Raw genomic sequence first — 144,179 nt, 5'->3', positions numbered from 1 at the left:
AGTGATACAAATGTATTTTGATATTTATAACAAGTCCTTTGATAATACCTGAGGTTGTGGTATTGAGGTGACTCAAGGTGGGGCCCCTAGATAGCTTCAGGTTAGGGGTTTGTCCCCAGAGGAACAACCATGTGATTGGAGAATTTAGAACTATGTACTTTAACCCCATCTCCAATCCCTGGGGGGTGAGTGGGCTAGAGTTTTCCAATTATCAATGATATAACCAGTCATGTGTGCATTCTGAAACTTTCACAAACATTCTAAAACTATGAGACTATAAGAGTCTTAGGTTAGTGCACACATTGAGGTCTTTGGTGGGTGGCCTGCCTGGACAGACATTGAAGTTCTGTATCCCTACCATACCCTATATTTTCTATTTGGCTGTTCCTGAGTCATATCCTTGTAAAAACTGTAATTGTATGTATATTTCTTTCCTTAGTTCTGTGAGTTGTTCTAGATAATAACCAAAACTGAGGAGAGTAATAAAACCCCTGAACTTTTAATCTTCCTGACAGAATGTAGATAGGCTCACAATCTCATTTGTGGCTGGTGTCTGAAGTGGATATGGTCTTGTGGGATTAAGCATTGAGTTGTGGAGTCTGAACCAAGTGGGTAATTAGTGTCTATTTTATTGAATTATTAGACAACATATTGGCTTGGAGAATTGGTTGGAAACGTGTGGTTTGGAAAGATAAAAGATAAAAAAGCAAAAGTTATGGAAGCTTTAATTCCTGGTCTAGAAAGTCAGTCAGATATGGAAAGCAGCTTTCTTGAGAACATTTGCTAAAGGTAAAATTATCAATGGAATTTAGAAATGACAGATCCAACTTCTGGGAATGGTTTACTAGACACATAAGGATGTGAAAGACCACTAAGGAAAAAAGGAAAATATGTAATTCCTTTGTTGTTGCAATCAGAACTTGATGCTGGAACAAACTTAGATTCTAGTTAGTCTGTTCTTTTACTGTTAGCCTCAAACCTGACCCCAAATGCAAAAATTATGCTGGGAAAAAGGAGTACCACAGAAATTCTTTGTGAAGAGGAAGGACAAACACCAGAAACTATAAAACAAACAAACAAACAGTAGTTGTTGTGTGGAATTGTCTCATTTTGTGGATGAGTATCATCTTGAAGAATCTTTACTATAATTGATTGTGGAAATTTTTATTTGAGAGACTGTTAGTACTTTGCTATGACACATTGATTGAAACTGTCTTTATGATTGAAGAACACAAAATAATCTTGAAACCTGAAATACTCATGGTATCTTGGGTGATGTCAAATAAATAGTCTAATGGGGAAGAACAAGAATTCCATTATAAAATTCAATTAGCTGAAAAAAAAATAAAAATAGTTGATATATGGCTATGTTACCAAGAGTGTGCATTGGGAGATACTCATAAGGTAGGAATTTCCTCACCCTTATCAATGTGTTTGGCCCAACTTTAAGTGACAGTAATATCTAAGGCTATGAAGAGCATTTCCAGTGAAAATGAGCAAGGATGATTTTAGAATTGATATCTTTGCTGAGTTCAGAACTTCAATTCCACAGTCAAGGAGTATATTTCTCCGAATAATTTTCATTAGCAATTCATCTTTATTCTCTTCATTTATTCTGCAATGATATTTCGTTTAAAAAAAAAAAAGAAAGAAAAAACAAACCAGAAAATATGGACAAGTCTGGATTTGGGGAGTGGGCATTTGATGGAATTAATACTAATATATTGAAAATTAACTTTGTGATTACATGTTCCCTCCTGTCTGAAACTTACTAGGACATCATGGAACAGAGGGACAATGTGAAACAATAAGGTAGGGTGGATTCATTTCAAAACATCTGTCCTGGGTTTCTTTACCCAGACATAGAGAGAGTTCCTCTCTAAGGCTTTGAGATGTCAATATATTGAAGTCTTCCTTCAAATAGCCCATACCACTGCATGACAATAATATAGTAATTCTTCAAAATTCAAATATAACATTTTCACCTTCAGTTTGCTAAACTTTAAATGGAGTGTAATGGCCTTTTTGAGTCAAGGCTTAAATATGTACCATGGCTATATGCATTTTTGGAAGATATATGGGGATGTGATTTAATAAAACGCCATAGCAAACTAAGACAAAGACACAAAGTTTAGGGGATTCAACACAGACCAAGACACAGAACTTCCAAATTTATTAATGGGATGAAAGGATAGTAGAAGAAGACTTCTATGAGTACAATGAAATTATTTATTTTGAATATATGGAAGAAGTATTACCTAGAAATGGGACAAAGATGAGACATTTACAAAAACAAATGGTGAAAAACATGCAGTTAAGAAAATGGAGGCTAATATCAATCTCAGGAAAAATGAAAGGTAGTACATGATGGGGTTCACAGTGCTAGAGCATTACTAAATTAGCATTAAAGACATTTACATTGTCAAGTTGACATAAAAACTTAATGTGCGACTGACCTAAGAATTCAGTAAGACTTTATTAACAGAGTATGAAGAAAGGAAGTGAGAAAAGCAGAGTGTGGAATAATTAAGTTATTATTTTTCATGCTGGAAATTGATTAATAATGAGACAAGAGATTACATATTTAAGAATGCAGAAACATCAGTGTCAATAGCCAGAAAATTTGACAGAGATTAGTTCCAGAATTTAGGCAGAAGTGAAATGTAAAATTCCTGATTTGGAAATATTTTTGGTATTGTTTTACTTTTTTAAAATGTTTGATTTTAGGGGCGCCTGGGTGGCTTCGTAGGTAGAGCTTATTATTTGGGATCAGTTCATGATCTCATAGTTCATGAGTTCAAGTTCCGCCTCTGTTCTGTGCTGACAGCTCAGAGCCTGGAGCCCGCTTTGGATTCTGTCTCTCTGTCCCTCTGCTCTGGTTCTGCTCACCCTTTGTCTCTTTCTCAAAACAAAACAAAACAAAACAAAACAACAAAAAACACACACAAAAATACACAAAAAACAAAAAACCTTTTAAAGGTTTTTTAATGTTGATTTTAAGAATAAAGGGAACTTAAGAGTGCCTAGGTGGTTCACTCTGTTGAGCTCCCTACTCTTGATTTCAGCTCAGGTCATGATCTCAAGGTTTCTGAGATCCAGTCCCAAGTAACACCCTTACTGACAGTGAGGAGCCTGCTTGGGATTCTCTCTCTCTCTCTCTCTCTCTCTCTCTCTCATTCTCTCTTTCTCTACCCTCCCACTCTCCTACTCTCTTTCAATATAAATATAAACAAGATTAAAAAATTTAAAAAGGGAACTTAAAAAAATAAAATGTTTTCATTCTGTTCGGATGTCAGATATGATTATGGAATGTGAGACCACTAGTAGATGAGGTAAACCGTAACTGTAGACATAGTAAGTGAGAATTATAATTTTTTGAAGAACTATATTATAAAATGGTCATAAATACCCAGCGGACTTAGAACTTATAATTGGTAATTCAGGTTTTTTTAAAATGTTTATTTTTGACAGAGAGAGAGAGAGAGCACGAGCAGGGGAAGGGAAGAAAGAGAAAAAAAAAAAAAAAACACAGAATCAGAATCAGGTTCCAGACTCCTAGGTTTCAGCACAGAGACCAACACAGGGCTTGAACCCACACGCTGAGATCATGACCTGAGCTGCATTTGGATGCCCAGTTGACTGAGACACTCTGGCACCCTGGTAATTCAGTTTTTGCAACACCATCAAATTAATTCACAAGACTCAGATATCTATTACTGTAGAGAATCTATTGATATTTTTTCATTCTTTATTTTTTAATTTTAATTTTATATTTTGATAACTTTAAAACTTCATTTTATCTGTCTTTCTGAATATTTTTCAGAAAAAAAATATTTAAAAAGTATAGGGCATTGTATCTGGACAGATTTAGCTTTCTAGATGCTTGTTTCCTTTTAACACTAGAACATTTGCCTATGTCCAATGACAAAAAGAGGTATCCACTTTGAATTGATCATTTTTACTAATGAGGATGGATTTTTTTCATGTATTTTCTGACACTAGTTGGCTGTTTATTTTTGTGGAAAATTATGTTTATGGTTTTTGATAACTTTTTAATTGAACTATGTATTAAAAGAACTTAGATTTCATAGGTCAGTTTATTTTCTATTTTGTTACAAATACTTTTTTCCAATTTACAAATTAAAAAAAAATTAATGTTTATGTTTTGAGAGAGAGACACACAGAGTGTGAGCAGGGGAGGGGCAGAGAGAGAGACACACACACAGAATTGGAAGGAGGCTCCAGGCTCTAAGCTGTCAGCACAGAGCTGGATGCGGGGCTTGAACTCTCAACCTATGAGATCATGACCTGAGCTGAAGTCAGACTAACTGACTGAGCCACCCAGGTGCCCCAATTTACAAATGTTTAATCAAAATATTTTTCATGCTTTTGTAGATAATATATTCTAGAATACAGGACTGAGTTACAGTTTTAGAAATAAAATTATTTCCTTTATTTGTTGACAAAGTATGTATATTTATCTTACTGTTCAAAAAATGCTTTTCTTTAAAATAAATGTTTATCAACTCTTTTCCACACTGATTTTTTTATATAAATGGCATATTTTGTGTTTATTTCAATTAAACCATCAGCTGACAATTGTATGAATCCTCAATTGAATTAATACTAATACACATCCAGAATTTTAATATTGGAAGGGACATTGGATTTGAACAGGTTAAACACAGTTATTTTAAACATAAAGTTTTTAAAGCCAAAATAATTTAAGCACATGGAAAAGGTCCTGTAGGTGGCTGGGTACAGTATAGCCTTGGAATTCCAGGTTTCTTAATCATCTCCTGGCAGCAGTGATCAGAGAGCATCTTAAATTGGGCCACAGAATATTTTTTTTTTATTTTCCTGGTTCAGTTTTAGAAGTGTCATGTTAAGCTAAACAGTATTAATGTCAAAAAAATACTAGTTCAATTGGTCCTAGTTTAAGATAGTGTTGTAGGAAGATCTAAAATCACGCTTTAAGGATACATCAGTCTACAGCTATTATGGAAGAATATTTTCTGGGAATACATAACTGAGCAACTCCTACACCTTAAGTGAATAAGGTAAATACCCACATTGAAGTAAATAGGGAGGCTGAGACATGATCTCAGCATAAAACCCACACTTAGCATAGCAACCCGTAATTGGAAGGGAACTCAAAATGCTGAACTTCTGCCTTATGAGCAAAGGATTTGAACCCCACATCTGGCAATCCACCTATTAAAACATACACCTGGATGAAAAGCCTTCAAAACTTCTAGATTTGGAAGCCAATGGGTCTTGCATCCATAAGACTCATAGCCTACAGCAAACTGAGAAACAGTTTCCAAATGGTTTACAAGGACCCTTTAAAATGGAAATCAAAAGAATATTGTGGCAAGGTGTTATATTCATATGAAAAAAACAAACCTTTAGAAAATACTGTAATGAGAGCCAAAAAAGGGATCATGATAAAAGGGTCAGTGTAACAAAACAATATGACACATATAAATATTTATGCACCCAATATAGGACTACCAAATATATAAAGACAATATTAGGAAACCTTAACAAACCTAAAGAGACAAATATACAGCAATACAATAATAGTAAGGGAATTAATACCCCAAATTCATCAATGAATAAGTCATCCAGACAAAAAATCAGTAAAGAACCAATATCCTTCTATGACACTTTAGAAAAAATGGACTTAACACATACACAGAACATTCCCTGCAAAAACAACAGAATACAGAATCTACTCAAGTCCACTTAGGAAATTCTCCAAAATATATCATATGTCATAAGTCTTAGTGAATTTGAGAAGCTCTGAATCATATCAAGCATCTTTCAAACAACAAAGGTATGAAAATAGAAATCAATTACAAGAAGAAAACCCAAACATTTACAAATATGTGGAGATTAAACATGTTACTGAAAAACTAATTGTTCAAAAAAAAATCTAAATGGAAATAAGAAAAAATACTGTGAGGCAATGGAAATACAGTATACCAAAACATAGGGGCTGTAACAAGAGAAATACTAAGAGGGAATTTCATAGCAATAAGTGCCTTATAGAAACAACAACAACAACAACAACAACAACAAACTGGGATAACCTCAAAGATCCTAAGTTCACACTCAAGGAACTAAAAACAAAAACAAAAAACAAAAAACAAAAAACAAAAACAAAAGAAAATCAAAATGTGTAGTAAGAAGAAAATAACAAAGATCAAAGTAGAAATAAAATGCAGACTAAAAAGACAATAGAAAAGATGAATAAAATTAAGGTGGTTCTTTTTTTTAACATTTATTTATTTTTGAGACAGAGAGAGACAGAGCATGAACAGGGGAGGGGTAGAGAGAGAGGGAGACACAGAATCAGAAGCAGGCTCCAGGCTCTGAGCCATCAGCCCAGAACCCTACGCCGGGCTTGAACTCACGGAGCGTGAGACTGTGACCTGGGCTGAAGTCAGATGTCTAACAGACTGAGTCACCCAGGCGCCCCAAGATGTGGTTCTTTGAAAAGACAATCAAAGTTGAGAAATCTTTAGCTAGCCTCCCTAAGAAAAAAAGAGGATTCAAATGAATAAAATTAGAAATAAGAGGTAGATGTTATATCTGATATCAAAGAGATATAAAGGACAATAAGAGCTAATATGAACAATTATGTGTTAACAAGTTGGACCATATAGAAGAAACTGATTAAATTTTAGAAACATACAGCCTACAGAGACCAAATCATAAATAAATAAAAAAAAAATCTTACCCACAGATTACCAGTAAGGAGGTTAAATCTGTAATAAAAGCACAGCAAACAAAAGTGTAGGACAGATGGCTTCCTTGGTGAATTCTTCCAAAAATTAAAGAAGAATTAATAACAATACTTCTCAAACTCCTCCAAAAACAGAAATGATGAGAGTACTTCTACACTCATTTTATGAGAGCAGCATTACCCTTATCCTGAAACTATACAAGGATGCCAAAACAAGACATAAAATAAAATTGGAAGCCAAAATCTGTGATAAATCTAGAGGCAAAAATCCTCAAAAATTATTAAAATAAATTGAACACTATATAAAATGATTATGCATGATGATCATGTTGGGATTATTTCAGGGATCAAATAATGGGCCAACATCAAGACTTCAAACAATGTAATCCACCACATTAACTAAACTAATGATAAAAAATAAGTTGATAAGCTTATTAGATGGAAAAAAAATGAAAAAATTAAATATTCACTCATGATAGAAAGTCACAAAGTGGGTATGGAGGTAATGTAACTCAACATAATAAAGTCCATATTCCATATATGATAACCCTACAGCTAACAATATTATACTTAAGGGTAATAGCCAAAAACATTTTCTCTAAGACAGGAACAAGACAATATTGCCCACTCATGCCACTTTTATTCACATTTCATTAGCCATTCTAGTTAGGAATTGAGAAAGGAAAATAAATAAATAAAGGCATCTAAATCAGAAAAGATAATGTAAAACTGTCACTATTTGCAGATGACATTATATATAAAAAACCTCTAAGATGCGACTAACACCTGTTAGAACTAATGTATAAACTCAGGAAAATTTCAAGATACACCTTCTGCAAAAACCTGGTGTGTTTTTATATACTGATAACAATCCCTCAGAAAGAAAACAATTCCATTTACAATTGCATAAAAAAAGAGTAAAATACGTAGGGATAAATTTAAATAAGGAGGTAAAAGGCCTGTACTCAACTATTACAAAATGAAAATGAAATTTAAGAGAAAAATGAAGGATACTATGCTCATGGATTAGAATAATCAATATTGTTAAAATATCCATAATTTCAAAAGCCATCTACAGAGTCAATTGCTCTATCAAAATTTCAGTGGTATTATTCACAGACTTAGAAGAAATAGTCCTGAAATTTTGTGGAACCAAAGAAGACCCTGAATAGCCAATATCACTTTGAGAAAAAAGAGCAAAGCTTAGGTATTATGCTCCCTGATTTCATATTATATTACTGAGCTCTATTGATATTAAAAGTACAATATTGGCATGTAAACAGATACAGAGTCAACGGAATTGAAGAGAGAGCCCCAAAATAAGTTTATCCATAGATGGTCAATAAATTTATATCATACAAGCCAAGAATATACAATGTGGGGAGGACAACATCTTCAATAAATGGTGCTGGAAAAACTGAACAACCACTTACAAAAGAATAAATGTTGATCACTATCTTACATGATACCCAAAAAATAACTATAAAAAAAAAGGCTTAAAATTTTTAATGTAAAAGCTGAAACCATAAAACCAGGAGCAAACATAAGTCTTAAGATCCTTGACATTTATCTTGGCATATTTTTTATTTGACACCAAAACAGAGACAAAGAATCAATAGCAAATAAGTGGAACTGTACTGAACTAAAAAGCTTCTGCAGGGCAAAGGAAACCATGAACAAAAATTGAAAATGAAATGTACCAAATGGAATATTATATTTGCAAATCATATATCTGTTAAGGGGCTAATATCCAAAATATATATGAAAAGCACATACAACACAGTGGCAAAAATAAATAAATAAAATAAAAGTCCAATTAAAACGTGAGAAGATAAATAAACATTTTTCCAAAGAAGAGATAGATGGTCAGAACATACATTAAAGTATGCTCAACATTCATAATCAGCAGAGAAATACAGAGAAAAATCACAGGGAGACATTATTTCACACCTGTTAAAATTGTTATTAACAAAAGAGGCAGAAGAAGAAGAGGATGAAGAAGAAGAGGATGATGAAGAAGAAGAGGATGATGAAGAAGAAGAGGAGGAAGAAGAGGAAGAGGAAGAAGAAGAAGAAGAAGAAAAGAAGGATAAGGAGAAGAAAAAGAAGAAGAAGAGAGGAGGAGGAGAAGAGGAGGTGGAGGAGGAGGAGAAGAAAAAAGAGAGGGAGAACATGAAAGGAGAAGAGGAAGGAGAAAACGAAGAAGAAATAACAAGTGTTGATGAAGATGTGAAGAAAAGGACACCCTTGCATACTATTTGTAGGAATGTAAGTTGGTGAAGCCATTATGGAAAACAATATAGTTTCCAAAAAAAAAAAAAAAAAAGAAAGAAAGAAAGAAAGAAAGAAAGAAAGAAAGAAAGAAAGAAAAGGAACTACCCTATGATCCAGCAATTCTACTTATGCATATTTCTCCAAAGGAAATTAAAACACTACCTAAAAATGATATATGCACTCTCCATGCTCCAATGTTCATTTCAACATTTTAAAAAACATCCAAAACATATAAGTAACCCATGTGTCTGCTGATGGAAAAAATGGATAAAGTGTATACACATAGTGGAATACTTTCAGTCATAAAATAAATCTTGGTATTGTGAAAACATGAATGTACCTCAAGGGCATTATGTTAACTGAAATAAGTCAGAGATACATAGCATATAATCTCACTTATATATGAAATCTAAAACAAAGAAAAAATAATCTTAACTCATAATTAGAACAAATGGTGGTTGCTACAGGTGGGGTTGGTAGGAATGGCTGAAATGGGTGAAGGTGATCAAAAGGCACAAACATCAAGTTACAACATTATAGTGTTTTTAGGTAATTATAGTTAATAATACTGTTTATATATTTGATAATACTGTATTATATGTTTGAATGTTGCTATGAGTGTACATCTTAAATGGTCTCATCACAAGAAGAAAATATAATTACATGTGGTGATGGATATTAACTAAATTTATTATTATGGGTATTTTAAAAATATACAAAATCAAAATATTAAGTTTTACATGTGAAACTAATATAATGATATATGTCATTTATATCTCAGAGTAATTTATAGCATATTAATATTGTTTACAATTTAAAAATTTTTGCATAAATGAATTAATTTATCATTACATAATTTTGAGAAATAGGTGTCAAGTAATTTAAAAGAATATGGATGAGTTCCAGATATTTATGGGCATTACATAAACACAAATAAAAATGAATATAGACTCTCGTGGTTGGCTCAGTTGGTTAAGCATCCAACTCTTGATTTTGGCTCAGGTAATGATCTCAAGGTTCATGAGATCCAGCCCTGCATCAGGCTCTATGTTGTCACCACTGATTTTCTGTCTCCCTCTCTCTTGGCCACTCCCTTAATTAAAAATAGATTAATAATCTTTTAAAAAAGAAAAATATAAAAGGAAAAATATTCAGAAAGGCAGAGATAGAGTGACAGATAAAATGAGAACCATCCTCAGGTTTTCTGGTCTAGGAAATGACAAAAGAGATGAAGCCTTGGGAACAGTCTGTGGAATAAAATGACTACTGAGCTAGGCTCCAGTGTAAAGTTCAGAAATGCTGTATCTCATTCCCTCTCACTTGCAACTGTCTAAGGAAGCAGGAAAGAGAGCTGAAGGGCCCTGATGCCCAAGCACAAAGTGTGTAACCCAGTGTATTTTCTCAGTGCTGGAGGTTTAGACCTCTCTGTTCTGACACTTAAGGGCCACAGTCTTGTGGTCTGGTTCACAGACATTCAAACCTCTCCAGAAATGCTGCTAAAATTATAGTTCAATAGAATATGGCTCACCTGTTTTCATTTCCCAGTGTATCACATGTGAAAGTAGGGAACAAGTTGACTAGCTTATCCTTTTCTGTAATAAAGTGTTGAATAAAGAAGAAAGAAACATAAAGCATAGTTATTGATCATATGGTGAAGGAAACATCTCATAGCACAAATAAAACTGATATTAAACTTTTTTTCCATATTGTATTTCTGATTCATGTTTTTTTTTCTTTCTTAATTTTGTTAAGAATCGTTACTTACTAAGAATTGGTGGACAGAGTGAGGGAATGATAAGGTCTCTGCCTTATTCTTTCCTTACAGGATGGTCCTCCCTCTCTCCCACTAACTCAAGCATTGATTGTTAAAAGTTGCTTGGAAAAATACATTGCAAATATTAACAAAAGCCAGCTGGGTCATTATTTATTTATTTATTTATTTACAAGAGAAAGAGAGAGAGAGAGAGAGAGAGAGAGAGAGAGAGAGAGGATGAGCCAGGAAATGGGAGAGCGAGACACAGAATCCAAAGCAGGCTCCAGTCTCTAAGCTGTCAGCACAGAGCCCCAAATGGGGCTTGAACTCACAAGCTGTGAGATCATGACCTGAGTCGAAGTTGGACACTTAACCAAATGACCCACCCAGGTGCCCCAGTTGGGTCATTTTTATCTATAAGGTTAAGGTTAAAAATGTAATAGGCTGAAACTTATTTGCTTTTCTGCAAAAAGCCTACAGTATCCTATATATGTATATGTATCCTCTATTACCCATAAAAAGTTCCTAAAAGCTTTGGAATTTACTGAATAGTAGTGTCTTTTTGATATTTGTAATGATCCCTTTTTGTCACATCTCAGTTCATTTATTGAGGTAACTTAAGATGAGGCCATGGATAACTTCAGGATGAGGGCTAATCTCCAGGAATGAACCATGGAATTAGACAGCTACAGGAGAGCTGTGTTCCCCATCCCATAGTCTCTGAGGAGAGAAGGAGGGCTGAAGATTTTCAGTCATCAATGACCAATAATTAAAACAGTCCAATAATTAGGGAAATAATGCCTATGTACTGAAGCTTCCATAAGCAATTCTGAAACAAGGAGGCTGATAGAAATTCTACGTTGGTGACCATAGTGCTATGTACCTCTACCCTAGGTATATGATGCTTAATATGATATAAAAGAGCTGCCCCTTCCTAACAAAGGCCAGGCCCTTTACCCCATCCACCAATACAGAATCTAGTGTCTCACAAAAGGTATTATTATTGGTTGCCAAATATAGTGACTTTCAAAGTGTAGAAAAGCCCCAGTCTTTGTGTCATTTCAGTCCATTCACTAGCACCTGTTGTAGCCTAGGATGCAATAAGGCAGTGAAGGGTCTGAACATCTCTTCTCAGGTAGTACAAAGTGTCAGACTGGTCAAGAATGAGGGATGCCTCCCACGACTCTGATCCCCAGGACCTTTGCCAATACTCCTGATGTGATTCCATTCAGAAGCTGAGGGGAATTTTGGTAATGGACCCTTAGTTTGTTATTGTGCTCTCTTTGTTTTCTAGGAATTGACCACAGGATCAACTTCTTCAATCCCAAAGAATTCTCCTTCAGGCTGTCTCCTAAGACATTGGAGTTCATTTGGATCAGAGGATTTAAAGAATAAGCACCTCATCTTCTTCAGTAATAACATCTGGCCTCAATATTCCCAGAAGATGATGAAAAATGATCCATTAATTGGTTCTTAAACTTCTATATTATTTATAAATTAGACCTTTTTAGTAGGCATCAGACCAAAATCCAAAATCCTGTATAGTCAGACATTTATGGTCCTGTATCACAAGGATGCTGTCTCCATACTCCTTTAGAAGCGTAAGGACACCCTCTCCTTACCCTCTACTCCACAACACACCATCCACTCATTTGCATCAGGCCCTTCTACTTCTGTTAATTGACCATATCACTTATATTCTGTCATGTTTTCTATCTACCCCTGCCTTGTCTCTTATAAACATTTTGCTGCCGATTTCCTATACATGCCTCCTGTGTTTTTTCCAAATCTCCAGTCTCCTCCTTCATTTCTTCTTCTTTTGTGAGTTCAGTCTGGAATAGGTTTTGAGAAACCTGGGAGAATGTTGCCTGAGTCTCATTGTATGTGAACTTTTCTCCCTCATTTATTTACCAGGTTAATGGTTATGCCAGTTGGAGCCAATTATCTGGTTCAGCTACCTCTGCACAGGGACTGTAAGGAACATTCCCAAGCAGTGGCCAAAACTTCTTTTGTTTCAGGGAAGTTCCCTGTCTTCTCCAGCTCGATATGGACTGCCCATGTCTGCTTTTGGTTGGAAAGAAATGTGTGTCTGCTCCCCTGTCCAAGCTAATGAGCTTTAGGACTGGGAGTCTTCTTTGTCTTCACTGTGGACTTTCATCCTCCCCCAGGCTTGCTGGCGGTACCTCACCTCTGCTGCTTCCACCTACCCCCCTCCTGTTTCTGCACCACCATGGGTGCACCAAGCATAATTGGCTCCTGCACCAGTCTCCATGCCTCCAGTGCCAGTGGCTCTGCTCATTGTATCCTTGTTATTTAGGAGCAAAGAGCACCCTAAGCTGTTGCAACACCTTCTTATGAGTTTCAAACTGGACATGTCCTTAATAAACACGAAAGGTCCCAAGGGTCCTCTTGGAATTAATCTGCCCACCCCTTCTCCCCACAGGTGGTTCACGTCCGTCCACATGGACAGTGGGAACAAGGTGACTGGCTCTTATGTTGACCTAGGTGCAAAATATTCAATATTGAAACTCATATAAGCTTGTTAGTTCAATTAAAGTAGACTTGTCTTTAGATTTATCAGTATTAAATATAACTTTTCTTCTACCAATGTTTACTAAAGGTGAAATAAGCTCATGCGATCTCTGTTCTAATTTGTCAGCAAAAAGATGACTTAAAATGATGCTAGCTTTGTCCCTCTCAAAATTCTCATGGGTAATTATTAAAAAAAAAACAAGTAGGTGAAATAAATTAAAAGGTTTATATATAAAATTTCTCATAGCTTTCAAATTTTTTGGTTACCTCAGACTTTGCAGTTTTGATAGTTAAATGGTAAACTGGATTGAATACATTGGATATCTAAGTCTTGTCCAAATAAAATAAGGTAGTAAAGCATTGATTACTGAACATAAGTTTGTGCTTGGCTTCTTAATGCAGGGAAACTGAAGATACTTGGGTCTGTTGGAAAACATATCTTATGTTTTATTGAAAGCAATGTATTATGGAAAAACATATGTTTTTAGAATTATACAATGTATTCATGAATTTCCTGTCCCAAGAATTCTGGTTTAAGAAGCAGTTCACAATTGGTTCTTACTTAATTTCCCTGGAGCCTATAGTTTCTAAGTTAAAATTCTGCTAAATATAATTAAGACTGATGGAAATAAGGGAAGGAACTCTGTATGCAACAAAAGATGTATTTTTAATAAGAAAGGTTAAGGAATGGAAATGCATATTGTTGAGGGGAAAAAAAATCATCCTAAAAGAGCCTGGTTGTTTCTAGAGAAAAGGCTTAGGACACAATCTGAATGAAAAATAAAGCTGTCGAAAGATTGTGAGGGGGGAATCTTTGGAAAATAATTTTGTATGTGGCCAGGAGTGATTTTGAAATGAATGAAATTTACACTGGTATAAGTTTGAAATTCTTTTCCTCTTTATTAAAAAGACAAAGTTTGTTATATGTTTTTTATTTGTCTTTGCTTTTTGTTCTGTTTTGTTTTGTTCTGTTTTAATTGTTGGTCTGCTCTTGATAAGAATGTAAAGAAAGGTGTTTTTCTTTTTTGTCTTCCCAGAACACCAGTGTTTTCTTTATCTTCCCAGAAAAGCAAAGCTTTGTCTTTATCAGGTCTTTGCTTGCTTAAGAAAGCTCCTAGCTGGATCAGTAGGTAGAATATGAGATTCTTGAACTCAGGGTTCTAAATTCAAGCATGACATTGCGTGTGGAGACTTTTAAAAGAAAAAAAAAAAGAAGAAGAAAAAAAGTAAAGAAAATGAAAAGTAAAACTTCCCAATGTTGAAGGAGCAAAGTATTGCTAACCAATATATGATTTCCTATATATTCCCTTATTGTCACCTTGGTTAAATTTAAATATTAGATTTGTAATGATCTATAATACTTTATAGGCATGTGCTTTGAAAGTTTTTGAGGGTTTTTTTTGTTCAACGTTTATTTATTTTTTTTGGGGACAGAGAGAGACAGAGCATGAACGGGGAAGGGGCAGAGAGAGAGGCAGACGCAGAATCGGAAGCAGGCTCCAGGCTCTGAGCCATCAGCCCAGAACCTGACGCGGGGCTCGAACTCCTGGACCGCGAGATCCTGACCTGGCTGAAGAGAGACGCTCAACTGACTGTGCCACCCAGGCGCCCCGTTTTTGAGGGTTTTAACAAGCTTTTTAAAAAAATAATTACACTTGTTATTTGGTATGTGAAATTACTTGGACAACATTGTCAAACCAGTAATGATAATCTTTAGGTTGTATTTCATGGATAAATCTGTAAGTATTCTAGGAAATAAAATAAATTCTGAAGTTTGTAATATGAATGACTAACAGATCATTACTTGTATTATTGAAATGTTGTATGTCACAGAAATAACCAGATTTTCTTGTCAATTAATTGCATTACATTAAACACTCAGAAAAGATCTTTAACCATGTATTTTCTGAAGGTTTTTCTTTTCTTTTCTTTTTTGTCTTTTATAGGTACTATTCTCATGCTTTTGCAAAATGTGTTTCATCTTCAAGGAGATTCCTAGAAAGGATTTTTGACAAATACAGGTTTTTGGTATCTTTCATATCATAAAAATGACCTGGGTAAGAATTTCCAGAACTAATGGCAACACTGCATTTAAAATGAACAAAACAAAACAAAACAAAACATAGAACTGAATGAATTGAGGAAGATAAAATGTTCATTTGTGAATAAATGGAAGCATTTAACACATCTCCCTTCCTGAACCCTCCAAAATTAGGTAATTCTCAGTGAGTGTTCTTTTTTCCATGGCATTTATAATCATTTGAATAAGTTCTATGGGAATCTGGTCTCCTGGTAACAGGACACCATTGGAAACACTGGCTATATTACCAAGGCTTTGCCTGGAATGTCATATTTGAAATCGATGTATATAGACTCAGATATGATCAGATAGCTTTAATGAAGTAAGGTTGACTTTTTGAAGCCCATAATGTTGGTCTTTTATCTTGCTTACAGAGATCCCAGCAGACTTACCAGGTGCGTAGAGAATGTCACTTCTTGGCAGATGCAGGTTTCCTGCATATATTGGAGGAAATGTATTTCCGGGATATATTGGAGACCTTGAGAAAAGTATACACCCAAATCTGCAGGTGTTGCACACAAGTCTGATGACAAATATTTGCTTGGCTGTGGCCTCAAGAAGCTATTAAAATTTCAATCTAGAAACTCTTTATGAAAGGTTCCAGCAAGCAGATTTTAAAGGATCTATATGATCTATCCATATTTGCTGAATTTATGTAAATAATTAGCCAAATTCTGTTAAAACTGGTATTATTTCACAAGCAAATTAGGCCTGGTTTGAACTACCTCTGAAAATAAAAGTGAATTTAGAGAGAAACATATACTGTATATTAGTCAGTAACTTATCCTTTTGGGTGTTAGATTCTAGTTTTGATTAATTGTCTTCAGGTGTTTGTTATCTGCCTAAGCTAGACAACTTGAGATAAACTCAGAGAGATTGCCATAACAACTCTCATATAAATAATCTTCTTGCTTCTTGCTCTCTGGCTAATAAATGGGCTGCATGGACATCTGCTTATTTAAACATCTGGACAATGGATTGGACTCCCAACAACTGTGTAACTCAGTGGTCACTTTAATCAATTCCATGTAGTTGGGATAAGAAAATCACTCCTTAGAGTCACAGCATACCCCAATCTATGGGTTTAATTATGAACTTGTGAATACAATGGATATCCCCTCTTTCCTTATAATTTGTGTGGAGAATGAACTTGGGGCACCCTTATCTCCCAGGACAAGTTTTTTTTCCCACTTACCAGTGATTCCTTGCAAGTATGATATGGATAAGGCTAGATATTAGGCAAAGAAGGTTCTTAATACTTTTATCCCTTAGTCATATCTATTCTGGGACCCACCTCTTTTAATGTAAAATTGCAAGTAGAGGTTCAACCAAGCATAGAGTGGCAACCCTTAACCAAACCAAACATGAAGTCACCCCAATACCAGCCAACATAGAAATAGTTCTATTACTAAAAATGTTACATGGGATGCCATAGGAGTCCTTTCTCTCATCTTTGAATTATCAAAAATTTAACTGAATATGCCAAACCAAGAGATAGGTTAATTACCACAAATTTCTACACAGTCCTTATTATCAATACATTCAGGAAGGCATATACCAGATATGGGATGGATACATGTGCCTTTCTCCCACAATAAGGCAACTCAACTAAGTTGCCTTTTTATGCTGAGAACAAGAGAAAACAACAACAACAACAACAACAACAACAACATATACTTGATTCATGACCCAATAGTACTCACCAAAGGGATGGTTCCCCCCAGAAGCCTGAGACCATTCCAGTATTTTACAGGCATCCAATTGTTTTGCTATTGACTGGTCAAGGCAACCAGAGACATCATGTGGTTAATATAAGGGGACACAATTGCAGTGTGGGCCAAATTAATGGTCATGGCTTCCACAGGCTGGAATAGGAGATGGACTGTAAATTATGTCTGGATGCATGACTGTAGCATTATCACAAGCCCAGATAATCTTTCATATCTAAAACAACCATCGACAAGATCCATGACTTGTAATATGACCATCTAACATCTATTTTTCTTTTATCATATAGCACACAGAGGCCCTTGATAAATACACAGTAAAGGCCTTAAACAACTCACTCAATTTTAAATACTACAGTAGCTCAAATGCATAAACTGATTCTACACAATAGAAAGACATTACATGTCTTAACAGCAGCACAAGGAGGAACATATGCCATAACTAAAGCGGAAAGTTGCATCTACATTACAGATTATAACAAAACAGTAACAGGATTACTGAACTGATATAAATAACCAAACTTGTGCTCTTAAAGACCCTGCGTTGTCGCTTAATGATTGGTTAAATTCCTGGGCAAGAGGTGAACTAGGTCCACACTGAAAGGTCTTCTTGTTACACTTTTTAATTTTTATTACAGTAATAATCCTGATATGTTGTCTTTTTAACTTTGCTCTCTCCTGTTGTTGAGATACATGCAAGTTGCTCATGTCTTCTTTACCCAGTTGTCAGATGGTCCTTTTACTTGAAACAAATTTACCATGATAACTACTCTGGACACTATGACAATTGCCTTCTGTAATAGTTACTTGTAGGACCAATAGTGACCAAGTTCATTCCATATGTAGGGACATCCCTACAATCTCTGCCTGGTTGTGGGTTGAAGAAGTTACAGAAGATGAGCCCTTTGCCCTTCAACCACCTTAATGATTTAAGGACCCAAAATTGGTCAGAGGGAAATGATGACAGCTAGAAGCAGAAAAATGTTCACCTTTAGCTCAGAAGGCTTAGCTATGGCATGCATAGTTTCAATGAGGATCAAATATGGGCTGGTTGCTATATTCTTAAAGGAAGTCATTACTGCCTTCCCAGCTGAATGATAAGCCCCAGAACATTCTTGGAAAAGTAGCTTTATGAGTAGAAATTTGAAGAAAACACCTATGACCAAATACTCCCTTCACATCTCCTCCCCCTTGAGCATTAAGCATGCAAGAACAAGCTTCATAGAGGAAAAGTGGCTCTTTCTGCACACAGGTACTGTCCCCATGCTACTTAAATAAACATAGTAAGTTACACCGTAAAATGTCTCAACATTTTTTTCTTGATTATCATGCTCAATGATCCAGCAATATTCTTTTTTTTTAAGTTATTTATTTTGAGAGAGAGAGAGAGAGAGAGAGAGAGAGAGAGAAAGTGAGGTAGGGGCAGAGAGAGAGAGGGGAGAGAACGAATTCCAAGCAGGCTCTGCACAGTCAGCACAAGACCCGATGTGGGGCTTGAACTCACAAACCATGAGATCATGACCCGAGCCGAAATCAAGAGTCGGACACTTAACTGACTGAGCCACCCAGGCACCCCGATCCAGCAATATTCTTAACATGAGAATGGCTTACCAAGGACACTAACAAAAATTTCATGCCACTTCTCCTTTGTTTCAGTTGAAAAGAAATTCATAGTTGGCAAGATTAACAAGTTCTAGAGATCTGATACAAAATAGGATGTGTACTTGACAATACTGATGGTGCACTTAAAATCTATTAGGAAAGTATAACTCAAGTTAAGTGTTTTTACCACACACACACACACACACACACACATTTTAAAAAACAGCATAACAAGAGGAAATTTATGGAGGTCTAGATATATTGATTAACTCGATTGTGGTGATTGTTACAGGGGTTTGCATTGTTATTGTAAATTTTTACATATCACTTTTTCCTGCTACCTCAATCGTCCACAAACTGACCAGAGAGCACTTTGTCCAGGTGACCACATCCACCACTGTGGTACGCTGGTCTTGGCCACAATTTCCCTTCTTGGCCTCCTAAGAGTAGGACCTTGTGATATTCAAATACAGAAATGTATTTTTGCCTTTTATTTATGTGTCCCACATAAATAACATTTAGCCCAATAAGGATACTTGCCCATGAGGCTTTTTCTGTCTAGGCCCTGAAACTACTTAGCTGACCCCCCTCTCTTGGCAATTCCATTGTCTTTCTCCATTTAACCCCCTTCATGGAATATGACTGTGTCTCTAGGATATGTGAAAAAACAAGCTTTGTTTTCCAGAAAGTCTCCTGTATCCCCTCTGGTGTCTGTAGCTGATTGATCATTTTATGAAAGAAAACAAAACAGCAAATGTCCAAAATCACAAATTTATATATTACATATGTGCATTTTTGTATATCAATTTTACCTCAATAAAGCTAATTTTGAAAATAATATCTCACAAATATAATATGTTATTTTTTCAGTTATGTCTCAAGTTAATTAATTAATTAATTTAACAAGCTTATTTTCTAATATACTAATGCTTCCTTTTTTCGGGGTGTTGTATGGAAACCAATATGACAATAAACTTCATATACTGAAAAAAATAATGCTTCCTTTTTTAAGTGTATTTATTTATTTTGAGAAAGAGAGAGTGTGAAAGGGGGAGGAGAAAAGAGAGAAGGAGAGAGAATCTCAGGTAGGTTCCATGCTGTCAATGCAAAGCGTGGCACAGGGCTCAGTCTCATGAACCATGAGATCAAGACCTGAGCTGAAATCAAGAGATGAACATTTAATATACTGAGCCACCCAGGTGTCCCTGTATTAATTGCTTTCTTGTAGTTTTAATAGATGTTGTTACTGAAGTAAAGAACTCAAATACATTTTTAGAATTAAATTTATTTTATTTGATTGCAAAGTATGTATATTTCTCTTAGTTTTTACCAGCAAATCTTTTATTAAAATCAATATGAATTAGTTATATCAAAATGTATTGTTATTACACTGTTCACATTTGAAATGAAATGCAATATTGTGTATTTCTTTCAACCAACCTGCTGTCTGACAATTGCATGTCTTCTTAATTGAAACAATTTCTTCACAACCCTATTTAAATATCAGTTTTAGAAGTGATATTTAATCTTAGTTTAAGTGCACTCACATAAACATAAGGACATTTATTAAAGCCATAAGTATTTAATGACCCTGCCAAGGGCTGTGCGTGAAATGGGTGCAACATGGCCATTAAATCTTAAAGTTTCTGACTCTTGGTTCTGGCAGCAGAGGATGGAGAGCATCCTGCAGGGCAGCAAATTGACTTTTCTTTTCAGCTTACAAAATGTGTTACATAAACTGGGCAGATTAAAAATAGAACATTTTTGAGATATTCCTCTTATATTATTTACAGTACCAAATCACCTTTGGATAATTATATGATTTTATCTTAAAAAGTGTAGAAAAGGAAAGGGACACAGGAAGGCTTAGAAAAAAAATAATAAGTACGAGAGACTGAAATGGGACAATTCTTGGGTCTACAGGTCCACGTAATGGGAAAAGAGCTGAAGTCCTGGGAACATTTACGGAAATTGAAAAAAAAAAAAAAAAAAGACTTCTGAGTTAAGACCCGGGGTATTTTATTTTATTTTATTTTTTATTTTTTATTTTATTAAAAAAATTTTAACATTTATTTATTTTTGAGACAGAGGGAGACATAGCATGAACGGGGGACGGTCAGAGAGAGGGAGACACAGCATCTGAAACAGGCTCCAGGCTCTGAGCTGTCAGCACAGAGCCCGACGCGGCTGGGGCTCACGGACCGCGATCATGACCTGAACTGAAGTCGGCCGCTCAACCTACTGAGCCACCGAGGCGCCCCAAGACCCGGGGTATTTTAGCTCTAATATATCACAAACATCATAAAGCAAGAGTAAAAATGAGAAAAATAAACTAGTTACAAAACTGGGCCAAACAACATAAACAGGCCTGGTTTATGGTTACTCTATGTTAGCCACAGAGTATACATGGGTATATAAATACTTATATGAATATATGTACAACATCATTTAGCCATAAAGAATATATGAAATTAAACCATGATGAGATATCATTACACATCTTTTGTAACAAATTAACGTAATGGGTCTTTGTTTTGTTTAGTTTTTGAGTGACAATTCCAATACTTGTAATGATAAACCAGATCAATCATACATTGCTAATGAGAGCATAAAATGGGACACAGACTCTGAAAAAAATAATTTTGTAATTTATGCTAAAAATAAACATCCAAATGCCACAACACGATAATTATAAGTGTTGACAATATTCACAGAGATATAAAAACTATGTCCACAAAAAATGTCTATGGATGCTCATAAAGCTAATTGGTGATAGTCAAAATTTTAATGTACTCCAAATGTCCTTCAGTGGGTGAGTAGTTAATCAAACTGTGGCACATCCATACTATGGTTTACTACTCCCAATAAAAATAAAAGTATTGGTACACAAATGAACTTGAATAGATCTCGGTGGAATTACACTGTAAAAAGTCAGTGATGAAGATTGCATACTGCATAGGTCTATTCATATAATGTTCCTTTTCCGTTTAGAAAGTTTTTTTTTTAACATTTATTCATTTTGGAAAGACAGAGTGTGAGTGGGGGAGGTACAGAAAGAGAGGCAGATAAAGAATCCAAAGCAGGCTCCAGGCTTTGAGCTTTCAGCACAGAGCCTGACCCAGGGCTCAAACACATGGACCGGGAGATCATGACCTGACTTGAAGTAGGACGCTTAACTGATTGAGCAACCCAGGTGCCCCCATATAATGTTCTTTAAAGAACAAAATTATATAAATAGGCAATAGATTACTGTTTCACAGGTGTTAAGAACTGGGAATGGAGTTGAGGTGTGGGTTAGAATGCAAATGTGACTCTAAAGGGGTAACACAAGAGGTTTTTATTGTGATCATACTTTTCTATTTCTTGGTTGAGGTGGTTACCCAAATTTACACAGGGAGTAAAATTTCATAAAACTACTCTCTCACACACACAAACACACATACAAAATGTTTATAACAACTGTAACAGCTTAATTTTTGTGGATGGTACTCAATTCAATTTCCTGGTTATGATATTATGCTGGAGTTATACAAAATATTACCGAGAGGGGGATAGGGGAAGTGACTTCTCTGTATTCATTTTTCTACTTTTCATAAGACTATAGTTATTTTAAAATTAAACAAAAATAAAATTCAAATTTTAAGATGTACAAAGTCAGTAAAATTACTGATACTAAGGAATAGGTTGATTTTACATGTAGGAAAGAAATGCTATTACATGATTAAATACACTGTCATGTATGGTGTGAAAAAATAAATTAGCTTTCTATAAAATTTGTTCCATTTAAAATCATAAGAACAATATAGAAGTTATCAATAAAATAAAAAAAAAACTCACTGAAAATAAAACATATGAATGCTTAAGACAGAGAACCAGAAGGCAAGATAACAGATTTCAAAGAAAAATCACACATGTTAATATAAGAAGGTATAAACAAAATAAATAAATAAATAAATAAATAAATAAATAAATAAATAAATAAAATGTTAAAAAGGAATATCTTCTAGGGAGCCTGTGTGGTTCACTAGATTCAGTGTTTGTGAGTTCCAGCCCTGAGACTGTCTCTGAGCTAATGTCACAGAGCTTTCTTGGGATTATCTCTCTCCCTCATTCTCTGCCCCTCCCCTGCTCTTTCTCTCTCAATCTTTCTCTCTCAAAATAAATAAATGGTAAAACTTTTGAAAAAAAAAAGCATTTTTTTAATTTCAAAAACCCTTTGCTGTTGATGACTTTTTGGAAATTAGGAGACACTCTTGACTTATTAATTAAACATTATATATAGTATGTTCATTCAATTCTAACTCCTTAAGGCATACTGATATTCAAAATAAATAAATTCTCAGGGATTGTGGTTTCCAATCTGGCATATAAAGAAGGGACTAATGAGTCCTCACTCCTATTCTCACAACAAGAAAACAAACAAACTCAAAATGAACAACTCTCCTTAACTCCAACAGAAAGTTGAATTCATAGGGAAAACAGCTGCCCCCAAATTAGAAAGACCACCCAGCAGATACAGAGAATCTGTTTACCATAATAGGAAACATCCATGGAACTCAGGAGAAAAACTTAAACTGTGCTGGATGAATGGAGGAGGCTTGAGATAGATAATCTTATGAGTTAAAAATGTAAAGAAACTCCTTCTCAGGGGGACCTATACAATTTTGTGAATTTTACCTCTAGAAGCTCTTCTAGATTTTTATAGTGAAGATTGGGGAAAACTTTCTTCCTTCATACAAACTGCAAATAGAGGGGGAAAGTTGTAATCTTGAAATTCCCCCCAATAATTCTGTTCCTAAAAGGCTTGTCCTCAAAAGAACTATTTTAGCAAAATCTAAGATACTGGGTTTATCGGAGCTTTAGTAACCTGGGGAGGTAAATGCCTAGCTCTAGCCCCTGCTAACCATCCTGTAACACCTAAGGGAAGGGGAAGGAGGACAACTGAGAAACTCTTGTACAAATCATTGTGTAAAATCTCAGGCTCACTGAAATGTTGGAACTTAATTATACAACTAGCATATGCCCTTTCTCCTAACCTTACCACCACATCAATAAGGATCCTGTAAAATAGCAGGGAAATACAACAAAAGAAACACATACTTCAGACCTTATTGAAGTAGAAATCTCTATGGCAAACCAAATGCAAAAGGGGAGATAAAAACAAAAACATGACAGAAATTCAGCCTCTGGTACCTAGAGCTAGAACAAACAGTAAACACAGACTAACTCCTAGCTAGATAAACATAAAATTTTCCATTAAAGCCTATTACTTCAGTGCTTTTACCCCACACATCATGCCCAGCTTTCAAGAAAAAAGATTACATGACTTACTAAAAGATGAGAAAGGGATTTTGAGAGATAGAAGGAAAATCCACATCACACTCTCATTAAGAAGAGGTGTAGAAATAATCTGACTAGGAACTAAAAACAAAATTAATAGGATAGAATTTCTAATGGAAAATTTGTACAACATACAAAAAGAGATAGATAATGTAAGCAGAGAGATGGAAACTCTAAGAAAGAATAAAAGAGAGACGTTAGAAGTCAAAACCACTGTAAGCAAATGTAAAATGTCTTGATCAGACATCAATAAATTTGACATGGCTGAGGAAACACCAGTGAGTTTGACAAAAGGTCAATAGAAACTTTCAAAATGGAAACTTAATGATAAAACATATGAATAGCTAAGAACTGTGAGACAATTACAAAAAGGTGTTATATACATGTGATAAGAATACCAAAAGAAGAAAGTGGTAAAAGAATATAAGAAACATTTGAAGAAATAATGTCTGGGAATTTCCCAAATTAATGACAGACACCAGACCACAGATAAATGAAACCCAGGAAACATGGAAATGATAAATACCTTAAAAATTACAACTAGGCATGTGATAGTCAAACTGCTAAAAATCAAAAACAAATACAAAAAAAAAACTTGAAAGAAACCATCAGGGAGGAAAAACACCTTTTATTGTAGTGGAAATAGATGCCCAAGTGACTGAGCCCCTAAGGGTCCCCTTTCTCACTCTTCAAGCAGTGGCCTTATGTAGGAGATGACCTGTGGGGTCAGGAAGCACAATGTCTCTTGGCCCCCAGAGCCAGGTTCTGGTGTTGTCCATTTGTGGGATGTTTGCACACTCTTCTTAAGGCAGGACAGCAGGTGTGACATGTTGGTGGTGGGGTTAGCACACAGTCTGGCTACAGGACGAGGCTTCAGATGCTGTGGCATGTTGGTGGCAGGGATGGCCCCAGCCTGACTATAGGACATTTGCATGACTCCTGCTCTGCAGGGAGGGTGGGGATGGATTCCTTCTTGGTGTGTTAAGTGTCTCTGGCTGCTGTGCTGCATCAGTGGGTGGAGCTCTCAACAGAACATAACCACTGGTGTTAGCAGGTAAGAGACAGAATTCCAGTGTCAGGATGGGTAAGGTAGACTGAGACCAGAAAATAGTTTCTTCTATTATCTTAGTTTCTGGGGAGAGTCCCACCCATTTCCTGTCTCTATGGCAAACACTTTAAGGTTAAATATCTCCTTTACCTCAGGTCTATGCATTTTTCAAATTGGTGATTTTTGCCCTGGTTTTAATTTGACCTCTGTATGCATGGACCTTAAGGGCAGGTTTTCCAAACCCTATTGTTTTATAGTTTTCTTAAATGAAATCCCCATTGATTTTGTTTTATTTTTTAAAGTTTATTTATTTTGAGACAGAGAGAGTGCACAGAGGAGGGACAGAGTGAGGGACAGTTTCCCAAGCAGGCTTCACACTGTCAGCACAGAGCCCAATGCTGGGCTCAATCTCATAAACTGTGAGATCATGACCTGAGCCCAAATTGAGAGTCAGTTGCTTAATCGATTGAGCCAGCCAGGTGCCTCAATCCCCATTATTTAAAATGCTTGGTGTTTAGGGGGCATTATTTTCTCCATTATTTTCTCCTTATTATGCATTTATAAGGATTGTGGTTCCTGATGTAGAGCTTGAATCACTCACTCCTCAGCAAAAGTTTGTATAGAAAGTATAAAAGGAATACTTTGGTATCTCTCTTGATTGTGACACATCACAATGAGGTGTAGCTTTTTCCCTGGTGAGCTCATGTCTCTGCCACTTTCCCATCACAATGAATCATTTTATTATTTGTGGAGACTCTGTTTATCCAATTTTCAGCTTCCTTTAAGATGTATTATTACATGAGTAGTTGTAGATTTTTTTTTGAGTGTCTGTGAGAGGAGGTGAGTTGAAGATGTTGCATCATCAGCATCTTAAACCCAATCTCCCATCATTTGCATGTAAATATCCACTTTTCCTAGCAACATTTATTGAAGAAACTACATTTTCTCCATTATGTGTTCTTGGCATCCTTATAAAAATTAATTGATTGCATATGTATAGATTTATTTCTGTACTCTTGTTTCTCCTTAATTGGTCAATGTGATTTGTGGTTAATTCATTCATAAAACACACACTACTGTGCATTAACTATATAGATGAATATGTGAAATCAATGAAATGTCTGTTTAGTGAGATAACATAAACAATATCATTGTTTATGATATTTTCATGTTAGAGTTTTCTAAGATTTGCATCATATATATTGATGTAGATGTATAGAAGCCAAAGTGAAGGCAAAGTAGCCCCCGAAGAAAGCATGGAAGACTTGGTATAATAGTCACTCAACTCAGTGCCTCTCTGTAATATACGTATGTAAAGAATAAATAAACTGTGCAATACCAAGTAAGAGATTTATATTGTGACTTTAACACAAGGCAAGTGGTTGAAAAAACACCATAGACAGAAGGCACAGCCTATGTCAATGTGGGAAGCACAGGGGAAGACACATCTTTATATTTGGTTATGGGGGTTCCCACCTTGGGCTCTGTGTTTATAGATTCTCACACTACACAAATAATGAAAATAAAAGATTTTTTTAGGTATAAGGATTGAATTTGGCAACAATGTGGTTTTTTTTTTATGTCCATACTACAATAAGTTAATGAAAGTGTCTTTTAGAAGCATATTACAAGGGCACATGGGAAAGAGAGAATGATTTGAGCTTCTTTAATAATATGAGGGGGAAATTCCAAATAAAATAGGGTAAGTCATGACATGAAATATTGTCACCAAGGAAAGTAGAATGGAATGGTATCAAAAGGAGGGATAGGAAAATGGTCAGTGGAAAGGCACAACCTATTTATTCCCTGGACACATAAAATGAAAAGAAACAGTAAACCATTTCACAGAGTCTGAAGAAGGAGATGAGATTTTATCACCAGATTAAATGTCAGAGTGGTATAAAGGAATGAGGAAATTAACCAAACTTTGATACTGTTTCAAGTGGTGAATGGTAGAAAAGAATGCTTGAAAGAAAAATTTTGAATTACTAAAGGGAATAACTGACAACCCAGACAGATGTTGTTGAAATTAAAAGCCTGTGGTGTAGCCATTTGTCTTTTGTACATACCCAACTGCTTGTGAGAAAATAAATAGCATATTTAGGGGTGCCTGCATGGCTCAGCCAGTTAAGCATCAGACTCTTGATTCCATCTGAAGTCATGATCTCAAAGTTCATGGGATTGAACCCTACATTGGGCTCCACACTGACAGCATGGAGTACACTTGAGATTCTTTCTCTACCTCTCCCTCTGCCCCTCTGCCCCTCTCCCACTCATTCTCTCTGTTTCTCCATGTCTCTGTCTCTTGACAAAGAAAGAAAGAAAGAAAGAAAGAAAGAAAGAAAGAAAGAAAGAAAGAAAAGCATGTTTAAAACAATCCAGGTTTAGTGATTTCCTCTCATTCTAAATAAAGAGCAAGAGGATTGACCATTTTTATAAGACCCTGTTTGAAGTGATAGGGATTTCATGTCTTATTGAAAAGCAAGTAAAAATGGAATGTGGTAATATAAAAGAAATCAAATAGACAAGGGATTACAATTTTCTTGGTTAGTGTTTAATTGGAATAATTGCGGGGCGCCTGGGTGACTCAGCTGGTTAAGAGTCTGACTTCAGCTCAAGTCATTATCTCACAGTTCATGAGTTTGAGCGCCTGGTCGGGCTCTGTGCTCACAGTGCAGAGCCTGGAGCATGTTCAGATTCTGTGTCTCCCTCTCTCTCTGCCCCTACACCCCCCTCAAAGGTAAACATTGGAAAAATATTTTAAAAAAGAATAATTGTTAGAGTGGGAGGAACAGGGTAGAAAATGGATGCATACAAAATTATGATCAGAAAAGAATATCTTTTGGCATTTAGCACTTCAAATTTCCTGTTACTAACCTTACTTACCTACTAACCTTACCATGGGACTGAGTAGGTAATGTAGTAGAGCCAAATTATCTACATTGGAAGATGTTAAACAGCATTTATTATACATTTCCATTAACTCACCTATTAGAACTCACTTTTACTCAAATTAGTTCCCAGAGCCTAACATTTCTGTTCAACCACCATCAGCAATAAACTAATATGGCTTTTATTATTCTTTGTGTCTGTGAATTTGTCAGAAGTGTCTTTAGCTGATCATTTGTATTAAGTAACAGCACAATTTATCTCTAATATTTTAGCCGGAGGAACTTCCCTAAAATACCACTTAGCAAACCACTTTCTTTTTCAAGAGTCCTTAATAGATTCTTATGTTTTATTTCACAATGCTCATTTTCAAGTTCTATTAGCATGTGGATCTTAGGGCATTTACTTTTTTTCCCCTTCCTGTTTCCCAACATGGTGTATTCACTCTAGTTAGTTCTGAACCTCATTTATCAGCAAATGCCCTCAGTACTTGACCATTTCTTTCCATATAGAAAAAGTCTTTTCACATTTTTGTGTGTGAATCCAGTAAATATCCCAACATCTGGTCCATAGAAGACACTCAGTAAATACGAGGCAAATGTATAATATATCATATTTTCCCTCAGTTTCCATTCATGTTATTCCATCTTCCAACGTGACCTTTCTATTTCTCAATGGCTTCCCAAATGCTGTTCATCCTTCAGAGGCCAATTTTATCCAATTATTCAATGAATTCCACTGCTCTGTCTTCTAGTCTGTTGATACTTTTTTTGTGTTTCATTCTGTTCATTCTGTTTAATCCCTCTATTGAAATTTTCAATTCGGTTATTGTAGTATTCTTTTTAAAATTTTTAATTAATTTATTTATTTTGAAAGCGAGAGTGCAAGTGGGATAGGGACAGAGAGAGAAGGGAGAGAGAATCCCAAGCCGGCTCTGCAGTGTCATTACAGTGTAATGTGGGGCTTGAATTCATGAACCACAAGATCGTGACCTTAGCCAAAATCAAGTGCTGGACACTGAACTGACTGAGCCCCTCAGTTATTGTATTCTTTACCTCCTAGTGGCTCCCAATTGTTGAAGATGTGGCAAAACGTGTCAGCATACTAAAGTGGAGGATCTCAGGCCACACTTAGATGAGATTCAGTCTAATGGGGTCTGAGACCTTAGGGTAGCAGAGTTAAAGTATGAAAATAGTTTCAGGATAAGACTGGGATATTGGCATTTCTGTCTATTCCCTCTTTGTTGAGTCCTGAGAGTATGTAAAGTCTTTCTCAAGAATCCTCCCCTTCCCCCCAGTTTTGGATGACCACACAATTTTTAAATCCCATTATTTGTGTTCTCTTAGTCACTATGAAGGCGTATATTGTTCTCTTCCCTTCATCTGGTCATACTCATTATTTTCCAAGTTCCCTTTTCATCCTTCGTCTAATAGTGTGTGTTTCATAAGATGAAATTTAGGCATGTTATTTGACTATGCTTTAGGGTTTTGTAAAGATCATATAAATACTATAAATACTAAGCATTTAATCTTATCACAACTCTTAGGAGCATTATTCAATATCAATTGCACTTTCTCATAGTGCTTTACTTCAGGAAACTAGGTAACTCTCATACTGAAGGAATTTCCTGCAGTATAGTTATTGTATTCTGGATATGCTAAAAATCCAGTCTATTCTATCAGAAGCTAATAACACTTTCTACCAACTGTGTTCTCCCCATAAAGTGAAATAACAGGAACTAAAGGTCCTATTCCACTCACATCCAATGTCTGGTCTTTGCATAACTTTAACTTGAAATTTAACTTATTAGAAAGTATTTTACCCCTATTATTTGAAGATTATTTTGAATAATTAATCACTAGGAATAGTGAAAAAAGGTAAACTGAAGCTGATATTTTGTGTCTTGTTCTTTCTTATTGGATATGGTTTGAATCTCACTTGAGTAAGGCTGTCTCTGCGAAGTTTCTCTGAGGCTCCTGCTAATAAAAATGGATGAAATTACAAAGAAATAAAACTAAATTGCCCTAATTAGGATATTCAGTGGAATTTGCCCCAATGCAATCAGTATTCCTGAAAAAGCTATAAAGCCTTTGCATAATGATTAATAGGAAAAATCAGAGTGAACACCCACTGGTAATTGTTCACACTCAGTCGTACAATAGTTGATCAACATGTTGTGACTAGAATGTACATTGAGCTTGGCACTAAGAATCACTATGTGTTATTATAAAGCCTATAAAGAAAGCAATTTTAACCCAAATAGAATAATAATTGTGAGAAAAAATGTGAATGGAAAAGATGCATGGGGACTTTGACAAGAATGATTCCTTACCCTCTTGTGATATATAGAGTCTAACCTATAATACTCTCCAGTAAATGATCATGGATTATAGGAAGAAAATATGAGCCAAAATCTCTCAGCTAGTTGGCTTCTATATGACAAAGGAGAATGCAGTTATTTTAAATTTCCTCATGTGCAAAATATGATTGATAAGGCATATCTAATGCAGTTGTTTTAAGAATAAGCAACTTTCTAAGAAGTACTAAGTATGTAGTAGCTATATGTAATGGGTAACTAAAATCAGGTACACATAATATTACCACATGTCATGCTTTTGATGTATTTCTTATTGTTCTTAGGTAAATTCCCAAGCTGAAGACATATTAACATGCCATGTGATTATTGAAAACTAGAAATAAATGAAGTGATATCTTCAGCTGATAGAATTATTTTTTCCAATTTTTAAATGTTCTTTTTTTAATTCATTTTATTTTCACTCTGTTGTAGCTAACATGCTGTGTTGTATTATTTTCAGTTGTTGATGTAGTGATTCAAACATTCTCTATATTCCATAGTGCTCACCAAAATAAGTGTACTCTTTTCTTTTTTTTTTATTTTTTTTTAACGTTTATTTTTGAGACAGAGAGAGACAGAGCATGAATGGGGGAGGGGCAGAGAGAGAGGGAGACACAGAATCGGAAACAGGCTCCAGGCTCTGAGCCATCAGCCCAGAGTCCGACGCGGGGCTCGAACTCACGGACCGTGAGATCATGACCTGAGCTGAAGTCAGACGCTTAACCGACTGCGCCACCCAGGCGCCCCAAAATAGGTGTACTCTTAATCCCCTTCAGCTTTTCACCGTTCCTCTCCCCCACTACCCTTCTGATAATCATCTATCTTTTTCTACAGCTAGGGGTCTGTTTTATGGTATGTCCCTTTTTTCCTGTATTTGTTTTGTTTCTGAAATTCCACATAAGACTGAGATCATATGGTATTTGTCTTTCTCTGACTGGCATATTTCACTCAGCATTATATTATCTAGATCCATCCATGTAATAAAAGGAAAACTTTTATTATTTTTATGACTGAATAATATTCCCTTCTATATAAATACCATTGTTACATTATCCATTTATCTATTGATGGATTTAGACTTCTCCCATTATCTGGAGCACTGTAATCAATTCTACAGTAAACACAGGGACACATATATTTTCCTGAATTAATCATTTTGTATTCTTTGTATTCTTTGAATTAATCATTTTGTATTCATTTGTTTTAGTTCTGTGAAATATTGTTGGTATGTTAATCCAACATACTTAAGTCTACTTAAGTCTGTAGACTCGTTTGAGTAGTGTGGAGATTTGAAAATATTTTTTCTTTCAATCAATGAGAATGGACTGTCTTTCCATTTTTTTTTTTTTTGAGCCTTTTTCAAATTCTTTTCCCATCATTTTATAGTTTTGGTAGTATAGTTCGTTCACCTCCTTAGTTAACTTTATTCCTAGGTATTTTATTATTTTTTGGTGTAATTGTAATTGGGATCATTTCCTTAATTTACATTTCTGCTACTTTGTTATTAGCATAGAGAAATTTCATATATTTCTCTTCCTTGAATTGTACCCTATGACCTTACCGAATTCATTTGTCATCTCTAACAGTATTTTGGTGGAAGTCTTAGGAATTTTTTGTTTGTTTGTTTTACTGTTTTCTTTTATTTATTTATTTAATTTCAAGTTAGGTAACATACAATGTAGTATTAGTTTCAGGAGTAGAACCCAGTGATTAATCACTTACATATAACACCCAGTGTTCTTCCCAACTAGTGTCTTCCTTAATGCCCATCACCTATTTAGCCCATTCCCCCACACTACTCCCCTCTAGCAACCCCCAGTTTTTGCTCTGCATTTAAGACTCTCTTATGGTTTATCTCCCTCTCTGTTTACATCTTATTCTTTCCTTCCCTTCTCCTATCTTCAACTGTTTTGTTTCTTAAATTCCAGGTATGATTGAAATCATATGATAATTATATTTCTCTGCCTGACTTATTTTTAGCATAGTACCTCTAGTTCCACTCACATTGCTGCAAATGGCAAGACTTCATTATTTTTGACCACCGAGTAGTATTCCATTGTGTGCATATATAACATATCTTCTTTACCCCTTCATCAGTCGATGGACATTTGGGCTCTTTCCATAATTTGGCTATTGTTTTTAGTTCTGCTACAAACATCGGGGTGCATGTGTCCCTTCAAATCAGCATTTTGTATTCTTTGGATACATGCCTAGCAGGGGAATCGCTGGGTCATACACTAGTTCTATTTTTAATTATTTGAGGAACCTCCATACTCTTTTCCAGTATGACTGCACCAGTTTGCATTCCCACCAACAGTACAAAAGTGTTCCCCTTTTTCCAGTTTGGATGGTCTCTGTCCAAGAGCTTATTGGAGAGGGCACATTCACAACATGCATAGGTGCAGGACACTCAGTATTAACAATATTTGTTCTGTGGACCTCTGTGTGAGTGGACCTGCAGTGCTGAGACTGATCCAAGCCAAACTGGAAAGGGTGGACCCACACAGTGCTAGAGAGAGTGGAATCTGTGGTTTTAGCAAAGCTTGTGATGGTGTTTTGGTATAGAGCTAGGACTCACCAAACCTGGCTAGAGGAGAGAGATCCATTGAAACATGAGGGGGCCAAGATACACAGGTTGCAAACATCATTACTAGGCTTGTTCCCAGTGGTGACAGTGTGTTTGGATGAGTAGTGGGGGAGGATAATGGTATCCCCAGCTCCTTTGTTCCTGAAGGTGTCTCCCCAAGATCCCTGACCCTCCAGCTCATGCTCTGAGATTAGTGTAGACAAATATCCTTCCCATATTTTTCCCAGGTGTTTTTCAAGCTGCTGTTTCTATTCTTTCGCTCTGTGTTTTGGTTGTGTTGCCTCTTTAAGGACAGGGCCTCAATTTCCCCTCACCCTCCTGACTCTTCCAGAGCTGAGCACAATGTTTTGTTTTTAGTTTTTTTGTGTTTTGTTTTTGTTTTTTTTTTTAATTTCAAAATTTAAATCCCACTGGTCGTAAGAACTCACAAAATTTGAAAACCCTCTAGTTTAATTTTTTTAATGTTTATTTATTTATTTTGTGACAGAGACAGAGAACATGACTGGAAGACAGACAGAAAGACACACAGAATCCGAAGCAGGCTCCAGGCTCTGATTTCAACATGGAGCTTGAACCCACAAACACCGACATCATGACCTGAGCTGAAGTCAGATACTTAACCAACTGAGCCACTCAGGCACCGCTGATCTCTCTGCTTTTTAAAGCCAAATGTTATGGGAATTTGTTTTCCCTATTCAGATTCCCCACTGTAATAGTTTGTTTCTCTTTCCTTTCCATATCTGTGGACAGTCTCATGGTTCTCTTTAGCTCCACACCATGTTTCCATCCTAATTACCCTCCTTGTTGTGGTCTCCTCTCTACATCTACCTGTGGAGTTTACTCTTACTGTCTTCAGGTTGCTTTCTGAGGTTTTTACACTATGTGTTAGCTATTTGTACTCAGGGGACAAAGTGAGCTTAGATTCCTTCTTTTCTGTCAACTTCCCTGACCTGGTAACATTAGATGATGGAAATCTTTATAAAAGTAAAAAGAGCGGCACTTGGGTGGCTCAGTCAGTTAAGCATCTGACTCGTGGTTTTGGCATAGGTCAGGATCTCATCTTTCGTGATTTTGAGTCCCATGTCAGGCTCTGTGATGGCAATGCATAGCCTGCTTGGTATTCTGTCTCTCTCCCTCTCTCTCTGCCCCTCCCTCATGCACTCATTATGTCGCTCTCTCTGAAAATAAAATAATAAACATTAAAAAAAGCATAACCATTTAATTTTTTAAATAGTCACTTAATTAGGGAAGTAATTCAGCATATGTTTGGATAAGTCAATGGATAAACCTCAATATTGATTTCAGGCTATTAAAAACATGGAATAGTTAAGGGTATGATTTTATAAGAAAGTATAAAACATGAAGAAAATTATTTGGAAAGTTATTGGGTAAACTATACATATAACCCAACCAAGTTTTTGTAAATGACTTTAAAGACATTAATTCCTAAAGAGATATGTTATAGCCCATTATTTTGGAAATTGTATGTTTTATTTTTTTAATTTAAATTTTAATTAATTCATTCATTTTATTTCAGAGGAAGAGCAGGTGAGGAGAAGGAAAGATGAAGAAAGAGAAAGAATCTTAAGCAGGTTCCACACTCAGCATGTCCAGACACAGGGCTCTATCCCATGACCCTGGGATCACAACTTGAGCCGAAATCAAGAGTCAGATACTTAACCATGTGAGACACCCATGAAAATTTTATATTTTGAAAGTACAATTATTCTCCAATTTAATACATATATCCAAAGACATTTAATTAATTAATTTTTTAGGCAAAGATATATGAGGTTTGTTCTTGATGATTTGTCTTTCCAGATCAGATTCTTTAAAATAAAATTTAATTAATAAACGAAAAGACAAAGCATAACAAAAAGGTCACTAAAGGCCATATAACAACATTACAAAAGATGAAATACAATACATAATTAACAATGAGAAGATCATCCAAATCTTAACTTTTTACAGAAATACAAATGAAAACAATAAGAATCTGTAATCATTTATTTTCTCATTCTCAGACTGAGCAAAAAGTGACAAACAAAACAAACAAATTCAAGAAGTCAAATTGACAACTGAATGGGGAAAAAAACACTGTCATACTATAAAGCAATACAAGCTATTTACAAAATATTGGATCAATTTTAAAGAAATATAAAATAAACTTATCTGCAACACAGTAATTATTACAATAGTAAGCTACACAACCACAATGCCCATGTATAGATAGGACATTGTTAAACAAATTAAGTCATCTGTTGAACTTTATGCATCTGTTTATTAAAGGAGATATATATTTGGCCTTCATGTGGAATGATTTTCATGTAATATTGATGTATAAAAAATTAACTTACAGAATATGTAGAATTACATAAAATAGTATTTTTGTGTGTTGTATGTTGTTTGTTCGTACATGTGATTGTGTGCACAACCATATTGGGGTACTGTAAGAGTGGTTTCTTCTAGTCACCCAAATTAGTTTTAGTTACAAAATTGATAAAACAGAATCTAAGAAATCCCCCAACAGAAACACATACATGTACTGACAACCAAAAAAACACGTCCCTCAAACATTTGTTGCTTCTTAGTCATCACTCAATAGCACTGATTCCTCACATGTGTAACAGAAGATTAGAAGATTTTAAATCATTGGATGTTTAAGCATGCAACATTCTTATTGAAAGTTACTCCATCCACCCCAGCATGGGGAGTGATGTGGTGCTCCATTTCCAGGGAAATAGATGGATCTAAGAAATGGAGTAACCATTTATTAAACCATTTTAAATTTGATATATTCAGAGCTTTGTGCTAACAAAGTTGATATCTGGTTATGTGTCTAATTCACAAGTTATGGTTAGTAATTCATGTTATAATAGTGAAGATATAGAGCAGATGATTCAGGACACAATTTCCAAGCTTTGTGACATTCGAGATTCATTTGGCTATTACACTTCTACCACATCAAGAAAATATCTCATGAATTTTAGTTTATGGTATAAACAATCTCAAGTTGGCTATGTTTTTTTAAGTGATTCTGTTACCTCAATAATGCCTATTCCTATTATTCTATTAATTTCTATTTTTTTGCATTTATTTAGTATACAATATAAGCCAACATGGAAAAGAGGTAGATGATTGTATGTCCTTTATATTGTGCTGGATTTCCTCCATGAAGACAGATAAATGAGCTAAGAGTCCATGGGTGAACAATTATTTGAAAATATTAAGATATTTTGGCAGAGGCCAAACACGATATTTACTCACCAACACAAGGATTCCAATAAATATGAGATACAAAAATAAAACAGCCTATCTTGTGTGGATTGTAAAATGACCATTTTTTGGTTTCTGAAAGTTCTGGAATATGAGTTATATCTCTAGTGGGAAACAATTTGAGAGATAACTAGTGGAAAACAATTTGAGAGATAAAAGGAGGTAACTCCTCAGAACCCTTATATAAAAATCTAATTCTTACACTTTTTTTCCAGAAGAATAAAAATATATCCAGAAATGCACAGAATTCCTGTTTTCCATCATGTAGAGTGGTAAGATTACAGGTACAGAACAGAAGGATGTGGGAGAGTATTGTACCATTCCTGGACCCTAGCATAATCATTGTTGTTACACCATTCTTGAAGTAATTCTATCCCACAGTAAGATGAGGTAGCTCAAATTTTGGGAAATATTTTACAACCTTCTGGTAACTTTCCATAGGACCTCTGTTTATACACATGTTACAGATACATGACAATCTTCTCACTATCCAAGTATAAATACAAAAATATTGTATGAGTTAGGAAAAGATAGAACTAGTTTAAGTGGAAATTAAAGTTGAGAACACATGCTAAATTGATTATAGAACATTTGGAATTGCCACACTTGGAGACCAACATAGACACTTTACCCCCTGCCATCCCAGTGGGGCATGGCTCCTCTGAGTGGATGCAAGCACTGAAGCTGCACTGCTAATTCTGGTGCAGAAGCTGGAGCTACACTCTTTGTCTCTATGGCACATGCATGTTACTTCCTCCTACCAGCCTCTCCAGAGAGAACTCCATGCAGGTCTGCATCTTCACATCACCAGTTTTTCTTTTCTTTTCTTTTCTTTTCTTTTCTTTTCTTTTCTTTTCTTTTCTTTTTTTCTTCTCTTCTCTTCCCCTTTTTCCTTTTCTTCTCTTTTCTTTTCTTTCTTTTCTAAGTGAACTTTTTACAGAGCAGCACATGGCAAATATACAATCAAACAGCTCAATTAATTTTCATACAGTAAAAACAAACATAACCAACGGCCATATCGAGAAACAAGCCATTACCAGAATTCCAGAGTTCCCTTTGCATGCCCTCCCGTTGTAACACCCTAGAAAAATAACTCTTCCTGTCACTAATATAACTGTAGGTGATTTTTTTTTTTAGAGGAAGACAGTGCAAGTGAATGAAGGGCAGAGGAGGGGGGAGAGAAGTGGGGCTCATGATCACATGAAGCAGGGATTGAGCTGATCCAAAGTGGGGCTCGAGCTCACCCCAAGCATGACTCGAACTCACCCCATGTGGGGCTTAAACTTACAAATCCTGAGATCATGACCTAATCCAAAATCCAATCCTTAACTGACTGAGCCACCCAGGTGCCCTATAGATGAAATTTGCCAGTTTTTTGAACTTTAGATGAATGGAATCATATGGCATATACTCATTTGTGTCTAATTTTTTTTTCACTGGGCAGTATGCTCATAAAATTTATCTGTACTGTTGCATGTATCTATTTGTAGTACATTCTCATTTCTGTGTAGTACCCTATTATATTATTATGACAATTTATTTGTTTGTATATTGATGGACACTTGAAACAAGTTTAATGATTATTATAAACAATGCTTTTAGGTATCTGCATTTGGTATACACATGTACAATTTACACATGTGATGTCAATATTTTTATTGGTAGATATGAACTTCTTAGGGATCACAAGATCCCTTCTCTCAACACCCCCCCCAAAAAAACTTTTTCAATGTAATTGTAAATGAGTGTTCCCTGTCACTAGCTTTGACAATGAATTTTATCATGAATGCATATGATTGGATAACATGGTTAATATGCCTGCAGCCTACTTCAAGAAAAACTGGGAAAAAAAGGATCTGGCTTCTTCCTTGGACAGGCATAGATACATATGTTGAGAAACCACACATACAGGAAGATATTTCAAAATTAACATGACATTGAAGACAAAAATAAATACAATTTATAATGATAAAATAATCACTATATTGAACACTTGAAATTAATATAACACTGTATGATAACTGTACTGGAATTAAAAATAAGAAAACAATATAAAATGTATATACACATTTTATGTTGTTTTCTTATTCTTATTTCTTATTATTTTTATTGTTTTCATATATATATGTGTGTATATATACATATATAATAGATGGTTCATTGTTTTTCTTTAAGTCTTTATATCCATAGTACACAGATGTGAAGGGAATTAATTGTATTAGTCTTAATGTTAATTACATATTGTATGGTAGGCATTTTCACTATCTACAGCAATGTTTTGAAGGAATTATTGCTACAATATTTAACTTTAACTGGAAAATTAAAAGAAAAAAACAATGAAATAAAATAAACTGTACAATAAGCTATTGGCCTTAGACTGATTTTTCAGGTTTATACTATTATTGTTTTTCCCTGATGGAGGGGGGGAGCAAAAAAACTTGCTATTTGTAACTGAAAACATTAAAAGGTGTTATCTTTCACTGAACTGGAAGGAGTTGAATTTGAAAAATTCTGCTTTCAGGGTGGAACACTAGAAAACTATAATGAGGAATCAGTCCATGGAGCTTTAGAGAGACTGCTCGCCTGCTCACCAGTATTCATTTCCTTCCCGAGATTATTAGAACTTAGTAAAAGACTATGATGTCAAGTTTGGCCATGAAGTTTGCTTTGGGCAATAAAATGGGAACAAAGGTCAATGATGGGCAAATGATCAGGGTGTGTGTTTGACCAAATTCTCTTCTCTCTACCACATTAGCCAGGAAGATCCAGATACGTGCTATTCAGTCAGAATGAAGATGAAAATCCAGTAGAACAAAACTATCAGAGGGTTCATAATGGAGTGTCATATGAGAGTAAAACAATATTTGTGACATTAAAAGAACTGAGACATAAATGTTATTGTATCAGCACCAAATAGTTTTTCTGACTAACTTACTTTACTCCTTTGTCAACACAGAAAATTAGCATGGGATTATCTAGGTCTTATATCATTAATAAAGCAGTTGTCTTTAACCTGAACTGCTTACTTGCTGACATTATTTTTTTAATATTAATTATTTGAGAGAGAGAGCATGTGTGTGCACATGCGAGTGGGGGTGAAGCAGAGGAAGAGAGAGAGAGAGAGAGAGAGAGTTTCTCAACCAGTCTCCATGATGTCAGTGCAAGAGCACAACATGGGACTCGATCCCATGAACCATGAGATCAAGAGTCAGACACTCAACCAACTGAGCCACCCAGGCACTCCTTGGTGACTTTAAATATACATAATTTAATAGCTTTCACAAGAAAGTACAGGTAGTGGTGTCTTTTTTCATGGAAAAAAGCTGTGTGGAAATCTATGTCATTTTACTAGACTACCTGTGGCTTAGAGTTAAAATTTCTAGAGGACGTGAAACTGGCCTTGTGTTAGTCAGATGTTTATCTGGAACAGAGCACATATAACACCCTGGCAGATTTTCAGAAGCACCATGAGTAATCACATCCAAGGCACCATGTTTATTTTCATGCCCTCTATTGTAGAACAGAAAGCTTTAATGGGAAGAAATTTCATTCCACTTATTAGCTGATCCTTGAGATATTTGAAATATTAAAAGTAATTTGGCTTCAAGGCTATTGTTACATTCCATCAACTGTCTTCACTTCTTCTCTTACAATGGTAAATTCATTGAAACCTTTAAATAACGTATTTCACCTAGAATTCTCTGTTTTTCCCACCCAGTCATAGAATTTTAATATGTAAGACTTTTCAATTCCTACTAACAACAAACTTCTGTCAGTATTTACAATATTCAGATAATGAACCCTAGATTGGGTGTCTAAGCTCCACAGATTCTGTCATAGGTAAAAGACTGTAATCAATCCCAGAAAGCAGTCATACATGCCCTTTCCAAACACACAAAGAGAATTAAGTACTTGTATGTCCAGTGATTCTTGTTTTTCAACTTCTACTTCCAAGAGGGATAGCCTTGAATATAATCACACCTATGAGCAGGTACTCAATCCTTTCATTTATTTATTTATTTATTTATTTGTTTGTTTGTTTTAAATACATGAAATTTATTGTCAAATTGGTTTCCATACAACACCCAGTGCTCATCCCAACAGGTGCCCTCCTCAATACCCATCACCCACCCTCCCCTCCCTCCCACCTCCCATCAACCCTCAGTTTGTTCTCATTTTTTAAGAGTCTCTTATGCTTTGGCTCTCTCCCACTCTAACCTCTTTAGGTACTCAATGCTTTCAATATCTTGGTGTTGATTTAAAACTTCCAGCCTTCAAAAACATGTATATTCAAAGACTTACTGTTGTTCAGTTGTGAGGCTCTTTCCACAATCAGTCCTTAATTTGGAGCAGCATTGATAGTACCAACAAAGAAAATACAAAGATCAGTTTCTCTCCTCCCTGGCACAGTGGGTTTAAGACCTCAGAATTATATTGAAATGTGTTTCTAGTTCAGATTATGTGGTTATTTACCCAGAAAAATGCAGTATCTAAATTAAATAAAACTGAAATAATCTCACCATTAAGATTCATATTGGGGTGCCTGCATAGTTCCAACAGAATAGCACCGGACACTTGAACTCATGGTCATGAGTTCCAGCCCCACGTTGGGTGTATAAATTACTAAAAAAATTAAATACATTTTTTTTCTTATCAGCAAATACCTTCTGATCAAGCACACATATACAAACATACACAAAGTAAACATGTCTTGAGATTCTAATTTCATGGCCTCTGGGCATCCAAGCCTTTGTCTCTCTCTTTCACTCTCTCCTCTTTTTTTTTTTTAATTGAGGCATAAATAATATACAGTATTGTATTAGTTATAGGTATACATTATAATGATTCAACAATTCTATACATTATTTTGTGCTCATCAAAATGAGTATACTGTTAATATCCTTTGTCTATTTTACTCATTAACCTACCCACCTCCCCTGCAACAGCCAATTTTTTTTTTCTCTGTATTTAGGTGTCTTCCTTACTGTTTCTTTATTTTTTACTTGTTAGTTTTGTTTCTTAAATTCCACAAAGGAATGAAATCATAAGGTATTTGCCTTTATCTGACTGACTTATTTCATTTAGCATTATACCTTCTAAGTCCATTCAAATTGTCACAAATGTCAAGACCACATTCTTTTTTATGGCTAACATTCCAGTGTGTTTGTGTGCATATACACACACATGTAAATATAATACATATTTATACACACATTATATATATCACACACACACACACGTGTGTATATATATATATATATATATATATATATAATTGATGGACACGGGTTGCTTCCATACTTTGTCTATTTAATAATGCTATAATAAAGATAGGGGTACATATATCTTTTTAAATTGGTGTTCTATTTTCCATTGTGTAAATACCCAGTAATGGAATTACTAGATCATATGGTAATTCTATTTTCAATTTTTTTGTAGAGCCTCCATACTTTTTTCTCAGTGACTGTACCTATTTGCATTTTTATTAATAGTACATAAGAGTTCCCTTTTCTCCACATCCTGACCAATACTTGCTATTTATTGCATTTTTTATTTAAGCTAGTCTGGCAGGTATAATGTGATATTTCATTATGATTTTGGTTTGCATTTTCCTTGTGTATGTGTCTGTTGGATATCTGTTTGTCTTCTTTGTAAAAATGTGTATACAGGACCTCTACCCATTTTTAATTGAATTTTCTTAAGTGTTGGCTTATATAAGTTATTCATATATTTTGGATATCAACTCCTTTCCAGATATATATTTGAAAGTATATTCTACCATTTAGTAGTTGCCTTTTAGTTTTGTTGATGGCTTTCTTTGCTGTGCAGAAGTTTTTTAATTTGATGCTTTTGTTTATCTTGCCTGAGAACACATATCTAGAAAATATTTCTACTGCCAATGTCAAATAAATTACTGCATATGTTTTTTTTTCTACAAGTTTTATTGTTTACAGTCTTACATAAAGATTTGTAATCCATTTTGAGTTTATTTTCATGTATCGTGCAAAATGGTGGCCCAGCTTCATTTTTTTGGTTGGTGCTGTCCAAGTTTTCTGGTACCATTTATTATAGAGACTATCTGTTCCTCATTGTATGTCATTGCTTCCTTTATCATAGATTCACCATATCAAGATGGCTTCATTTCCAGGCCATTTTGTTCTATTGACCTATATGTCTATATTTGTGTCATACTCTTCTTTAACTTAGCATTTGGGTAATTGTGATACCTTCAGCTTAGTTCTTCTTTTTCAAGATGACTTTGGCTACTCAAGATCTTCTGTGGTTTTATAAATATTTCAGTATAATTTGCTCTAATTTTGAGGAAAATGTTGGTAGTTTGATAGAGATTGAATAAGACCTTTAGATTGCTTTGGATATTATAGTCATTTTAACATTGTTGATTCTCCCAGTCCATGAGCATGGGATATTTTTCCATTTGTTTATGTCATATTCAGTTTTTTCATCAATGAGTTATAGTTTTCAGACTACATATCTTTCATCTCCTTGGTTATGTTTCTACAAAATATTAGCTGAAAACATTATGGGGTTTATTTTGTATGTAACTATTTTCCTTGTTACTTTTTTTCCCTCCTTTTAAAATTATCTCTTATTATTACTTTTTGCCATTTTAAGTACTATGTCTCTTGGTGTAGACCCCCTTGGGTTATTTTGTTGGGGGATCTCTGTGCCTCCTGTATTTATCCTTCTTTATTCAGACTAGAAAATTTCCAGCTATTATTTCTTCAAATATATTTTATACATCCTCTCTCTTCTTCCTCTGTGTTCCCTATAATGCAGATGTTATTATACTTGATGATGTCACTGAGTTCCCTTCACTTGTTCTCTTTTTTATTCTTCATATATATATATATATATATATATATATATAATAATAAACAGAGTGGAGAAGGGTCTCTTATGGGTCAAATTGTGTCCACCCAAAAACTTTAGAAGTCTTAGTTCTACATAATTTGATGATAACTTGAAACAGGATTCAGAACATGTTAGTCATGACAGGTGTTTCTTACTAGAGGCAACAGTTTCTCAGAAGATTTGCTAGGCATTTCATTCTTAGCTGCATCCCACTCTCATTGGTAATCAAGTGCTTTGGCCATCTGTGCATTTCTTTCCATCCTTTTGCTCTAGTTTTCAAACTAGAGCATTTCAAACTAGTCCATTCAGAGTCAGTGTCTCAAAGCAATATCCTGCCATTAAAACTGGGGGCTCTGGAGAGAGCCAAGATGGTGGAGAAGTAGAGGGACCCAAAGTTACCTCATCACTCAAACACAGCAGTGTTGAGGCCAAAGGACCTTGAATTCTAAGAGTTCGGACTGAAAAGTGACAAATACATCTCCAGGGGCACCCGGGGACAGCCTAGCAGGCCATAGGTATGTGATTGCGAACTGGGAGAGATAAAATGGGCCTTGTAGGAACAGATGGGAGGGATCCCCTTCTGTGGAGGGACAAAGGGAAGAGAAAGGGAAGCTGGAGAAGTGTAAGACTGTATATGGACAAGAGAAAAAACACAGACTGGGATGGAGAATGATCCAATCTCTAACTGTGGGGTTTTCTCTGGACGGGGGCCAGTTGTCCTGTTTTCACAACTGGGGAGGAGGGGAGCCAGCCTCAGTTTCAGTAACAAGCTCAGAGGTGCAGTCCACTGTGAAAGAAAGCAATCCCCTCCCTGAACAGCTGTGGGAAGAAGGCATATAACCATTCAAAGGACAAAGGCGGCCTGCACCTGCCTGCCAGAAGCCATACGTCAGTGGCTCAGAGGAACACTTCCCCGAAACTGGGGTGCACATAGTGGGACCCTTTAAGACATCTGGGTTTAAATCCCAGCCAAGCACTAAGGATGAGTGGAGAGTAGGGGAAGCAGGACAAACCACCTCTGCCTCATTCGCATTAGTGGCACTGTGAAGACTGCCTGAACAGAGTGGCTTGGGGCACCTGGTCCATGGAGGAGAGACTGGGGTGTTGCCATTTTTATCCCCATCACCGACAAGGTGGGGCTACAGTGAACAGACGGTGGGCACACAGTGGAGGTAGGGCCTGCCTACACCAAACCATGTCCCTCAGTGCCTGCTAACTCCATATCTACTGGAATTGACTCTGATGAACCAGACAACCCCTCCTCCAGTCCAGCTCTGCCACTGGTTCCAAAGCATTCAGCAATTTTGCATTTCCTGTTTTAGTTCTTGGACAATTGTTATCGTATACAAATCTATGATATATTTTTTTTCTTCCTTTTCTCCCTCTTATTTCTTCCTTCCTCTAGTCTGATTTTTCTGATGGTTTGTTTAAGCAGATGTATTTGAACTATTCTCTTTGTACCTGTTGTATGTCTCTTATAATTTCCTCTCTCTCCTTCCCTGGATTAAGCCCTATAGTTTCTCTTCTGTGCCTGGTTAATTTTCTTCTCTTTTCTTTTTCCCCAACCCTGTCATTTTTCTCTTTGTTGTCTTCCAACAACGATACCCCCACATCTTGTGCTGTAGCTGGTGTTTTTCTATTTTATTTTCTGCTTGTTTGTTTTCTTTTCCAGGGCTACTTCAACAAACAAATCAAAGCACACCGGGCAGAGGATCCAAAACATCACTAAGAGTAGGGAGATAAAGCAACCAAAATCACAACAACAGAGAGAAGTAACACATTCTAAAAAACACCTCCTGAAGGGCCAGGCTCTGAAAAGTGTTTGCCCCACTTCAATATAGTAGTAGTTCCAGGTGAAGGGCACCTAATAAGCTTTTAAAACTCATAAGGGACAGAAAAATAGTCTAAATGGCAAAAGAGAATTTTCCTCAAAAGAATTCCAGAAAGAAATGACAGCGAAAGAATTGATCAAACAGATATAAACAATACAACTTAACAAGAATTTAGAATAATAGTAATAAGATTAATCGCTAGGCTTGAAAAAATTATAGAAGACAACAGAGAATCTAGTGCTTCAGAGATCAAGGAACTAAAAAATAGTCATGTTGAATTTAAAAATGCTGTAAATGAGGTGCAAATTAAACTAGAGGCAGTAGCAGTGAGGATTCAAGAGGCAGAGGGGAGAATAACTGAATAGAAGATACAATTATGGAAAATGTGAAATTGAGAAAAAGATTAAAAAAATGCTGGACTGTGCGGGGAGAATTAGAGAATTAAGTGATTCAGTAAAACATAATTATATCCATAACATAGGAATTTCAGAAGAGAAAAAGGGGCAGAAAGTGTACTTGAACAAATCATAGCTGAGAACTTCCCCAACCTGGAGAAGGAAACAGACATTGAAATCCAGGAAGGAGAGTGAGCTCACTTCAGATCTAACGGGAATCAATCTTTGGCATGACATATCATAGTGAAACTGACAAAATGCCAAGATAAAGAGAGAATTCTGAAAGCAGCTAAAGACAAATGGGCCTTAACACACAAGGGTAGACACATAAGGGTAGGAGCAGACCTATCTACTGAAACTTGGCAGGCCAGAAAAGGAGTGGCAAAAAGTTTTCGAAAGGCTGAATAGGAAAAAAAAAATATGCAGCCAAGAATTCTTTATCCAGCAAGCCTGTCATTCAGAATAGAAGGAGGGAGAAAGTTTTTCCCAGACAAACAAAAACTGAAGGAATTCATCATCACTAAAGCAGCCCTACAAGAGATCCTAAGGGAGATTCTGTGAGTGGAATGTTGCAAAGACCAAAATGATCAGAGATATCACTCCAAGAATGAAACCTACATATAACTCAATGACACTAAAGCCATATCTTTCAAAAATAACACTGAATGTAAATGAACTAAATGCTCTTATCAAAAGACATAGGATATAAGAATGGAAAGAAAAAAAAGACAAATCTATTTACTCTCTGCAAGAGACCCATTTGAGATTTAAGGATACCTTTAGATTGAAAGTGAGGGGATGTAAACCATTTATCATGCTACTGGAAGTCAAATGAAAGTAGCCATACTTATATCAGACAAACTATATCCTAAAATAAAGGCTGAAACAAGAGATGAAGACGGGCATTATATCATAATTATGGGGTATATCCATCAAGAAGAGATAACAATTATAAATGTTTATGTGCCCAATTAGGAGACACCTAAATATATAAAACAATCACAAACATAAGCATTCTTATTGAAAAGAATGTGGTAATCACATGGGACTTTAATACTCCACTTACAACGATGGATAGATCATCTAGGCACAAAATCAATAAAGAAACAATGCCCCTGAATGATACACTGGACAATATGAACTTGACAGATATATTCAACTTTTCATCCTAAAGCAGCAGAATACACGCTATTCTCGCATGTACATGAAACATTCTCCACGATAGATCACATACCAGGTCACAAAACAGCCCTCAATAAATACAAAAGTATTGAGATCATATCTTGCATATTTTCAGATCACAATGCTATTAAACTTGAAATCAACCACAGGAAAATTTAGGAAAACCTCCAAATGTGTACAGAGGTTAAAGAACATCCTACTAAAGAATGAATGGGTCAACCATGCAATTAAAGAAGAAATTATAAAAAAATATATATAAACAAATTAAAATGAAAACACAACAGTCCAAACCCTTTGGGATGCAGCAAAGGCAGTCCTAAAAATATGCATTGTATTTCATGTCTATCTGAAGAAACAAGAAAAATCCCAAATACAAACTCTAACAGCACACCTAAAGGAACTATAAGCAGAACAAAAAAGAAACCCCAGGGTCATCAGAGGAAGAAAAACAATAAAGGCCAAAGCAGAAATAAACAATATAGAAACTAAAAACAAACAACAACAACAAACAAAAACAGTAGAACAGGTCAATGAAATGAAGAGCTCTTCCATTGCAAAAATAAACATAATTGATAAACCCCTAGCCAGACTTCTCAAAAAGAAAAGAGAGAGGGCCCAAATAGATAAAATCATGAATGAAAATGGATTTATCACAATGAATCCCTCAGAAATACAATCAATTGCCAGAGAATACTATGAGAAATTATATGCCAACAAACTGGACAACCTGGAAGAAATGGACAAATTCCTAAATACCCACACACTACCAAAACTCAAATGGAAAGAAATAGAAAATTTGATTAATTCCATAACTAGTGAATAAATTGAATCAGTTATCAAAAATCTCCAAACAAATAAGAGCCCTGGACCAGATGGCTTCCCAGGGGAATTCTACGAGACATTCAAAGCAAAGTTAATACCTAGCATTCTCAAGCTTTCCAAAAAAATAGAAATGCAAGGGAAGCTTCTGGACACATTCTATGAAGCCAGCATTACATTGATTCCCCAACCAGACAGAGAGCCCACAAAAAAGGAGAATTACAGGCCAATATCCCTGATGAACATGGGTGAAAATATTCTTAACAAGATACTAGCAAATCAAATTCAACAGCATACAAAATAATTATTCACTATGATCAAGTGGGATTCATTCCTGGGCTTCAGGGTTGGTTCAATATATACAAATAAATCAGTGTGATACATCTTGTGAATAAAAAATGATAAGAACCATATGATCCTGTCAATAGATACAGAAAAAGCATTTGGCAAAATACATCATCTTTTCTTTTTATTTATTTATTTAATTAATTAATTATTCTTTTAATTTATTATTATTTTTTTTGAGACTGAGAGAGACAGAGCATGAGCAGGGGAGGGGCAGAGAGAGAGGGAGACACAGAATCTAAACCAGGCTCCAGTCTCCAGGCTCTGAGCTGTCAGCACAGCTGGCTGCAACTCATGAACTGTGAGATCATGACCTGAGCTGAAGTTGGATGCTTAACTGACTGAGCCACCCAGGTGCCCCTCATCCTTTCTTAATAAAAATGTTCATAAATGTTGGGATAGAAGAAACATACCTAAACATCATAAAAACCACGTATGAAAAGCTCACAGCTAATATGGTCCTCAATGGGGAAAAACAGAACATTTCCTCTGAGATCAGGAACATGACAGGGATGTCCACTCTCACTGTTGTTGTTTAACATAGTTTTGGAAGTCCTAGCATCAGCAATCAGACAACAAATGAAACAAAAGGCATCAAACTTGGTAAAGAATCAAACTCACTTTTCACAGATGACATGATACTCTGCATGGAAAACCCAAAGACACCATCAAAAGACTCCTAGAACTGATATATGTTATTACCAAAGTTGCAGAGTACAAAATCAATGCATAGAAATCAGTTGCATTTCTATACAATGATAAAGAAGAATCAGAAAGAGAAATCAAGAAATTGATCTCATTTAGCTAATTTGAATGTAAATTTTAAAAATAAAAAAATAAAATTAAAAAAAAAAGAAATTGATCTCATTTACAATTGCAACAAGAACCTTACCATACCTAGGAATAAACCTAACCAAAGATGTAAAAGATCTGTATGCTGAAAACTATAGAAAACTGATGAAGAAAATTGAAGAAGACACAAAAAAATGAAATATCATTCTATGCTCATGGATGGGAAGAATAAATATTGTTAAAATGTCAATAGTACCGAAGCAATCTACACATTCAAAGCAATCCCAGTCCTAATTGCATGGGAATTCTTCTCAAAGGTAGGAAAAAAAATCCTAAAATTTGTATTGAACAACAAAAGACCCCAAATAGCCAAAGTAATTTTGAAGAAGAAAACCAAAGCAGCAGGCATCACAATCCCAGACTTTAGCCTCTACTACAAAGCTGTAATCATCAAGACATCATGGTATTGGTACAAAAGCAGACACACAGACTAATGGATTACAATAGAGAACCCAGAATGGGACCCACAAATGTATGGCCAACTAATCTTCAACAAAGCAAGGAAGAGAATACAGTGGAAAAGACAGTCTAGCAAATGGTGCTGGGAAACTAGACAGTAACATGCTAAAGAATGAAACTAGACCACTGTCTTACACCATACACAAAAATACACTCAAAATGTATGAAAGACCTAAACGTGAGACAGGAAACCACAAAATCACAGAGGATAAAACAGGCAATAACATCTTTGACCTCAGCTGCAGCAATTTCTTGCTTGACCCATCCCCAAAGGCAAGGGAATTAAAAGCAAAAATGAACTATTGAGACCTCATCAAGATAAAAAAAAAATCTGCACTGCAAAGGAAACACTCAAAACTAAGAGTCAACCAATGGAATGGGAAAAGATAATTGCAAATGGCATATTGGATAAAGGGTTAGTATACAAAATCTATAAGGAACTTACCAAACTTAATACCCAAAAAACAAATAACCCAGTGAAGAAATGGGCAGAAGACATGAATAGACGCTTTTTCAGAGAAGACATCCAGATGCCCAACACAGACATGAAAAGATGCTCAACATCACTCATCATCAGCGAAATGCAAATTAAAACTACACTGAGATACCACCCCACACCATTCAGAGTGGATAAAATGAACAAATCAGGAAACAACAGATGCTGGTGAGGATGTGGAAAAATGGGAACTCTCCTGCACTGTTGGTGGGAATGAAAACTGGTGCAGTTGCTCTGGAAAACAGTGTGGACATTCCTCAAAAAAAAAAATAAAAACAGAACTACCCTATGACCCACCAATGGCACTACAAGGAATTTACCCAAGGGATACAGGAGTGCTGATTCATACGGGCACATGTACCCCAATGTTTATAGCAGCACTAGCAACAATAGCCAAATTATGTAAAGAGCCTAAATGTCCATCAACTGATGAATGGATAAAGAAGATTTGGTTTATATATGCATTGGAGTGCTACTTGGCAATGAGAAAGAATGAAATCCTGCCATTTGCAGCAACATGGATGGAACTTGAGGGTATTATACTAAGTGAAATAAGTCAGTCAGAGAAAGACAGATATCATATGTTTTCACTCATATGTATAAATTAAGAAACCTAACAGAAGACTATGGGGGAAAGGAAGAGGAAAAATAGTTACAACCAGAGAGGGAGGGAGGCAAATCATAAGAGGCTCTTAAATATAGAAAACAAACTAAGAGTTGATGGTTTGTGGGGGAGAGAGGAAAATGGGTGATGAGCATTGAGGAGGGTTCTTGTTGGGATAAGTACTGTGTGTTGTATGTAAATAATGAACCATGGGAATCTACCCCCAAACCAAGAGCACACTTTATACACTGTATTTTAGCCAATTTGACAATAAATTCCATTAAGTAAAAAAAGGAAAAAAAAAAGAAAAGAACATGTTAGACATGTATAATGCTCAGGTTACATCCTTCCTTGGAAAGTAGGTGAACACTTACTTTAAAAAATAATACTACTTTCTTAGATCCAGAGATATAATTAAATTTTTGTATTTAAAATTGTGATGTCTTTAGTAGATTTTAAGCAATGCTTCACCACTAACATCTTGCTTTAAATATCTGCGTCAAAGAAGTAGCTAAACTACATCTGTGAGTCCTTCAGTGGCAGGTGGAGAAGAAGGAGGAAGAGGAGATAATACCTGACATTGACCCTGAGGAATTTTTCTATAGCCTGGTGATGGATTTATTCCAAGGATTTGAACAAGACCTATGACATGGGGAAAAGGACAGATTGACAATATCAGCCCAAGTATGTAATTTTATTTTTAAAATAATAGGGCATTTGTGTGTGTATGTGTGTGTGTGTGTGTGTGTGTGTGTGTGTGTGTGTTGTGAATTACAGTATAATAGAGAATGTTATTGAAAACATGAATTTGAAATCTATGAAAAAAGTACAAAGTCAAGATCTTGTAAATAATAATCAGGGAAAAAATAGAACTTCTTTTTGCTCCACCTAGACATTCACAATGGGACAATTCTCCCCACCCAAGGGAGCATTTGGCAAGGTATGAAGTCAGTTTTAGTTGTCGTAGCAGGTCAAGGGATAGGATTGTTACTGGCATTCAGTAGGGGTTGGACGGAGATAACAGTAAACATTCTATGATGCACAGATTAGGCCCCACAACAAAGAATTGGTTGACCCCAAATGACAGTAGTGGTGAGATTAAGAAACCCTGCCCTAAAAGAATCCACCATTCTGAGTCAGTGGATAGTGGTATAATGGTCATTTTCAATGCCTTCTTATTTAAGCAATTATGCCTGGACTCCTATACAATATAATTTAGTTTTCCTATTTGAACCATTTCTATAATGGAGTCAGATTTCTGTTTTTTATTACCTTATCTTTTAGTTTAACATTGTGCCTCTTAAAAAAAACAAGTATTTTATGTGGTTATATTTGTCCATTTTCATTACTGAAAAATATTACATTTTATAAATATATATACATTTATTCATTCAATCTATATTTTGATGGACACTAAGACTATTATCAGTTATATTTTTATGGACATATATATATATATATATATATATGTTTCTCATTGCCTTTAAAAATACAATTATTGGGGCCTGTGGGTGGCTCAGTTGGCTAAGTGTCTAACTTCAGTTCAGGTCATGATCTTGCTATTCCCAAGGTCCAACCCTACATTGGGCTCTGTGCTGACAGTTGGGTCTGAAGACTATTGCAGATTATGTGTCTCCCTCTCTCTCTCTGCCCCTCCCCTACTCATGCTCTCTCCCTCTCTCTTGCTATCTCTCCCTCTCAAAAATAAACATTAAAAAATTTTAATAGAAATATAATTATTAATTTCTGTATTTAAGATTGTAATTGTTGGGCCATAGCATGCTTCATAAATTGAATAAAGCCAAAACATTTTCAAAATTACTACAGCAAGTTATAGTCACACCAGTACACTATGAAATTTTCATTTGTTTTATTCCCTCACCAATTCTTGGTATCCTATGAATATTTAGTATATGCAAACATGCTGGTTGTAGGGAGATATCTAACTGTGGTTTTAATACTCATTTTCATTCAGTATAGTTGCCTCTGTGGGAACAGAGTTGGGGTGGGGCCACAGAAAGGTAGAGGGACCTTCCAGACAGACTGACAGAACTCTGTATAGTTATTTTCCGTTGCAAAGTAATAGATTTATTACCCCTTAATACACTTGTTGGGCAGATGGCTATGATGAGCCACCCAGAACTTTAAAAGGTGTGGAAGAACTTCTCCCAGGTCTCTCTACATGACAACTACCTGACACTTCCCTTCCTCCTCATTTCTCCTATTGATGACACTCAGTCCTTGATAGCTATTTAGAATTTCCTGTCACTATTTTTTCCCTTTCTTCATATTGTGGCATCTTTCTCAGGCTGTATTTTGAAACCCAAACTAAATTTGTTCCAGACCATCAGATTTGCTCATCCACCCATCTGCCCACAACTTCAGCTGCCCTCAAAAGTTATTTATTTCTGGCACGTTCCTGAGGAAAATGACCTCCAGAGTTCAGCATCAGCAGTCAGCTTCAGTGACTGATATTCAAGCACTGATTTTCCTTTTCGTGACTGTCAGCTGCAATTAGAGCTTCTGTGTTATTTAGGCGTAAGAAGAGCTGAAAAATGACCTCTAACATATTTCTGAAAAAAAATATCCAAGGGATTTATCCAAGAATCCACAACTCATAAGTTGCTTTTATAACCCTTCTGTTATTAATATTGCCAAGGACCTTCAATTGGCTCACAGTTCAGGAACCCAGAGCAAGATACTAGAACTACTTTCCAGATTTCTAGTTGTGCCATAGGAGCAAAGCCATTGGCCAGCCACAGGACTTAACACTGATGACAGAAAGGTTTGCACTCAACAAAATCCACATCTTTATTAATGCCACTTCTTTTTAAATTTTTTTTATTATGTTTCTTTATTTTTGAGAGGCAGAGAGAGACAGAGTGCGAGTGGGGAGGGGCAGAAAGAGAGTGAGGCAGAATCTAAAGCAGGCTCCAGGCTCTGGACTGTCAGCACAGAGCCCGATGCGGGGCTAGAACTCACGAACCATAAGATCATGACCTGAGCGGAAGTTGGATGCTCAACCGACTGAGCCACCCAGGCACCCCATCTTCCCACTTCTTTTAGGCTTGCATCACCAATATTCACTATATCCACACTTTAAGACAAATATCGATTGAAGAATTAATACCATTTAAAATTGCACCAAAAACCATAAGATATTATGAATAAACCTGACTAAAGAGGTAAAATAACTGTATTCAGAAAACTATAGATGGCATATGAAAGAAATTGAAGAGGAAAAAAAGAGAGAGAAAAGCATTCCATGATCATGGATTGGAAGAATAAACATTGTTAAAATGTCTAAACTACCCAAAACAATTCACACATAAAATGCAATGCTTATCAAAAAACCACCGGCTTTCTTTGCAGAGCTAGATCAAATAATCCCAAAATTTGTTTGGAACCACAAAAGACCCTGAATAGTCTAATCAGTCTTCTGCCCTCATTTCTAACTCTCTCTTCTTCTTCTAGGACTCCTATCACAGATTTTATTACACTTTAAGGAGTCACTGAGTATTTTAAGTCTACCTTTTGATAGAACACCTTTCTTTCTTTCTTTCTTTCTTTCTCTTTCTTTCTTTCTTTCTTTCTTTCTTTCTTTCTTTCTTTCTTTCTTTCTTTCTTCTTTTCAGCTTCATTATTTTCCATAATGTTATCTTTTATATCATTGATTTATTTTTCTGCTTTGTCCATCCTTGTTGTCATGGCATCTAGTCAGGTTTTCATCTCAGTTACAGCATTTTTAATTTCAGGCTTACCAGTTTTAAGTTCTTTTACCTCTCAGTAAGGGGTTCTTTAGTGTTTTCTATGCTTTTTTTTCAAGCATAGCTCATACTCTTATAATTGTTTTTTTGTAACTCTGCTTCAGACATCATACTTCTATCTGTATTTATTAAATCACTGACAATTACTTTGTCATGTTCTTTCTTTTGGGGTAAATTTCTCCATTTTGTCATTGTCTCTAGGTCACTATTTTTTGTGTGATTTTTTTTCATTTTTTACACTTTAATTTTCTATTCACCTTTACTAATATATAGACATACAGTTGATTTTTTTTTACCTAATTATTGGTTAGCATTTTTTTCTTTTTTTTTTATATATGAAATTTATTGACAAATTGGTTTCCATACAACACCCAGTGCTCATCCCAAAAGGTGCCCTCCTCAATACCCATCACCCACACTCTCCTCCCTCCCACCCCCCATCAACCCTCAGTTTGTTCTCAGTTTTTAACAGTCTCTTATGCTTTGGCTCTCTCCCACTCTAACCTCTTTTTTTTTTTTCCTTCCCCTCCCCCATGGGTTCCTGTTAAGTTTCTCAGGGTCCACATAAGAGTGAAACCATATGGTATCTGTCTTTCTCTGTATGGCTTATTTCACTTAGCATCACACTCTCCAGTTCCATCCACGTTGCTACAAAAGGCCATATTTCATTTTTTCTCATTGCCACATAGCATTCCATTGTGTATATGAACCACAATTTCTTTATCCATTCATCAGTTGATGGACATTTAGGCTCTTTCCATAATTTGGCTATTGTTGAGAGTGCTGCTATGAACATTGGGGTACAAGTGGCCCTATGCATCAGTACTCCTGTATCCCTTGGATAAATTCCTAGCAGTGCTATTGCTGGGTCATAGGGTAGGTCTATTTTTAATTTTCTGAGGAACCTCCACACTGCTTTCCAGAGCGGCTGCACCAATTTGCATTCCCACCAAAAGTGCAACAGGGTTCCCGTTTCTTCACATCCTCTCCAGCATCTATAGTCTCCTGATTTGTTCATTTTGGCCACTCTGACTGGCGTGAGGTGATACCTGAGTGTGGTTTTGATTTGTATTTCCCTGATAAGGAGCAACGCTGAACATCTTTTCACGTGCTTGTTGGCCATCCGGATGTCTTCTTTAGAAAAGTGTCTATTCATGTTTTCTGCCCATTTCTTCACTGGGTTATTTGTTTTTCGGGTGTGGAGTTTGGTGAGCTCTTTATAGATTTTGGATACTAGCCCTTTGTCTGATCGGTCATTTGCAAATATCTTTTCCCATTCGGTTGTTTGCCTTTTAGTTTTGTTGGTTGTTTCCTTTGCTGTGCAGAAACTTTTTATCTTCATAAGGTCCCAGTAATTCACTTTTGCTTTTAATTCCTTTGCCTTTGGGGATGTGTCGAGTAAGAGATTGCTACGGCTGAGGTCAGAGAGGTCTTTTCCTGCTTTCTCCTCTAAGGTTTTGATGGTTTCCTGTCTCACATTTAGGTCCTTTATCCATTTGGAGTTTATTTTTGTGAATGGTGTGAGAAAGTGGTCTAGTTTCAACCTTCTGCATGTTGCTGTCCAGTTCTCCCAGCACCATTTGTTAAAGAGGCTGTCTTTTTTCCATTGGATGTTCTTTCCTGCTTTGTCAAAGATGAGTTGGCCATACGTTTGTGGGTCTAGTTCTGGGGTTTCTATTCTATTCCATTGGTCTATGTGTCTGTTTTTGTGCCATTTTGTGTGATTTTTAAGTAAGCCTGTTATATTCCTGCTCTTGAGAACAATGCTTATACTAAAAACAGGTCCATAAAAATGTGGGAGGGGTTTCCTATATGCACTCTGTTGTTATTTTTTGGTTGATTATATATACCCTTATTTCAGTCATCTGAATAATTTCTCCTTGATTGCAGTGGGGGGTTTTCAGACATTGTCCACTGTGTGGCAAGTTTTAACTATCTGTGTTTTGGTCTACTTGTTAACAGAAGTCAGATCAACATAAAAAAAAAAACTAATACTGAAATACAATAAAAAAAAATAAAATAGCAACTAGATCCCCTACACTGAAGGTATGGAGTACTCGATGATTAGTAGACTTGGTACGAGGGGTTTGTGCTGGTCCTCTGGGGAGAGCCCTGCTGCACTGATTCTCAAGTCTACGTGCTGCAGTGGAGATGTACTCTCAGGGTGCAGGGTGGTGGGTCTTGGTGTAAAATGCTCTAATCTCCCCTATGGAGCACTGTGTTGCTCATTGAAGTTTGTCCATCTGATGGACTTGGGGAGTTGAGATGGTCTCACCCCACTCTCTCCACCCTGGAGGAGACACACTCTTGTGTCTCCAGCCTCTGTCAGATCCCTGCCATCACCCTGTCTGGGTCTGAGCTTTCTACCTTTCAGGAGGGACAGAACTCCTGTGTTATACTTCAGGCATGTGGCTGGGTTTTAAAACTCCACATTTTATGAACCCATGAAGTGCAGACTTGCACAGCTCTTCTGAGGGAGGGTCTCAGTGTGCTCGTGATATTTGCTGGTTTGTCCCAGAAAAGTAGTCTTATGACTGCACGTTGGTTCAGAGTTTATGGTAAAGCATAACAAAAGCCAGCATCAAGTTTGTTGCCCTCAGCTGATGTCCCTGTCCCTATTCTAATGAACAAGACACCAAATTGGCACCACCAGTTCTTTTAACCCAGAGAAGCTGTGCCACCACTCCCAAATACACTTTAAAAACAGGAACTGTTTCCAACCATGTGATCCAGATGACCCTCATATCATGCTGCCCAATCCCAGATTTCCACCCTCATTCCCCAAAGGAACACTGCTAAGCTCACCAGGCATGACTCCAGGTGATGGCGTGTACTTTTAAACTTCAGACTTTGTGCTCTGCTGCTTAGAATAACTTATAAATATCAGCCCCTCTCCTTTTCCTAGTCAATGGATTAAGGGAAGAATTTTCCTTATGCAATCCTCTGCCTACTGCTTTACTCTTTTTCTCTCGCTTGCTTGCTAGCTTACTCCTCTCTCTGTAATCATGGCTCCTTCCATTTTGCAGCACTCACAGTTCTTTTCTCCTCCATATCAAATTTCTGCAGTTCCTCCCTACCAGGATCTGGTCATTTTTCTACTTGTAGATGTGCAGTATAGTTCCCTCAGTCTTCATATTGATTCCTTGGGTGTTGATAATTATTTCTTATGTATCTAGCTGTGTTCAAAGAATCAGGCAAGCTTAGAGAAGTCACACTATTCCTGAGCCATTTACATGTCCCTCATTTTCTTATTTTTAATTAAAGCAGAATTGCAGGTATTTCAGCACAATGAAATTTTATCGTGTCTTGTGTGGGAATACACACAAGAATAGTTTCCCAAATTACTTTTCTCATGAATTTCCCTTTTACCCTAAAGTTTCCATTTTCTAAATCTTATTCTACAGGAGAGTTTAATGTTGGTAGAAATATGCCTCAATATGATAGATGTCTTTTCTCCTTAACACTTATCAATGTCCTCTAGCTAAAGGTTACCAGGAAAACACCTGTAATTGGATGAGTTGGGTATATTACTCCCTGAAGTAAGGGAAAACATGCATTGTAGGGAATTGTGGAGTTTTGGAATGAGAGGGTTTTAAAGGTAACAGGAGTCAGAACATTTTTACTTAATTATTATTGACGTGAGCTACATTTATTATTATTATTAACCTTATAACAAGAGTGAGATTTTTTTACTTGATAATTGTTGTAATGAGCTATATTTAGAAATCATTTCAAGCTCATTTTTCCCTCCTTAGTTCTTCAAAGGCCCCCAAATATCTGAGGACTTTTTTCCTGCTGTTAACGTGAGGAAGGTGAAATATGTCTGTATTTTGGCTTGTCAAGATTCTGTTCTCACCCACCAGGCATCCTGTGATACACAATGTGATTTCCACTAACATACTAATATGTATTCACTTTTTCAGGCAGCATCCCAGAGGGATTCTTTCTCATGGACCATATTCTATCCTTCAGGAAACATGAGATCTTCCCCCAGAAAAGCTCTAATTGCACAGATTATACAATGCAGCACTGCTCCATTATGTTACAGAGTAGCTACTGGCCCTTCTCTCACTATCAATATTCAAGACAGAAGGCAAACATAGGTCCATTGTGTTCTTTAGATTTCATGAGACAGACTATCTTCTTAATTTTTTCCCACGTGTTTTAAGTGAGGGGCAGGCAACCATACCAGCTCTTAATTTTCGGGGACAGCACCTCAGAATACACCTACAGTTCTCTCCTAAATTATCCATGTTCTCTCTTGACCTTATTAAATATTCCATGAATGTGAGCTGTTAGATCCACTTAATCATATTTAGGTCACATCTCTTGAAATAACTTAATGACATTAGGTTCAGCATTGATTTAGAACAGTTCATTTATTATTTGTTTATTAACTGATTAATTAATAAATTATTTTTTCTCAAAAATTTTATTTTAACATTTCCTTACTTATATATTATATATTTTATTATAATAACACCAAATGGCCTGCTGGTGCATGAAGAAAATGCATGGCAGCTCCTCCTGTCTGGTTACTTAAGCTACTTAGTCTGCGGCCTAATTTAAAACCATTCTGTCTGAGCCCCATAGGTCTTCTTCTACTTTCTCACCCAGACCCAGTCTTTCTGCATTTTGCATGTTGTCTTGATTTTAATAATTTACAGCTATGCATGTGGGAAATTCCATATTCTATACATCCCTTTCTCAGTGAGAGTTTTCCTGATGAGTAGACTGAAGTGAACCTACTCACTATTGTTCTGTATCTGGATACCTTTAGCCTTTCCCACACAACATTTTGAAATTAGTAACAATTTATCAGTGTTTGCCTGTTTATTAGCAGTACCAGATACACAGTTACAGTTACAGATAATCAATCTATGGTGTTTTAGATTACCGATACCTACAAAACATAGATACAGTACCTAATAAGCATTTGTTAAGTAGACGAATGAATGATACAATTATATTAAATTAAGTTGGAGATTGTGTACATTTAAACTTCAAAAAAGAATGGAGGTAAAAAAGTAAAGAAATGAGTAGTTGGAAGACATATTCACTTGAAGATTTTTTTTTGTAGTGAATATTACATAGTCTAGGGTTAGAACTCCCTTGTCAAAGCCATCATACTCCTCTAGGTTTGGGCAAAGTCAATAAGGTGTGGGCTCCAGCCAATTTCCTGATGATGTGGAGCAGAGTCCGTGTCTTCTTCCATCTCAAAACATGAATGAAGGAGAGACCATACCCATGAGGGTCAACTGGGAATTAACTTTCCTTCATCACTTGCACAAGTAGATGCTTCTTTTGGGTTTTGTATTTAGTTCTGTGGCCTTGAATAGTCATCAAGTAAGTTCTACATCATGTAGTTTAACTCAAACAATTCTTGTCCATTAACAAAAGATACATTAGGAACTGAAATGATAAAAAAGTTATAAATTATGGCATCAAAATGATTTTTAGATTTTCGATTTATTTGAAGGGAGAAGTCCATCATTCTAAAATAAAACATTTTTGTTTTATTTAAATATTTATATATTTATTTTTATTTATTTATAAATAAAAATTTCCCTGCTGAAACTAGGGATTTTTATGAAGTTTGTAAATATTGTCATATACATATATAATTATATAATATTATATATATATATATTAGAATATTTACAAACTTCATAAAAATCCCTAGTTTCAGCAGATTCAAAATAGGGAAATTTTTGCTCAGTCACATAGAACGTCTTCTTCCTATGGCTTTTCTAATATGACCTAAGGGCAGGATGGTGAGAGGGTGTTCATTTTGACCATTGTAGAGGGGGCCAGGATAAAAGTATGGCCTCAGAGAACCTGTGAAGCAGTTTCTATAGGTGTAGATGTGAGAAAGATTGGTCACATTATAAAACGACACTCTTCCAGCCTCATAGTCCAGGAAGATACCAATAGTCTCAGGAGATTCCTCGAGGTGGAGTGTTTTCTGTGGGTTTAAAAGAGCTTGATAGTCATTGTTTCTATTCAAGCCTATTGTCCAGAACCCAGTCTCAGAGGACACCATGATTTCTCCCTGTCTGCAGACAGAATCCTTACAAATGCTTAAAGTCCATTTTATTTTATTTTTCACACTCACTTCCCAGTAGTGTTTACCTTTGGAAAAAATTTGCTGACCTAATACACAGACCAGGTTATCAAACCGCTGTCTTTTTTTGGGTAGTTCCTGAAAGGTATCACCTCCTTTCACACTTTTGTTGTCATCAGTAATTTGGAGATATGGGTTACTGTGTCTGGATCCAGGGTAACATTTTCTATAGAAGAACATGTTGTCAGTCTTGGCTATGATCAATTATATTCAACAGTAATTAATGCAATATACAAGAGTCCTTCCTTTATCTAGGAACTTTTTCTGCTTACTGGTACATGAAGCACATTTATAAATATTCAATATTCAAAACAAAATATGAAATGAAGAAATATTTTCATTTTGTAGTTGAGACAACAAATACTTAGAGAAGTTTGTCCAACAATGATTATTAATATCCATCAATGTTTGGCTTCAAGTCCAGACTTACCTGAATCAATTTGTGAATTAACTGAAGACAATTATAAATATTTACATTGATTCTCAATGTTTTGATAGTTTAAAATTGTTATAAATCATCAAATGAAATTTATCTAGATTTACTCAATTGATTTTCCTAAAACTGCTTTCATATAGGTGCAAAATTCAGATACATGGATACAAAAATAATTTTTAAAGTGTTGTATGCTAAGTATATAAACACACAAAGCAAAGCTAAACTTGATTCAGATATTTACCTAATTACACAGGATTCTGTTAATGTACACTGTATGTATTTCTCCTATTAATTAAGTGATCATAGTTATAAGCAAAACTAAATTCTACTTGTATTAGTGTAACCACAAAGAAAATTCCATTAGTATTAATGCAATATTAAAAATAACTAAAGACTCTTAGTCTTAGTTAGCACTGTAAATATAAGATTGTATGCACTTAAAGCCATTGCAGCTTAGTTGCTCATGGGTATTTTTCCAAAGCAATATCTGATATCTAGACTATACTTTATTCAATTGGTAAGAGTGCCTCTAAAGTTGTCTCATGAAAGTAAATATTATGTAAATTAGTCATATAAACTGGAGAAATCTCCTAATAATATTCATTATATATATATATATATATATATATATATATATATATATATATATAACAGTATATTAATACCTGGCATTTTTTCCTCACAGTGTATTTGTGGGAATCAAATGAAAATACTTTGAAATCATTAATACAAAGTTAGAAAATATAACACAAATTGTTGCTGTTCCTAATATTAAACAGAGGTCATAAATTTGACAATTTGTTAGATGTCAAAAACTTCTGGTTTTTCAGTTTGACAAATTAAATGAAGGGCCACAAATTTTGGTTCCTTGGAAATTAGTGGCATTGTGTCAGTAGCCTCCATCCTAACATAGTAAGAAGGCAGCCTGCCCTTACCCCATTCCCTGTCAGCTACACCCTAGAGACATTCGCCAATGAATTTCTGGTTCTGAAAAGCATGTTAGATGATATCATTTTGGGCTCTAATGTTCTGCTTCCATCCATCACTGAGCCTCAGAAGCAGGACCATTTGTGATATATAAGGAGCTATAGCTATAACATACTCAATAATAAGCATAACAAAGTGGAAATTTTGGAGAAAAAAAGGGATGTGTGTGTGTGTGCGTGCGCATATGTTTGGTGTGAGTTTGTGAGACCCCTTGTCTGGTGGCCCAGTGTACTGGCTAAAAATAAGAACCAATATCCAAATACTTCAGTCTCTAGTTACCTGCATAGCGTCGAGCATATTTCAACCCTAAAATTAAAAAAAAAGAAAATAAAAGAAAAAGAGTATAGTTTTGTAACCAAGGTTTACCAATGAATAAAACAAGAAAAGGATGAGTGGTCAAAAGGCAAGTGCATGAGTCAGGGCTACAGATGGTCATTTTCATTACTCACCTTCTTCTCCCAAGAATTTTATCCTTTCTGAAAGAATGAGATAGGGTAAGAGTTTGTTTTGACATATATTTACATGTCTATCCTCACAGAGAAATATTACTTACCAAGTTCTTCATGAAGCTTTCCTGAAATGCAAAACAGTGACAAGTCTTGTGAGAATTTGGTCAGGAATCATTAACTAGACTCTCTTTCTAATTTTTTTTAATGTTTATTTATTTTTGAGAGAGAGAGAGACAGAGCATGAGTGGGGAAGGAGAATAGAGAGAGAGGGAGACACAGAATCAGATGTAGGTTTCAGGCTCTGAGCTCTGAGCTGTCAGCACAGGGCCCAATGTGGAGCTAAGACTCATGAACCATGAGATCATGACCTGAGCCAAAATTGGATGCTTAGCGGACTAAGCCACCCAGGTGCCCCAACTAGACTCTCTTTCTAATCTTTGCACATGTAAATTGCTTGGGAAGAAGAAAGAGAAAGAGAGAGAGAGAGAGAGAAAGAGAGAGATTGAATTCAAGTTACATATTTGGAAAATAGGTATTTAGAGTCTTTGGCTGCCTTTGCTTTATTGTAATTCAAAGGATCATAATGCAAAATTTTGACAAGAAATAGCCTCTCCCAGGTGTTTGTATTAAGCCTATGGACAGACTGCCCTCATCAAAAGAACAAAAAAAAAGGATAAATTTAAGAAACTAGCATTGAAAGCGCCAGTGAGTTTGGATATAATTTTTTCTCCGCACCTTAAGAATTAAAAACTAAATGCAGTTAGTTCAGCTATAATGTTTGTTTTGAAAATGTAATTTAGTCCTAACATATTAAGAAAGAATTTCAATATACTATGAATTTTTTCATTTTTTATGTGTGATTTTTATGGGATAGGAAAACTGTACCCAGTTTAATCCACAGGTGCAGTAACATATAAAATATATAAACACACACACACATACACACACACAGAAAAATACTCCCATACACACATATGCACAGATGTCAGAAGGACAATGAGATACACCCACCCACAAATGGTATTACAACTCTCTGTCCTGACACATCAGAGTAACTACAAGATTCCAGCTTCACCAATGGTATAGGGCTCCATGCCCTTCGTTTCTTTGGCTTTTAACCCTATTTATTTTCTGTTCATTTACTCTCTTTCTACTTTCTTTCACCACTATTTATGTTATTATCTTCCTTTGCGTGAGTTGTTGAGCATGCTGGTGGAGGTAGGGGCAATATATGCTGCCACATGTCTTTTTCATGGTAAAGTGCCATAAGGTTATAGTATTTAGGTATTTCCTGGCAATTTAAAAAGTAGAAAATTCTGTAACCTGTTTGCTAGGTTTTATTTTTTAAAAATATGTCAACATCAAGATTTTTGGCTACCGTGCCTGTAATGTCATGTTTATGGATGGAATTTATTTCTACAAAATTCATATGCTTTTAAACCCAGTGTAATAATATTAGAAAGTTGGGGCTTTGGAAAGTAATTAGGTCTTTACAGTGGAGCCCTCATGAATAGGATTAGTGCCCTCATAAGAAGAGCCATGAACACTTGTTCTTGCTCCCATCTTCTGCCTTGTGACAGAACAGTGAGAACATGGCCATCTGCAAACAAGGAAGTGGACTCTCAGACACCAGATTTGCCGGTGCCCTGTACTTGGATTTCCCAGCTTCCAGAACTGTGAGAAAAATCAACAAAATGAAAAGGCAGCAATCAGAAAGCAAGACAATATTTGCAAATCATGAGGAAAGAGTTAATGTCGAAACCATATAAAAACATATACGACTCAATAGCAAAAAGCAAACAATCTGGTTTTAAAAAATGGACAAAGGGAATGAGTAGACATTTCCCCACAGAAGACATACAAATAGCCAAAAGAACAACAGGTACATAAAAATATGGTCAACATCACTATGTATATTATTATTATTATTATTATTGTCACTGTTCGTTATTTATCGACGGAAAAAGAAGTAAATGCCAGTTGTAACCACATGAATGAAAGTGAATTGTGATGGCATTATGCTAAATTAAGTAAGTCAGAAAGAGAAAGAAAAATACTGTGCGATATCACTTATATATGGAATTTAAAAAAAACCTGAAGTCATAGAAACAGAGAATAGAATAATGATTACCAAAGGCTGGAGGTAGAGGGAATTTAAGAGATTTTGCCCAAGGGTATAAACTTAAAACTGGAAATGAATAAGTTTTTGAGATCTGTTGTACAGCATAATAATTATTGTCAAATACACAGTATTAGAAAAATCAAAGTTGTTAAGAAGATAGATCTTGATTTTTCTTACTCAGTAAATAAATCATAATTATGCAACATTATGGAGTTGTTAGTTAATGCCTTGGTGATAATTATATTGCAATATGTAAATGTATGGAATCAACACATTGTATACCTTAAACTTACACAATGTAATTTGTCAATTATATCTCAATAAAAAAGATAAAAAAATAAGCACAATTTAATTTAATTTAATTTAATTATGTTATTTTATTTTATTTTGGTTTTAAAGAGCTGTTTCAAAGTTGCTAAGAGACTAGATTTTAAATATCCTCACCACAAAAAATAAATGATAATTATGTGATGTGATATTGATGTGAACATTACCAGGTTATAGTGTGGTCAATATATTCCAAATAGAAATGTATCACGTTAAAAAAAAAAACGGAATTCTTAGGGATATGAGCTTTGCCAGATATAATGTTTAATATGTGTTCAATATATTGTTCAATATGTACCTGAAATTGATATGTGACTTAAGAATATTTAGCATCCAGTTATCAATAGAGTTTTTTTTTCCTTTGCAAAAGTTTTGCATTTACTAGGAAAAAAAAAGTTTTTTTTAATTTTTTTTAAAATTTTACTTATTTATTTTTAAAGAGAGAGAGAGAAAGCATGTGCAAGCAGCAGAGGGGCAGAAAGGAAGGATGAGAGAAAATCCCAAGCAGTCTCCACACTAATGGTACAGAGCCTGACATAGGGCTCAGTGCAGGGCTCAAATGCACGAACTGTGAGATCATGAACTGAACTGAAATCAAGAGTCAGATGCTCAACTGACTGAGCCACCCAATAACCCCCAAGGTAATTTATTTTAAATAAATAAATAAGGTAATTTATTTTAAATAATTTATTTTAAATAAATCAATATATGGGTACATCATGCATTCAGAATCAAAATGGTGATTTTATTTTATAATCCAGACAACAAAACATTCTTCTAAGAAAATTATAACAATAATTATTTATCATTTCACTATAATATAATCATGATTTATCATTTAATCTTTTTGTCTGTTTTTGTGCTACATATGTAAGCACAAAAATATAGGCACTACCACAGAAATCACAGTCATGTAAATTAAGGAAGAAATTGATATTCAAAGATAGGGCATAGAGTTGTAAGTAATATAAAAATTTATGAAACACAAATTGTCATGCAGTTAGAAATTGCACTTATGTGAATAGATAATAAAATTTTAAACTAGAGTCTCATGGTGGCCAGCTAGAGTTGGTTCAAAATATGAACAGAGCTTTTCCAAATATAACCAAATTATATCTCTCTCAAGTGTGATCTGTGTGATATCAAGAAAGTACCATAAATTAGGTTGATACTGTTATTTACAATGTGATGGATAAATGAGCTAACGTGAAAAAAAAATCTGCATTCAGCATCTGGTATTTAACTTATCTGACATGTCCACAAGTAGCATTTATTACTTTTTATTCATGATATTCCTAATTTAACTGCTAAAATTTTCTACTTATCCAGCACATTTTTACTGAGACTCTTTTTTAGACAAAGCACTATTTTCATTGTGATGAATAAGACCCAGTTTCTTCACCCACAGAGGCATTAACAAGCTGCCTGACAATTGAAGCACCATTCCAAAATCAAGGTGCTTTAAGAGAAGGGCCATCCGAGGTATTTGTGCTCATTTTCACAAGGGTTATATTCTTTGTGTTTAATTATAAACATAATTTGTTACAAAAATGATATGTGTCAATTTATTTTTAAAAAGTCAAGGAAAGGGGCGCCTGGGTGGCGCAGTCGGTTAAGCGTCCGGCTTCAGCCAGGTCACGAACTCGCGGTCCCTGAGGTCGAGCCCCGCGTCAGGCTCTGGGCTGATGGCTCGGAGGCTGGAGCCTGTTTCCGATTTTGTGTCTCCCTCTCTCTGACCCTCCCCCGTTCATGCTCTGTGTCTCTCTGTCCCAAAAATAAAATAAACGTTGAAAAAAAAATTAAAAAAAAAAAGTCAAGGAAAGAAAAAGGGACCCATTAGGTGTCTATTACCCATCTATAATCCCTTTAAAATATCTTGCCATATTCTCATTATCTAAATATGCAGAATAGTTTTACCCCACAATAGTGAAAGGAATAATCTAATGCATGTTTTTCATAATGTGCTATATTCTTTTAGAGATTAATTGTAACATTTTAATGAAAATAAACACTATTCTATAGCATAATTAACTGATATTTTTTTAATTATTTTTTTGAGAGACAGAGCATGAGCAGGGGAGGGGCAGAGAGGGAGACACAGAGTCTGAAACAGGCTCCAGGCTCTGAGATGTCAGCACAAAACCTAACGGGGGTCTGGAACTCACGGACTGTGAGATTATGACCTGAGCTGAAGTCAGATGCTTAACCGACTGAGCCACCCAGGCACCCCTTAACTGACTTATTTTTAAATAAAACTTAATAAACTTTATTTTTTAAGCATTGAATTACTGATTTTTCCCTTATTCTCATAAAATTAAAAACAAAATTGCTGTTCATTTATAAATCCCATCCTTCAGGTGATCTGACAGAAAGGGAATAAAAGACAAATGATATACAGAAAAATGACTGTGTCAAAAAATGTATAAAATAAAAATTCAGTTTGTGACTATAAAAAGCAAAGACAAAACAATAAATCCAAAACAGAGAATGAAGATTAAGCCTTTTTTTTTTTTTTTTTTTTTTTTTTTTTGCCAAGTGTCACTGAGGGATTCGTTCTAATTATCAGAAGTTTAGGCAATTGAAGAGATTACTAATGTTAAGAGAGTTGATGAATTAAGTATTGAATTTTATTACCAACTTAGTGAATAAAATCACTGGATCCAGCTGTACAGGCCACTAAGAGGGGCGTTTTGTTTGTATTTCCTTCTCCATTTCCTCCCACTCCACCCTCCACATTGAATTATTCATTATGGTCATTTGACTCTAGCTCCATCTTAGGTTTCCTGCTCTCCCAAGCCCTTCCACCAACCTCCACCCTTCATCAGCCTTCTGAGTCTTGCTTATTGACTGTGGAAGCTCCTTTACAGGTCTTCCAATGCCCACTCCTGCACACATCAATGGATTCTCTAATGCAGTCTTTTTAAAACTAGGATCTTATAATTTTTATGTTGAATACCTACTTACTCAGAATTCCTCAGTTCCTTTCACCACTCATAAGATAAATATTAAATTCTAAAATTAAGAGGTTGGTTATTATCTGCCTTCTATCTACCTCCTCAGTCATAGTTTCTGCTAGTTCATTGATGTATTACTTTATTAATACATTTACTTTATTCTTCTTTTAATTTTAGGTACATGACAGAAAGAAATATGTGCTCCATATTTGCCTATGTATTACTATTGTAAAGCACATTTTTTAAATGTAAAGAGCATTAATAAATAAATGTAGGTTGTTGGTGGTGGTGAAGATGATGATGAGGAGGACAATGAAGACAAATATTTTTTTTTTTCCTCTCAGGATATGTCCCACATGACTAACCTACCTTTGTTAAACAGATAAATCCTTTCATTCTTCCATGAATCACGTTTATTTTTTTTTTTTTTGATAAGAGAAAAGATACTTGTTGGTATTTTTTATGAAATGAATTCAAGTTTTTCTTTACTAATTCAATTCTGGGAAAATGAGTTGAGAAAAATTATTAGAAATGTAACAAATATATGTATAGTGGTTTCAGAATTGGATTAATTTGTAGTTAATTCTGATTTCAGTCAGAATGGGCTTATGTTATACAGACCCATTCAGAGTACTTTTACATTTGATCAACAGCTTTCCTTAAGTGAGAATGTTTGTTGCATAGAAAATCTAAACCTTAATAGGATTCCAAAATTAAACGCAGCAGGGACATAGGCTTCCAGGTCATGGAAATTAGAGTCAAAATTAAACCATAGACTTTACATAGGATTTCTCTTTTCCATTAAACTACCGATTTTACACAGGCTGTACACAAACATGTACAGACTTTTAAGACCTGTTTATTTAGTTCAGTGTATATCTCAGAGTAGATTGTCCTAGCTTTCCTTTTTCTTTTCTTTTTTTTTTTCACCACTAACCATATAATCTGTTCTCTACCTTCAAGAAAATAACATTTTTGAATTGAAAATCTTGTCACTGTACCCCTTTTTAGAATTTATATGATTTCCTTATTTTCTTGGATAATATTCAAAATTCTTAGAGAGCATTCAAAATTCTTAGAATGGTAAGGAGATGTTGCATTTACCAGCCTTTGCCTACGTATAGCCTTGTCTAGGTTTTCAGAACCAGAGGCACCTGGCTAATATTGTCTCTTCTAATGGAACCACAGGCTCACCTCCCCTCAGAGTTTAGTGCATGTTGTGCTTTCTGCTTTACATGTGGTAGTTCTCTCTTTGATCTACCTGTCCTTTTCAATATCTCCAGCCTCTTCTGCATTGACCTTCTTTAGCAAATCTAGAACCTCATGTCTAAGCCCAGTCCAACTGTTGTACTATCCATGGTATCATTAACCCTCCTCCATAACAAATATTAGAATATTTGTTTTTTATTTATTATTTAAATGTGGAATTTGTATCATTCTTACAGCAACTTCCATAAAGAAAGATAGTCCTTTTGTCTCATTGTTTCTTAAGCACTGACTGTAAAATAGTCAGTTAATTACTATATATACAAAAGACAAATGACCTCACTGAATGGCACTGAACATAAGACCTGAGTTCCAGCGCTAATGGCACACATGGATTCATCTTGTTCTTCTGTATTTATGCCTAAAACTTTGTCTTATGAATAGTTATGTTCACTTTTTAAAGTAGCAGGAAGATACTTTACTTGTTTCGAAAACTTTTAGGTCACACATGGGGTGCCTGGAATTTGTTCTTTAATAATAATGAAAGAACATCAATATTGGAATATTGATATGGGATATTCAAACACTGCTTCAATCAAATATAAATATCACTTACCGTTCTTTTTTTCTATGTTCCCTATTTAAAGAAATAAAGAAAGAAAATGTTTGTTAGAATGTGTCCTCTTATCCCTATTCATGGAATATCTGTCCTATTATTTGGTCTCAATTTGAAAGCAGAGACCCTGAGAACAAAGACTTAATGATCCAGTGTATATGTGTGACACAGAGAGAGATAGTTATTTCCTGAATAATAATAATAATAATAATAAACACAAACTAAATACATACTGTTTGACTTGTAAATGTGTTTATGTAGATATAAAATAGGATATTAAAAGTGATCTCTTTTGGATGATGTCTCAAATTTGAGAATATAAGTGCCAAGGACCTACAAATTCTACCCATTCTTTCCAGGATAAGAGGGAAGTCTGAAAGTGGCCTTCAGACCCTCATTTTATCACACTTCATTTACAATACCTGGCAGCTGATGAGAAGGAAATGAAGTGGGGGGGGGGCTTCTGAGAAAGGAGGATTTACTGAAATGGAGGGTTTGGTTTACCTTACTTTGCATTAAAGATGTGGTATATTTGGCATACTCAGCTCTAGCAATATATCCTTTATTTGAGCAACCATAAAAACTTAAGGTGTCTGTCTTGGATTTTTAGAAATAAGGAGGTACTTTCCCACTTCACACCTTAAAATGTTCCAAACTACAGGCTGTTTAGATGTACAGTCTTGGAAACATACCATGTTTATCTTACATTAATATAAACTTACTGCAGATTTGTCTTCCAGAATGAACGCCACATGGCTGCAGACTTAGGGTCGATTGGAATTTCAATGGATTGTACCCCCAACCACTTCGGGATAACCCATTTCTTTGAGTGTTTCAGAGAAGAGTCAGCAAAACTGTTCACAAGGCCTTTCTTGAGAATTTTCTTAAGTAGATAATAATATAGTATGTTTCTTGACATTACCAAATTTATTTAAACAAGTATATTTTCAATAGCTATTTATCAAACATTTGACCAAACGTGAGTATAGGGCCATAGTTATATGTAGCTTTATAACTGGTTTGTAGAATAACTTAGAAATCATCAAGTTTATGCAAAAAACAACCTTATTTAATCTCACTGTTAACGTTTCAAATAAATTTCCCAGAATTATTTTTTCATGTCTATTTTGAGTATTAAATTGTTCAGGCCATGCAATGGCCCATTTGCCTTCTGCCTCAGGTCTCCTACCTTCTCTCACCTCCCATGAAACTTGTGGTTCCTCCAGGAATGAGAACTGAAGGTGGAGTGGAGTGGGAGTTTGTGTAAAGGAAGGAGAAAAACTTGTCTCACATGAGGGTCATCTGCGTGCTTAGATGTTCAAATTATCACTTTCTTTTGGAGAGGATTTTGGCAGATTCCTTAAGGTCCTCCCTGTCAATTCCCACATGAACGATAGCCTTTCATGGGAGAAGAGTACTTAGTAACTCTCTTAGGAAGTGTTCCCTCCACATCACTCTCTTGAGGTCACATAGAGCCTAACTGAAAGTCTCATGCCAAATATATTTCTAGGCATCTCCAGGATAAGATTCTTCACCTTGCGCCACTTGGCCCAGAGTTGCATGGCCAAAGACATGAGATTCAATTCAATATAGTATTAAGGAAATATAAGAAATTAATTTTGACATAAGTGTTTCTCCAAAAATTAGGTGTTATGTGATCTTTAAACCCTAGATCAGGAAATAAAACATTAGGTCTGTTTCCTAGCTAATATTTTATTTCATACATAATCTAGAAAAACAAGGAGCAAAACAATTTGACAAAGAAAAATATAAATACAAATAATTTTTTCCACTCAACAGATATTTGTGGACTGGCCGCCCTTAGCTCCGCATGGATCAGGCTCCCTCAGTAAAGGAGGACACATAGCTCTGACCTGTCACATGCACAGATCACCATGAAAAACAATAATGAGAGAATGCGTGGCTGTGGGATACCATAGACTACTCATATCCCTCTCTCAACTAGTGAGGGTTCACCAGGTTCCCACAGGAAAAACAGAGTTAATTAGGAAATGATTACAGAAATAAAATATTTCAGGAATAGAGAAAAACAAGTACAAAGGTACAGAGACCAAATTACCATTAAAAAATATCCTAAAAACAAGGCCAAGAATAAAGAAAAATCAAAACAAAAATATGCATATGGTATATCAAAGCTTATGCATATCACATTTTTTAAATTTTATATATCATATAGAAAAATGCAAAGTCTTTAAAAGTGCCCAATATTGATGGTGATATATTTGATTGGCATCCTATTGTATAAAATAGAATTAGCATTAATCGTTATTTAATAATATAGATTCAGATATTAGAAGAAACCAATATGAAGATCAAAATTCAGGTATTAATTTGTATTTAAGAAGTAATAGTAGAAAAATCATAAAGGAATATCTGAACACCTTATTGAGACTGTAAAAAACAAAACAAATAATAAACAGGAGAAAGATTTCAACAAAGATGCCACATTGTGACTCTTTTAAAATGCAAATCATGTATAGAACTTATAATTTATAATGTTACAAAATACAAAATAGTTTCAACTTATGACTAATCATATATAGAGAAACCGCTTAAAAGAGAGACCATTTAAAAAATAGTTTATGATATGGAATCAATTGCTAAATTTTAGTTGACCAATATACTTTTCTATGATGTCTGCCGCTAAAATTTAAACAAATACTACTCACCTTTCTGTTCACGTAAGAGCTCTGTGTAAAAACAAATATATAATAAAGAATTCAACAAAGTATATATGGAAGAATTTCTAAAGAAACAGACTTTACTCAAATCTTTCAACATCTGACTTGGTAAAATATTAGGCAAGTAGGTGAAAATTAAAAGCTAGAGAAGAAAAAAAAATAAAAAAGAAGGCATTGTGTACATTATCTCAAATAGATAATTTCTAAGAGACTGCATAGTATCATGAAATATGCTCATAACTCCATCATCTACGGTCTCCTTTCTCCAAGAACTAAGTCAGTCCATTCTGTTCCATCTGCTGATTGTGTGGATGTCATCCTAGAATATTTCCCAAGCAAAGTTCATCCAGATTATACATGGGGTTTGAACCACAAGAGACTGGGACAAGATCAGTGAGCCTTTGAGAGGAGAATATATCCAGAGCCAGAAACAACCTGAAACAGCTAATTAGTCTTTATTGCTCATCCCAAGAAGAAATCCTGGGCATTGAAAGACATAATTTTCCTCTAATGCTTCATCTAGGAGCATAGTCTGATGATAACACAAACAGCAATTTCTACTTTGGAAACTGGTGTGTGGTACATGAGGAAAATTTTTTAAATTTGAGTGGGTCAGAATAGGTAAGAAAGAATCCTCAAGACATGAGGAAATTTTGAAAATGCAGAAGAGAAAAAAAATGTTCTCCAAGTACATTTTATACAAGCTTCCTTTTCTCAATTCCAGTGAAAGTGGGTTAGCAAGTAAAACATGCACTTCAAACAAACAACAAAAAGTGAGAATAGCTAACATTAGTAGAGATTTGGATAGTAGACAAGGCTGTGCTGTGCATTGAAATGTAGCACCCTGTACCTTTTCAGTATATCTGGTAGATTTAACTGCAGACCTTCCTTTAGTATTTTCCTCAAGTATTACCCAGTTTCTCCTCTCTGTAGAATCAAAGCAACATTTGCAAACTTCAAGGGATTAGACACAGCATGACCTAATAGAGCTCATGGACACTTGAACAACCTAATTAAGAAAAAATGAGGGGCGCCTGGGTGTCTCAGTCGGTTGAGCATCCAACTTTGGCTCAGGTCATGATCTCGTGGTTTGTGAGTTCGAGCCCCGCGTCAGGCCCTGTGCTGACGGCATGGAGCCTGGAGCCTGCTTCAGATTCTGTGTCTCCTCCTATCTCTGCCTCTCACCTGCTCATGCTCTGTCTCTCTCTGTCTCTCAATAATAAAGTAAAAACCTTTAAAATTTTTTTAAAAAAGAAAAAAAAATGAAAGGAAATGCACAATCCCAAATTCCAAAGTGGTATTTATATACTTATATCTTTACCAAGTGTTTTTCTCTTAAAACTTTCCTTCAAAAAAGGCCTGACTTTTTATACCGTGATCAATATGATATACACAAGGAAATAATGAATGACTTACCATATTCTTTCCGGAGTTTACCTTTAAGAGGAAATACACAAATTAGAGTGAAACTAAAAATTCTGAGAGTTCACTGCTCTGTGAAGGTGATGCAGTTTATTACAGATGGAGGTTGGAAACTATATTTTGTATCTGTGAGCCATGTGTTGTGCAGCTGGATAACAAGTAAATACAAGTTTCATCCTCATAGAGCTTATTCACAGAGTTTTGAGAACCTGTACTATGATTCAGAGAGGTCTGAGTCATGACCCTCTAACACTGCCCAGGATGATATTCTCTCGAGAATAGTGGACCTGTTGGGTATTTAGTAGTTCTGAACTGTCTTACATTAAAATATCCCCAAAGGACAACACTGTAACAAGTATTGCCAAATGCTTTTAAAATTTTTCAAACTGTTTGAATAAATCTCTTTCTGACACTATTAACTACATTTATAACAGTTGGAGGAGGTCATTCAAAGAGAATGAGAGTAAAGTATGTATCTCCAAAATCATATCTCTATGCTTAGGAGAGTGCAAAATGTTATTATCTTAAACCCTTGTTCACACAGCAAGATTTTTTTTTTTAACTGAAGCATAATTGACCGGATATACTTTATTAGTTTCCACTACCAAAAGGTAGTGATTGAATATTTATGTTTTATGAAATCATGAGCAAATTGAGTCTAGTTATTATTGACCGCCATACAAATATAATAGAATAGTATTGACTATATTCCCTATGCTGTACATTATATACCCATTTTTAATTTTATTTTTTAGTTTTTTTTTAATATGAAATTTATTGTCAAATTGGTTTCCATACAACACTCAGTGGTCATCCCAACAGGTACCCTCCTCAATACCCATCACTCAACCTCCCCTCCCTCCTACCCCCCATGAAACCCTCAGTTTGTTCTCAGTTTTTAAGTCTCTTATGTTTTGGGTCCCTCCCTCTCTAACTTTTTTTTTTCCTTCCCCTCCCCCATGCTAAGTGAAGTAAGTCATACAGAGAAAGACAGATACCATATGTTTTCACTCTTATGTGGATCCTGAGAAACTATACCCGTTTTCTAAATATATTTTGTTACTGAGAGATAGCACCTGTTATTTCCCTTTACTCATTTCATTTATTCCCCCACCAATATCCTCTATAACAACCATCAGTTATTCTCTGCATCTAAAACCACAGTTTGTTTTGTTCTGTTCCTTAGTTTGTTTTAATTTTTATTTGTATTAAAAAATAATGTTTATTTATTTTTGAGAGCGAGAGAGAGAGAGAGAGAGAGAGCACAAGTGTGGGCAGGGAGGAGAAAGAGAGGGAGATACAGAATCCAAAGAAGACTCCAGGCTCTGAGATGTCAGCACAGAACCCAAACTAGGGCTCGGACTCACAAACCAAGAGATTATGACCTGAGCAGAAGTCAGACGTTCAATCAACTGAGCCACCCAGGTGTCTCTGTTTTGATTTTTAGATTCCACATGCAAAAGAAATCATATGGTATTTGGCTTTCTTCATCTGAACTATTTCACTTAGCATAGTACTATCTAGGTACATCCATACTGTCTCAAATGGCAATATCTCATTCTTTCTTAATTCATTTTATGGCTAAGTAATATTCCATTATATAGATATAAACATATATATGTATACACACACTATGTTTTATTTATCCATTCAACAATCATTGGACATTTATGTTTCTTCCATATCTTGGCTATGTAAGTAATGTTGTAATAAACATAGAAATGCTTTTTAAATTTGTGTTTTTAATTTTTAGATAATTACCTTGTACTGGAATTACTGGATAATGTGATAATTCAATTTTATTTATTTTGAATATCCTCAAGCAGTTTTCAATAATGGCTGCACCAATTTATATTCCCAACAGTTCACATTATCCCCTTTCCACATATTTACGACTTGTTGTTTCCTGTCCTTTTGATATTAGTCATGGTGATAGATGTGAGATTATATATTACTGTGGCTTTGATATATATTTTCCTAATGGTTAGTGATGTTTAGCATATTTTCCTGTAACCATTGTATATCTGTACGTCTTTTTTGAAAATTCCAGTCAGATATTTGCCCATTTTTAAATTGGGTTGCTTGAGTTTTTCATATTGAATTGTATGAGTTTGTTATATATTTTCATAGTGAATCCCTTATTAGATACATAATTTGAAAATATCTATTCCCATTAAGTGGGTTGTGTTTTCATTTTGTTAATAGTTACATTGGCTGTGAAAAAAATTGTTTGATATGGTCCTAATAGTTTGTTTTTGTTTTTGCTGTCCTTGCCTGAGGAACCAGATTCAAGTAAATATTGCTCAGACTTTTGTCAAAGAACTCACTGCTTATGTTTTCTTCTAAGACTTTTATGGTTTAGATACTACATTTATGTCTTCCCACCCACTATCAATTTACTTTTGTTTATGGTGTGAGAGTGGTCAAATTTCATTCTTTTGCAAGTATCTTTTTAGTTTTCTCAACATCGTTTATTGAATGGATAGTTTCCCCATTGTATATTCTTGCCTCTTTTGTCACTGAATAATTGTCCATATAAGTGAGGACTTATTTGGGGGCTATTCTGTTGTGCTCATGTATCTATTTATCCACATTTGTGCCAATAAAGTACTCTTCTCATTATTATAGCTTTACAGTACATTATGGTATACAGAAGGGTGATACCATGAGCTTTTCCTTCCTTTTCAAGGTTTCCTGCTTCAGAGCTAAGATGATTGCATAGTAGGAGAACTTTAAGCTTTTCTCATTACTTAAACAAAACTAGATGGCTGTCAAATCATTCTGAATACCTATGAAATTGACCTGAAGACTGACAGAACAACTTCACAACTAGAGGGAGAGAAAAGGCGACATTGAGGAAAGTAGGAAATGCAAAGACATGGTTTGGGGGAGGCATGGATCCTGGGCACTGTGGAAGGGAGGGACCCCTGGTTGCAGAGAAAGACAAGAGAGAGAGAGACAGAGACAAAGACAGAGACAGAGAGAGAGAGAGAGAGAGAGGATTATGCAGGGGAATGCCCAAGGAGGACACTCCCTCAAAGCCATTGACTGGGAATAACAAAGGAGCTTATTTCCTAGAATTTTTTTTTTTTTTTTTTTTTTAATCCAGTAGGGCTTAAAGCCTGGAGTTGTGTTTTTTTTTTTTTTTTTTTTTTTTTAATTTTTTTTTTCAACGTTTATTTATTTTTGGGACAGAGAGAGACAGAGCATGAAGAGACGGGGGAGGGGCAAAGAGAGAGGGAGACACAGAATCGGAAACAGGCTCCAGGCTCTGAGCCATCAGCCCAGAGCCCGACGCGGGACTCGAACTCACGGACCACGAGATCGTGACCTGGCTGCAGTCGGACACTTAACCGACTGCGCCACCCAGGCGCCCCAAAGCCTGGAGTTTTTAACGTCAGGAGGCTTAACTGGGATACAGAACAAAAAGTACTGTCCTACTCCTGTGGACAAGACAGGCAAACACCACAAGGGCAGGTGGCTTGGCTGGAGGAATGCTTGGGGAATACAAGTAGGGACTGTTATTCTTCTTGGAGCACTTGAGTGGCAGGTGGCATTCATAGGGACCCCTCTACAGGGACAAAAGTTTCAGAATGTTCCACTTCCCTCCCACACCATTGATAATAATTACAAAGCCTTCTGTCAAAGGCAGCTCAACCCTGACACTGTCTTCCTAGCCTGTGATTGCCCTTATCAGCAAAACCTGCATCAGTCTCAGTGAGATGAAACCCTCTTCCAGAAGACCAGTGCAGCCCCTGCCCAAACCATGTCCCTAAAGTCTGTTGTTTTCAAAGTTGGGAGCCTTTCCTGGAATGGACCCTGCAATGCTCATTGCTAGAAGACAGGCAAACTACCTAGGGACGGACAGCATGGAAATGAGAATCTGAAAAACACAGGGAACACACAGAGGGGAGATTATTCACTCTTCAATGAGTGCTTCTCTGAGAGCAGCAGACACAAGAACCCCTCACTGGAAACAAAGGAGTTGGTTGGTGATATCTGTCTCCCTCACCACTCAGTATAAACACAGAACAACCTTTAGTAAATACACAGTGCTGAGACTGGCTGCCTACCTTGCTTACACCAAGTCTCACACCCCTGTGCTCTGCCAATATTTCCATTCCCTGTCAAGTGTGCCTCAGTCCCAGCAAGGCAGGTTCCTTCCTCAGTGGACCGACAGAAATGCTGTCCACACCGTGTCTCCCAACCACAGTGTCCTGCAAGGCTTCAGTTCTACTGGAAGTCACATCAGCTATCATATAATAAGCAGACCAGAGCATACCTAGTTAAAATTTGCCACACTCTGGCAACAAAAACTCAAAAAGTAGGGATTGAGGGAACATACATCAAAAAAATAATGGCCATATATGAAAGACCCATAGTTAACATCATCTCACTAGAGAAAAATTGAAAGATTTTCATCTACAGTCAGGAACAAAACAGGGATATCCATTCTCATCACTGTTATTTGACACTGAAAGTACAAGCCTCAGCAATCAGACAGTTAAAGAAATAAAAAGCATCCAAATAGATAGGGAAAAAGTCAGTCTTTCACTACTTGCAGATTAAATGATATAGACAACCCAAAAGACTCCATGAAAAAATTCCTAGAAATGATACAGGAATCCAATAAAACCATAGGATACACAATCAATGTACAGAAATCTTGTACAGAAGTACAATGTATAGAAATGTGCAGAAATGTTGAATTCCTAATACATCAACGATGAAGCAGCAGAAAAAGAAACTAAATAATTGATCCTATTTATAATTGCACCAACAACCATAAGATACCTAGGAATAAACCTAACCAGAGAGGTGAATGATTTGTAATCTAAAAACTACAAAATGCTGATGAAAGATATCGAAGAAGACACAAGGAAATGGGAAAAAATTTCTATGGTTATGGTTATAATGAATCCATACTGTTAAAATGCCTCAGCATTTTAGAATGCATAAGCATTCTATGTTGTAAAAAGATGTTGAGAATGGACATACTTGTCATGTTCTGAACGTGGAGGAAAAGTTTTCAGCTTTTCACTATTAAGTATAATGTTAGCTGTGGGTTCTCAAGTAATCAATCTAAACTTACTGCTAAAGGAGCTAGAAAGGGAAAGGACAACCAAAAATGCTACTGAAAATGAAGATTAGAGCAGAGGTAAATGAAATAGAGACAAAAGTTGAAAATATAAATGAAACCAAGAGCTGTTTCTTTGAAAAGTTAGACAAAATTGGTAAATTTATAGCCTGGTTTATCAAGAAAAAAAAAAAAGAGAGGACACAATAAATAAAATCAGATAATGGAAAAAAAACAAAGCAGGTTTGCAAAGATTATAAGAGAATATTATTTAAAAAAATGCCAACAAATTGGACAACCTAGAAAAAAATAGGTAAATTCCTAGAAAGATACCAAGTTCCAAAACTTGATCAGGAAAAATAGAAAATTTGAAAAGCCACTTAATAATAATAAAATTAGTAATTAATAAACTTTTAACAAACAGGAGTCCAGGACTAATGGTGTCACTGGTAAGTTCTACCAAACATCTAAAGCAGCATTAATACCTATTCTTCTGAAACTATATTAAAAAATAGAATATGGAAGAAAGCATTCAAATTCTTTCTATGAGGTTAGCATTACCCTGAGACCAAACCAAAGGTACAGAAAAACAGAACAAAACAAAATACTAAAAATAAACAAAAACAAACAAACAAAAAACAAACAAAAAACAAAAATACAACTACAGGCTAGTATCTATGATGAACATGCATGAAAATTACCAAAAAAATATATATTAGCAAAGCCAAATTCAACAATACATTAAAAAAATCACTAACCATGATCAAGTAGTAATTATTTCAGGGATGCAAGCATGTTTTCACCATTCACATACCAATCAATGTGATTAATGTCATTAATAAGAGAAAGGATAAAAAACATATGATCATCTCACTAGAGGAAGAAAAAGGATTTGTCAAATTACGACATTCCTTCCTGATAAAAACTCTCAACAAAGTGGATTTAGAGGGAAAATATCTCAACATAATAATGGTGATATATAAAAAATTCAATCTAACATCATACAATAGTGAAAAACTGAAATCTTTCCCTCTAAGTTTTGAATATGACAGGGATATTCAGTCTTACCACTTTTATTCCTCATAGTAGTTGCTGAAAATCCTAGCTGCCACAATTAGACAATAATAATAATAATAATAGTATATTCAAATTGCAATGACACAAGCAAATGGAAAAATGTATTATGCTTGCTTTTTAGAATAATTTATATATTTAAAATGTCCATCCTACCTAAAGCAACCTAAAGTTTCAGTACAAATCCAACAAAATGCCAATAACATCTTTTAAAATAACTTGAACAAATAATCCTAAAACTTCTATGGAATCACAGAAAAAAAAAACTTGTATAACTAATGAAATCTTGATTTCAGAACAAAGATAATGGAATCACAATGGCAGATTTAATGATAGACTACAAACTGCAGTAATCAAGGCAGTATAGTACTAACACAAAAATAGACACATAGATCAATAGAATAGGATACAGAGCACAGAAATAAGCCCACATGTATATAGTCAACCTATGACAGAAGATGCAAGAATATATGAGAAAACAAGGTTTTTCAACAAGTGGTGTTGAGAAAACTGCACAGGTATATGTGAAAGAATGAAACTGGACCACTTTCTTACACAATACACAAAAATACAATAAATATGGATTGATGATCTAAATGTGAGACCTGAAGTCATAAAGCTTCTAAAAGAAAACAGAGGCAGTAATCTCTTGGTCATTAATTTAGCATCATATTTATGAACATATTGCCCCAGGAAAGGAAAAATAAAAGCAAAAATAAAGTACTGGGACAACACTAAGGTAAAAATTCTTCAACAGAAAAGGAAGTCATCAACAAAATATAAAGGCAAATCCTTGAATGAGAGAAGTTTGCAAATAATATATCCAAGAAGAGGTTAATATCCAAATATGTAAAGAATTTATACAGCATGAACAATACCAAAAACAATCTGATTTAAAAATGGGCAGAGGACCTGAATAGACATTTTTTTCTAAAGAAAACAAACAGATTGTCAACATATACTTGATAATATATTCAACATTAGTAATTATAAACAATTTACAAATCAAAAACACCCTAAGATTATCACCTTACACTTGTTCAAATGGCTGGTTCCAAAAAGACAAGAAATAACATAGATGACGAGGGGGTAAAGGGAACTCTCAGACACTGTTGGTGGGAATGTAACCTGGTGGAGCCATTGGGGGAAACAGTATGGAGATTGTGCAAAAATTTAAAAATAGAAACACCATATGATCCATAAATCCACCACTGGGTATTTACCTCCCAAAATGAAAATGCTGTTTTTTTTTAATTTGAGTTTCAAGTCTTTACTTAAATTCCAGTTAGTTGAAATACAGTGCAGTATTGGTTTCAGAAGTAGAATTTAGTCATTCATCGGTTCTATAGATACCCGTTACCCATCACAACCAGTGCCCTCATTAATACCCATCACTCATTTAACCCATTGGTCAGCCCACCTTCCCTCCAGCAACCCTCAGTTTGTTGTCTACTTAAGAATCAGTTTTATGGTTTGCCTCTCTCTCTTTTCCCTTCATGTGTTCATTTGTTTTGTTTCTTAAATTCCACATTTGAATGAAATCATATGGTGTGTGTCTTTCTCTGAATGACTTATTTCACCTTGCATGATAATCTCTAGCTACATCCATGACTTCCCAAATGGCAAGATTTCATTCTTTTTTTTTCTATTGCTGAGTAATATTCCATTATACACACACACACACACACACACACATTACATTATACATTACATTACATATACATTATGTATATGTATATTTTTTTCACATGTTCATTATTGATTCATCAGTTTATGGGAATTTGAGCGCTTTTTTTTTTTGCAAATTTGCATAGTTTGGATATATTAGATAATGCTTCTAAACACAACAGATGCATGTACGCCTTTAAATCAGTATTTTTTGTATCCTTTGGGTAAATACTTAGTAGTGCAATTGCTAGATCTTATGGTAGTTCTATTTTTAACTTTTTGAGGAATTTACATACTGTTTTCCAAGTGGTTCAACCAGTTTGCATTCCCATCAACAGTGTAAGGGGGTTCCCCTTTCTGTGTATCCTTGCCAACATCTGTTTTTTCCTGTGTTGTTAATTCTGGCCCTTCTCACTGGTTTGAGGTGATATTTAATTTTACTTTTGATTTGTGTTTCCTTATTGATGAGTGATATTGACCATCTTTTCTTGCTTCTCTTAGCCATTAACACCTTTCTTTAGAAAAAAAGTGTATATTCATATCATTTGCCCATTTTTTAACTGTATTATTTGTTGTTTTGATGGAGTTTTAAAAGTTCTTCATCTATTTTGGATAATAACCCTTTACCAGATATGTCAATTGTAAATATCTCCTCCTATTCCAAATGTCTCCTTTTAGTTTGATTGTTTTCTTCACTGTAGAGAGGCTTTATCTTGGTAAATTTCCAATAGTTTGTTTTTGCTTTTGTTTTCCTTGCCTCTGGAGAAACAGCTAGTAATGGCCAATGTGAAAGAGGTTACTGCCTGTTTTCTCCTCTAGGATTTCAATGATTTCCTCACTAACATTTATGCATCTTACCCTCTTTTAATTTACTTTTGTGTATGGTATTCAGAGTGGTCCTTTTCCTTCTTTAGCCTCTTGCTTTCAAGTTTTCCCAACATCATTTGTACAAGAGACTGTCTTCTTCACATTGGATATTCTTTCCTATTTTGTCAAAGATAAGTTGCCCATATAATTGTGGGTCCATTTCCGGGTTTTCTATTCTTTTCCATTGATGTATGGGTCTGTTGTAGTGCCAGTATCATATTGTCTTGATCATTACAACTTTGTAATATAACTTGAAGTCTGGAATTATGATGTCTCCAGCTTTTCTTTTCATTTTCAAGGTTGTTTTTGCTATTCCAGGTCTTCTGTGGTTCCATAAATTCTTAGAAATATTCCATCTCTCTGAAAAATGCTGGTGCATTTTGTTAGGGTTTGCATTAAATATGGCAATTTTTTGGTAGTATAGACATTTTGACAATTTTCTATATTCAGTATCATGTTGTCTGCAAATAGTGAGTATTTGACTTCTTTGTTGCCAATTTTGATGCTTTATATGTCTTTTTGTCATCTGATATCTCAGGCTAGAATTTCTAGTAGTATTTTTAATAACTGCTGAGAGTGGGTATTACTGTCATGCTCCTGTATCATGGAGGAAAACCTCTCAGTTTTTCTCCATATCAGATGATATTAGCTGTGTGCCTTTTCCTTATGGCCTTTATGATGTTGCAGCATGTTCCCTCTATCTCTACTTTATTGAGGTTTATGTTTTTTTTAAATATTTGATGCTGTACTTTGTTAAATTCTTTTTCTGCATCCATTTAGAGGAATGTATTGTCCCTATTCTTTATTTTGTTAACGTGGTGTATCATGTTGATTGATTTTGCAAATATTGAACCACACTTGCAGCCCAGGAATAAATCCCACTTGATCATGGTGAATAATTCTATTAATGTACCTTAGATTCAATTTTCTACTTGAGGGATATTGTTGAGGGATATTGGCCTTTAATTTTCCCTGTTTGTGGGATTTTTATCTGGTTTTGGAATCACAATAATGCTGGCCTCATAGAATGAGTTTGGAAGTTTTCTTTCTGTTTCTATTTTTTGGAACATTTTTAGAAAAATAGGTATTAAGTCTTCTGTACATTTTTGTTGAAATTCACTTGTGAAGACTCTTGCCCTGAACTTTTTTTGTTGGGGGATTTTTGATTAATGATTCCATTTTTGTTGTTGGTGGTGGTTATTGGTCTGTTCAAGTTTTCAATTTCTTTCCATTTAAATTTGGTAGTTTATATGTTTCTAGGAGTTTGTACATTTATACCAAGTTGCCCAGTTTCTTGACATATGATGTTTCATGACATTCTCTTATAATTGTATTAATGTAGTGTTTGTTGTGATCTCTCCTCCTTTATTGGTGATTTTATTTATTGAGGTCCTTTCTCTTTCTTTTTGATAAACCTGGCTAGGAGTTTATAAATGTTATTAGTTTTCTCAACCAGATCCTTTTCCCATTCGCCTGTTCTTTTTTTCCTCATTATTTTCTCTATCATAAATTTCTGCTCTAATCTGTCTTAATTCTCTTATTCTGCTGGTTTGAGGCTTTGTTTGTTGTTGTTTACATAGCTCTTTCAGGTGTAAGCTTAGTTTTTGTATTTGAGATTTTTCTTACTTCTTGAAGGAGGCCTCTATTACTCTATATTTCCCTTTTTCTACAGCTTATGCTTCATTCCAAAGGTCTTGGGCCATCTTGTTTTCATTATCATTTGTTTCTGTGTATTTTTTTTTTATTTCTTCTTTAATTCCCTGCTTGATCCATCCATTCCTGAGTAAGATGTCCTTTAACCTCCATGTATTTTTTTTTTAATTTTTTTTCAACGTTTATTTATTTTTGCGACAGAGAGAGACAGAGCATGAACAGGGGAGGGGCAAAGAGAGAGGGAGACACAGAATCGGAAACAGGCTCCAGGCTCTGAGCCATCAGCCCAGAGCCCGACGCGGGCTCGAACTCACGGACCGCGAGATCGTGACCTGGCTGAAGTCGGACGCTTAACCGACTGCGCCACCCAGGCGCCCCATAACCTCCATGTATTTTTGATGTTTCCATTTTTTTTTCTTGTGGTCGATTTCAAATTTCATGACATTGGGGTCAGAAAACATATATGTTATGATCTGAAAGTTTTTTGTACTTGTTGAGGCATGATTTGTGACAAAGTAGGTGATCTATTCTGGAAAATATCCCATGTGCACTTGAAAAACATGGTAATCTGATAGTTTAGGAAGAAATGTTTTGACTATATCTGTTAAGCCCATTTGGCTCAGGGTGTCACTCAAAGCTATTGTTTCCTTGTTGATGTTCTGCTCATATTATCTTTCCATTGCTGCAAGTGAATGTTAAATTCCTCTCCTATTATTTTATTATTACCAATTAGTTCCTTTATGTTTGTTATTAATTGTTTTATAAATTGCAGTGCTTTCCTTTTGGGTGCATAAATATTTACAATTGTTAGATTTTCTTGTTGGATAGCCTCCTTCATTATGATACAACGTTCTTCTTTATCTCATATTATAGTTTTCAGTTTAAAATGTAGTATGTCTGGGGGTGCCTGGGTGGCTCAGTCGGTTGGGCATCCAACTTCAGCTCAGGTCACGATCTCATGGTTTGTGAGTTCCAGCTCCGCATCAGGCTCTGCGCTGACAGCTCAGAGCCTGGAGCCTGCTTTGGATTCTCTGTCTCTGTCTCTGTCTCTCTCTGCCCCTCCCCCGCTCATGCTCTGTCTGTCTGTCTCTCTCTCAAAAAATAAATAAATGTTAAAAAAATTTTTTAAATGTAGTATGTCTGTTATAAATATTGCCAGTAAAGCTTTCTTTTGACATCTATTTGCATTGTAAATGTTTCTGCATCCCCTCACTTTCAGTTTGCTTGTGTCTTGAGGTCTAAAATGAGTCTGTTGTAGTCAGCATAAGTGTGTCTTTTTCTCTTACATATCCATTTTGACACACTGTTTTTTGATTAGATCATTTATTCAATTTACGGTGTATTTTTTTTCAGAATAATTATTGATATATCATAATCAATGGTCTTAGTGCTGTTGTAGTGATTGTTTTGTAATTATTTTGAGAGATACTCTCTGTGTCTTTCTAGTCTTCTTCCCATTAAAAGAGTTCCCTTTCGTAATTCTTGCAGGACTGGTTGAGAGTACTCTATTTGTTTTTGTTTCTCTGTGAAACTCTTTATCTCTCCTGTTCTGAATGATAGCCTTGCTGGATACCTTACTACTGATTGCAGATTTTTCCCATTCAGCACATTGAATATATCATGGAACCCTTTTCTGGCCTGCCAAGTGTCTGTGGAGAAAACTGCTGCTAACCTTATTGGTCTACCTTTATGAGTTAGTGACTTCTTTTTTCTTGTTGCTTTTAAGATTTTTTCTTTATATTTATATTTGCAAATTTAGACACAATATGTCTTGATTTTTACCTGCTTTTGTTCGTTTTGATGGAAGTTATATGTGCGTCCTGAATTTGGAAGTCTATTTCCTTCCCCAGATTGGGAGTCTTCAACTATAATTGTCTCAGATAAACCATCTGCCACCTTTTCTCTCTCTTCTTCTGGGACTGCTATTGTAAGAATGTCATTGCATTTAATGACATCACTGATTGCATATGTCTACTTTCATGGTTCAAAATTTTCCTTCTCTCTTTTGATCAGCTTCTTTATTTTCCATAAATCTATCCCCTTGTCACCTCTTCCTTCCTCTGCTTCTTTCATTCTTGTAGTCATTGAATCCAGTCAGTTTTGAATCTCCATTATTGCATGTTTCATTTCAGCATGATTGGTTTTAAGATCTTTTCTATTTGGGGTAATAGGCTCCCTGGTGTCTTCTATGCTTTTCTTAAGCATAGGTAGTATTCTTATAATTGTTGCTTCAAATTGCGAATCATGTATATTACCTATATCTGTTTCAAGTGGATCACTGGCTGTGACATTTTGCTGTACTTTTTTGGGGGAATGAGTTGGTCTGTCTTGACATTTTGTCTAAGTCTCTTTTCTTTTGTGTTAGGTACGTCTGTTATGTTTTGTGCTCCTGAGAGTAATGGCTTTATGAAGAGCAGGTCAAATCATGTCCAGAGACCCATGCTTCAAAATGTATCTGTGGTGTGGCACTCTGCTGCTGTTATGCATGCTCTATTCCTCAAGTTAGTCCTCTTGAGTTTCTCCTGCCAGCTGTGGGGAATGTATGGACCTTGGCCACAAGTTGTCAAATTTTAAATAGGTGTCCTCTAATCTACTTGTTAATGAGGATGTGAGTCTATTGCCCTTATACTTCCCCTTATACATGAATCTTTGCAGAACTCTATGATTGGTAGAGGTGGTGCATAAGAAGGATTCTGCTGGTCCTCTGGAGGGGACCTGCTTTGCTAGTCCTTTGACACACTTGCCAGAGAAAAGTAGTAGCAGTAGAATGCCGGACAGTGGGGCTGGGTGTAAACAACTGAAACAGCCAATGCTGTCACTGTGCTGTTTAATGAAGTTAATGAAGTTAGTTTATGCTGCAGGACAGAGGAGGAAAATTATCACTCCAGCTCCATTGTCCCCAGAATGGGTAGTTTCTGCTGTCTGCAGTCAGGGAAGCTCTCCCAGAAAAGCAGATAATTTCCCCTTTTGTGTGATAGTTTTTTCGAGGCTGCTGTTTTTACACTGTCTGTTTCTGGTTTTCCTGCCTGACTGGAGAAGCACATTGTGCTTTGTTTCTATCCTGGCCAAGCCAGCTGAGTTTTAAAATCCAAACTTTAGGGACCTGGTGTGGTGACAACATATATGATGTTACTTAGCTTTAAAAAAAATAATGAGATCATGCCATTTTCCAAAACATGCATTGTTCAAGAGGGTATTATGATAAGTGAAATAAGTCAGACAGACATGTACCATATAATTTCACTCTATGTGGAATCCAAAAATTCAAAACAAAAAACAAAAACAAAACAAAACAAAAAACAAGGAAACAAGGAAACAAGGAAAAGGCAAACTGTTAAACACAAACAATAAATTGTTGCCACACAGGTGGTGGGTGTGACAAGGGCACAATAAAAAGGATTAAGAATGCAAACATCTACTTATAAAATAAATAAGTCACAAAAATGAAACCTTCAACCTAAAGAATATAGTCAGTAATGGTATAATAGTGTATGGTGACAGACGGTGACTATACTTATTGTGGTGAATATTGAGCAAAGCATAGAAATGTCAAATAAATACGGTGTACACCTGAAAAAATTCAATAATCTAGGCTAAATTCAATTTAAAAAATACATTACAAAAAAAAAACACAAAACAGTATTTTCTTTCTATATGGAAAGCTGTCTCCAGAGATGGCACTTAAACTTCTACTGTGTCTAAAATATCCTACTTCCCAAGATGCCTGTGTATATGATTAAGCCCAGAACTCACAATTCAAAATTCCTGCAATAGGAATAGGTACTACTTGTCTTCAATCTCTGACTACCCCAGATTCACATTATCTTTTCAGCTCCAGGGGCCTGTCTCCCCAAGGGCCTAGACTCATTCAGCTAGACTGTGTCCTGGGAATAGGACTAGGAATAATGTTCAATATCTACATCTTACAGTATTGCACTCATTGTAACTAAATACAAGTACATGCATTTGTCCCAGTCCAAAGTGACAAAGAGAGTGTAATTTCAGTTTTCAAAAGTGCTCTGGTCTTTCTTAATGATGCAACACTTTTCAGTACTTAATAACTTTTTTCATTGATATTGTGATTTCTTTAATTTTTTAATGTTTATTTATTTTTGAGAGAGAGAGAGAGGAGGCGCAAATAGAGAAGGAGACACAGAATCCGAAGCAGGTTGCAGGCTTCAAGCTATCAGCACAGAGCTCGACTTGGGGCTGGAAGTCGTGAACCATGAGATCATAACCTGAGTCAAAGTCGACTCATGAACCATGATATCATGACCTAAGCCGAAGTCGGATGCTTAAACAACTGAGCCACTCAGGAACCTCGATATTATGATTTCTTAACCAAAGCAGAAGAATGCTACTTACCTTAGAAACAAGGCTTGGTTTACTCCTAGATATCTTACCACTTATTCTCAAATTGTAATACCAAAGGTTAAATGGCATCAATTTCCATGTTGCCTGGGAAGCTCCATGTCTTTTTCCTGGATTTGATCTGTTTCTTGTGCATTAATACTTTGTATTGTTTTAGTCCATCAGGTAATTATAAATAAAATTTAAATTCTAATGTTAATGGTTCTTAATAGTTTTGTAAATTATCAAGTAAATTTTGATACAGCCACATTCTTCATGGTGTGGCTCCTGGCTGCACAGCATTGGCATTTCTCATATGGGACCTTGTTAGAAATGACAATACTTGAGCCTAACGCAGAAATATTGAATCAAAAATTAAGGGATGTGTCCCAGTATTATGTGTTCTCCATGGCATTCTGATCGATTCTTGGTTTTGAGAACATTTACTTTAGCTGGTCCGTGGAAATAACTTAATGAACATAATAGTACATTGTTTCTGCCCTAGTTCTCTGAAACTGACAAATCACAGCTCCTCCTTAGGGATGTTGTTAGAACAATGTTCATATATATTAAACAGTTAAATAGCCCTTACTTAAGTTCTCATCCTGGGCTCTCTTTTTTAACATGGATAAGATTAGTCCTATGGCAACTTGCCTTGCATACACAATTCCTGCAATCTTTTCTTTGGATTCATGTTGGTCAGGCACAACTTGAATTTGTGACCCTGTCCTGTAAACAAATGCTTGAACTGCTCTGAGTTAGAAGTAAACCAACTCACCATGCTTCTTCTTGAGTGAACCTAAAAGGAAAAAGAAAAAGAAAAACAGACAAAAATGAATTATTAGTAGAACTCATCCATGGTGTGGTTGAGCTTCTCTTTTGGCTCACAAGAGGATACTCTATTAATCCAATTTGACATTCAGGTTTTTAGAGAGTTTCCTTCCACTGTTTGAAAGCATCATGAAGTTTTGTGTGTGCGTGTGTGTGTACATATATACCTATATTTTCAACCTAAAATAGTAGAATACAGGATTAATAAAAGGGGAAATAAAGGTAAAACTTTAAAAGACTTTATTTTTTTTTTTACCATTTATTTATTTCTGAGAGACAGAGAGAGACAGAGTATGAGCAGAGAGAGAGGGAGACAGAATCCTAAGCAGGCTCCAGGCTCCGAGCTGTCAGCACAGAGTCCGATGCGGGCTCGAACTCACAAACGGCGAGATCATGACCTGAGCCCAAGTCGGATATTTAACCGAGCCACCCAGGCGCCCCTAAAAGACTTTAAATCAATAGCCTGGGGTTATTTCTAACTGCAATGCAATCATTATAGAGAAAAATACCTTATTATTTTAAATATTGTAAATATATATATATATATATATATACACACCATATGTAAATTATATAAATATATAAGAATATATGTAGGATAGATAGGAAGATAGATAGATGATAGATAAATATAAGATACCATCTGACTTTTTAATTATTATTAAGTGTATAATCTTTGGCAGTAGTACATTCCACTGTTGTGCAAATATCACCACTATTTCTGAAATATTTTTATCACCCTGCACAGAATATCTATATTAATCAGTAACTTCCCACTGTCTCAAACCTCCAACTCCCTTTAACTCTATGTCTGTTTCTATAAAATCTGATTAGTCTAACTGTTTAATATCAGTTGATCATGCAATATTTCCCTTTTTGTGTCAGGCTTATTTTACTTGGTATAATGTTTTCAAGGCTCATTCATGTTGGACTATATATCACAATATCATCCCTTGCTATGAATAATGAATAATATTTCACTATTTTATGTAATATAGTTAATTTGCCCATTCATGTAATGATGAACATTTGTGTCGTTTCTATATTTTGGCTGCTATACATAATGCCACGATGAACATTGGCATAAAGAAACTCTTCAACTCCTTGTTTTTCATTATTTGGAAGTATGTTACTAGGAATGGAATTGCTTGATTATATGGTAATTATATTTATAGTTTTTTTGAGGAACTGCCAAAAGTTTTCCACAATGGCTGCAGCATTTGAAATTCCCACCAGCCATGTCCAAGGGTTGTAATTTCTCCATATTCTCCCCAACACTTGCTATTTTCACTTTTAAAAATAATATAGCCCTCCTAAAAGTTGTGAAGTGGTATCTCATTGTGGTTTTGGTTTTCATTTCCCTAATGACTAATAGTGTTGAGCTTCTTTTCATGTACTTCTTTGCCATTTTATATCTTCTTTAGAAAAATATGTATTTTTTTTCTATTTTCAAATTAGGGTTGTTTGTTTTGTTGTTGAATTTGTAAAGTTCTTTATGTGCTCTTGAGATAAAACCCTTATTTGATATATATTTTGCAAATATTTTCTCCCATTCGGTAATTTGTCTTTTATCTCTCTTGGTAATGTCCTTTGATACAAAGTAGTTTTAAATGTCAATGAAGTTCTGAGCACCTTGCTGGCTTAGTCTGTGGAGCAGGCAGCTTGATCGTGCAGTTATATGTTTGAGCCCCACATTGGGTGTACAGATTCCTTAAAAATAAAATCTCTAAAAAAGTTAATTAAAGAAGTCAGTGAAGTTCAATTTATGTGTTTTGTTTCCCCCTTTGGTGTTTGTGCTTTTGGTGTCCTGTTTAAGAGTACAAGGTCATGACTTGCCCATGTTATTTATTCTATACTTTTTTATTAATCTTTATTTCACTGATGTATTTTGAGTTAGTTTTCTATATATATGAAGCAGAGATCCAACTTCATTCTTTTGCATGTGGAAATGCAGTTATTCCAGAAACACTTGTTAAAGGGACAACATTTACACATAGAATGGACTTTGAGCTTTTGTGAAAATTCAATTTGCAATAAAGGTGTAGGTTTACTTATAGACTCTCAATTCTATTTCATTGATACAGATATGATATACATGATAAAGAGATGAAAGATAGATAGAAGTTAGACAGATAGATAGATATTTATTCAATAACCACACCTTTTTGATTACTGTAGCTTTGCAGTAAGTTTTGAAATGAGAAATTATGATCCCTCTAACTTTGTTCTTCAATTTCAAGATTTTTTTTGTTGTTGCTATCCATGGCCTCTTGTGATCCATAAAAATTTGGATACCAGCTTCCCTACTGTAAGAAGTGAGCTTGGAATTTTGATAGTGATTGCATTAAGTCTGCTGATCATTTAAGTAATATTGGTATCTCACTCATACTAAATTTGCATTTTTATGAATTCGTGATTTCTTTCCATTTGAAGTCTTTAATTTCTTTCATAAATGGTCTGTAGTTTTTAGTGTGCAATTTTTTACATCCTTGTTTAATTCATTTCTCCTTGCTTAATTTTTTCTAGACACTATTGTAAACAGAACTGACTTTTTAATATATTTTTTCTGATTTTTTTTTCAGGTCTATAAATATATAACTAATTTTTGTATGTTGATTTTCTACCCTATGAATTTGATAAATTGATTCATTATTTCTATTAACTTTCTTGTGGGTTGTTTGATTTCAACATAGAGGATGATGTGATCTGTGAATAGATTTTGTTTCAATTTTTATTTTCCAATATGAATATCTTTTATGTATTTTCTTTTCCAGCTGCTCTGGATAGAAATTTCAGTACAATGTGTTGAATAGACGTGGTAAAACTGGCAAATTGTTCTTGTTCCTGACTTGAGGAAGAAAGCTTTCAGTTTTTCCCTTTTCATATAGTGCAAGCTTGTGGATTTTGAAAACCTTCCCTTTCTTATGTTGAGGTAATTTCCTTATATTCGTATATTTATTGCTTTTAATAAGAAAGAGTGATAGATTTTTTTTAAATGTCTTTTCTGTGTCACTTGAGATTATCATGTAGGCTTCTACCTTTAATTCACTAGTATGGCCAATTACATTATTTGATTTTCTTATATTGAAACACTCTTGTATTCCCGGGAAAATTCCACTTGTTTATAGTGCATGAATCTTTTCATATGCTGTTTAAGATGCTTTTAGATTCAGTTTGGTTGCATTTTGTTAAATACTCGTAAGGATATTAGTCTGTATCTTTTTTTTTCTTTCTTTCTTTCTTTCTTTCTTTCTATCAATCAGGCTTTGGTATCAGGGTAATGCTTGCCTCATAAAATGATTTATGGAGAGTTCTGGACTCTTCTATTCCTTGGAAGTGCTGTGAAGCATGGTTTTTAAATCTTTAAATTTTTATATAATTCACCACTAAAGTCATATTGCCCTGAAAATTATTTTGAAAGACTTACGTTTACTTATTCAATTTTGTTACTTTTTATAGGTCTGTTGTGATATGGTAGATTATTTTGAGTCAGTTTTGATAATTTTTGTGTTTCTAGAGATTTGTTCTATATGTCTTGATTATGCAATTTTTGGTAAGCAATTGTCCATAATATTCTCATTGTAACTCGGATTTATTCACAGATCCTAGTACTGTCCCCTTTCATTTATGCTTTGTTTGTATTCTCTTTTCTTCTATTTTTCTTTCCAGTCTAGTCAAATGCTTCTAAATTTTTTTGACCTCATAAAGGCACTATAAAGTGCCAATTTATTTTTTTCTATTCTATATTGTTTCCTTTTCTTCTCTCAGCTTTTCATTTAAATTGCTCTTTTTTTTTAATCTTCTACTTCCTCACGTCTAATTTTATTTACTAAGGATGTTCTTTTAGAACTGTGTTGTTTACAACTATAGTTTTCTCTATGGCCACTTTCTTCACTGTATTCCGTAAACTTTGTTATGTTGTGTTCTTTTTCACTTTCATTCATCTATATTTTCTAATTTCTATCATAATTTTTACTAAATTGTTTTGTATTGTTGAGTTTTTACATATTTCTAAATTTTCCAAGTGACGTTTTAAAAAGTCTAAATATGACTTCAAACTTTCAAAGTGGATTAAGGCATGTTTATTGAGTCACCGTCCAATTTACACTTGTAATGAAGATCAGTCACCCCAACCAACACTGTAACTTTTTTCTGCCTGTTGGCTCCGACACATAAGGATTCCTATGTGGCCAGGTGGCATTCTCAACTTCCAGTTTGGTTGGAATTATTGTTGTATATCCCAATGGAACATTCCTCCCTCTGGAACAAAGTCTGCTAGGCCAACAGAACATAAAGTCATGGGAACAAAAATTAAAATTTTGTTTATGGTTCACTGTAGGTAACTGTGAATGATGCCACTCCATTGGCTCTGCTTTGATTTCAAGATTTGTGAATTAAGATAATCAGCACCATTGATTGAATGCTGATTCAGAGCAGACACATTCTTCAGGAGAAATTTCTCCTGGTCCTGTGAATATTGCAACCTACTTGGTGTTCTACTTGAGCATTTAAAGTTTATTTACCACCTTTCCCTTCGTTGAGATATCACATTGTTCCATAATATTGATGACATGCTGATTGGACCTAGTGATAAATTGTAACAACTATTCTATACTTATCAGTAAAAAAGGGGGTGGAAACATTTCAGACTAAAATTCAGGGCTTGTCTAGAAACTTCTAAGGGTGCAGTGGTTTGGGACATGTTGAGATATTCTTTCCAAGGTACATTATAAGTTGTTGCATCTGGACCTTCCTACAACCAAGAATGAGGCACACCATTCATTGGGCAGCATTGGATTTGGTAGGCAATATTTTCCCCAGTTGGGTGTGTTATTTTCTCTCATTTACAGATTCAATAGTCTGCTCGTTTCATGTGGGACCCTGAACTAGGTCTATATTATTGTGGAAGCTGTTTTGTCTCTACTCTGGTGAGACACAGTGACATTTTTGGTCTCCTAGACTTAGTGTAGGTTCAGATATAGTGTGTAGTCGTCCCAAATTGTTTATTCCCCTTACTGCAATGTACATTTACTCTGGTAAAAGTCTTAGAACCCTTGGGGAAAGTCTGTGAGAGAGTTTGAGTATCAATTTTCAGTAATATAGTGGAGTTCATTCTCAAAGAAACACAAATTGCCATTACTTAAGGACTTTGATCTATAAATTGGCTCAAATCAGAAAATGATTGAATGACTGTGACTATGTTTTTTTATGATTTAAGTTAGACTTCTGTTTACCTGACTTAGAACTTTTCTGCTTGTACAAATCAAGCAAAAATTTAGCAGACATCCTATTTTACTTCTAAGACCACCATGTTTAGTCAACAGCATAAGTCTGCATGAGTCAGACTCCTAAAAATGCTGCTTTGACTCTGCTGTCCATTACAGTAGTCCCACCCCCTGTGCCTTTGGAGGTTGAGTGCCTCCACTTAACCCTTACCATCTTGGGGTCTAATTCTTCCCACTGCATTTAAAATTTTCAAGTAAGTGACTGAATTTACCACTGTGAATTCTGACCCAGAAAGATGAGTGATCACAGTACACTTCAAGGATGTCTTTAATGAGGCTCATCTCATAAATTTATTCCTCACAGTTATGATGTGAGGTATGTCATTTAGACCCTCCTAGCATGGGTGACTGGTCTTAAAAAACAAATTCATTCTAACTTTCTAATCTACCTAAATCTTCGAATTCCTTCCTTCACATTAAAGAAAGTAATGTCTGGTATACCCAGTTCACTTAAATTTGTTGTTCAGTGTTTCATCCAAACAAAGTGCTTTCTGACCACTTGAGTTGCAACATTAATTAAATGCAGACTTCATACCAATAAAGTTTACCTGATCCAAATTTATGTCCCTTCTACAATTATTCCATACACTTAATATCCATTCCCACTCACATTACATGCATTATTACTTGTATTAATTAGAAAACTTAAGTTTCTAATTTACACTCCTTTAGATTGTATCACACCTCCACATGGGTTACACTTTAATACCACATTTAGGATTCTGCTGGGACTCAAGTCTAATTAGAAGTATAGAAGCAAAAAGGTGCTATAAGTCTTGTGAGAATCAGCATTATCTTGTAAGGCAATTTCCTCAGAGGAAACCATTATTAATTTTAGGTAATACAGAGTTAACCCCCATCAGGTGGAGGTGGACTCAGAGGCCAGTGTAGGTAAGGATGCCGCTGCTACTGGGGTTATGCAGGACACTTCTGTGGGCTGGGAGGTCAAATCTACTAGAACTGAGGAGGGAAATCTTCATGGAGGTAGGTAAGTTTCTTCCATTGATTAAAAAAAAAATCAGAACTTAGGGGCCACATGTTCCCAGGTTCATCAGGGTCTCCCCACATACCCACCTCAACATATAAAATTCCATTCTCCTTCACCAATGTTGTCACTTTAAGAGTGGATGACATTTAGGGGAGCCTGGGTGGCTTAGTTGGTTAAGCATCCAACTCCACCTCTGGTCATGATCTCACAGTTCGTGATTTGAAGCCCCGCATCAGGCTCTGTGATGGCAGCTCAGAGCCTGGAGCCTGTTTCAGATTCTGTGTCTCCCTCTCTCTCTGTCCCTCCCCTGCTTGCACTGTCTCTCTCTGTCTCTCTCAGAAGTAAATAAACATTAAAAACATTTTTTTTAATTTTAAAAAAGAGTAGATGACATTCAGTACTGGGAGTTTAACTTATGTTTCAATTCTCCTAGTTCTCCTAGTTTCAATTCTCCTAGGCTGAGGTTCTGTGTTTGGTTTTAAGCAATTTTAATCATGCAACTACAAGAAGTAAGGGACTTCTTCAAGGCACACATAGAAGTTCTTAGATTATTTATGTCACACGTGAGCTGAAAATTGTAGTCCCTGAGCTCATCTTTTTCTTGCATCACTTTGCCTAATGGCAATAGGAGTAACCAAGCAACATCATTACATTTTTAGTTAAAAAAAAAATGAAAAATATCATATGCAGTCATGCAATTACTTGTTTCTTATAAGTGGTTGATTAGGAATATCCAAAGCAGATATTTTGAATATTTCTATAAACAGTCAAAAACATGAACTATCTGTGCTCTCTTTACTACTGGAAATAGAGTCATTAATATATTTTTTAAGTTTATATTTTTAGAGGGAGAAAGAGCCAGCGAGCAGGGGAAGGCACAGAGAGAGGGAGAGAATCCTAAACAGTCTCTTTAGTGTCAGCACATAGCTTGACACAGGACTCAAGCCCATAAACTGGGAGATCATGACCTAAGTCAAAATCAAGAGCAGAAGCTTAAAAGACTGAGCCACTGAGGTGCCTTAAGTCACTAGTATCTTCAAATCTAATCAGAACCAACCCATCCTTAAAATGATGTTTCTCTAGATCCACTCTTAGTAACAAATTCTGTATTAGTCCATGTTCTCCTGGAAACAAAACCAATATGGTATAAACTGATAGGTGATAGATCATATACATATCTCTATCTATCTATCTATCTAATCTACTGGTAGGGAGAAAGAGAGAAAGAAAGAGGAAGAGAGAAAGGAAAAGAAATTTAATAATGTAGGCTTAGCTCACACATTTCTGGAGGTTGAGAAATCCCAAATTGGCCACTTTTAGGAGACCCAGAAAACCCCATTGTGTAGTTCCAGTCAAAATCTAGAGGCCTAACAAGCATGACATCCAATCACATAAGTCTCAATCTGAGTATGAAGGACTAATAGTTGAGTAAGCCAATGGTGTAAATTCTGGTCTGAGTCCAAAGGCCTGAAACTCAAGTGCATCAATATCCAACAGTAGGAAATGGATGTCCCACTTCAAGAACAGAGTTAATTCTCTGTTATTCACCCTTTTTGTTCTATTCTGGGCATCAATGGATAGGATGATGACTACCTATATTGGTGAAGATTATCTTCTTTACTTACTGTATTAATTTAAATGTAAATAACTTTCATAAACACTCTTACAGACAAATCCAGAAATGCTTTATCAGTTATTTTGACATCATTTAACTTATTCAAGTTGAGACACAAAATTTACCATTAGTGTTCCACAAGTCCCTTAGACTGTTAATTTTTCTATATATTTTTTTGCTTTTCAGATTTAACATTTACAATCATCACTAATTATTTATAACATGTATTCAAAATGCATTTGAACCCCTCTAGTAAATTTTAAATTTTATTTATTGAATTTTATAGTGCCACAAGTTTTGTTTGATTTTTTATATTTTTGTATTTTTATTAAAATTTTATCTTGTCCATTCAGTTTTCCTGGTTTCCTTTGTTCTTCCCTCCTTCCTTCCTTCACTACTTCCTTCCTCTAATTCTTTCCCTTTCTTTAATATTTTTTTTGTTTATTTACGTTTTGAGATAGTGAGAGACAGAGCACAAGTGGAGGAGAGGCAGAATGTGAGGGAGACACAGAATCCAAAAATACTCCAGGCTCTGAGCTGTCAGCACAGAGCCTGACGAGGGACTTGAACTCAGAGCCTTGAGATCACAACCTGACCTGAAGTCAGACACCCAACCGACTGAGCCACCCAGGTGCCCCCATCCTTTCCGTCCCTCTGTCCCTTCCTTCCTTCCTTCCTTCCTTCCCTCCTTCCTTCCTTCCACCATTCCTTCTTTTCTTTTTTCTTTCCTTTTCTTTTCTTTCATTCTTTATTTCTCTTTCTTTCTTTCTTTCCTTCTTTCTTTCCATAGTGTTCTTTAGCTATTTGATTATATTTTAAAACTTGCTTTAGAGTCTTTTTTTGGTAAGTCATAGCTCTTCTTCAAGAATATTTTGTTGAAGTTGTTGTTTAGTTACTTTCCAAAGTTATCTTTACAAAGATCATACATAATCATGTATGGCCAACGAAGTCCATGTTCTTTAACTTGTATTCAGCTAGTTGTTTAGAAATATATTTACTTGAATTTCAGGAACTAAAAATGTATTAAATAAAAAAAAAACAAAGAAACAAAAAAGAAAGGCAAATGTCTCCCTTAGTGTTTGCTGATTGGTTTTGTTCATGGCTCTCCATTAACACGCAGAGTTTTACTGAGCCTGAAGAAAACCCATGATAAAAAAAAAAAAATGTATTTTTGTAAGACTTTTTCTGAATGAAGCTTACTTTGGACATGCATGAGGCTGTTTGTGAATGTCCTGGCTTCCCTAAGAAACTTCCCAGAGTTTATCTTAGGCAGTCTATTGTTTGGTTTGACTACCATGTTTTGTCCAGTCCTCTAAGAATTGCTAGTTCAGCTTGTAGTGTTTTGGAGAAATGCTAAGTGCTCTTTAACTCTCAATTCTGAGATAGGCAAAACCAAGATAAACATCTTACATCAGTCTGTCAAGTAACATCCACACAGATTGGAATAGATATATGTAATAATTTATGAATTATCTGCCCTTCTCTCTGTCAACTCAGGGAAATGGGTCCAGACTTTTAATGCAGATTCCTGCAATTTCCTAATGAAGACCCTTAATGCAAAAGAGACAGGGTAAATCAAAGGCAACTAAAATTGACACAAAACTCCCCTATCATTTGAATGGTCACTTCATTAATTGAGTTTCTGCTTACTTGTTGTAAATTTTTTATTTTTGTTCAGAATTCTGACAAATTGGTTATGATCAATTCTGAGACTTTGTTTTGATGTTTCTGTATGGGAATGAGAACTTAGGGTTGGCAACTCTGTCATTTTGCTCACTGTTTGGAAAACAGCTTTTAAATGCTACTTTTGCTTTCACAACTGCTGATGCCAATTTTTTAGAGGGTAAGATTAGTGCGGGAGAAAGGTTAACATTCATCAAATACATGGTGATTCTAAGACTGTTGGTTCATATTGTCTTTAAATATCAATACCTTGATCAAAAGTACACATGCACTGAGCACCAAGACACTAAGTAATTTTTTTGACAAAATGATTAAAACACATTTTCTTCCCACAAAAGTACTGAAATCACACCTGTAATGTGCCTGTCATGTTCTTAATGTACAACCATCCTGATGCATAGTATTTCTTAATAAATGCATCCAAAATAAATGAATGAATGTGTATCCTTTAGTATGAGTGTAGCAGATCATTGGTAAGTCACTCTTACAACCTATAGTACACAGTTACAAGTTTAATTTGGTTTTAACATTCAAAAATATGTACAGAGACCCAAAGTAATCTGTTTTAAGAAAAGTAATTAATTGAACAAATTTTAAATATATATTACCAACAATAAATTATATGACTATTTAATTGTTTTTTCCCTGGAGTTAGCTCAGGCTAATATCTGTATTAAAAAAATAATATAAAATGAAATAGCAAAAAAAATTATTGTGGATCTGTTTGGAAAATGGTGATGTAGTAGGACTCTGAGCTCTTCTCTACCACTGATACACCAAATCTACACACAGAGAATTTACAGAGTAATCCCTCCTGAAAAAAAGAGGTGATGGCTTACTGGATAGTTTCTACATAACAAAAAGATAGAAAAGGGCAAGATATATGGAGATATGGAAATAAACGGAATCTTGCCCCTAGTGCTGTAAATTTTAGTGAAATAAGATAGTACTAAGGAACTATGAGCCGATTTGTCTGCCCTAGGGCACAAAATATTCCTGTAGTTTAAAGAGGTAACTAGAATATAATGGAACCAGCCCTAGAATCCTGTCAAATAGTGGGGTAACTGGTAGAACTCTCTCTGTGTGGGAGGGGTTGGTAGCACCACTGTTTGTCTCACACCATCGACTTTAATACTGCATACAGGGACATAGTTTAAGAAGCATAAGTGGCTTGCCTCAGTGAGCCCCAGACTCCTGACCCATGCCAGCCCTGGACATTCTGTAGCACATAAAAAAAGCCATAGTTTAAAAAGACCAACTAGAATAGAGAAGAGCCCTAGAATGCCACCAAATCACATAGGAGTTTCTGTGACTATCTATAGATCCAAGGGGCTGTCAAATATAATGCTTTATATTCTTTCACCCACCCTTAAGGATAAATACAGAGCCAAGTGTACAAAGCAGGGTAGCATCAAAGTTGTCTTCCTAACTTGTTTACACCAAGTGCCACACCCCTGCACTATGATGGGATTACCCTTCTCACTCAAACTTGCCTCAGTCCTAGTGCAGTAGGTTTCACCCCCATGTGGAGCATAAACCCTACCCACACCACATCTCCCAACCAGAGAGTTCTGCAAATCTGTTCTTATTGAGGTAGTGTCAGGTCTCATTTGAGAAGTAGACCAGAGTCTCACCTCAAACACTGCGCACAGAAGGCAAGGGGAGCCTCCTTAAATGACTGGTTTAAAAGTTATATCATCTAAAGCACTATAGCAGAATACATACAGAACTCATACAAGAAACTTCATGAAATGCCAGGTCCTAGATAATACACAGTCGGTTCTTCATAAAGTCATTATTTTCAGGTGCAGGAGACATAACCAGCTTTTCTGACATGCTGTAGAGGGCAGGTAATTAGACAGAATGGAAGGGTGGATGACTGTGCCTCAAATGAAAAAATAAGATAAGGCCGTGATCAGAAATCTAAGCCAAACAAATAAACATACCTGATGGAGAATTTAAAACAACATTCATAAGGATACTCACTAGGCTTGAGAAAAGAATAGAAGACATTTGAGAGAAACTTACCATAGATATAGAAGAGTGAGAAAAGAATAATTAAGAAATTAAAAATGTATAAACAAGGTTGGAAACAGGCTTGATGGAATAAAGAGAAGGATGTGAGAAGCAGAGTGACAAATTAGTGACTATTTTTCCATAGAAAAAATATGGAAAATAATGAAGCTGAACAAAGGAGAGAGCAAAGAATTATGGAACAGGAGAATAAACTTAGGGAACTCAGTGACTACATCAAACGTAATAACATTTATATTATTGGGGTCTCAGAGAGGAAATAAAATAAGGGGGCAGAAAATTTATTTGAAGAAATAATATCTAAACAACTGCCTAACCTGGGGAAGGGAACAGACATCCTGATCCAGGAGGCAGAGAGAACTCCTATCAAAGCAACAAAAGCAGGCCAACACCAAGTCATATTGTAATTAAATTTGCAATATACACTGACAAAAGTAGTCCTTAACATACAAGGGAAGACCCATATACTAGGGGCAAATCTTTCCACAGAACTTTGAGTAGAAAGGAAACATATAAATTAGCAGAACTGAAATTGGAAGAAATAGAAACCTTGTTCAAAACAGTAACCAAAAATAAATTGAATCAGTAATCAAAAAAACTCCCAATGAACAAATATCTAGGGCACTTATATTCATAGGCAAATTCTATCAAAAACTTAAAGAAGAGTTAATAACTGTTATTCTCAAATTTTTCACAAAAAAATAGAAAAGGAAGGAAAACTTCCAAATTCATTCTAAGGGGCCAGCTTTGCCATGATATCAAAACTGAATAAAGTATTCACTGAAAATTAAACTACAGTCCAATATCACTGATGAACATGGATGCAAAAATTCTCAATAAAATGCTAGCAAACCAACACACACACACACACACACACACACACGCACACCCCTTTAAAAAACTCATTCATATGATCAAGTCAAATTTATTCCCGGGTTGTAAGGGAGGTTCAATATTCATGAACGTGTCAACATGATATACCACATTAAAAAAAAAAAAAGAAAAGAAAGAATAGGAATCATATGACCATTTCAATAGATGCAGAAAGAGCATTTGACAAGGTAGAGTATTCATGATTAAAAAAAAAACATTGAAAAGTATGTTTGGAGGGAACACATCTCAAAATAATGAAAGTCATAAGGTAAAATTCACAGCAAATATCCTCAGTGGGGCAAATTGAGAACTTTTACTTTATGGTCAGGAAAGAAAGACAGTGCTGACCATTCTCATAACTGTTATTTAACATAGTACTGGGAGTCTTAGCTATTGCAATCAGACAAACTAAAGAGAAAAAGACATTTAAATCAGCATAAGGAAGAACTCAGACTTTCAGTATTTGCAGATAACATGATGCTCCACATAGGAAACCAGAAATACTAACTCAAAAAACTACTAGAACTGATATATAAATTCTGTTAATCTGCAGGATACAATATCAACATATAGAAATCTGTTACATTTGTATAAATCACTGCAGAAAGAACAATTTAAATAACCAATCCCATTTAAAATTGCACCAAATACAATAACATATATACAAATAACCTAATCTAAGAGGTGAAAAACCTGTTTTCTGAAAAGTATAAAACATTCATGAAAGAAATTGAAGAGGACACAAAGGAATGGAAAGACATTCCTTGTGCATGGATAGGAAGAACAAATATTGTTAAATGTCTATATTACCAAAAGCGATCTACACATTTAAGGTAATCCTTATCAAAATACTAACAGCATTTTTCACAGAGTTGCAACAAACAATCTTAAAATTTGTAGGGAACTACAAAGACCTCAAAGAGGCAAAGCAATCATGCAAAAGAAGAGTAAAGCTGGGAGAATTATAATTCCATATTAAGTTATATTACAAAGCTGTAATGGTCAAAACAGTATGTTAGTGGCACAAAAGTAGACACAGTGATCAATGGATCTTAACAGAAAACCCAGAAATGAGCTCACAAGTATGTGGTCAATTAAACTTTGACATAGCAGGAAAGGATTACCACTAGTAAAAGAAAGTCTCTTCAACAAATCGTGTGAAGAAACTGGACAGCTACATGACAAAGAATGAAACTGGATCACTTTCTTACACCATTCAGAGAAGTAAATTTAAATAAGAATAAAGACCTAAATGTGAGACCTGAAACCATACAAATCCTAGAGTATAACATAGGCAGTAGTTTGACATTGGTCATAATAACTTCTTTCTTGATATCTGTCTTGAGGCAAGGATAACAAAAGTAAAAATAAATAAATAAATAAATAAATAAATAAATAAATAAAGTATTGGGGCTTCATCAAAATAAAAACCTTCTGCAAAGGGAAGGAAACAACAAAACTAAAAGGCAAGCTATGGAATGGGAGAAGATATTTACAACTGACACAGGTGAGAAAAGAGTTATTATCCAAAATATATAGAGAACTTACAAACTCAACACCCCAAAAATGAATAATCCAATTATAGCATAGGCAGAAGAAATGAATAGATATTTTTACAAAGGAAACATTAAGATGAACAAAGACAAGGAAAGACGCTCAACATTAGTCAGCATCAGAAAAATACAAATGGAAACTACCATGAGATATCAACTCACAACTGCCAAAATGGCTACAATTAACAACACAGGAAATAGCATTCGTTCATAGGATGTCGAAAAGGCAATTGCTCATGCACTGTTGGTGGGTATGCAAACTGGTGCAGTCACCCTGGAAAATAGTATTGAGGTTCTTCAAAAAGTTAAAAATAGAACTACCCTATGATTGAATATTTGCACTACTTGGTATTTACCTAAAGATACAAAACTACTAATTCTGGGCTATATGCACCCTGATCTTTGTAGCAGCATTATCTACAATAGTGAAATAGTGTAAACAGCCCACATCTGTCAAGTGATGAATGGATTATATATATATATATATATATATACACATATATATGTACATATATATACATATATACATATATATAACAAAATATATACACACAATAACTACAATTATATATATATATGCAACTGTAATAAAATAGATATACACATAACTGCAATTATATATATATATATATGTATATACATACACACACATACACACACACACACACACACATATATATACACATACACACAATGGAATATAACTCAGCGATATAAAGGAATTAAATCTTTCATTTGCAATAATATGGATGAATCTAGAGAATATTATGCTAGGAAAAATAAGTGAGTCAGAGAATGACTAGTACCATATTATTTCTCTCATATTTGGGTTTTAGAAACATAACAAATTCTCAACTAGGAAAAATAAAGAAATTGAGTGGGGCAAATCAAGTAAAAGATGTTTAACAATGGAGAACCAACTGATGGTTGCCAGAGGAGAGGTGGGTGGGGCAATGGATTAAATAGATGATGGAAACTAAGGAGAGTAGTTTTGATGAGCACTGGTGTTATATGGAAGTGTTGAATTACTATATTGTGCATGTGAAACTAATATAACCCTGCATTCCAAATAACTAATTTTTTTAAAAAGTTAAAAGAAAGGAGCAACTAAAATATAAAGGATCCAGCCCTAGAACTCTACCAAATGGCAGGGGAGCTAATGAAACTCACCCTTGGTCAAAGGGTCTTCATTAAAACACGTGTTATATTTTCCCTCCATATTAATAGTATGGATAGGAATAGAGCCCAGAACCTTTAGCTGGCTAACTCCTTAGTGATCCACAGACCTAGTCCACACCAGCCAGCCACTACACTAATGATGAGCCAGTGCAGTATACACCAGGGCACACTGGGTCTACACTCAGTACAGCTCCAGCTGAATCACCATGATGTCAAAGGTGCAAAACACAGTGGAACGCTCCAGGACTGCATCAGTCTGACTCCAAACATCTTACCAGGGAAAGCCCTGCCACAAAATGTCCAGGGAACACCTGGCCAGAACCCACCTCAGATACGGAGCCCTGCCAGAGACCCCTAAGTGTGGTGATCCCCAGTATTACCACAGCCAGATCCCATGTAATATTTGGCTACACCTTTATGGCAGCCAGAGTATATTGAGCACTCTGCTCCAGAGCCCATGGAAACCACAGTTCCAGCCATCCAGCCAAATGCACTAAAAACAGTCTACACAGAGGATAACTATACACATGATCACTTCTTCAAGTTCAGGAAAATGAGCTGTTTTGCCTAATTCATAGAAAGAAACACACACACACACACACACACACACACTAAATGAGCAAAATGAGAATATGTTCCAAATGAAAGAAGTAGAAAAAATGTCAAGAAAACAACAGAATGAAATGGAGGTAATCATATACCTAATGAAGAGTTCAAAGTAATGTTCCAAAATATGCACACAGGTGTGGAGAGTAAATGAACTCAGTGAGAATTTTAACATATGTAGGAAAATATAAAAATCAGAGTTGAAGAATACTGTGACTATAATAAAATTGTGCGAAAGGGAATCAACAGTAGCTTAGAGAATACAGGAGACTAGACCAGTGATCTTGAAGACAGGGTCATGGAAAGCACCCAAGAAGAAAAACAAAAAGAAAAATAAATAAAAATGAGGGTAAAGGATCTATTAGATAACATCAAGTGAATAAGTGTTTACATCATATGGTTTCCAGAAAGAGAAAAGAGAAAGGAGGCAGAAAACTTACATGAAGAAATAATAGTGGAGAAATTCACTAACTTGATGAAGGAAACAGACATCCAGGTAACAAAGCTCAGAGACATCCAATGAGGTCCACACCATGACACTCAATAATTAAAATATGGAAGACTAAATATGAAGAGATAATTTTAAAGGCAAATAAAGAGGGGTGTCTGGGTGGCTCAATGTGTTAGTGTCTGACTCTTGATTTTGACTCAGGTCATGATCCCAGGTTGGTGAGATCAACCCTATACAGAGCTCCATGCTGAAGGTGGAGCCTGACTGAGATTGTCTCCCTCTCCCCCTTTGCCTCATCCCCCTTTGTACTAAATACATACATTCATACATAAATACATACATGCATACATACATACATACATAAATGCAGAAATATTGGAGCAAGTAGTTACTAAAAAGGAAAATCCCAATAAGTCCATTAGCTGATTTTTTTTAGCTGAAACATGTAGAGCAAAAGGGAGTGACCTACTGTATTCAGAGTTTTGAAAAGAAAAAAATAAATAAAAACTACAACCAAGAACAGTGTAGATGGCAAGGCTGTCATTCAGAATTCAAAGAGAGATAAAGACTTTCCCAGAAAAAGAAAAGTTAAAAGAGGTTATAGCCACTAAACAGGCCTTACAAGAAGTGTTAAAAGGACTTTTAAGTGAAAACGAATAGACCATAATGAGAAGGAAGACATTTATAAAAGGAAAAAAAAAATCATGAGTAAAAGCAAAATACAGTAAAGTTAGTAGAGCAGACATGTAAAAAGTCAGCATAATGGTTAAAAAACAAAACTATTAAAATCAAGTATATCTAAAAAATTTGATAAGGGGACTCACAACATAAAAGGATGTAAAATATGACTATATAGATAGAGAGATGATATAGATAGATAGATACATAGGTACATAGATACATAGACAGATAGATATAGAGATAATAGAGATAGGTGATATAGATGATATAGATAGATATCAATAGATTGATGATAGAGATAGATACAGATATATATAAATGTAGATGTTGATATAGATTTAGATGCAGATGCAGATATAGATATAGATATATATATAAAATGGAGAGTGAGAAGATAAATGAAGTTCATTTAAAATGTATTTGAATTTAATTGAACATGAACTTATGTTAAAATGTTATATACTTAACATCTTATGTATGAACCTCATGGTAACAACGAAAAACTTATACTAGATATTACAAAAATATAAAGAAAAAAGCCAAGAATTCCATTAAGTAACGAATCACAAGAAAAGAGAACAAGGGAGGAAATAAACTGAGAAAGATGAAAAAAGCTAAGAAAACAAATAAAATGACAATAATGTACCTATCAATAATTATTTAAAATCTACTGTTCAAAATGCTTCAATGTAAGATGTTGTATGATAGAATGGATTAAAAAAAAAAAAAGACCCATGCATATGTTGCCTGAAGGAGACTTACTTTAGACATAAAGACGTATAAAGATTAAAGTGAGGGGATGGAAAAGTATTTGCCATGCAAATGTAAGTGAAGAAAAATGTGGGTTAGATGTACTTATACAACATAGGCTTAAAAACAAAGATTCTAGGAAGTGAAAAAGAAAGACACTATCTAAAGATAAACAATGAATCCAAAAAGAGAATATAGCAGTTGTAATTATCAATGCACTCAATACTAGAGCACCTAAATACACAAACCAGATATTATCAAACATAAAAAAAAGAAATTGACAGTAATCCAGTAATAGGAAAGGACCTTAGTACCCCACTAATCTCAATGGAGAGATCAGCAGGGCAGAAAATCCATAAGGGAACAATGTCTTTGACTGACAAATTAAACCAGATGAACTTAACATCTTAAGTTAAGTTAACTTAACATTTATAACTTAACATTTATACATAACATCCTATTCAAACATAACAATACACATTCTTTACAAGTGTACAAGGAACCTTCTCCAGAATAGATCACATTAGGACAAAAGCAACAAGCAAACAAAAATTCAAAAAATTTAAGAAAATTGCAATCAGGAGAAAAATGTTTTGAACCAAAACAGTAAGAAACTAAAAATTACTTACAAGAAAACAACTGGAAAACACACACACACACACACACACACACACACACACAAGCATGAGGAGGCTAAACAATATGTTCTTAATCAAGAAATGGGTAATCTAAGAAATCAGAGGAAATAACATACATGGAGACAAATGAAAATAAAAATACAACTTCTCACAAACTTTGGGATTCAGCAAAGAGTTCTAAGAGGAAAATTCAATATTATAGATGCCTGCATCAAGATCAAGAAATACATAATAAACAATCAACACTTCACCTAAATGAACTGGAAAAAGAAGAAACAAAATACAAAATTAGTAGAAGGAAGAGAATAATAAAGATGAGAATTAAAATAAATAAAATGAGACAAAAATAGAAAATATCACTGAAACCAAGAGCTGGGTCATTTGAAAAAATAAACTAAATTGATAAACCTTTAGATACACTTAAGAAAGAAAGAAAGAAAGAAAGAAAGAAAGAACCCAAATAAATGGTATCAGAAATGAAGGAGGAGAAATCAAAACCAACACCAGAGACATATAAAGGATTATAATTATGCCACTATGAAAAAATAGACACCGACAGACTAGACAACCAAAACAAATGGATAAATTCCTAGAAACATATAATATTCCAAAACTGAATCACAAAGAAACAGAAAATCTGAACAGTCCAATTCTGAGTAATAATATTGAATTGGCATCCAAAAACTCTTGACATACAACATAAGGACCAGATGTATTCACAAGTGAATTGCACACATAATTTAAAGAAGAGTTAATACTGATTCTGCTCAAACTATTCCAAAAAATGTAAAACGAATTAATTTTCCAAATAATTCCAAGATTAAAAAAAATGTTTCCTTTATAACAAAACCAAAGACATTAAAGCAAACAAAACAAAACAAAATAAAAGCAAGTCAATATTCCTAATGAACACAGATTCAAATTCTCAACAAATTATTAGCACACCACCTTTAATAATATCTTGAAAAACGTCATTCACCATGATCAAGGGGGTTTCTTCTGGGGATGCAAGGATGGTTCAGTATCCACAAATCAATCAACATTATATAACACATTAATAAAATAAAGGATGGAAGTTATGTAATCATCTCCATAGATGCAGAAAATACCAGCTGACATAATTTGATATTTATCATGATAAAGAAATTTAGCAAAATGGGTTTAGAGAGAACATACTTCAATGTAATTAATTTTGTACATGGGAAAACCACACTTATTATCATATATAATGGTTAAAAAAATGACAGCTCTTTCTCTAACAACAGAACAAGAGAAGGATGTCCATTCTTGTCACTTGTATTCAAAACAGTAATGAAGAAGAGATACAACATGGTGGAGAAGTAGGGGGACCCAAAATTCCCTACTCCCTCAAAAAAAGCAGTGTTGAGTCCAAAGGACGTTGAATTCCAAGAGTCTGGGCTGCAAAGTGACAAAGACATCTCAGGGGCCCATGGGGACAACGTGGAGGGTCATAGGGCCACTTCCGTGAACATATCAAAGCACACCTGGTGGAGGGTCCAAAACATCACTTTGAGTAGGGACATAAAGCAACCAGAGTCACAAAAACAAAGAGCAAGTAACATACTCCAAGAAATACCTGCTGAATGGCCAGGGCCTGGACAGTGTATGACCACTCTATAATATAGTAGTGCTCACAGGTGCAGCGTACACAACAAGCTTTTAAAACGCAGAAGGGACAGAAAACTAGAAAAAATGACAAGACAGAAGAATTCTCCTCAAAGAAATTCCAATAAGAAATGACAGCTAAAAAGTTAATCAAAACAGATATAAACAATGTAACTGAACAAGAATTTAGAATAATAGTCATAAGATTAATCACTGGCCTTGAAAAAAGCAAAGAAGTCAGCAGAGAATCTATTGCTGCAGATATCAGGGAACTAAAAGTAGTCATGATGAATTAAAAAAATGCTATAAATAAGGTGCTAAATAAACTAGAGGCAGTGATAGTTAGGATGGAAGAGGCTGAGGGGAGAATAGGTGAAACAGAAGATAAAATTATGGAAAAAGATGAGGCTGAGAAAAAGAGAGATAAAAAATTCTGAACCATGAGGGGAGAATTAGACAGCTAAGTGATCCAATGAAATTAAATAATATCTGAATCATAGGAGTTCCAGAATAAGAAGGGAGAGAAAAGGACATGAAGTCTACTTGAACAAATCATACCTGAAAATTTCCCCAATCTGGGGAAGGAAACAGACATTGAAATGCAGGAGTCACAGAGAACTCCCTTCATATGTAATAGGAATTGATCTTCTGCATGACATATCATAGCGAAACTGGCAAAATCCAAAGATAAAGAGAGAATTCTGAAAACAGCTAAGGATAAAAGGGTCTTAGCATACAAGGGTAGACACATAAGGGTAGTAGCAGACCTATCTACTGAAACTTGGCAGGTCAAAAGTGGGTGGCAGGAAATTTTCAATGTGATGAATAGGAAAAATATGTAGCCAACTATCCTTTATCCAGCAGGCCTATCATTCAGAATTGTAGGAGAGATAAACGTTTTCCCAGAAACAAAAACTGATGGAATTTATCACCACTTAACCAGCCCTACAAGAGATCCTAAGGGATGCTCTGTGAGTGGAATGTTGCAAAGACCACGAAGGACCAGTCATCACTACAATATGAAAACTACAGACAACACAATGACTCTAACCCCATATCTTTCAATAATAACACTGAATGAAAATGGAATAAATGTTCCAATTAAAGGACACAGGGTGTCAGAATGGATAAAAAACCAGACTCATCTATTTGCTGTCTAAAAATGATCCATTTTAGGGGCGCCTGGGTGGCACAGTCGGTTAAGCGTCCGACTTCAGCCAGGTCACGATCTCGCGGTCCGTGAGTTCGAGCCCCGCGTCGGGCTCTGGGCTGATGGCTCAGAGCCTGGAGCCTGTTTCCGATTCTGTGTCTCCCTCTCTCTCTGCCCCTCCCCCATTCATGCTCTGTCTTTCTCTGTCCCAAAATAAATAAACGTTGAAAAATAAATTAAAAAAAATAAATAAATAAAATAAAAATGATCAATTTTGGACCTGAGAACACCTGTAGATTGAAAGTGAGGGGTTGGAAAACCCTCTATCATACTCCTGGAATTCAAAAGAAAGCTGAAGTAGCCATCCTTATATCAGACAAATTAGATTTCAAAATAAAGGTTGACACAAGAGATGAAAAAGAGTATTATAACATAATTATGGGATCTATCCATCAAGAAAAGCTAAAAGTTATAAATGCTTATGTTCCCAATTCAGGAGCACACAAATATATAAAATAGTTAATCACAAACATAAGCTACCTTATTGATAAGAATGTAGTAATGGCAGGGGATATTAATATTCCACTTACAACAATGGACAGATCATCCAGACAGAAAATCAATATAGAAAATATATGGCCTTTTATCCATTTTGAGTTTATTTTTGTGAATGGTGTGAGAAAGTGAATGTGAGACAGGAAACCATTAAAACCTTAGAGGAGAAAGCAGGAAAAGACCTCTCTGACCTCAGCCATAGCAATCTCTTACTCGACACATCCCCAAAGGCAAGGGAATTAAAAGCAAAAGTGAATTACTGGGACCTTATGAAGATAAAAAGTTTCTGCACAGCAAAGGAAACAACCAACAAAACTAAAAGGCAACCAACGGAATGGGAAAAGATATTTGCAAATGACATATCAGACAAAGGGCTATATCCAGAATCTATAAAGAGCTCACCAAACTCCACACCTGAAAAACAAATAACCCAGTGAAGAAATGGGCAGAAAACATGAATAGACACTTTTCTAAAGAAGACATCCAGATGGCCAACAGGCACATGCAAAGATGTTCAGCGTCGCTCCTTATCAGGGAAATACAAATCAAAACCACACTCAGGTATCACCTCACGCCAGTCAGAGTGGCCAAAATGAACAAATCAGGAGACTCTAGATGCTGGAGAGGATGTGGAGAAACGGGAACCCTCTTGCACTGTTGGTGGGAATGCAAATTGGTGCAGCCGCTCTGGAAAGCAGTGTGGAGGTTCCTCAGAAAATTAAAAATAGACCTACCCTATGACCCAGCAATAGCACTGCTAGGAATTTACCCAAGGGATACAGGAGTACTGATGCATAGGGGCACTTGTACCCCAATGTTTATAGCAGCACTCTCAACAATAGCCAAATTATGGAAAGAGCCTAAATGTCCATCAACTGATGAATGGATAAAGAAATTGTGGTTCATATACACAATGGAGTACTACGTGGCAATGAGAAAGAATGAAATATGGCCTTTTGTAGCAACGAGGATGGAACTGGAGAGTGTGATGCTAAGTGAAATAAGCCATACAGAGAAAGACAGATACCATATGGTTTCACTCTTATGTGGATCCTGAGAAACTTAACAGAAACCCATGGGGGAGGGGAAGGAAAAAAAAAAAGAGGTTAGAGTTGGAGAGAGCCAAAGCATAAGAGACTGTTAAAAACTGAGAACAAACTGAGGGTTGATGGGGGGTGAGAGGGAGGGGAGGGTGGGTGATGGGTATTGAGGAGGGCACCTTTTGGGATGAGCACTGGGTGTTGTATGGAAACCAATTTGACAATAAATTTCATATATTAAAAAAAATTAAAAAAATTAAAAAAAGAAAAAAAAAGAAAATATATGGCCCTGAATGATACCCTGGACCAGATGGACTTTACGGATATATTTACTTTTCACCCTAAAGTAGCAGAATACACATTCTTCTCAAGTGCACACAGAACATTCTCAAGATAGATAACATACTGGGTCACAAATAGACCTCAATAAATATAAAATAATTGAGATAATACCTTGCATATTCTCAGATCACAATGCTATGTAACTTGAAATCAATCACAGGAAAACATTGGGAAAACCTCCAAATGCATGGAGGTTAAAGAAAATCCTATTAAAAATCAATGAGTCAACCAATTAAAGAAGAAGAAATTAAATTAAATTAAATTAAATTAAATTAAAGAAGAAAATTAAAAATATATGGAAACAAATGAAAATGAAAACACAACAGTCCAAAACATTTGGTACACAGCAAAGGCAGTCCTAAAAGGAAAATACATTGCAATCCAGGCCTATCTCAAAGAATAAGAAAAATCCCAAGTACAATATCTAACAGTACACCCAAAGGAATTAGAAGCAGAACAGCAAATAAACCCCAAGGCCAGCAGAAGGATAGAAATAATAAAGATCATATCAGAAATAAACAATATAGAATACAAAAAAAAGTAGAACATATCAATGAAACAAAGAGCTGTTATTTTGAAAAAAAATACACAAAAATGATACACCCCTAGCCAGACTTTTCAAAAACAAAAGATAGAGGACCCAAATAGATAAAATCATGAATTAAAAAGGATTTATCACAACCAATCCATCAGAAACACAAGCAATTATCAGGGAATACTATGAAATGTCATATGCAAACAAACTGGACAACCTGGAAGAAATGGACAAATTCCTACACATCCACACACTGCCAAAATTCAAATAGGAAGAAATAGAAAATTTGAACAGACCCATAACTAGTGAAGAAATTGAATCAGTTATCAAAAATCTCCTAACAAATAAGAGTCCTGGCTCAGATGCCTCCCAGGGGAATTCTACCAGACATTTAAGGAAGAGTTTACACCTATCCTTCTCAAAAAGTTCCAAAAAACAGAAAGGGAAGGAAAACTTCCAACTCATTGTATGAAGCCAGCATTACTTTGATTCCCAACCCAGACAGAGACTCCACAAAAAAGAGAATTACAGGCCAATATCCCTGAAGAACATGGATGCAAAAATTATCAACATGATACTAACAAATCAAATTCAACAGCATATAAAAATAATTATTCACCATGATCAAGTGGAATTCATTTGTGGGCTGCAGAGCTCCTTCAATATTTACAAATCAATAAATGTGATACAACACATTAATAAAAGAAAGGATAAGAACCATATGATATCGTCAATAGAGGTCGAAAAAGCATTTGACAAAATACATCATCCTTTCTTAATAAAAAACCCTCAAGAAAGTCAGGATAGAAGGAACATACTTAAACATCATAAAAGCCATTTATGAAAAGCCCACAGCTAATATCATTGTCAATGGGTAAAAACTAAGAGTGTTTCCCTTGATATCAGGAACATGACAGGGATGGCCACTCTCACCACTGTTGTTTCACATAGTGGTGGAAGTCCCAGCATCAGTAATCAGACAATAAAATGAAATAAAAGGCATCAAAATTGGCAAAAAAGAAGTCAAACTTTCACTTTTTGCAGATGATATGATACTCTACATGGAAAACCATGAAAGCCTCCACCAAAATGCTGCTAGAACTGATACAAGAATTCAGCAAAGTCACAGGGTAAAATATCAATGTACAGAAATCTGTTGCATTTTTATACACCAATAATGAAGCAACAGAAAGAGAAATCAGGAAATTGGTACCATTATCAATTGTACCAAGAACCATACAATACGTAGGAATAGACCTAACCAAAGATATAACATATATTTATGTTGAAAATTATAGAAAACTTATGAAGGAAATTGAAGGGGAAACAAAGAAATGGAAACACATTCCATGCTCATGGATTGGAAAAATAAATGTTGTTAACATCTCAATAGAACCCAAAGCAATCTATACATTAAATGCAAACTGAATCAAAATTGTACTGGCATTCTTCCTAAAGCTAGAACACACAATTCTAAAATGTGTATGGAACCACAAAAGACCCTGAATAACCAAAGTAATATTGGGAAAAAGAAAACCAAAGTAGGAGGCATCACAATCCCAGACTTTAGCCTCTACTGTAAAGATGTAATTACCAAGAGAGTACAGTATTGGTACAAAACAGACACATAGACCAATGGAGGAGAATAGAAAACCCAGAATTGGACCCACAAAAGTGTGGCCAATTAATCTTTGACAAAGCAGGAAAGAGCATACAATGGAAAAGAGTCTCTTTAGCAAATGTTGGGAGAAATGGACAGTGACATGCAGAAAAATGAAACTATACTACTTTCTTCCACCATACACAAATATAAACTCAAAATGGATGAAAGACCTAAATGTGAGACAGGAAACCATCAAAACTGTAGAGGAAAAAGGACGCAACCAATTCTTTGACTTCAGTTGCAGCCAATTCTTCCTCAACACATCCCCAAAGGCAAGGGAATTAAAAGCAGAATTAAACTATTGAGACCTCATCAAGATAAAACAGTTCTGCACTACAAACGAAATAATAAACAAAAGTAAAACGCAACTGGCCCAATGGGAAAAAATATTTTCAAATGACACATTGGATAAATTTAGTGTTCAAAATATATAAAGAACTGACCAAACTGAACACCCAAAAAACAAATAATCCAGTGAAGAAATGAGCAGAAGACATGAATAGACACTTTCCCAAAGAAGACATTCAGAGGGCCCACACAGACATGGAAAGATACTCCACGTCACTCATCACCATGGAAATACAAATCAAAGCCACACTGAGATTCTACCTCACACCAGTCAGAGTGACTTAAACTAACAACTCAGGAATCAATAGATGCTATGTAGGATTTAGAGAAAAGGGAACCATCTTGCACTGCTGGTGAGAATGCCAACTGGTGCAACCGCTGTGGAAAACAGTGTGGAGGTTCATCAAAAAATTAAAAATAGAAATACCCTATAACCCACTAATAACACTACTAGGAATTTATCCAAAGGATACAGGAGTGTTGTTTCATAGGGGCTCATGTATGCCCATGTTTATAGCAGCACTATCAACAATAGCCAAATTATGGAAAGAGCCTAAATGTTCATCAGTTGATGAATGGATAAAGAAGATGTGATTTATATATACAATAGAATAGTACTTGTCAATGAGAAAGAATGAAATCATGACATTTGCAGCAACATGGATGGAAGTGGAAGGTATGCTGAGTGAAATAAGTCAGTCAGAGAAAGACAGATATCATGTGTTTTCACTCATATGTGGATATTGAGAAAATTAACAGAATACCATTGGAGAAAGGAAATGGGGGAAATAGTTATAGAGTGGGAGGGAAGAAAACCATAAAAGACTCTTAAATGCAGAGAACAACCTGAGGGTTGATGAAGGGTGGTGGGGGAGAGGGGAAAATGGGTGATGGGCATTGAGGAGGGCACTGGGATGTTCACTGGGTGTTGTGTGTAATCAATGAACCACAGGAATCTAACCCAAAAACCAAGAGCACACTTTACACACTGTATGTTAGCCAATTTGACAATAAATTATATCAAATAATAAATACACAAATAAATAAATAAATGGCAATAAAAACTTAAAAAGAAAAAAAGTAATGAAAATCCTAACCACACCAATCAGACAATGCACAGAAATAAATGCATCCAAATCAGTAAGAAAGAAAGAAAACTGTGCCTTTTAGCAGAAGACAAAATATTATACTTAGAAAACCCTGTAGAATACACCAAGGAACTATGAAAATTAATAAATGAATTCGGTAAAATTTCATGGTGCAAAATTAATATACAGAAAACAGCTGCATTTCTAAACATTAATAATGAAGCTGTAGAAAAAAAATGTCTTTAAATATCCCATTCAAAATTGCACCAAAAAATAAAATACCCAGGACTAAACTTCAACAAAGTGGAAAAAGACCTGTACTCTGAAAACTATAAAATACAGATTATAGAAATTTAGATGACAAAAACAAATGGAAAGATATTCCATGCTCCTGGATTGGAAGAATTAATACTGCTAAAATATCTATATTACCCAAATCAAAATACAGATTCAATGTAATCCCTATCAAAATACCAATAGCAGTTTTCTCATAAGACAAATAATTATAAAATGTATGGAACCACACAACACTTTGAATACACAAAGTAATGTTGAGAAAGAAAAACAAAGCTGGATATATCACAATCCAAGATTTTAAAATTATGCCACAAAGCTGTAATAACTAAAAATTATTTTATTGATACACAAAAAAGAAAGAAACCCACAAATCGATGGAACTAAAGAGAGAGCCCAGAAATAAACCTATGCTTCTATGGTCAGTTAATCTATGACAATGGAGGCAAGAATACACGATAGGAGAAAAAAATCTTCCTCAATAAATGGCCTGGGTAAACTGAATAACTATATGCAAACAAATGAAACTGACTCACTTTCTTACACCGTACCAAAAATAAAAATAAATTAAAGACCTATATCTGAGGTCTGAAATCATGAAGCTCCTGGAAGAAAACATAGGCAGCAATCTCTTTGATATTGATCTTAGCAACGTATTAATGGATATGTCTGCTAAGACAAGGTCAACAAAAGCAAAAAGTACACTACTAGGACTGTACCAAAAAAAAAAAAAAATAGTGTGCAGTAAAGGAAACTATCAACAAAACAAAAGGCAACCTACTGAATGGGAGAAGATACTTGTAAGTGATATTTCTGATAAGGGCTTAATATCTAAAATATCTAAAAGAAATCAGCAGCAAAAAAAAAAAAGGGAAGAAAAAGAAAATGAGTAATTCATTTAAAAAATGAGCAGAGTATCTGAATAGAAAGTTTTCCAAGATGGCCAACAGACACATAATAATCGTCAACATCGCTAATCATCAGTGAAATGCAGTTCAAAACCAGGCAATGTTTTCTGACACCTATCACAATGACTAGTATCAAAAATATAATAAATACTAAGTGTTGGCAAGGATATGGAGAAAAGAGAACCCTCTTGCACTGTTGGTGGGAAGCTAAATTCGTGCAGCCACGGTGGAAAATATCAGGAAGTTTCTTTATGAAATTAAAAATAGAAATACTGTAAAATCAAGTAATTCCACTACTGGGTATTTAACCCCCCAGAAATGGAAAAAGTAATTCAAAAATATATATGCTCTGCTATGTTTATTGCAGTATTATTTACAAGACCCAAGATATGGAAATATCCTAAATGCCTTGGAAAGATGAAAGAATAAATATTATTTATACAATGGATTATTATTCAGCCAAAAATAATAATAAGATCATGCCATTTGCAACAACATGGATGAAACTAGAGGGTATTTTGGTGAGATGTCAGACAAAGAAAAAATACATATGATTTCAATTATGTGTGGAAAACAAAACAAAACAAAACAAAACAAAACAAAACAAACAAATAAAAGAGAACCAGACCATAAATACAGAGAACACACTGGTTGTTGCAGGACTGGAGGAGGAAGAGGTGAAAGGGAGTGGGAGGTATGGGCTTCCACTTATGAATTGAGTAAGTCTCATGAATGAAAGGTACAGCTTAAGTACTATAATTTATGTATTGTAATAGCTGTTAGTGACAGATGGTGGCTACACTTTTGGTGAACAAAGCATAATGTGAAGAGTTCTTGAATCAATCTGTTGTAGACCTGGAACTAACGTAGTATTGTTTGTCAGCTATACATTTTTATTAAGTTTTTCATTTTAATTCCAGTACAGTTAACAATTGTTTTCAATTAAATAAAATTTATCAGCTATGCTCTAACTGATAAATACCATTTTTCTGCCATGAAAATATATTTCTCACATTTTTAGAAAAAAAAACTATTTTTTTTCATATTGACCAAGTAGACAGTATTGGATATTTAAAGGGATTTCTAAGTTGTATAAACATTTAGGAGTATGAACTATATCATTTTTGTGAACTGACAGGTGATGAAAGAAGAACTTTAACACAATGCAATGCTTCTCTTCATGGTCAGGGTTTTGTGTTTTTTTTTTGTTTTGTTTTGTTTTGTTGTTTGTTTGCTTGTTTTGTTTTACTTTTGATCACTGCCCTGATTGTCTTCTCCTACCTAGTGGAGGTAAATCACATTGGCAGGAAAGTAACCTTCAAAATACTGGAAATTCAATCAATGTAGAACAAATGTAAATAGAAATATATCATAGTTCTACAGGAATAATGACCTAAGCCTGTCTACAGCACAAATATTATTTCTGAACAGAGCATTTCAGAGAACTCACTAAACACATTGAGAGTGAGGGACAGAAGTGCCACAGGCTGTGGGTAGCCAGGCCTATGTAGAGAAACGTAATCAAGCCAGAGCACAGAAAAATGGGTTCTTATGATGCATTATTTTCTAGGGACTGGAGAAAGGCAGTCACGGGCACTCATGGCCTGGAAAAAGCTCTAATTTGTTAATATCTTCTTGCTTTTGCTCACAAAGAAATGTTCTGAATACTGCTATACTGATTTCTGCCCCCTCTCCCAATATTAGAGAAAAGTGGCATTCTGATAACAGAAAAAAACCATCCTAATGCTACACTAAGATTTCAGTTAAATTATATTGTAGAGAATTTGATTATCTCTGGGTGCATAAATAAACACATAAACAAAGCATTATATAATCTTGTTTCTGAACCCACAAATTTAAGTGTCAGTTCATAAACAAACCAAGCATGTTTTTTTTTTTCCTTGATGAAGTAACTGACCTTCATCAGATAACCTCTAGCTTCTGACAAACATTCAAAGCCATAAGTTTGTGGATGAGTCTGTTCAGGTTTTCTTATTCCCAATTTTAAATGCTAAAGACCACCTACAGATCATTTATGAATTTTTTGTTACTGTTATATTCTAATTCTTCCAAAAATGAGGCCAATTCACCATTTTTTAAGTTTACCTTTGGCTTTTCGGGTACACACAAATAGAACACTGATTGTTGCACCAAAGGCCAGGAGAGACAGGAAAACTGCAAACCCCACTGCCCAAGGACAGTCCTCAGGAAACAAGGTATCTGAAAAATATAAAATTTCTCACTTAGTATTCAGCTTGCTATCAGAGACTTGGCTGTTGGGAACAAATCCCTAGATGTTTTCCTTTAGGTGGCATTATGAGGAAGAGCACAGATTCTAAGCCTCATCTACCTCTCCCTGCAATTCTAAAGAATTTTGGAATCCTAAAGAGGCTTCAGTTTCCTTTCCTGTTCTTGATATATGGAGACTCAGATGTTTATTTTATAAATTATCAAATGTTTTAATATGCTGAACACATACAAATAATTCATCAGGCATCCACATACCCACAATCAAAATTTAACAAATATTATTATATTTGCAACAAATAATTCTCTTACAACAAATAAAAGTCTAAAAATGCATTTAAGTATTTTTTTCATCCTTTTCTCCATTATTTCTGCTACAGACCCCACACTGACTTTGCCATGTGTCTTTTCTATCTGATTATTTTCTATATAAATATATATGTGAGTTTGACAATATACCAATGAGTAAGAAGCATGTGGAGCTTTTCCAAAGATTAAAGGAAAAATTGTGACATCTTGGATGATAAGCTAAATGGAATTCATGTCTAGGTTCTTGAGACAGAGATTATTTTAATTCCCCATTTCTTATGAGATATGTGTCAGCTAGCAAATAAAATCTGTAAAAATGAGTATCATTTTTATATTATTTTATTTAATACTGTTACTTCAAAAGAGGTCCTGACTGAGTCACTCAGGTGCCCCAAAATGTCTGTGTAATTTTTAATTGATGATCTCAAACATATATGTATATATGTATATGTAAATATATGAGCATTTTAAAAATGTGTTCTCTATCATGGTGTATGTGTTTGCTTCTTTCACGTTTTCCACCTCAAGTTTTCTTTCTAACTAACTTAAACCAATGTGATGTCCCAAACCAAAGCACAAAGGAAATGTCACTTCACTTACTGATTAAAGGTGATACAAAAATTTATGCATTGTAGAAAAATATATTGTGGCCCGCTATTTTTCTAAGTAACGGGGATATAAAAAATAGACACAGTATCCTCAGAAGTTTATATTCATTCTAGGGAAATAGTGAAACATATAATCAAAATAATGTATGAGTAAAGAGGGCACTTAACACAGAATAGCTTTCTGAGAGGTTAAGGTTAAATATAGAGGGAGCAGGAAGAAACCTTTGGTTAGAGGAAAAATAGAAGAAATGTGTCAATAACAGCCTACATGGGATATTGCATGGGTGAATATGTTCTGGGAATGAATGAGGGGTAGGAAGAACTGGAGGCAAAGGAAGACAGGGCTGAAGGATGAAGCTGGAAAGATTAGAAAGGACAAGAGATAAAGAATGTTATTGACAGGCTACAATACTTCAAATAAGGATATTTGTATATCCAGGAAGTTGGAAGAGATCACATGGGCAAACTATTTCTTTGAACTGTCACTTTGGATAGTTATTGGAATGTCTGAGCTCTTCTCTGCCTGTGCTATTAATCATAAGAGTTAATACTCATAACAACTTTATGAGGTAGACACTATGATTATCCGTATTTAACACATGGGAACTAAGCACAGGCAGGTCAATAGTTACTCACGACCATGAAGCTGATAAATGGCACTGCCAGGATTCAAATTCAATTTGAAAGATGGGAGAAAACAGAAAATTGTGAAAATATGCTTTCCCTAGGCAGTGGGATTAGGAGAAGTTTAGAAAGAACTTTGATGGTTTCCTCAAAAACGTTATTACTTTTTTCCACTCATGTATTCATCTGCATAAAGTAGAAGAATGACATTTCCATCATAAGAAGAAATATAAAACAAGACAGAATGTGACTTTTTCCAGGTTCTCTGCATTAAAATTCAGAAATGGATAAATTAGAATATGCTTCTGGTGTGTCAGTCATAGGTCTTTATCAGTAAGAACTTCCTGATCAGCAGGGACTTCTCAAGATATCAACTTTGGAGAAAACTGACCTGCTATGGAGACATGCACCTCCTTCTCCACACTGAGTATTAGGTTCCTTATAACACAGGACACATCTGCTCTTGAATTTTTCAACTGTGATAGATGATTCCACATGAAACAGTCCATTTTCTTCTATTTTCTTTGTCTCAAAGGCTGGTGCCAAGCGCAGTCCTTGAAGGTCCCTCCATTGTACCTCAGGCTCTGGATACCACCCCATGGATGTGCAGGTCATCTTCATGTCCATCCTATTGCTAGGCTCAATGTGAATATGAGGAGCTGTACCTGAGACTAGAAAAGCCAAAGAGAGACAGAGAAAGTACACATCTCCAAGAGTTTTCCTTCCAGTTTACATTTTAATTAACGTCTATGAAGTTCATTTTTCTTATTCATAATAGAGAGTTAGAAAAATAACTAAGCCAAAGAACTTTGGGGAAAAAATCAGCTGTATCAACATTTAATAAAGTACCCACATACCAAGCATGTCTGTATTGTTTTCCTTTGCCGCCCTCCCAGTTGAAACATCACTGATTATATTATTTGATGATTTTTAAAGTTGGTTAGAAGAATGTGGCACCTGGGTGGCTCACTTGGTTGAGTGTCCAACTTTGGCTCAGGTCATGAACTCATAGTTCATGGGCTGGAACCCCATATCAGGTTCTGTGCTGACAGCTCAGAGCCTGCTGACTGCTCTGGATTCTGTGTCTCCTTCTATCTTTGCCCCTCTCTGGATCATTCATATTCTCTCTCTCTCTCTCTCTCTCTCTCTCTCTCAAAAATAAACATTTTTAAAAAAACTAAGTTGAGTGGAAAAACACTCTATCAATTCATTTGCAGTCACTGAATTTAAAGGAACACAGGATGGTTTTCTATAGCAAATTTGTAGTCACTTTACAATTGTCTTTTAATGCCTAATTCTAAAGAAGTTATTTTTAAATAAATAACTTCTCGTGACGTTGGGAATGCTATGAACATCAATGTGGTCCAAATAACTAGCTACAGGTCGTTCCTGAGCACCCGAAATTTTGTTAGGAAATGAATTTCATATTTTAGTCAATTAAATTCATTCCAACTAAATTTAAATTTAAGATAAATATGCAGTTAGTAGCTGCTATTTTGGATAGAACATTTCAGAGAATAATATAAATTTTAACTATGAATATCCCAGTCCCGTTTAAGACTGAATGTTCCAAACCACCTTACATTTAAAAGTGGCCTTGATATACTGATAGAAGTGTTGTGAAATGGAAATGATATATGTGCTTTGTGGAGTATATCCCTCAGAGAAAAGAGATACACTTTTTTCCTTCATTTTTTTCTCACTTCTCAAAGACTGGAGCACAGACAGTTCCTATGAATCATCTTAAAAGGTGAATTTTGTGGATATGGCAAAACATCAAGTTGAGAGAAATGTGTAAACCTCACAGTGTGTTCTACTCTTCGAGTTCTAGTTCCTTTATCCCTGTACCACGGGAGAAATTCTGGTTTAAGCTACTGTGTGTTGAGTTCACTGAATAGTAGTGTAGCATTCTGTACAGTATTATGTACAGTAACTATTGCAGTCTACTACAAAAAATAAAATTTACTAGGACAAAACTATCCTTCTTTTGTGTTGAATTTTGTCTTCTATAAGATATGTTCAAGTCTTAATTCTTAATATCTGTGCATTTATTTGGATGCCTTCTGTACATGTAATTAGTAAAAATGAAATTATACTGAAATAGATGGGTCTTAATCCAAAAGGATTATGGTCTATATGAAAAGAAAGGAATTTAGGCACAGAGACACAGGGAAACTGGTCCTTTGAAGGTAGAGCCAGAGATTGGAATGATCCCAACAAAAGCAGAGGAATGCCTGGGCCACAAGAAGCTGTCAGAGGCAAAGAATCATTCTCCTTAGATGCTTCCAATGGACCATAACCTTGATGATGCTTTGATTGTGGACTCTGGCCTCCAGAATTGTGAGAAAATAAATGTCTTTTGTTTTCAGTCCATCACATTTGTGGTAATTTGTTATGATAGTCATCCTAGGAAGTTTATGAAGGAAAATTATCCAATGATTTCTGATATTGCATGGATGGCCAAACCCTTAACACCATTTGGTGACTAGTATATAGTGTGTCAAGTCAGTAATGACCTAAGTGGCAGAGTGGTGCCAACCAGTGCTAGTACTGATACATGGAATTCTCAGAATGCAATGGCTTTGAGAATCAGTAGAGCATCACGCTTATGAGAATAGGCTCTGTAGTCAAAGAGTTACACTTGTACTTGCTGGGACTAGTGACCCAGTGTATCTATTGACTCAATCTCCCTGTGCCTCCATTCCCTTTTTATAAAACCAGGAAAAAAAAAGAGTCTCAACACATGATGGCTATAAATATTACTCCATATATAGTGCTTACTATGTTGTAATAAATATTATTCATCTTAAAGAATTAATAAATTAAGAATACAAAGAAAATATGGTTTTCATTTGCTGGATCCTTCAATTTGAAAGGCCATCCATTGTATTTCATGTGTTTAGGCTGCTTGCTACAAGTTGAAGGGAAATGTCATTCTGGATGGGTAATTTCTAAAGAGAAGATTATATTTGGCAGGTCTTTGTAGAAACACAATAAATGCTTAATTCGTATCTAATTTTCTATAGAGAGAAAAGTTGTATTTCGAATTATGCTATTCTGTTTGCCTTACTAAATTTGGGAGCTAAGGGTAGAACACAACCTCTGGGTCTGGCATCAATTAAAAATAGGATTGGAGAGAAGCGGCAAGATGGCGGCTTAGGAGGACGCTGGGCTCACCGCGCGTCCTGCTGATCACTTAGATTCCACCTACACCTGCCTAAATAACCCAGAAAACCGCCAGAGGATTAGCAGAACGGAGTTGCTGGAGCCAAACGCAGACGAGAGGCCCACGGAAGAGGGTAGGAAGGGCTGCGAGGCGGTGCGCGCTCCACGGACTGGCGGGAGGGAGCCGGGGGGGGAGGGGCGGCTCGCCGGCCAAGCAGAGCCCCCGAGTCTGGCTGGCAAAAGCGGAGGGGCCTGACGGACTGTGTTCCCACAACAAGCGCGACTTAGCGTCTGGGAGGTCATAAGTTAACAGCTCTGCTCGGAAAGCGGGAAGGCTGGAGGACAAAGGGAGGGAGAGCTGCTGAGCCCCCTGATGACAGAGCTCAGCTTGGTGGGGAACAAAGGCGCTCGCCAGCGCCATCTCCCCCGCCCATCCCCCAGCCAAAATCCCAAAGAGAACCAGTTCCTGCCAGGGAACTTGCTCCCTCCGCGCAAACACCCAACTCTGTGCTTCTGCGGAGCCAAACCTCCGGCAGCGGATCTGACTCCTTCCCGCTGCCACAGGGCCCCTCCTGAAGAGGATCACCTAAGGAGAAGCGATCTAAGCCTGCCCCTCCTGCCCCCGTGCACCTTGCCTACCCACCCCAGCTAATTAGCCAGATCCCCAGCATCACAAGCCTGGCAGTGTGCAAGTAGCCCAGACGGACCACACCACCCCACAGTGAATCCCGCCCCTAGGAGAGGGGAAGAGAAGGCACACACCAGTCTGACTGTGGCCCCAGCAGTGGGCTGGGGACAGACATCAGGTCTGACTGCGGCCCCGCCCACCAACTCCAGTTATACACCACAACACAGGGGAAGTGCCCTGCAGATCCTCAACACGCCAGGGACTATCCAAAATGACCAAGCGGAAGAATTCCCCTCAGAAGAATCTCCAGGAAATAACAACAGCTAATGAGCTGATCAAAAAGGATTTAAATAATATAACAGAAAGTGAATTTAGAATAATAGTCATAAAATTAATCACTGGGCTTGAAAACAGTATACAGGACAGCAGAGAATCTCTTGCTACAGAGATCAAGGGACTAAGGAACAGTCACGAGGAGCTGAAAAACGCTTTAAACGAAATGCATAACAAAATGGAAACCACCACAGCTCGGCTTGAAGAGGCAGAGGAGAGAATAGGTGAACTAGAGGATAAAGTTATGGAAAAAGAGGAAGCTGAGAAAAAGAGAGATAAAAAAATCCAGGAGTATGAGGGGAAAATTAGAGAACTAAGTGATACACTAAAAAGAAATAATATACGCATAATTGGTATCCCAAAGGAGGAAAAGAGAGGGAAAGGTGCTGAAGGGGTACTTGAAGAAATCATAGCTGAGAACTTCCCTGAACTGGGGAAGGAAAAAGGCATTGAAATCCAAGAGGCACAGAGAACTCCCTTCAGACGTAACTTGAATCGATCTTCTGCACGACATATCATAGTGAAACTGGCAAAATACAAGGATAAAGAGAAAATTCTGAAAGCAGCAAGGGGTAAACGTGCCCTCACATATAAAGGGAGACCTATAAGACTGGTGACTGATCTCTCTTTTGAAACTTGGCAGGCCAGAAAGAATTGGCACGAGATTTTCAGGGTGCTAGACAGAAAAAATATGCAGCCGAGAATCCTTTACCCAGCAAGTCTGTCATTTAGAATAGAAGGAGAGATAAAGGTTTTCCCAAACAAGCAAAAACTGAAGGAATTTGTCACCACTAAACCAGCCCTACAAGAGATCCTAAGGGGGACCCTGTGAGACAAAGTCCCAGAGACATCACTACAAGCATAAAACATACAGACATCACAATGACTCTCAACCCGTATCTTTCTATAATAACACTGAATGTAAATGGATTAAATGCACCAACCAAAAGACATAGGGTATCAGAATGGATAAAAAAACAAGACCCATCTATTTGCTGTCTACAAGAGACTCATTTTAGACCTGAGGACACCTTTAGATTGAGAGTGAGGGGATGGAGAACTATTTATCATGCAACTGGAAGCCAAAAGAAAGCTGGAGTAGCCATACTTATATCAGACAAACTAGACTTTAAATTAAAGGCTGTAACAAGAGATGAAGAAGGACATTATATAATAGTTACAGGGTCTATCCATCAGGAAGAGCTAACAATTATAAATGTCTATGCGCCGAATACCGGAGCCCCCAAATATATAAAACAATTACTCATAAACATAAGCAACCTTATTGATAAGAATGTGGTAATTGCAGGGGACTTTAACACCCCACTTACAGAAATGGATAGATCATCTAGACACACGGTCAATACAGAAACAAGGGCCCTGAATGATGCATTGGATCAGATGGACTTGACAGATATATTTAGAACTATGCATCCCAAAGCAACAGAATATACTTTCTTCTCCAGTGCACATGGAACATTCTCCAAGATAGATCACATACTGGTCACAAAACAGCCCTTCATAAGTATACAAGAATTGAAATCATACCATGCATACTTTCAGACCACAATGCTATGAGGCTTGAAATCAACCACAGGAAAAAGTCTGGAAAACCTCAAAAAGCATGGAGGTTAAAGCACACCCTACTAAAGAATGAATGGGTCAACCAGCCAATTAAAGAAGAAATTAAAAAATATATGGAAAAAAATGAAAATGAAAATACAACAATCCAAATGCTTTGGGAAGCAGTGAAGGCAGTCCTGAGAGGAGAATACATTGCAATCCAGGCCTATCTCAAGAAACAAGAAAAATCCCAAATACAAAATCTAACAGCACACCTAACAAAATAGAAGCAGAACAGCAAAGGCAGCCTAAACCCAGCAGAAGAAGAGAAATAATAAAGATCAGAGCAGAAATAAACAATATAGAATCTAAAAAAACTGTAGAGCAGATCAACGAAACCAAGAGTTGGTTTTTTGAAAAAATAAACAAAATTGACAAACCTCTAGCCAGGCTTCTCAAAAAGAAAAGGGAAATGACCCAAATAGATAAAATCATGAATGAAAATGGAATTATTACAACCAATCCCTCAGAGATACAAACAATTATCAGGGAATACTATGAAAAATTATATGCCAACAAATTGGACAACCTGGAAGAAATGGACAAATTCCTGAACACCCACACTCTTCCAAAACTCAATCAGGAGGAAATAGAAAGCTTGAACAGACCCATAACCAGCGAAGAAATTGAATCGGTTATCAAAAATCTCCCAACAAATAAGAGTCCAGGACCAGATGGCTTCCCAGGGGAGTTCTACCAGACCTTTAAAGCAGAGATAATACCTATCCTTCTCAAGCTAGTCCAAGAAATAGAAAGGGAAGGAAAACTTCCAGACTCATTCTATGAAGCCAGTATTACTTTGATTCCTAAACCAGACAGAGACCCAGTAAAAAAAGAGAACTACAGGCCAATATCCCTGATGAATATGGATGCAAAAATTCTCAATAAGATACTAGCAAATCGAATTCAATGACATATAAAAAGAATTATTCGCCATGATCAAGTGGGATACATTCCTGGGATGCAGGGCTGGTTCAACATTCGCAAATCAATCAATGTGATACATCACATTAACAAAAAAAAAGAGAAGAACCATATGATCCTGTCAATCGATGCAGAAAAGGCCTTTGACAAAATCCAGCACCCTCTCTTAATAAAAACCCTTGAGAAAGTCGGGATAGAAGGAACATACTTAAAGATCATAAAAGCCATTTATGAAAAGACCACAGCTAACATCATCCTCAACGGGGAAAAACTGAGAGCTTTTTCCCTGAGATCAGGAACACGACAAGGATGCCCACTCTCACCGCTGCTGTTTAACATAGTGCTGGAAGTTCTAGCATCAGCAATCAGACAACAAAAGGAAATCAAAGGCATCAAAATTGGCAAAGACGAAGTCAAGCTTTCGCTTTTTGCAGATGACATGATATTATACATGGAAAATCCGATAGACTCCACCAAAAGTCTACTAGAACTGATACATGAATTCAGCAAAGTTGCAGGATACAAAATCAATGTACAGAAATCAGTTGCATTCTTATACACTAACAATGAAGCAACAGAAAGACAAATAAAGAAACTGATCCCATTCACAATTGCACCAAGAAGCATAAAATACCTAGGAATAAATCTAACCAAAGATGTAAAGGATCTGTATGCTGAAAACTATAGAAAGCTTATGAAGGAAATTGAAGAAGATTTAAAGAAATGGAAAGACATTCCCTGCTCATGGATTGGAAAAATAAATGTTGTCAAAATGTCAATACTACCCAAAGCTATCTACACATTCAATGCAATCCCAATCAAAATTGCACCAGCATTCTTCTCGAAACTAGAACAAGCAATCCTAAAATTCATATGGAACCACAAAAGGCCCCGAATAGCCAAAGGAATTTTGAAGAAGAAGACCAAAGCAGGAGGCATCACAATCCCAGACTTTAGCCTCTACTACAAAGCTGCCATCATCAAGACAGCATGGTATTGGCACAGAAACAGACACATAGACCAATGGAATAGAATAGAAACCCCAGAACTAGACCCACAAACGTATGGCCAACTCATCTTTGACAAAGCAGGAAAGAACATCCAATGGAAAAAAGACAGCCTCTTTAACAAATGGTGCTGGGAGAACTGGACAGCAACATGCAGAAGGTTGAAACTAGACCACTTTCTCACACCATTCACAAAAATAAACTCCAAATGGATAAAGGACCTAAATGTGAGACAGGAAACCATCAAAACCTTAGAGGAGAAAGCAGGAAAAGACCTCTCTGACCTCAGCCGTAGCAATTTCTTACTCGACACATCCCCAAAGGCAAGGGAATTAAAAGCAAAAGTGAATTACTGGGACCTTATGAAGATAAAAAGCTTCTGCACAGCAAAGGAAACAACCAACAAAACTAAAAGGCAACCAACGGAATGGGAAAAGATATTTGCAAATGACCGATCAGACAAAGGGCTAGTATCCAAAATCTATAAAGAGCTCACCAAACTCCACACCCGAAAAACAAATAACCCAGTGAAGAAATGGGCAGAAAACATGAATAGACACTTCTCTAAAGAAGACATCCGGATGGCCAACAGGCACATGAAAAGATGTTCAGCGTCGCTCCTTATTAGGGAAATACAAATCAAAACCACACTCAGGTGTCACCTCACGCCAGTCAGAGTGGCCAAAATGAACAAATCAGGAGACTCTAGATGCTGGAGAGGATGTGGAGAAACGGGAACCCTCTTGCACTGTTGGTGGGAATGCAAATTGGTGCAGCCGCTCTGGAAAGCAGTGTGGAGGTTCCTCAGAAAATTAAAAATAGACCTACCCTATGACCCAGCAATAGCACTGCTAGGAATATATCCAAGGGATACAGGAGTACTGATGCATAGGGCCACTTGTACCCCAATGTTCATAGCAGCACTCTCAACAATAGCCAAATTATGGAAAGAGCCTAAATGTCCATCAACTGATGAATGGATAAAGAAATTGTGGTTCATATACACAATGGAATATTACGTGGCAATGAGAAAAAATGAAATATGGCCTTTTGTAGCAACGTGGATGGAACTGGAGAGTGTGATGCTAAGTGAAATAAGCCATACAGAGAAAAACAGATACCATATGGTTTCACTCTTATGTGGACCCTGAGAAATTAACAGGAACCCATGGGGGAGGGGAAGGAAAAAAAAAAAAACAGGTTAGAGTGGGAGAGAGCCAAAGCATAAGAGACTGTTAAAAACTGAGAACAAACTGAGGGTTGATGGGGGGTGGGAGGGAGGAGAGGGTGGGTGATGGGTATTGAGGAGGGCACCTTTTGGGATGAGCACTGGGTGTTGTATGGAAACTAATTTGTCAATAAATTTCATATAAAAAAATAAAAATAAAAATAAAAATAGGATTGGAAATTAGGGGTGTTGGGTATGGATAATTTCACAGGCTTGAAAAATGTGTTCCAAGTGCTGCCTTAGCCATTAATGTTCTCTTATGAATTATCAAGTGAAGACTGAAGGGTCAAAGTGGAGAAAAGTTTGCCAGCAAGTGAGTAAACTAGGTCACCATTGTTCTACCTTCATGGGTTTCTAATGGGCATACTTGAGACCTACATGGTTTCTGACATAGCACAGGCTGATTTTAATACATACTGTATCTATTTTGAGAGTCTGGGATTTGTATTGTCTTATGACCATGGCAGGGAGAGAAATCTCATAGTTTTCGCCATTATGACACCATCTGATTATGTTACCTAATATCAGAGCCTTCATTTTTATCTCTTATGTCTTAGAAAATATTTTGGTGGGGCGCCTGAGTGGCGCAGTCGGTTAAGCGTCCGACTTCAGCCAGGTCACAATCTCGCGGTCCGTGAGTTCGAGCCCCGCGTCAGGCTCTGGGCTGATGGCTCGGCGCCTGGAGCCTGTTTCCGATTCTGTGTCTCCCTCTTTCTCTGCCCCTCCCCCGTTCATGCTCTGTCTCTCTCTGTCCCCAAAAAAATAAATAAACGTTGAAAAAAAATTTTTAAAAAAGAAAATATTTTGGTTATATTTTCAACCTATATTTGTGGTTGCCTTAATAGTTATTGATTGATGGATTTGCTTACCTGTACTCTAAACTATCAAACAGATAGAAGTTAATGATGCTTATTGTATTTAAGTAGAATTTAATGTAGGTGTTCACTGCAGTTGTGGGTTCTGCAGAAATTCTGTTACCCAGAACCTCCTGGGTATTTAAACAGAACAGGAAATGAGTTGGTTCCATTTGACTCAAGATACAGAAGAATCTTTTCTCTAGGAGATAGTATAAAATTCTTGAGCTGCCTGCAGAGACTGCATCCTTATCAGAACTAATACTGACCCTGAGAAAAATGTTATTCCTCCATGAAGGAGAGATATTTTAAAGAAATTCATGACAAAAATCATAGTAACTAAGGCAATCACAGAAAAATATGAGGTATCCAGCTAGAGAAAACCAAGGACTTGGTCTCAAGATCTGGCACAAATGAAAACTATAAAGTCACACAGCACCAGATATTATTTTGCAGTGGACATGGGATTGGAAACAAATGGATCCATCCCAGGATGAACTACACAAGCTCATGGATAATTCATCTGGAAGAGGTAAGAACATCAGAGCATTTTATCAATATAGGACTTTATTTTTCTTATTTATAATGAATGAGGATCGCAGGTCCAAAAATGAGATATCTCCCATTAAAATCAACAAAATGTGGCAAAAAAGCAGCACACCTACATTTTAGTAGTACAGAAGTCTTTTTTTTTTTTTGAAAAAAATCTGGATTCTTAAAAGCTTATTTGTAATCACTTATTATGTCAATATTTAGATACCAGTTTATTTTACAATAGGCCAGAGGATGATATAATTTCTTAAGAATTTAAAAGTACACCTATTTTCATTAATTTCTAAAGTCAAAGGTTGTTTATGCAAATATTGTACTTAGTTCAAATATTAAATCCACATATTTGTACTGCCCACAGGAAACAAGAGAAAAGCCAAACAAGAGAAAAACCAAATATCTTTGGATGTTGTGGGGTCTTCTGTGCTTCATAAAAAAGATGGGTGGAATACATACTTTTTTTTAAATGTATATTCACAGTGCACATTAAAGTGCTTGGCACTGGCTTTTTGTGCTTGGGTAGCAAATACAACTTCCCTTGCATAAATGATTTGGAACAAACAGTGAGTTGATGTATAATAAAAACTCATGTACAAGATATAAGAGATTCAGGAAGGTGTGTCAGTTAACCATTGTTGAAGCTCAAAACAAATTCAATCACCAGCATGATGTCAGAGTTTAGTGCCAAGAGCGTCAAGGTAGGAAATGCACTCTTCTAAAGACTGGGTTAAAAAGGACACATAGTGGAAATTTGTTTTCTATTTAGTGGTAGAGTTACTCTCAACAAGGAGCAAGTAAAGAAATTGAGATAAATAAATTGAGATGATTCTGAGGAATGACATATTGTTCATTGCAGAAGCAATTACAGGTTTCAAATCCAAAGCCCTTGATAAGAGTTTACCCAAAGTTTAGGAAATGTTTGTAGGACTTATAGAAGTGGGTGTCTAACACCTGGATTGTTTCAGAAGTTACCACAATAGAGTGAAAGATCCCTGTTCAAAAGGCAAAACTGAATGAATGAATGAATGAATATAATTGGTTTCATTCATGCCTCTTAGTGACTGGTTAAATGTCTCCAGTACACTGAAAGTCATTTGCATACAATAGACACTTGCAGTGAAGAACGCGAGTATACTTGCATAAAAAGCAGATATTCTTTAAATTCAGGAAGGAATCTCAGAAGGAGGTTACTATTCTTTCCATGATTCATCAGAAATATTATCAGAGGATGTGTGGCTCAAAATGTCTGGTTACAAAAATGGTAACTCACAAAGGTGTTTAAAACTTGCAGGCGAGTGTCTTTGCACATGCTCCCCTTTAATTTATGAATAATTATAGAAGAACACATCCTTTATTGTGTAAACATGGATTAAGGGTTACTTGGGACCTATGCACAATTGTCACTAAATAAGAGGAAGGAGCATTTGCACATAGGTCAGGGAGTTCTGAAGGAAAACGTTTTCCTGCTTTTGGGAGGAAGGTCAATATTATTGTCTCTTTCAGTATATTGGGTTAGTTTATATTATGTCCATTATAAGAAAGATGATACAAAAACTCATCTTCTGAGCTCAGTAAAGGCCCTATAATGTCTATAGAGAAAATGGTGTTTCAGGCTCAGTGTGTGGTTGAATTACAGTCCTTCCTTAGTCTTTCACTCTGGCAATATAGTTTTGTGGGATTTTTCTTGTTTTGTTTTTGTGTGTGTGTGTGTGTGTGTGTGTGTGTGTGTGTGTGTTTTGGTCAATATCTGAGCAGGAGTGAGATCTAAGGGGACAAATTATGCAGGGATCTGAATAAAGAAGGATGTCATACTAAATAGTGAACAAGACCACATGTGACTGGGCTTTTCCCAGAGTGGTAGCAGCAAGGTGTAGAAAACCTAGCCAGAGGGCAGGCTACTCCGATTCTTTCTGTCTCTTTTGACTCCCTCTGAAATTTAGAAGATAGACTAAGATACACTTCTGGGACTCTTCTGAGAGTAGAACATACTATAATACCTACTTTTTCTTTTCTTCAAAGAAATTATGTTGACAAATGATTAAAATGTGTTTTTACTACCACCCAAGAATGTTGAGGCAGACTGATTAGATTGCATATTTAACTTTCTTGGCATTCAGTCATAGTGTTTGTATAGATTTAGTCACCTCTACCCATATACAACACTACTTTAGACTGCTGATGGAAACAAAATAATACAATTTAGACAGTAGTTTTAATTGCAGAGACTCACCTGTGACCAACACTTTGAACTGTGCTTTATTGTAGAATGTAGAGCTTTCAAAGAAACACACATACTCCCCTTCATCTGAAGGTCTGATGTGATGGATCCTTAGGGCAACAAGCCCTTTGGTAATATTCCCCTTCAGGAACTTGGTCCTCCCTCGATACTCTGGCATTTGCTGGTCCATATGATCCTGGGAAGTCCCATAATAATGCACCAGGCCTGAAGGATCATTTCGGTACCATCTCACTTCCATGTTCTGAGCATCTATTGATGGGTTGAGATGATAGGAAACCACAACCTCTTCCCCAACAAAGGCAATGACTGGTGCTCTTGGTCCTATGACCTGGAATTGCCTTGGAAATAATTTTTAAAACAATGGAATCATTACTGAGACCTTGACAAGCATGGTTGTGGCCATCTGATCAGTAAAAAATTAGACCAGTTTAATTAACATAGGAAATTGTAGATGATTAATGAACAGATTTCAAATAAAGCTGTCCAGGGGTGCCTGGGTCGCTCAGATGGGTGAGCGTCTGACTTCAGCTCAGGTCATGATCTCATGGTTCTTGGTTCGAGCCATGCAACAGACTCTTCTCTGACAGCCCAGAGTCTGGAGCCTGCTTCAGATTCTGCATCTCCTTCTCTCCCTCCACCACTCACACTATGTCTCTCAAAAATAAATAAATGTTAAAAAAACCAAAAAATAAAATATAGATGCCCAAATACACTGTTAGCATAAAAGATAATACAGAACATAATGCCAACATGCAATAGTCATTTGATCTTAAAAAATATATTGTTTTTCCCTTTTCCTAGGATTAGAATTCAAATTATATAAATCTCATTGTTTATGGCTTATAAAAATTTCATGTGTTATAGAATATATTATCATTTAACAGATGAAAGTATTGAGTCAGTCAACAATTACTAATTGAGTCAATGAATAATGGATTCAGTAAATGTTAAATTGCCCCTAAATACTTATTCTTTGTTAGATTATATGATCTAAGTATTCTAATAGTAATACCCAAATGTTTCCTTGCTTTACACCATGTATTATATAATATAACCTATAAAGAAATATAAGGTGAAACTATTAAAACTTAAATGGTTTTGTTAAGAAAGAACGTAATTCTATTCATAATATTTACCCAGTTTAGAACATAAGTATGAGAGCCTGTCTACAACATAAATTTTCTAGAATTTTACTGTAAGCTCTCTCTGAGTATAGGCATAAAGAGTAACCATTGGTTAAAACCAATCTTAAAACAATAAATTTTACCTGGCTTATATATTTTAAAAGGCTACATAATCTTTTGTTCCAATATTGAAATTCAAATATATTTTTTTAAATGTTTATTTATTTATTTTTGAGAGAGAGAGCAGGAAGGGTCATGGAGAAAAGAGATAGAGACTCCAAAGCAGGCTCCATGCTGTCAGCACAGAGACTGATGGTGGTTCTCCATGTCAGGCTTGAAATCATAAATCGTGAGATCATGACTTGAACCGAAATTAAGAGTCAGACGCTTAACTGAGCCACCTAAGTCACCCATTGAATATATCTTTCTTAAGGATGGAGGGCTATCATTCTGAAATGTAAACATCAAACATGATAGCACCACTTTCACTCTGTCACTGTGTATGTTTAACCTAGGCATGCATGGCTCCAAGTTCTAACTGCTCACATGTCATTAATGTAAGGAAAGTTGTACAGATAAACACACTAATAAATAAATGAATTTAAAACAAAATTTACTTTCATATTATTATTCTTAAGTATCAGTTTTTTATAATATATTTTGAAATATGCAAGTAATGGACTGAACCAGCTTGGCTGGAAAAGTGGGCTAGGTTTCTTTCTCTCTTGAAACCTTACTGACTGTTCCATGATAAATTTCATTAGCAGATTTCTTACAATGTCATTGCAGTATGGTTTGGTGTTTATTATTATTATTGTCATTATTATTATTATGTTTAAGTTTATTTATTAATTTTGAGAGAGAGCATGAGCAGGGGACGGGCGGAGAGAAACATTAAGAGAGAGAATCCCAAGCAGGCTCAACACTATCAGGGAAAGCACAATGTGAAGCTCAATCTCAGTTAGATCATGACCTGAGCTAAAATCAAGAGATTGAAAGTACTTCTACCCTAGGTATATGATGCTTAATATGATATCAAATAGCTGCCCCTTCTTAACAACCTATGCCTTATCCATTAATACTAGACCTTGAGGCTATTACTAGTTGCCAAATATATTGACTCCTTCAAAATGGAAAGAAACCACACTCTGTGGGATTTCAGTCCATTCACCAACACCTGTTGTAGCCTAGGATACAATAGGGCAGTGAAAATTTGAACATCCCTTTTCAGGTAGTACAAAAGTATCAGAGTGGTCACCAAAGAAGGATGCCTCCCACCACTCTGATACCAGGAACCTTCACCAATATTCCTGATGTGGTGCCATTCAGAGCTGAGGGGGATTTTGGTAACAGACTCCTAGATTGTTAATATGATCTCCTTGTTTTCTATGAATCAACCATGTGATCAACTTCCTCACTCCCAAAGGATTCCCCATTCAGGCTGTCTCCTAACACATTGAGGTGACCTTGGACAACAGGATTTAAGGAAGCATCTCATCTTCTTCAGTAATAGTGCCTGGCCTCAACATTCTCTGAAGAATGATGAAAATTGGTCCATTAATGGGACCTTCAAATTCAATACTATTTATAAATTAGACCTTCTTTGTAGGTTTCAGGGAAAATGGAACAAAATCACATTTGGTCAGATCTTTATGGCCCTGTGCCACAAGGATGATCTGTCTATACTCCTTTACGGGGCCTAAAGACAACTTCTTCTTACCCATTTGCATCAGTTCTTCTACTTCTGTTAATTCACCACATCACTTGTGTTCTGTCATGTTTTCTATGCACCCCCACCTTGTCTCTCTTATAAACACTTTGCTAACAAGATCCTATACATGCCTGCTGTGTTTTTCCTAACTCACTAGCTTCCTTCTTGTTTCTTCTTCTGTTATGTGGGATCAGGAATAGATTTTGAGAGTCCTGGAGGAATATTTCCTGAGTCTTGTTGTCAGTGGACTTTTCTCCTTCATTTATCTACTAGATTAATGGCTATGCTAATTGCAGCCAATTATCTGGTTCAGCTACCTCTGGACAGGGAATTTAAGGAGTATTCCCAAGCAGCTGCCAAAATTCCTTTTGTTTCAGGGAGGGTCCCTGATCTCTACAGCTCAACATGGACTGCCTATTTTCACTTTTTGTTGGAGAAAATAAATGTGTGTCTGCCCTGACTTCTCTATCTTGACATGGGCTGCCTTTTTTCACTTTTGTTGGAGGAAAGAAATACATGTATGTTCCTGTATGAGCTGATGAGCTTTAGGACTAGAAGTCCTCTTTGCACTCTGGGTTTTATCCTCCCCCAGATTGCTGGTAGTGCCTCACCTCTTCTGCCTCCACCTGCTCCTCCTCCCATTTCTGCACCACAGTGGGTGCAGTGTGCATAACTCTCCTGGACCAGTCTCCATGCATCCAGTACCATTGGCTCTTGCTCCTTCTACCCTTGCTATCGAGGAGCAAAGAGCACCCCAAACTGTTGCAACACCTTCTTATCAAGTTCAAACTGGATATGTCCCCAGTCATCATGAAAGGGCCCAAGGGTTCTCTTGGACTTAAACTGCCCACTTCCTCTCCCCAAAGACTCCTCAGGTCAACATGCACAGTGGAGACAAGTGGATTGTCTCTGAAGTCGACCTAGGCACAACATATTCTGTATTTAAACTCATATAAGTTTGTTAGTTTAACTAAGGAAGACTTGTCTTTACAGTTATCAGCATTAGGGGTGCCTGGGTGGCTCAGTTGGTTAAGTGTCTGACTTCATCTCATGATTTCACAGTTCATGGGTTCAAGCCCCGCATTGGGCTCTGTGCTGACAGCTCAGAGCCTGGAGCCTGCTTTGGATTCTCTGTCTCCCTCTCTCTCTGTTCCTCTCCCAATCATGCTCTGTCTCTCTCTCTCTCTCTCTCTCTCTCTCTCTCTCTCTCTCTCCTTCAAAAATAAATAAAAACATTAAAAAATTAGAGTTATCAGCATTAAATATATAACTTTTATTCTACCAAGGTTTAGTAAGTGTGAAATAAACTCATGTGATTTCTGTTGTAATTTGTCAGCAAAAAAAAAAAAATAATAATAATAATAATAACTTAAAAAGATGCTTGTTTCATCTCTCTTAAACTTTTCATGGATAATTTAAAAAACTGAAATAAATTAAAAGGCTTACACATAAAAGTTTGCATAGCTTTCAAAATCTTTGGTCACTTAAAATTTGAATTTTTGCTAAATTAAATGATAAAATTGGATTGAATTCGCTGGATATGTAAGTCTTGTCCAAATAATGTAGAAAAGCATTGATTACTGAACATAGGTTTGTGTTTTGGGTTTTTTCTTGCAGAGAAACTGAAGATATTTGGGCCTGTTGGTAAACATGTGGTATGCTTTATTGAAAGAATACTATGGAAAACATTTTTAGAATTATACAAGGTAAATATGAATTTCCTATCTTAAAAATTCTGGAGCAACAGTTCACAATTGTTTCCTATTTAACTTTAACTGTACACTAAGCTTCTAAAAATAAAATTCTGCTAAATGTAATGATGACTGATGGAAATAAGGAAAGAAACTATGTATGTAAGAAAAGATGAGTTTTTAATAAGAAAGGCATAAGGAATGAGGACAAATATTGTTGAGGGAAAAAGAATGTAATTTTATCCTAAAATGAGACCGGTTGCTTAGAGAAAACAGGCTTAAGACAAATTCTGAATGAAAAAGAAAGCTGTAGGACGTTTGTGAAGGAGAATCTTTGGAAAATAATTTTATATGTGGTTAAGTTTGAAATAAATGGAATTTAAGGCACACTGGTATAAGTTTGAAAATGTTTCTCCTCATTTTTAAAAAGACTTTTTTTTTAAATTTAGATTGCTGGTCTGCTCATGATAAGAAAATAAAGAAAGGGGCTTTTCTCTTTTGTCTACCCAGAATACCAGTGTTTTTCTTTATCTGCCCTGAAAACCAAAGCTTCTATGTTTTGTCTTTATCAGGTCTTTGATTACTTAAGAAAGTGCCTGCCTGGGTGGGTAGATAGAACATGGGACTCTTGAACTCAGGGTTGTGAGTTCAAACACCCACAGTGGGTGTGGAACCTATTAAAAGAAAAAAAAAAAAAAAAGAACCTTAAGACTTTCCAATGTTGCAATAGTATAGTATTGCTAACTGATATATGATTTCCTAATAGGGTCCATTATTGTCACCTTGGTTAAATATAAATATTAGATTTGTAATGATCTATAACACTTTTTAGGAATGTGCTTAAAACTTTCTGAGGGTTTTAACAAGCTTTACAAGATTTAATTATACAGGAAGTTTTCTTTTTTTCTTTTTTTTTTCAAATTACATTTGTTTATTTGGTATTTGAAGTTACTTGGACAACATTTTCAAACCAATAATGATAATCTTTAGATTGTATTTTATGGATAAATCTATAATTATTCTAGGAAATATATGAAATTCCTGAAGTTTCTATGTCCTCATAGAAAGTCATTGCTTGTATTATTGAAATTTTGTATGTCACAGAAATAACCAGATGTCCTTGTCAATTGCATTATAACAAATTTTCATACAAGATTTTTAACCATGTGCATTTCTGAGGGGTTTTATTTTGTCATTTATAATTATTATTTGAGTGTTATTTCAAAATATGTTTCATCTTCAAGGAGATTCATAGAAAAGATTTTTTACAAATACAAGTTTTTGGTATCTTTAAAATCATAAAACTGACCCAGGTAAGAGTTCCAGAACTAATGAGCAAGCTGCACTTAAAATGAACAAAAATTAAAAACACAGAACTGATTGAATTGAGAAAAATGATAGAATAATCCTTGGTGAATAAATGGAAGCATTTAACATTTTCCCCTAACTGAATCCTCCAGAATTCAGAAACTCTTAGCGAGTGTTCTTTCTTCCATGGAATTTATAATTATTTGAATAAGTTTCATGAAAATCTGGTCTCCTCATATCAGGACACCACTGGAACACTGGTTATATTACCAAGACTTTATCTGAAGTGTAATATTTTAAAGAGACATGCATAGACACATATATGACCAGACAGCTTTAAGGAATTAAGGTTGATGTTTTGAAGCCAATAACTCCCCTTGAGAATATTGGCCTGATATCTTGTTTAAGAGTTCCCAGCAGTCTTACCGGGTGAGCAGAGAACATCACTTCCAGGGACATCAAGTTTCTTGCATATATTGGATGAAATATATATCCAGGATAGATTGGATGATATATATTTCCAGGAGACCTCAAGAATAGGAATACACCAAAATATACAGGTATTGTAGGCAAGTGTGATGACAAATATTGGCTTGGCTCTGGCCTAGAGAGGCTATTAAAAGTTCAGTCTAGAGATTCCTCATAAAAAGTTCCAGAAAGATTAAAATCCAGCAAGATTTTAAAGGCTGTATATGGTCAATAACTATTCTTGGTGAGCTTATGTAAATAATTAACCCAATTTTGTCAAAACTGGAATTAATCTACAAGCAAATTAGCCCTGGTTTGGCTATCTCTGGAAATAAAGGTGAATGTAGAGAGAAAATACATGTTTTAATAACATTTCCTTTTGGATGCTAGATTCTAGTTTTCATTAATTATCTTTAAGTGTTTGTTACTTGCCTAAACTAAACAACTTGAGGTAAAACAGAGAAAATGCCATAAGAGTTTGCATATAGGCTCTCTTCTAATTTGTTACTCTGTGGGGCTAATAACAGGTGTTCCATGGACATATGATTATTTAACATCTAGACAGTAAAATAAACTCCCCAACAACTGTGTAAATTAGCTGTCAACTTGACCAATTCCATGTGGCTGAGATAACAAAATTGCTCTTTAAAAGTCAGAACACATCCCACTCTATGGGGTTAGCTATGAACTTGTGGAGATAAAATCCTTAAAATTTGATTGGAGAAAGAACTTGGCGATACCCTTATCTCACAGAGCAAATCATAGCCCACTTGCCAGTGATTCATTTCAAGTATAATATGGTTAGGTCTAGACATCAAGCAAAGAAGCTTTCTTCATAGTTTAATCCCTTAGTCATATTTATCCTTGGAGCCACCTCTATTGAACCAAGATTTCAAGTAGATGCTTTAGCCAAGCATACAGTGGCCATGTTTAACCAAACCCAACAGAAAGTCACCCCAGTCCCAGAACATATAGGGAAATTTCTATTAATAAAAATAATAGAGTTTCTTTTTTTATTATTTATTTTTGAGAATATGTGAGCAGGAGAGAGGCAGAGAAAGGGTGGGAGAGAATCCCAAGAAGGTACTGCACTGTTAACACAGAGCCTGATGTGGGGCTTAATCCCATGAACTGTGAGATCATGACCTGAGCTGAAATTAAGGGTTGGATGCTTAACCAACTGAAGCCATCCAGGCACCCTAAAATAATAATGTTTCTTGCTGTATTATGCTAAAAATTAGATGAACCACTCCATGTCATAGGAGGCCTTTCTCTTATTCTTGAATTATCAAAATTTTAACTGAATATGCCAACCAACAGATAGACTCATTACCACACTTTCCACATCTATGTAGTCTTTCCTATCAATACACTCAGGAAGGAATATATAAGATATGGGATGGATATATGAGGCTTACTCCCACAATAAAACAACTAAGCCAAGTGGTCCTTTTATGCTGGGAACAGAAAGAACATACACTTGATTCATGACCCTATGGTACTCACCAAAGCAATGGCTCCCCCCCAGAAGCCTGGGACCATACCATTATTTTGCCAGCAACCAATTGGTTTGCCACTGACTGGACAAGGCAACCAAATATCACATGGCTGGCACTTAACAGAACACAGTTGCTATTTGGGCAAAATTAGTAGCCATAGCTTCCAGAAGGCTGGATTAGGAGATGGACTATAGGTTAAGCATGGATACCTGGTTGTAGCATTAACTATCACAAGTCCAACTAATCTTCCATATCTAAAACAATAATGCACAAGATACATATTTCTTTGGTATTACCATCTAGCATTTATTTTTCTTCCATCAGTAGTTTTAGATGTCATATAGCACATGGATGCCCTTGATAAATACACGATTATGGCCTTAAATAACACAAAATAGCTTTACATCATTAAACGCTGAAGTAACTCAAAAGCATAAACAAATTCTACACAATAAAATGGCACTAGATAATTTAACAGCAGCATAACCACGAACATATGTCATTATTAAAGTGGAATGTTGCATCTACATTACACATTTTAACAAACCTATAACAGGATTACTTACTGATATAAATAACCAAATTAGTGCTCTTAAAACCCTACATTTGGGGTAATCAAGACTGGCTAAGATCCTGGTTGGATCTACCTGGTTGGCCCACACTAAAACATCTTCTTATCATAATTTTTAGTTTTATTACAGTTATAATCTTGAGATGTTGTATTTTTCACTTTGTTGTCTCCTATTATTGAGATACACACAACCTGTTCCTGTATCCTTTACCCATCAAATGGTCCTCTACTTGAAACAAATTCACCCTGAGGGCCACTCTAGACACTAAAGCAATAGCCTTCTGTAATGATTACTTGGAGAACAGATAGTGACCAATTTTAGTCCATATGTAGTGACATCTCTACAATCCTTGTCAGGTTGCAGGTTGAAGAAGTTACAGATGATGAGCTCTTTGTCCTTCAAAAACCTTAATGATTTAAGCAATGAAAATTGGTCAGAGGGAAATGATGACAGCTAGAAGCAGAAAAATGTTCACCTTTAACCAAGAGAGCTTAGCTATGGCCTGCATAGTTGCAATAAGGATCAAATATGTGTTGGTTGCTACATTCTTAAAGAGAATCATGACTGCCTGTGCATCTCATGAAAGTTAATATGGAGCTGAATGATATTCACCAGAGAAATCTTGCAAAAGTAATTTTGTGAGTAGAAATTTGAAGAAAATACTTATGACTCAGTGTACTTATACTCAAAATACTTATACTCAGTGTAGACCCTTTCCCCTTTGAGCACTAAGCATATAAACACCAGCTTCATACAGAAAAAGTGCAGCTTTCTGCCCATGGGTCCTGTCCCCATGCTACATAAATGAACTTAAATAAGCTTCAATGTAAAATGTCTAAAATTTCTTTCTTGAGTGCCATGCTCAATGAACCTGCAACATGCTTAACAGAAGAACATTTTACCTACTCCCCTAACAAAACTGCATCCCACTTCTCCTTTTTTGCAATTAAAGAGAAATTCACATTTGGCAAGATCTATAAGTAGTAAAGATCTGCTACAATATAGGATGTATACTTGACAATATTGTACTATGTGCACTTAGAAATTTGTTAAGAGGGATAACTCAAGTGTTATTCACACACACATACACACACACACATACACACACATACACATTTAAAATAACAGCATAGCAGGAGGAAAATTCTAGATATATTGATTAACTTGATTGTGGTGATTGTTACACAGTGGTTTGCATTTGTATTGTAAATTTTCACATGTTACCATTTCCTGATACCTCAACATGCCAACAGATTTGGGAGCACTTTTCCTAGGTGACCACAGGCACCACTGTGATAAGATGACCTTTGCCACAAATTCCCTGTCTTGCCCTTCTCAGACTAGGGCCTTTTGATATTCAAATGCAGAAATTCATTTGTGCCTTTTATTTATGGATCCCACCTTGATTCCAATAACGATACTTGCCAATGAGCTTTCCACTGTCTAGGCTCCCAAACTGCTTAGCTGACCCCCCTCCCCAGGCACTTTCTCTGTTTTTCTCAATGTAACCCTTTTCATGGAATGGGACTTTATCTAGGACATGTGAGAAAGACAAGCTTTGTTTTCCTGACCCTCTCCTGTATACCCTATGGTGGCTGCACCTTATTGATTATTTTATGAAAGAAAACAAAATAGTGAATGTCCAAAATTACAAATTGTATATTTTAAATATTTGAATTTAATATATCAGTTTGATCTCTTTAAAACTAATTTTTAAGTACAGAGCTTCACAGATACGATAGGTTACTTTTCCAGTTATGGCAAGCATTAATTTTCTAATGTACTAATTGCTTACTTGTATTTTTAATAGATGATGTTTCTGAGGTAGTGGACTAGGATGCAGTTTTAGAATTTAAAATGGATCCCTTTTATTGCTTGGCAAAGTGTGTATACTTACCTTATTGTTCAATAGCCCCTTTTTCACTAAAATCAATATGAATATTCTCTACAAAATGTGTTGATATTCCACTGTTTACATTTGAATTGAAATGGAATATTGTGAACTTCTTTCAACTAACTTGCTGTCTGGCAAGTGCGTGTCTTCTCAATTGTACCAATTTCCTCACAACACTATTTCAATACAAACTTTCTATATTGGAAGTAATATTCAAATTTATTTCAATGCACTCATGTAAGCATAAAGGCATTTATTAAGGCCAAAAGTATTTAATAGCCCTACCAATGGTCATGAAGGGCATGGGTGCAACATGACCATGGGATCCCAAAGATTCTGACAGTAGGTTCTGGCAGCAGTGGATAGAGAGCATCCCTCAGGGCAGCAAACTGAGTTTCGTTTTCGAGGCTCAGCTTAGAAAATGCACCACATAAACTAGGCAGGATTAATACCAGTATTTTGAATATTACTCATATATTATTTACAGTAACAAATTACATTTGCATAATTATATGATTTTATTCTAAAATGTGTAGAAAAGGAAAGGGACAGGAAGGCAGAAAAAAAAAAGATAAACTGAAATGAGAACAATTCTCAAGTATTCACATCTAGATAATGGGAAAAAAGCTGAAGTCCAAGGAATGTTCTATGGAAAAAATGACTTCTGAGCGAAGATCCACAGTAGTGAAAAATAGTCATTCCTCTGTCCTACTCACCTTCACCTGGCCGGGAAAGCAGAACTGAGAGAAGAAGGGTCCTGATGCTCACACAGAAAGGTTGCATCCCAGTCGGGGTCTCAGTCCTGGAAGGTCAGACCTCTATCCTCCCATGAGCTATCATGGGTCACAGTCCTGAAGTTTGGTTCACTTATATTCACACCGTTTCTATAATAATGTGAATCTGATTCCCAAACAGAAAACTAACTTGTTATGCCAGTCACATAGGGGTAAGTGGAGCAGGAAGTAAGTGGACTCTGAACAAACTG

General features: G+C 35.6%; 1 protein-coding gene across 1 annotated transcript; it reads right to left on the bottom strand.

Annotated features, from left to right (window-relative positions):
- Positions 1–59,547: 59,547 nt before the first annotated feature.
- LOC109500764 (erythroid membrane-associated protein-like) lies at positions 59,548–136,460 on the bottom strand. The gene is made up of 7 exons (XM_045061216.1): positions 136,369–136,460; positions 132,919–133,265; positions 88,652–88,672; positions 73,179–73,199; positions 61,940–61,960; positions 61,666–61,692; positions 59,548–60,157 (listed from the first exon to the last, which is right to left on the bottom strand). Exons 1-7 carry the CDS (start codon positions 136,458–136,460, stop codon positions 59,559–59,561), a joined length of 1,128 nt encoding a protein of 375 aa, XP_044917151.1. The 3' UTR covers positions 59,548–59,558.
- Positions 136,461–144,179: the final 7,719 nt, after the last annotated feature.

The sequence above is a fragment of the Felis catus genome, chromosome A1 (assembly GCF_018350175.1).
Source record: "Felis catus isolate Fca126 chromosome A1, F.catus_Fca126_mat1.0, whole genome shotgun sequence".
Classification (NCBI taxonomy): Eukaryota; Metazoa; Chordata; class Mammalia; order Carnivora; family Felidae; genus Felis; species Felis catus.
Note: the sequence above shows the minus strand (reverse complement) of the source record. Positions and strands in the feature narration are given on the sequence as shown.

Excerpts from the sequence above, each read along its gene's own strand:
- LOC109500764 (XM_045061216.1), bottom strand. The coding sequence starts at position 136,460 with ATGCATGGAGACTGGTCCAGGAGAGTTATGCACACTGCACCCACTGTG. Across the intron at positions 133,266-136,368 it reads GTGGAGGCAGAAGAGGTGAG|GCAATTCCAGGTCATAGGAC; the intron begins GCACTACCAGCA and ends ATTATTTCCAAG. Across the intron at positions 88,673-132,918 it reads GTTCAAAGTGTTGGTCACAG|GTTCACTCAAGAAGAAGCAT; the intron begins GTGAGTCTCTGC and ends TTTTCCTTTTAG.